Below are 144,179 nucleotides of genomic sequence, written 5' to 3' on the forward strand. Positions count from 1 at the left end.
CTTTTCTTCTTGGCCCTCTCTGCCTGGGCTTGCTCTTCATTGAACATAGTCATGTATCTCCGAAATTTCTTGTATTCTTCATATTCTAGATCATTGGCTTCTGTCCTGGGAGGTGTTTTGGAGGAGGATTCTTCTCCCTTGTCTCCCAAAAAGGCTTGTTCTAGTTCCATCTCAATTCTCTTCCTTTGTTGGCTTCTAGTCTTCACCATAAAGTGGATATTCACCTTGTAAGAAGAAAAATTAAAAATGTCAGGATTTGAATTGATGAGAGATAATTTGTACAAATGACAAAATGGCAAATTTTGATTGTATATTGAAATGACAATGAGATTGACAAGACTTTTGACAATGTTCAACACGCCTTGACAAAATTTGGCTTTGTTAACCATGATTATCTAGGATAAAATGATAGATGGATGGATTTCATCCCGCCATTTTACGTATTCAGGACCCATGTCTAGACCAATGATAAGGTACAAGTGAGCAAACGATTCCCAACGTTCTTGGGTATAAGTGTATATTCCGAACCACTCTTCGGTATCCAATTCACACTCTACGATGGCTCCTTTAGACTCAATTGGATATGCTTTCCTTTGATGCAGTGAGAATTGTCTGAGGCAATGATCTGGATGGTATTCAACTATGTAAAATGGTCCTCATAGAAGACTTCCTCTGGCTGGGTTGTAGGTGTATCTTGACTTGATGACTTCTGGATCAAAGAAGTCTCAAATGATGGCGAAGTCATCCACTTCCTCCATCTTCTTATGGTAGTGCTCCATACTAAATAAGTGGCCATCGGTGTTCTGAAAATAGTATGATTGTGGCCCTACGTGTTTGTAGAACCATGTTTGTAATGTGAAGACATATCCTTCTATTGAATCTGCATCCCCAATTGAAAATTTGGTCAATCTTCGGTAAAGGAATGCCAAGGCTGCCATTGCTATAGATATGCAACAGACTTTGACATGCCCCCATTTTTTGAAGAGGCAACGTGTGCGAAAATTCATTATGTGTTCTTCACTGTTGAAGAAGATGAGACCTGCATTACAAGTCACCATGGAGTTTTTGTACTTGTTTGTGACACTTCTAGATAGTGAAGCAGGGTTGACATATTGGGAATATGTTTCACCAAGTTCTTGTAGTTGGAGGTATTGATGTCCATCCTTTTTTAGAAATGGTCAACTTTGTTTTCCTGTAAGTTTACGAATTACTTCTAGAGTTTTGACTAGACATTGATTGACAAAGAACGGGTCTTCAATTGGTCCTCTTGGGTCACATTTGGCTTTGGCAAACCCATAATGCTGGAAAACTCATCTAAAGTAATTGCCAATTAACCCCATGGGAATCAGAATGTATTGTTCCTTGGGTTCTATATTTCGACACTTGCGTGGATTAGACTGTCGTTGATAGGTTACATGGCAAGACTGACTGCTTCTTCGAGACCGCAATCCTTTAAGTGGTCCAAAAACATACATCGAAAAGTTGGGTATCATGAAAGATACCACTAAGCTATGTAGACTCCACTTGGGATGATGCGAAGTCCGGATCGACCTTGACATGACCCAAATAAAATATGGTCATATGAGAAAATACTTTCTGAGTCCATCTGGACAAGAGAAAGTATTAGATGTTGACATAAATTGAACTAATAGAGACTTGAGAAAAGTTTTGGTATCGGGTTTGGACGTCGGTTTGGATATAAGATAAAACATCACATCTCATGCATCATACAAGCAATTAATGAAAATTTGATAATGCATTCCCTAGGACACTTGCCTATATGCATTATTTTGAAAATGGATATTGGAACCTATAGAAAATAAATGGGTAAATTGTTCTTGATTTATCCAAAATTCAAGATATGTCTATATACCAAATCTATGGTACTGGGATAGACTCCTTCAAGATTTTCTATATTTGGACTCTCCAATTCTTCTTGTTCACCCATCGATATACCAGAACTATTGTCTGTTTTGATACTAATGGGGGGACTTCTCAGTCCAATTGGGTGGTCCAGCTGTATAGCTATATCTTGGACTAATGTCCTAGAAATAGCTCGGCAACATGATGACCGAGATATGGCATAGGTAAGGATTTGTTTTTCAAAATTTATGAGAAGATGCAAAATAGATGGCTCTATTGCATACATTCCGAAGAGATAGATTTAAAAATTTGAGAGCATACTGGGCTTCATACAATCCCTAAATTGAGAAGGGGTAGGGTAAATTGAAACAAAAGGGGTTCATAGAATATCCTCAATATGCGCTAACATGATAATGGCATTCATGTTTATGAAAAATTTTGTGCAATGATATCCGGCATTGTGACAATAACTTGTATATGAACCAATAAATCCGTAGGCAGATGATGATGGGTCCTACCGGGTGTGCCATCTATTCGCGCTCCATCCCATCCTTGGGGGCGTATCAGCAAAAATTCTTTTCAAATTAAGGTTTTGACGAAATTTTCACAAGAAAGGGATCCACCCATTGGTACGAGGTCCAACCAATCCTGCCAAAGACTAAGGATCATTTGGGTCATGTATGAGTTATTAATGCAAATCTTATATGTTTGTGCATTGAGGTTTTGGTTTCAAGAATCAAAGTTTATCTTGAATAAGCAACTTGTTTTTGAAAATAAATTCAATGGAAAATTATTTGAAAAGTTATTCGAAGATTGGAGGGGTTTCAAATCGATATGAAAACCTTTGTTTTGACATTTGTTATGAAATCAACGATTAGGGATTTTGAAGATTGAAATTGAGTTCTTTGTTGTGAACTCAAGATGATTTTTGGGTTGAAATTGTGATGATCAATTTTTGGAAAAAATCGCTAAGTTACCTTAGCAAGCAAAATTGATTTTGAATTCTCCTTTGCCAAATAGTGTGATTTGGTCTAAGACATTAGAAACTTGAGATTTGATTAGATAGTGTTCATTCTTTTGATGAAACATATGTTCCAAATTGTTCGAAAATGTGTTGTTTTCAAAACATATTTTGGCCAAGATTATGAATGCATTGCTTGTGTTTTTTTGAAAATTAAGTGAAGTTTATAAATTCTTGTTGCAATATGACTTGGTCACCTTTTGCAACTCAAATTTGAATCACTTAATTTCTTGAGAAAGTGCATGTAGTGTTATTGGATTTAAGTGAGTATGAATGTGTGAAATGAAAAGAGAAACTATATGAAACATACATCCTTCACTCTCTCATAATCTCTCAAAATTTATACATTTGGAACATTCATGCTTCACTCTCTCATATTCTCTCAAAGTCCATTACACATCATACAATTTACACATAAGGATTGATTTTAATTAATATATAGGACTTTCTCTAAATGTGCTTATCATATTCTTAAGCACAAATGTTAGAGATGTAGTCCATAAGCTTAAGACTTAACATAAAATTATCAAAATGATGAAGAATCTACAAATGATGTCAAAATCAGTTTTTAAAATAATGGGAGACGTGGATGACATCCACTTTTGTCTCAAAATTGCCATAAAAATCAGATTTCATTCTGATTTAATGACTTAAAATGAAAATATTGATTCTAAAGGGTGTTTGACTCTTAGAAAATGATGACATTCGGTTTGACTCCATATGAACTAAACATCCAAGTTGGCAAAAAGCATGTGTCATATACTCTCATTCATGTTATAGTTTGTCTACATATGAATTAAGCACCTAAATCGGCAAAAGGAATGTCCCATGTGCTCTCAAGGCTTTTAGGGAGCTGATTAGGTAGGATTAGAATTTTTTTTTGTTCTACAAGACATAGTCGCCTTGTGGCTGAACATTGGTAAAGCTTGTAAGCTTTGAAATTCTTAAATTAACTCTTGCAAAGTATGATATCATTTCAGCAACTTGCATACACTTTACATATGAGTTGCTGGAATTAAACAAATTTTAAGATGAAAGAAAAGTGATTTCATAGCATTGTACTACGAAAATCAATACAATGATAATTTTTTTTTAAAATGAATTTGGAAATGTGTTTCAACCTGATTTTACAAGAGGAAAATGACTTTAACAGGAGATTGCACGTGTATATATATAACAATATATATATATATAAGAAGATTGAAAACTAGTTTCTAATCTCCTCTACCACTCTTTATCAATTAAATTGAAAGACATGAATCAAAATGACTTTAATTGAAAAGGAAAACAAGACAATGTCAAGCTAGTCATCCATAATTTTGCCATGCAAGGGTGGATCACATTCATAAGAATGTATCCATCCCTAATAGGCATTTTCATCATATATGTTGCAGCAAAATCACTCTCTTACCATGGGATTCTCTCATGGTAGAGAGTTCAAAACGGTTTTAAACTTGTTGTTTTGAAAGGGATGTGGCCTTGGGCTCTTTTTAAAATTTGACTCATGGGTTCATCTTTTAAAAAAACCGATTCATACATGTATTATGCATTAACATATATATTTAATCATAATTTTATCATAACTAGACATCATTCCAGCCATGAAATAAATGAAAATAAACCCTTCCCACGAGTGCTTAAATTAAAAATAAGTGCAAAAAAATGAAATGGATGAAAATGGATTAGAGTCACCTACCTTGTAGTCGGTCTTGATGATTGATTCTTCTCTTTGCTTGTTTTCTAAATCAAGCAATCCTAAGCAAGAACCCAAACTTGGATTTGAGCTTAGCAAAGCAAGAAGAAGAAGAATGACTTGTTGAAATTTTCTGTGGGGAAGAGGGAGCTTCTCACCACAAAAATCCTAAGTAAGGGTTCACTTAAGCACCCTAACTTAACAAAATCAATGGAGAGAATAGGGGAAGCCGAAGAAAAGAATGAGATAGCGGGGGAAGAGGGCTTGGACGAATTTTTCTTCTCCTCCTTGGCTTCTATTTCCTAGCTCCTTAGTTGCAGTAATTTGATGAAGACTTCAAAAATTCGTCCCCCCCTTGGTTGCCAAGGGGAGGTTTATATAGAGGAGGAGATGGGTTCAACCACCTCCTTAACTCACCATAGAAACTTACTTAAGACTTTGGGGATTTGTAAAATGGATTAAATAGGGTTTAATGATCCTAGTTGACCACACCTGGCTCATTTACACGAGCTAGGTTGGCTGGGTTTGGCGTGGTCTACCTTGGTTCAGACTTAGCTGCCCATCTTTGACCAAAATTTTGGGTGAAAATGCCCTTGCCCAAGGTTTTGTCTTATTTTATTCTATTTATTTTTTTCTTTGTTTGAAATTGAGCTTGTTAGGTCAAAACCTAGTTGTTAAGCTCTAAATGTTATTGAATTTTGACAATTCAATTAAAATTTGAAAATTCTATCAAATTTGGTTGAGAAATGGTATTTTTGTCCATAACTTGATTGAAGATGGATTTCAATCAAATCAAGCTTTGGTTTGAAATACATTTGATTTATGCATTTTACAAATCCAAATGTATATTTCCCTTTTATAAAATCGTAAATTAGGTTTTGTAATCTCAATTTGATCATAGAAGGGCAAAATTGTCTAGATTGGTCAAATTTGACCAATTGACCAAAGTCAAAGCTCATTTGCGAGTAGTTTGATTTTATTCGAGGTAACTCAATGAATATGAGATAAGAAAGCTCTTAATTGAGCTAAATTGTACTTTGATTGAGCTTAGCCAAAGTGGATTCGATCCGGTCAAGGTCTATTTTTGTCCACTAATTTGTCCTGGGACAAACCTACCCTTTTGACTGAGCTGAGCTCGTGTTGACTGAGCCTAACTGAGTTTGGCACCATATTTGAGTGCACCCAGGTCAAACCTACTTGGATTAAGTAGGTTAGGTGAGTTTAATTCTAACACTTATTGCTTCTTCGGAATTTGATTTTTCTTTAACTAAGGGAGAGAGAGAGGTATTAATGTCTCTCTTTTCGTATGAACCTTTATTCATGTATTTTGAAAATGATTTTTTTTTAATTGATGGGAGATATTTTTGAAAAAGGGGGTGTGTGACCTCTTGGGTAGGCTTCTGACCATACGAGCTAGGTGGGCCCACTCGTGGGTCCCACATGGTCTTCTAGATTGAATTAGATCCAATTCTCGGATTTAAATCAGATATGGATTTCAAATGACATCTGTAATTGGATTTGGATTCCAAATGGCATTTGTAATTGGATTTGGATTCTAAATCCTAATTTGGATCTAGTTTGGACTCGTAATCTTACTTTAGGATTCGTGTCACAAGTCAAATTCATGATTTGAATCTAAATTGTGTTTAGATTCAAAACTGGCTTTGAAATTGCAATTTTTCACAATTCTTTTGTAAAATTTTGACATTGCTTCAATTCTGATGTACAAAAATTTGGGGTGTTAACATTGACTGCAGGTCAACATGTGGCAATAGGAGTTAGTCTTTTGTGGAGATGTTGAAGCTTCTAACACAAAAGAGTGGATTTCAAGAAAGTGGGTTGCATGTAGAGAGCATTTAGTGGTAGTTCTTTTTTGTGTAACATGTCTACGTAAGCATGCATAGATACAAAAGTACACAATATTCATTTACCAAGACACACATGTACAACATAGTTTTATATATAGATGTGCTATAGAGTTTGCAGTTCTCAAGAGACTACTGAAGTTCCTCCTCTAATGAATAGAGTTCCATGTATATGTGTGTGTGTGTAAGAGAGTGGGAGGAAAAGTTGTTCTACTCTCATCTTTTCATAGGCCATTCTTTCCAAAGAAAATAAATTTTCTACCATGATCTGCCAACCATGTTAGAATTTGTGTCTTCCTGCTTTTTTTTATCCATATCTATAGTCAACTTATAAGCACTACTATGAGTCTAAAGCATCAGGTCAGCTATTGTGGAATTGTCAGTTACATCAGTAGCTTCTCCAAATGGTCTAACCACACATAAATACTTATTGAAATTAATTTGCATGAAGGATTTGCAAATCAGAGGAAAGATGTCTGTGTAGTACATAGGATACAAAAATATGTAGGTAGCAGAGATAGATTAAGCATTATAGCTTAAGGGAAATATAAGTTGTCTTGCCTAACCCTCATGACTTCACATATTCATAGTGTTACAGTTATCATACAATGCATGAGAACTCCTATAATAAATTAAAATTATAGAACTATGTTACTTTTCACCAAGTACTAGTACCATACAAGCACTACTTGCCTAACAAAACAATAGATTCTTTCAGCTAGGTTGATTATTGATATTTAATTCATAGCATAGAAGCACTACTTGCCTAACAAAACAATAGATTCTTTCTGCTAGGTTGATTATTGATATTTAATTCATAGAGAGGAATGAAGTAAAAAAAAAAATCTATAGTTCTTCACTAACTTGATAAAATTTCAGTAGGAGGTTCAAGTGCAATTTTTGTGTTCAATAGCATAACTGTCTATAACTTTGTCATGGATTGGATCCAATAAAATGGTGATGCTATTGGAAGCATCCAAATTGGTTCCCTCTTTTGGCTTCTCATTACTTTGTTGTTGTATTTCTTAATAAAGATGTTTCCATCCAAAAGCAAAAAAACATGATTCTTTGTTTTGACAAGATCCAACTAGTTTATTTTCAAACTGCATATCACCCATTGTTCATAAGCATTACTAAGTTACTCTTTTATTTTAGAGCCTATTGATTTTATTAGTGCATTATGACTACTTATGCACATCATGAAAGAATATGTCTCCTAAAAGGAACATTTTACCCAAAAGACATGCTAATGGCACTTTTTAAGGAAGATCATGATTCAAATAATTAAATATTCTTATTTTTTTATGATAATTTTGCTACATTAACATACTTTTGGGATAATGAGTTAATCTATCTTTTATAACTATTTTTTTCTCAAATTCAAACCTCGTTTTCTATCAGGTTATTCTTAATCTTAGCCAAACCCAAATACTTCAACATGATAGATGGCCAAAATTGTAAAGTTATAACTCATAATAAGTTTCTGGTGTGTATATTTGTTGTCCCTCTTTTCTATTTCTCTTTGTGACTTATTCAAGAATTCATGATAATAAACAAAAAGGAAGTTGCAGTCCTGGTACGGGAGGTAGAAGAACACTTCAACATTTCAACATACATAAAGTTGGCTAGTAGTAACAGACATAGTTCAAGCACTTGTTCCTAATGGACAAACCGGTGATCTTGTGAGGTTTATATAGCCATGAAAAAACCAGATAGAGATAAGATGCTCTCTACTAGTAAAATAGAGGATTACATGGTTTGTTACATGGTTCTCTTAAAAGCCTGATTTCAAGAGCATAGAAAGTTTTAGAAGAACATCTCAATGGAAATGACAAGTCAAGAGACATTTTAGTTACCTTCACCAATGAAGTGTTTTTTTTTATTTCACAATAACTCCCATAGATTTATGCGTAGGATCAAATTCAAGGGTTGAAATTTCAAGTTCAGGATGTCTCCACTACTTGCAGCAGCTTAACAACACATGCAAACCAAAAATAGAAAAACAATAGCAATGAGATGAAAAGGACAATCTCCAGAACTCGAATTTGGGCTTTCAATGAACAAGATTGTAGGAAGGGAACACACCTCAATGACTTGGGGCAGATTGAATGACTTCAGGAAGTTTTGAAGAAACGATGGTCACAACTATGTCCAAATGGTAGGTGAAACTAGACAAAAGAGAGTTTTGAGGAAATGATCGACTTTGGTGCTTATACACCCAAAATGTTCATCAATAAGAAAGGAAAACACAAGCTACTTTTCATCTTCTATGGATGAATTTGGCACCAAAATTTTGGTTTTAGAAAGTATATCTTACCCAACTTTCCAATTTTTTTAAGGAAAAAAAAAACTCAACTGCCGACCACCATTGGTGTCGACGATGAAGCCAAAAATTTTGTCGCCCTTCAATGCAATCAGCAACACTACTTTGTTTGCCACTCTTGCCATTGGCAATACATTTCTCTCTGCTAATTATGCAAAGCTTCCATTCGTGGTGGCTTCGGTCATGACCAAACCTGTAGTCGGCAAAGCTGTTCATCTTTGTGGATGTTGTGCCCTTCCATTGAGGCTTTTTGTTTATTGTTGTAGTAAATTAAAAAAAAAAGTGAGAAATACAAACAATTTAATAATTCTTAAATATTATCCTCCAAACATTTGAAGGTTTAAATTCAAAATTCAGGATAGAACTTAAGTTTGAAGTTTTAAAGTCAAGATGGAATTTATGTTTAAACTTGAATTCATGTTCAAATCAAGTTCAAATCTTGATCAAATCCAAGAATTAGATAAATACTTCAAGCCACTAATCCAGTGTATTTTTTCCATTAATTTTGCTTGAACTGGTCAAATTGCTTGCTTTTTTAATGAGGTTCTGGTACACATTATTATAATTGCTGTTATACATACGTTTAGGATATTGTTCTCTTTCAAACTTAAAGACATGGAGATATTAGTTTCATGGATGTAATGTCCATGTCTAGAAATTTAGTAATATAACCATCACATTCTTTCATTGTATGGCTGAGTGTTCAGCTGAAAAAATTCAGATTGTTTGGTTTTTATATTCTTATAAAATTCTCAAATACACTCCAAAAGTAGTTACTTTCAAAATTTTGAGGTTTTTGCAAATGAAATCATATGATTATATATGATATTTTCACTTCATGCGAAAGACACATATTGCAAAATTGGGACAAAGGTGAGCCACAAGATAATGGCAATATTTTTGCATATCATTAGTTGTTAACTGTGTCCCGGTCCTTGAATCTGGATGAACTTGCTATAGAACATAAGCATTAGAGGTACTTTGAACATTAAAAGAAAGCAATGCACTTTCAATTTCATATCCAATTGTTACAGAAATTGCATGTGTAAGAACAATTATATGTTTGTTTCTTGGATCATCATACTGCCATTCATGTCGACTTTAAAGCAACTAGTTTTTCCTTGTAGGTATCAAGAATTTGCCTGTCCACATCTAGGAGGCTAATTTAAAGTTGTCACATCTGGCTGAGGTACACCATTTGTGTACATGAAACTAACAAGTCATGTTTCCACTTTTTTTTCTTATCATGTTTTCAATTTTTTTCTTACTCTTTATTTTTTCTTTTTTCCCTTCATGTAGTGGCTCTTTTTTCCTCTTCACTTTTATTTCAATTGAGAAGTGATAAGTGCATGATATGGTTTGAATGGCTTCTGAATGCAAAGATGCAAATATCAATGCTATCCATTATGTAAAGTCATTGCCTACCTTCATTGTGAATGCACATGAACCTTCATAATAAGTGCACATGAAGTTTGAATCCACGAAGCTGACAGAATTCAATTTGAATGTAAACCACACTAACGATTATTCTCTTTGTATGCAGTTTGAATACAAGGTCACTTGTCTGCATGATTCTTGTAGGACTCAATCAAACAACAAGGCGACAATAAGTGATCAAGCATGCATTTAAGACTTTTTTTAATTTCTTTCGGGTTCTCAACCACCAATCTTTTCCTTCAAAATTTGTGTTTTCCTTTTACCATAGTGGTATCAAATTAATTGGGTGCCAATTGCATGCCTAGCCATATATCTTATGAAGGTTATAGTGGTCATATAAAGTATATTTATTTCAATAACCATGGTTCTAGGGATACACTTATAGCAACAACATAGAATTCACAGATATGATGTCGCTACTTGCAATGCAAGTTTTCAGGGATGCAATACAATTTGTCTTTTCAGGTAAAAGAATTGAATAACCAAATGTTAGTTCTTTGGCACACTTATCATGGTAGCATTTTCATGCAGGTTAGGAAGAACGAGATTATGTATAGTGCTTATAAGCTAGTTGTTTGTTTTGATTAGATAATCTAACCAATTTTGCTTCCATTGGCAAGCTTTGTCAGTTGAATATTGACAAAATTTCATGGTAAAAACATTTTAGCTTGCTTACATTGCCTCTCAAAATGTTGTAATATCATATGGATTCATATTTCTACCTCAAAATATATAAAACGAAAAAAAAATCACATTATTGAGATACATATATAAGCTGTTTCTGTCCTTTGATTCTTTCCTCGTCTTCATATCAATAGGTCTTCTTGAAATTTTCTTTTCATTAACTATAACCATGTACGTCATTTCATGTAACTAAAGATTATTTGTATTCATACAACATTCTTCTTATATAGTCATCTTTCATGCATTTGTTTCCCTAGGCAGGTTTAATATTCTACAAAACTAGTAATCTTGAAAAGAAAAATCAGAAAAAAAAATCAAGCATCTTCAAATTTTGAACGTCCATGTATTATAGAAGTTGTATTGGCAAAAACTTGGTGTGTTGGTTAATATTAGAGCATACTATATAGTAACAATCCAGTCTATCGTTTTTTTAGCATTTTATACCCATCTAAGTGGAAAGGTAGTCCTCCATATTCTAGATCTCTTCATTATGTTATATTATGTAGGAAATACAATTTACAATTATTATGTATTATCTATTACAGGGACTTTGGATAGGAAGAAATTTTGGTACTTTTAGACAACATGTCTTCTTTCTCTGCTTCACACTTTCTACTAACTGAGAAAAAGAAGTAGCTTCTCAATTGAACCGAGCAAAGGTTTGATGTTTACGCAGCATCAAACTGATCAAATTGATAAGCTGCCTGTATTGGCTTAGCAAAGTAGTATGATTTCCCTAGTGATCAGTAGAAAGTTTGAGGGTTTGTTTCCGTAGTCAGATGTTGAGTGCCAGGATAATGTGTTGGTCAGTGACATTGAAGATCTGTGTTGCTTGAATGTAAGTTTAAACTCTGTTTGATTGAATGATGTGATGATTCATAAGAATGATATGAGAAAAGTTGCATATGTATGTTGATAAACAAAATCAAGGCTAGGTATGTAAAATAAATGTTAGCTTTATCATTAAATTATTTGGTAAGAGCTCATTGGTCACAACCTTTTGTTTGGGAATTCTAAAACTATCTATTATACCTTTCTCAGCCTTTTGGCTAAGATCAAGTATGGAATATTGAGTATATGAGTTTGAAGACAATAATGGGCTCAACATCTTGTTTTTGTCTTTTTGACATTTGTCTAAGATATCACTTAACATTCCTCCAAGATCTTTTATTTTTTGTCTTTAGATAATAAATCAATTTTTCCCATAACTTTTTCTGTCATTGAAGTTTATTTGTAGAGTGCAACTTTTAGGAATTGCTTGAATTACCAGTAGACTTCTAAGATGCATACATGCATATATAAAACATGATCTTAGATATTTAAATATAGGTTTTTTTATTTAAAGACACCTAAGATCGTTTTAAGGGATTATATAAGAAGTTTGAAATGAAATCTTTTCTAGTTATTTCCTTTGTTCTGACTTTAATTCTAGTGTTAATTTCTTGCAACCTATTTTCACCCCTTATTTTCCTGCATTTCCGTCACTTAACTTCAGTTCAATATTTTTAATTGGTTGATACAAGCAATGTACTTTGCTATTTGTCCAAGTTTGTTTGTAAATACCATTATAAAAATTAGGATTTTCATTATTAATGGATATAGCATGACTAATATCACCACATTAAATCATCATTATAGTAATACTAAATTCACTGCTAATGATGTATACTTGTGTCAATTACACAAATATTTATATCAGTGACTTTTTCACTGGTGTAATTTTTGTAGTGCTGACATACAACAAATCATAAGGCTTATACTAGAGTAGCAGTAGAATAAATCAGTGTACAGACTATAACAGTGGCATTAATCACTACTTATAATGGTATACGAATTGCATCAATTTAAGTTTATGAGCATTCTTGGTCGACACCCAAAAGCACTCATGCACTTCCTTTTGCAAATTTAAATTGTCCATCTCTAAACTACATCTATGGTTGTTGTGATGTGGTAAGACTTTGAACCCTACTTAAATCACAAGAGAAGACATCAATGACCAGAAGCAAGCGTCACTTTCAATCTACCTTTTTATCAAGCAACTTTTTCCAGAAATTGCTTTCAACCTCTTTGTGAAACAAGAGAAACCAAGATCATGAGTACAATTCAAATCTCTTCGCAAAACACAAGCTAAAACCTTTCCCAATATCCCAAAGTTTTTATTCAAAACCAATAAATTTTCCAAAGCCTTCATTCAACTTCCCAAGTAAAGTTTTCCTAAAAAGATTTCATTTTTTCCCATGTTAACTCAAGGTTTGGCAAAACTTTAATTCTTCAAGATAAAAAAACATGTTTACATCTTTTAAACTCAAAGATTAGAGCTTCAAATCTGAAGTTAAGATTTTCAAATCATTTTTTTTAAGGTTTATGCACAAGCATATAGGAAAGTAAAAAAGATTATTTGAACATTTGAGAGAGTACTTTGTTTTTGGCTTGATTACCCATGATAAAGGAATTGAAAATGGCAGAACTTCATACTGACAGGCAGAACACAAACCCAATTTCAAAACTATGCTTTCCACACTACCAAAATTTTCAGATGCAAACATCATGAAAGGTTTTAGGATTTTACACATGAAAGGTAGTTTTTTTTACCAAAACTAACAGTAAACCAATTAAAACAAGTTTTGGTTGACCTTTTATCTTTTTGATCTTTTTTCCTTAGCTGAATTCCACTAAAATGATGAAACGTTTTCTCCACTAACTCTAGACCACACTTCATTGTATTCTTAATCATTACTTAATTATCAAAAAAGAAGGATGAATGAGAAGCTAGTTGCTATCATTTGAGAGAACATTCTTTTGGATTGTGACATAAAAGGGAGACTAAGAATGTAAGGAGTCATATTATGTAACGGATTCCCATCCCACCCCACATTCTTTGATAGATTAATGAGATAGGATCCTATACCTTTAGTGTCATCCACAATTGTAGATACATTCGCTTAGTATGCAAAAGTGTGTACGCTTGCCACAAGGAGACATAGAGATCATGCCAAAATATGCAAAATAATGGTGTCTTCTCATTGTAGAACTATGAATTTATAAGGAGGAAGCATGATATGCCATTATTTTACAAATTCCACAAAGAAATATAATAAAAAATGAAGAAAATAGTCATCCATGAATAATATGTTTCCTTCTCCCGTGTTATTTTTATTCCATGCAATTCGTGAAAAAATCCATTGTTGCATGAATTGCTTCTATAGCATGATGACAATTTCCCCTTTACATTTTGGTCACAAAGTAAGAGATGCAATTCTTCGCAGAAAAGCTAAGAAGCAACATTAATAAAAATTTTCAATAGTGGAAGCCAATCGCCACTGCCATCCAAATGAACCTTCCATGGTTGATCATTTTTTTTTTGTCAGAAACAAAAATAAATAAATAAAGAGCATGACTGGCACAAGTGTAATATCATTGAAACTAGATTAAATATCGCATTGCCTTTGCATTAAGAACATGAATAATATATGTGGATTATGGTGTATGTTACCTAATGGCGTAATGTTGTCAGGGTTATGTCCTTTTGTGTGATATGTCATATCCGGGTCCCACTACTAGGATGAAATCTATTTGCTTGAAAATGCAAAGGAATAAACACAAATATGCATGTTCAGGCCAACCATATAAGCTGCTTGAGCCAACGGTGATGTTAAAAAGGTTTGGATTATATATGAGAGCATACAAGTATGTCATGTTAAGAATGTTGGGAACACAATTTTTATGACTTGAGGGTGATCATGATGCATGAAACGTACTATGTTATATATATTATAAGTATGCCGTTTTTCATGACTAAATGCTCATAAACTCATATTTGTGTTCTTCCAAAATATTTCAATAAGATTTAGGCCAAACTTTACAGAATGTGGTGCTAAATTGGGAGAGTAGTGGTTGCTTTACATGCGTGAGAGATTTTTCAAAAGAGTGGACGTTGACCTGCTCCAAATGATGTTATTTAGACTTCAAATGAGACTTAAACTCAATTAAGCCCATAATCTACTTGATCCAACACCCAAATTAAGCAAAATTTCAAAGGAGACTCTTAGAGGTACCAAGGACTTTTGGAATTTGATGAAAAGCATTAAGTGAGTGTTTATACCTTTTTAGGGTCTAGTTTGGAATGAGAAGAACATTTTGCAGCAAATAAAAAACCAAAAATTTTCCATTTTAGGGCATCCTTGGATTGAGAGACTCATACCCATTGTGCCTTCTTCTTCTTCCTTTTTGTAAGCTCTCCTTCATCATGCTCTAGTGGACAATTAATAGTGGCTTTTCTTCACCTATCTTCTTCATGTATATTTTTTTTCTATTTTCTCATATTATTTTTTGTATTTGTATGTATGTTCATTGCTAGCTTTATAGGGTTCAACATGTTGAAGGAGGTTTTCTTTGTGTTTGGCATGGCCAAGCGTCCACTTTTGCACTAGGTTGAACCTCTCCTACCACTAGCACACCTCATCTTCCTCACATATTCTTAGTCCTCAACTCGCATTTAGCAAGTTGTTGCACCACAGACGACTTCACAATTAAATGAGAATCTATATTGTGATTAGTCCATGTTTATCTTTATTCTCAATTAATCCTCTCTAGTTACGAAGTATTACCCAAATATATAACCAATTATTTATCAGACTAGACTTAGATATTCATGTAGATTGTGGTTTAGATTGGGCACCATCCCTAGAATTTTAACATTTGTTGATTAGGTATTGTGTCTTCCTTAGATCAAGCCCCATCTTTTGGAAAACAAAGTGGGAAAAGATGGCATCCATATCCTCTTAAAGAATTTGAGTTATGTAATATGGCCAATGTACTATGTATAATATTGTTGCATGGAGTCTTTTTCTGGTCTTCAAACTCCTCTTTATGAGCTATAGGATCTATAGTAATGATATATAACATGAAATCACTAAATGTATCGGCATTGATTTTCATGAAACATTTGCGATCAAGTGAATCAAGATGTGTTAAAAGTCTACATCATGACACAACAAACAACTTTGAAATTGACTATTTATTTACTAAACTGTTTAACTGCTCTTATGTAGTTTGCAAACTTGGTACAAGAGACCTGTATACACAAGTTTAAGAGGGTATATTGTCATTATTTTTTCATTAAAGAAGATAATGATGCCACCATGCATATCGTGTACTACCTTCCTAATTGATAATAACATTTGCTATTGCAAGAGATATCATGTGATATTATGTAATTAAGTACATAAAGAAAATATGGATTTTTAACAAGGTGTTGTGGAATTCATTTTCTCAGCAGCATGCCCACAAATATGATATGGAACTTTCCTTTGGAATTTCCTTGATTTGAGGAATGGTCAAGAGCTATGAATATTCAAATCTAAATTAACTTTTTAAAAGTGATCTACCTTTTTGTCTTGATTCCTTTCCATTGGCTAGAGAAACTAATTAATATATTCAATGAAATTCACCAATATCTTATACTTAGTGCATGATATTATAATTCTGGTGAGGAGTCAAAAAGAAAGTTTAGGTGACCTATATTCTTGTTAGAGGAATGCTTCTGACACAAAGTCTTTTTCTGTTAAAGTGCTTTCAAGATGTGACATGGACTTCCTAAAATATTTGAAAAGAAAGCCTCTTCTGAGCATGTCCAGGAACTTACTGAAATTATTGAAGAGTAAGCCAATTTGGATGCCCAATTTAATGTAATTTTTTGTTTTTGTCATTCTTCCATTATGTTTATCACTTTTTATGGTTGTATACATGTGGCCTTCTTCAGTGTCGTGCAATTTGAAATATGAACCAAGTATCATAACTAATGTGCTACTTACAATAAATGTAGCATATCTAAATCCTCAATTGTGCACTTATGCTTGGTTTTTTTAGAGGATTGGCAATGAGAAAGTTTCATTCAAGAATTTGAAAACATTGTTCAACTGTCTGTTAAGATATGAGATAATAGAGTTACCTAGTACCATTAACTTTTTCTCATATTGTGAAACTTGTGAGACTAGATGATAAAAAGTTTTAGATAACTTTCCTTCATAAATGTTATCTTAAGTTCCATGATCATAAAGCTACATTTGTTTTTTTTTTCTTGTTTATCATTTATTTGTTACCATTGGTATCATTTTTGTTACAATATTATTTTGCAATAGTTCAGCAACAATGATGTTGCATTTGTACTTGTTCCGTAGAATTCATCTTTCCTATAGGTGCTGGGTAGGTTACTAGAAGGATCTTGCGTAATAATAATATGAAATGTAGTAAGGACATCTTTGTTAGCATTTTTTTCTACATGTATAGTCATGTCTCATTCTCCCTGATTTTTTTGCTCTCCTCTTTTGTCTAAAAGTTGTAGGTGTTTGTGAATGTAGCAGCAATTGTTCACAAAGATATGTGGGCTGCAATATAGATTGTTTTGCATGCTTCAAACAAGAATGAAATATGTCCACCAAATATGTGTGGTGCTATTAGATAGTAAAGTAACTACTACACTTTGTCATGTCTTTGCATAATATGGGTTGTTTTGCATGTTTTAAATAAGAATGAAATCATACAATGGACAACTATGAGAATCAATTTTTTTTTAGAAAACATTTAGTGGGGATAGTGGTTTGTGACACTTTTTCACTATGTTACTTAAAAGACTGCGTACCAGCCTTGTTTTTCTATAACACCAAGTGTCTTTCTGTAATGCATTTTGCTGTCACTAGGAATAGGTAATTGATTTCATTTTTAGTAATGTTGCTACATATCTATAACACTAAGTGTCTTTCTATATGTTTGGTAATGCACTCGGTAGCATGGATTTCATGTTACTGAATAAGTCTTGCCGAATGTTAAATTTCTTTGCATACTCCATTCATCCACATACATCATGAATGCACCAATTGATTGAATGGATTGCTTTTTCTTGATAGGTACTGGAGCGGCATATAAAATAGTTAGGAGTGCAAATTTAGTAAACTTGACCAAAGATTTCCAGTACAAGCCATGACTCTAACTAAGTGCCTAGATAGCCTCAACACAAAAGGATTTGGCTAGCTAGAAGGGAGCAACATTACAAGGATGGACTGGCAATGGTGAAGTCGCATATTGTCAATTTGATATTCTATGAGTGCAGCGCCCCTATTGTCAGTTTGACTTCCTACAAGTACAATATTTGTATATATGTGGGGTAGGACCATTGTGCTAGCCAAGCGAAGTAGATTAGGCTTGCATTCTTAAAACTGAAGCAGCTGTAGACCTTAGGTAAGGGGAAGGGGAGAGATTTGGCCCTCGAGAACCAGTGGGTCTTCTCACATGCTCACCAAATATAAAAGGGACATTTGTTGCACTAGTCTATCCTCAATATGGACTCTAGAATGCAGTGAAAAGAAAAAGCTAACAATTATTTTATAACCAGTATATTCTTCATTGGGTTTATGCCCTTTATTAAGTTAGCATTTAGATAACACGTTAAAAAAATGATTTTTACTAAAACATGGTTTTATAAAAAGATTTGTTAATGTGTTCTTGAAAACATAGTTTGTATGTTTAGGTGGGCATGAACACCCAAGTCTAGAGTGAATAACCTTTGGATGGGGGAGAGGGGGGAAGGAGAGGGCGAGGGGAGAAGCGGGGAGAAGCGGGGAGGTTTTCTTTAATCATGTAAAGATGGTGAAAAACAGTGGTTTTTTAAAGACACCATTTTTAGTCCACTCAAACATGCCAAAAATAGGGTTTGGGAGGCAAAAGGACATTATTTTTGCATACAAAACACCATTTTTGTATGCATCTGAACATGCCCTAAACTTCTAACAGCTGCCACTAACTCTTCTTTCAACCATTCTTTCATTGCAGTATAGATGTCTGATGCAGTCAAACACTTTTAGCCTTTGATGGATAATTGTTATGGAGAGGGATGCCTAACTTATTTACCAGTAAGTTCCTCAAACCTAATCATTGCTTCCACAAGTAAATCCATATGATTCATTAAATCAACATCTTATAAAGAGATCTAGATCTTTCCATCCCATTTTGCTGAAGGCATCTTGGTTTTGAGTGTTAAATATGCATCTTTTTGGGTTTCATCACTTATACAGAGAAAAGAAAAAAAAAAGGATGGGACTAACTGACAATGGCCACGAGATTTGCTAGATGACCAAAACTGCCGGCACTCTGAACTTCTCCACTTGTTGCAACGCTCGTCGTCTCTTGCTTGTGGCCAGCAGTTTGTGACATGTTTTGCTTCAGACCTTTACAGGACCTCATGTGGGATCCCAGCTTCTCCGGTTTGAACTTCTTCCCACACTGCCTGAAAAAATTTAAGTAACTATTTATCATCACTCTAATCATATTATTTGAAGGGAGAAGAAAGAAATTAAATAAAACTTTAAATATCAACCAAAAAGCAGTCGGTTCCCTTGTATGTGTTTATATATATATATATATATATATATATATATATATATATATAAACCAAACTATTTTTTCAACCATGAAATCCCCCTCAAAGGAGACAAAGGGTCTCTTTTTGGGAAACTCATTTGTTTCCATTCTTATCTTTCTCTCTGTACTCATTTGAAAAATATTTCAGACTCTAAGGAAAATTGCTTGACTTCTATATTTGCAAGTTAATTTCTACTATATGATATTTGGAATCAATGGGCCACATGATTAGGATCAGGTCTCGTATAAGAGTGAAATCTTACTCAAAGGAGTCAAAGGGTTTCTCATAAGGAAACTCATTTGTTTTTTTTTCCTTCTTTATCTCTCTATCCTCTTTTGAAAAATATTTCTGACTGTTGAAAAGTAGTTTTTCATATTTGCAACTTAATCTCCAACTATCTTGCTGGAATCAATAGTACAAATGATTCATATCAAGTTTTATATGCAACTTAATTTCCACCAATCTTTCTAGCTATCTAGGGTAACCCAATTCACTCATGAAAAATTGAATATTCACTCATGAAAAACTGCATCACCTATTGTGATGGGCAGTTGAAGGAAAAACAAGGAGAAATAAGTGTGAACCAATAATAATTGCAAAATTGTTGTCACCTTTGTCTTCTTGTTTTTCTCTCAATTGCTCTTAATGATAGATCGAACAGCCCTCAGTTGTGTGTGTGTGTGTGTGTCTATGTATATATACATATAGAAGAGTAGCCATAATTTGGTAGATGCGATCTATATATATTTTTTAATGCATAAGAGACTTTGATGATATAACATCAAAATTTGATGAATGATGAACATTCACGATTTTCTTTCAAAGGAAACATAATTCAATTCAGGATTCTTAACAAGAGAAATATGTTATTTGTTTATACCATCAGATACTTGAATATATCAAATCATTCAGATCAGGCCGCACGCAAAACTCGAGGGAACACATTGAGAATATGTATTAAGCAATAATAAGAGTAGTACGGTGCGAACAATTATGAATCATCCAATTAACCTGATTTCATAGTTAACTGAGTCACGAACAACTTTTTTTTTCTTAAAGTGCCAAAGTAACTAATACTTTGAGTTTTGAATAAATAATTTATATTTGGCACCTCGAATATAATATACAAAATTGATTAGACGACCAATTGATATGTATAATCCTCATATTTATTTTCGTCTATCTGCCTGTGTATGGTCCCAACAAAAAAATAGCTACCAAATGTTCTCTGTTGAAACCAATGGATGCGATTAAATTCTTTCAGTGAAAAACCGCACTAAATGTTAATGGTGAAGATCTAAAATTCTTTCATCAAATTAATTAGGTCCGTGCCAAAATTATGTTTCTTCTAGAAAAGTACTAAGAAATAATTTATATGCTTAATGTTGTATTTAAAAAAAGCAATATTCTGATACGAAAGATCAAAATGCCCAAACAAAAAGGCTACATACCATTTCAACATAGACAATATGTACTGAATATGAATCGTTCAATCAATTTAATTATTGGTTGTTAATAAAGTCCTACTTACAAAATTACTTTTTCAGAAAGGTGGATGGAAAGTGGGCCCGGGCACTGGGCTGAGTAACCAAAGGAAACCCTCTACCCAGCCTGACTCAGGCCCGGGCCCAGGCCCAGACCCAGGCCCAAAAATTGGGTATCGGGCTGTACTTGGGCCGGCTTGATAACTTGTCGGGCAGGCCCGGTGGGTCAAACTCAACTTTAGATATATTATTCCAACTCTAATTCATTTTTACGTATAATTATATATATTATTATGATTTATCAAATTTGTATATTGTTTCATATTTAAAAATATATTTTTTTAATGTTAATGGGCCCAGGCTCAAGCCACAGTTATAAGCTGTGGCCCGACCCATTGCTCAGGCCTAAATTAGAAAGTTTATTAGTTTTGGGTGAGCATGAGGGTTATCCCATCACCCGAGTGAGAGCCGAAACCCCTCTTCCCCTTGTCCGTAGGGTTTAGAGTTAGAGTTGCATCGGTACTGAGCAGTGAGATCTCCACATAGAGACCCTTGGTACAGGAGCACAGGCCCCTGTGGGTTGAACCTGAGACAAGTCACATAACTAGCCCGCCCATTCCGCTTAGGGCTAAAGTTCATTACTTTGATATAAAGTAACTTTACAGATAACTCTTTTCCAAATGTCAATGAAGGTTGATCAAATGAAGTAACAGACTACATAGTTATCATATTTGTTTTAGACCAAATCTGGTTTCTACTATTGCAATGTACTGATTTGGTTTAGTAGACTTGGCATTTGAACAGCTGAATCTATCAATTCATTGGTGACTGGAGACAAATTGCCAACAATGCAATCACATCTTAGAGGCTCAAACAGATGTTTCTCGCTTAGCTGCAAAATACAAATAGTAATACTAATGAATATATCTTCTGCCGGATATTGTTTGGATGGCTAAAAATTTTAGTCAATTGCTTATCTATCAGGAACTGTTCAAAATTATTATAAGCTATCCCTAACCAATGAACCATTGCTATTTAATGATGGTTTCAAATTTTTTTAATCATCTCACAATATCAGCAACTTTATCAGCCGGTTGATTATATATACATAATATAGTATAGTTTTTAATATCTAATCTTCTAGATATGATCTTAAGAAAAAGTTGATGGGAAACATATATTAAGTTAATCATTTTTTAAAAATAAAGTATATATTTTATAATATGCAAAATTGAATGGCTCATTAGCATCTCGATTTTGAATATGGAGATATCCCCATATTTCATAAAAACAACTTAAACTAAAGTATGTTTGCTATCAAATAGTTCAAATTGTTCTTATATAGAGAGTGGAAAGAATCCGTTTAGTATATTTTTGGACACATCCAACATCCATGTAACTAACGTTATTTTTTAAGGGGGAAAAAGGTTGAAAACCACCAAACCCTTCGTAAATTGTTGACGGACATAATTTAATGGTTGTGCTTATTCCATGAGTTGTCAATAATTCCTTAAATAGTTTCATTCAACGCGCTTAATTCTTTGAAAGTCTAGAAGGGGACATAAATTAATATATAAAGTCAACGTTCACTATATTCAAATTAATCCTTGCCAATGGCGTCATGAAAAAAGTTTTTAAATATTTTACTAGAATATTAGCTCGTCAATCAATTGTTTAGTTGGTAGATCATAAATATCTTGCGTCATCGTCGATCAATACTTTTTCATTTTTCTTTTCTAATGTCAACTTTAAATTATAAAACGATTGGGTCTGATAGCGATCAGCCTCCTATTCAAATGTTAGGACCGTCAACTCTCTATGCCTAGAAATTTACTATTCTTTGTCCAAATGCTAATGTTTTTACATTTAGCTTTCAATGCTAAGCAAAAAATTCATGTCATCCCCTTTATTTGACAGTTCTCATGTAAATTGTAGTATTTTTATAACATTTATAAAAATATGTCTCTGTTTTAAAATTATGGGCAAATATTAGGTTCGTAAGCAATTTTTTTTGCTCCAGATATTTCTAGGACTTGGCTTTTAGCACAGCCCAGTCAAATAAGAAGTCAGATGCCGATTGGGGTACAACCCCACTGCCTACAACTAAACTATTTTTGTCTGATTAAAATAAGAAATATATTTTTAATATAATTTAATATATATGTATATATATAAATATACCAATTATATATAAACATATATATGTTTAAACAAAGTATAAAACAAGTTATTAGGCTGACTTCGGTCTGCCCACTGCCCAATTTTAAGGCCCGAAATAAACATGAGTTAGGCAAGAAAAGAGATACCTGCCGGAGACCTGGTTTGTAGGCAACAGTGGTCCATCAGGTTATATACTCTGTTTCCCACAGCAAAGGCTGTTATCCAAAACCATCCTTTTTACCTTTTAATTAGTCACTTAACCTAGCAACTATGTGTTTACTTTTATTTATTTCTTCTTTCAATACTTTAATTATATGAAGTAATTAAAACAAGTGGGATCAGCTTAAAGGAGCTTACTTACCTGACCGTAAGTTCGCTTACTCAATTTAAATGGGTCAAGCCAGAACACAGCTCAACTCTAAGCTCGTACAATATTTAAAGTTTAATCGAACTACATATTGAGCTCACATGGTAAGTGTTCTCAGTTTTAGCTGAGCCCACTTTATGGCAAGCAAACTAAATTCATGGACTCGATCCGACATCAAGTTGACAAAGCACCCACATTACACAGAGGGGCTCGACAGGACGGATTGACTCTGCAATTCCAAGTGCTTATATGCACCGTTCGGAGTAAAAAGAAATTGGTCAGTATACCTTAAAAATACAAAGGGTTAAAAGAAAGGGGAAAAAGTGAAAAGTCTAAAGAATATATATATTTTTTGAAAAATCTCTAAAATACCAAACTTCTTCCCTTTTTTTTTTTAACGTATATATCAGCTGTGTGGTGCACTCACCCTCCAGGGGCAGAGCCAATTTTTTTATGAAGAGATCAAATTATAATTTCAAAATTTTAACAAGAGCCAAAATATAATTTTTTTAAATTTTTATACAAGATAAATGAATTTTTTAAATATATATATATATATATATATTAATTTTGAGATGAAAGGTGGTGGGGGGTGGGGCTCTAAGCCCCTCGACCGAACACATATTGGGTGAGCTCGCCACTTTGTTTAATCTTCTATTTTATCTTCATAAGTTGGTTCTTTTTCATTCTTTTCAAGGGCGTTCGGCACCCGAATATGTTTGGGCTTAAATATTTAACCAGCTTCGCAATTTATGCCTGGGAATTTTTTCAAAATGACAAGGCAAGGTTTGTGCTTCACGATAGAGAGACCATACAGGATGAAATGCAGAAGGGAAACTGAGAAGTATCTTACGAGCACGTTGGTTCGGGGCGAGGTCGGTAATCTTCTGAGAAGGAAGACTTCTGATTCTTGCCGGCCCCCGTTCTCTTTTTTCGGGCGCTCTCGTCGCTTTTCCTGTCAAAGCAGCAAACGGTGTCAATAACTTTTTAATATATATATATATATATATATATATATATATATATATATATATAGAGAGAGAGAGAGAGAGAGAGAGAGAGAGAGAGAAAGAGAGAAAGTTGGTAAAAAAAAACCATACTAGGTAAATGACAAAAACTAGACCTATTAAAATTAATTATTAAAATATTGTGTTTGCAATCTGTAAGGTTATAGATATAATTTTAAAAGTAATTATGTGATAAACATATATTAACTTAGTCAATTTCTTACATCAATAATGTTTTTTAATAACAAAAAATAAATGACTCTTATAACATCAAAATTGTGGATAAGTTTGACTTTTTTTTGACAAAAATTATCTGAATTAAAGCACCATTTACATTAAATTAGTGTTTATAAACATATTAAAAGGTTCACATTTTGTTTATAACACTTTTAATACACTTTATTCAAGCATTGTTAAAGCAACCTGATCTTAAAGTGTGATTTGATGTAAAACATACATTAAGTCCATCAGCTTTTGAGTTTAGCAATTCACTCAGTTTCCTGTATATAAAAAAGAAATTGTATAACTTGGAGAACTTAGGTGTTTGATTACTTGGGATTTCAAATCCATTCATTTGATTTGGATCTGATATGACAAAAGATCCAATGTAAAATCTTTGGTTCATTAAACTAGGGATATTACTTCAACCTAAAATTGATACTTAAAAGATCCGTATGTTCTTCTTTGCATTGAAAAAATGTGGGATTTAAGATTAAAAAAGAAGTTTTGCTGTTAAACCCACTATTGAAGTTCTCAAATCCAAGGCTATCAATTAAAACTGAAACTATTGAAATTATAAACATAAAAATGCTTTTCAACTGGTTATCTATTACGAATAACCTTTTGTTAAGTTGGCATGTATTGATCAATCAGATTTTTTTCATGCGCAATATATATATGTGTGTAAACTAGTGAATTGTGACTCTAATTATTCAGAATTACTCAACCATCTAATCAGGATTGTATTTCTAATGTCATCACTTTTTTTTTCATTTTTTTTTAACCATTTTATCATGATGAATCACATGGTCTGGTTAGATGATTGGGTGATATATATATATATATATATAGAGAGAGAGAGAGAGAGAGAGAGAGAGAGAGTGAGAGAGAGGATTATAAAACAATGTGAGTAAGTATTTAAATTTATGCAAAATATCAATGTATAGACCGAGTAAACATTAGTACAAGGATGAAACCGCCAAGCGTATGAATATTACAAAATATAAAAAAAAGGGGGAGAAGAGAGAGATTACCAGGTATTGCCGCCGGCATTTTGGTTCCAAGTTGAGCTACCAGACGTGCCGCGTTTGGCGCTAGAGACCTCCATTCTGGCGACGTTGTTCTCATTGACGGCCACGTCTTTCTCTTCTCTGCACGCAGAGGAAATCTTGCTGCCGCCATGAGCATGCGTCACCGTGGAGTCCTTCGTCTCCACAGCGCGACAGGTGAGCAAGTTCTTCAGGAACCGAGAATATGCTGCACCAGAGGCGGCGCCACCGGACGAGCAACCATTCCTCCTACGGCGCGAGCTGCCGCTCTTCGTCCTCCTCCCCCTCCCCTCGGCCGATCCATGCCCTCTTCCTTCTTCCTTCTGATCTGTTATTTTCTGCCGTTCCCCATCTGCACCGCCTTCTTCCATGAGGATCTCTTCATGATTCTCTTGCCTCGACTGATCCGTCGATCGAGCCTTTGAGCGGCGCGTGCTTGTCTGCATTACCACCATTGAATCATGATTGTCTTCGTCATCATCGTTTTGAATGGTTGATGAGTCTGATAACGAATCGATGGTCCTAGCAGATGCTGCTCTAGACTGTCTCCCCATCGACGCAATGCCAAATGGGTTCACGTTGTCGCTGTTCATGGAATTGACGGCGCTCAGGTGTCCGTGGCCGTCTTGGTGCCTCTTGCTTGCTAATGATTCGCACCTCATTTCGTCTGCCGATACATCTGATCCGGCGACCTGGGATGATCTTCTGCTCCCGCTCGGTCCCACCTCCATACTCGGATGTTCATGAGTAGTACTGTGCCCATTATCAGATGGGCAGACCTTAGGTGTGATCATGGTGTTCTCTGCAACAACCGGTTCAGAAGCTATCATGTTTATAGGGGCAATCTCTCTCTCTCTCTCTCTCTCTCTCTCTCTCTCTCTCTCTCTCTCTCTTTTGAGTTCTTGCACATTGAGAGCTCATATTTCTGCATTTTCTGAAGCAAATCAGAATCTGCACATGAATTGGACATGGTAAATAATAATATTCATATTGTACTAGACCTTAAATCATTTCTGAAACCAAAAGAAAATTGTCCTTTCCTTTTCACATTGGGAAGAAATTGCACATACATCTCGAATTTCTTTTGTTCAATAATTGATCTCAGCCAAAAGGAACCATGAATATGATGATTCCATTCATGTGGTCTGATTAATATCAAGCCAAGGAAGGATCTGCACTAATATTTTTGCTCTTTCGTCAAAGAGTTCATTTTAATATTATCAGGATCTTTAATCAAAACAGCAACTGATTTAGCAGTTCCTCTTTGAGGGCATGTCTGTGTGGGCAGGCACTTGCGTGCCTGTGTGGTTGATAGAATTGTGAGCCTTGATTTGAAGGCCAATCAGTTTGCAACACCTGATTATGCACGTGCTCTTAGCTTTTTCATATACAATCAAGTTTTCCTTGTAAGGCATATAGTGGCCGGTGGTTAGAGTGCCCTCTTTATCACCCTATAAAGGCACCCACTTTGTACTGTGACACCCACTCAAATGTTGTATTCTTGATAAGGAGAGAGTACTCAATTAGCTACTCTGTTCGAGACTGCTATAACCCCCATTGACATGGTGATCCTGATCAATTGCCAGATATTTTGCCTTTTTGGAGGGTACCCACATGGCTATTTCATCTTTGGAGGGTTCATTTTCTTCCAAAAGAGAAGAACATTAAACAAAGCAAAACAAAATATAGTGTTGTAGAGGATATAGACTGTAGGGAAGCATGATATCATCTGTGGGACTTTGGCCCAAAAATGTAGTGAACTCTTACCAGGTGATGAGGCTGCAGGAATCTCCGATCCCTTGAGTACGTACTCGTTATCAGATAGGGCGGCGATCAGGTCATCGTCGTGCAAGTCTTGCCAGATATAACCTGTCTTGTACCTCCTACATGGATTTGAGGGCAGCAAATGTTTCGAATGAGAACCAGCAGAGAAATTAATCCACCACGGATGATCAGCAAAGAATGTTCGCCAGTGAGAAGATTGTACGAATGAAAGGAGAGAATAAGATAATTAATGTTTTCAACATTTCCAAACACAAGAAAATTTTCCATATTGTGCTCAAGAATGAGTAACATTAATGCGTTCTTCATTTGAGGAGATGGGGAAATCTTCAACATGAGAATTTTTCCATAAAGTTAAGAAATATAAAAAATTTATCTCAAACTTTCATGAAAAAACCATACAAGGTTTCATCTCTTACGAGTGCTCCATGACCAGGATCATCACCTTTTATTAGACCAGGAGAAAGAGTTGGGCATGTCCTTCCCCCTCACGTCCGAGAGCCATTTCTTGACATCTGCAGAAACGCCAACAGCAAAATGGCCAAACATCACAAGATCGAACCTCATAGTTCTACCATCTCGATTCATGAACAGATTATTCAGCTAGAAATGAGGCTCAGAAACTCTGTTCTGTCTCGTGATTCTACCATCTTGTGAAGAAACCAGACATGAGATCATGCCCACATCAAATTTTGTCAACCAGCTGCAACAGGATCGTTCTTACCTTTCAACCTAACTCCATTGCTGGAAATGGGGGGTTGGATGCGAATGAGATGAGGATGTTCAACCCTCCCTTTCCTGCTCAAGAAATAAACGACATGGATGTTCCTCCCCGCCTGATCACCGTTCAATCTACCACCACCTACTGCCTCCTCCTGATCAATGGCGAACGGCTGTCTCTCCATCAAAACCAATCCCTTTGGGCTATGCTACTCACCTCTTAGACCTCCCAAAGTCTGCAAATACGTAACGTAGAAGAAGAAGATAACTCGAAAGAAGCTAGAGAGAGAAGCATTGTTTCCTTTTTCTTCTCTCTCTCTTTCTCTCCTTATATGAGAAATTTATGCTGTTAATGATAAAAGTTGACCGTTTCACCGCCTGACGCTGATGTTGCCTCCTCCTTTCGCGCTGGGAACGATTGCACCCCTTGAATTCCTCCAGCACAAACCACTCCGCCTAGATCATTTATCTTTCTTGCCTGGGAAAAATTTCCTTTCTTTTGGGGTCGCTTCTCTTTTTACTGCAATTCTCAAATGGACACCCGAAGTTTTTTATTTATAGACTGCTGCCTGGTAGCATTACAACTTTTTTTTAACCTTTGGGTGAGCAAAAGGAAAGCCCACTTTTGTAAAAATGGTTGTTGGGAGACTGACAAAGAGATCTAAATTCCTTATATTATTCATCCCAAAATTTGTTAGTTAAAACCCAGTTGAGCAGGACACCATGAGAGTCATTGGAGTGCCAACCTGACCCACTCACATGTTGTGATTGTATAAGAGAGAATACCTGAACAATTCAGTTCGAGTACCCTAACCTTAATTTCTAGTTGACTAGATTGCAAAGAATACGTTCACTTAAATTTAGTTTTTTTTTTTTTTATGTTCCTTTCAAAGCCTTTTAGTTTTATTAAGTTAAACCAATATATTTTCAAACTTGTCAAAAATGATTTGGAGGCTTTTGAATGGCAATTTTAATTAGACGTCTCTTTGTTTAAGATGTTAGGTTTCAATCTATAGTCGTTGTCACACTCTTGTGTGTTACACCTTTGAGTTGTAAACGACAACTAGCACAATACTTGAGTTGAAAGATGTACCATAAGTTCAACTAGCTCAAAACCATAAAAGTATAGCTTTGGGGGTTTTACACCATGAGCAGCATCCCTAAACAAACATTGAGAAAAAGATATTCCAGAATAAGTGTTTAGCCGTTTCAAGAAAAATTCACAAATATGAAGCCTTTTTTGGGAAATTGAGACAAAGAGTTGCATTTATATAAATGACAACTTATCCTCTCTCTTTCCTTACGTGCACCACCTACAATTACCGGAAGACTTGCTTTCCTTTGCTTAATGGCTTCTCCTTGCTTTCCTTTGTGTTATCTTCTTCGCTTCACTGATCGATCGTAAACTATAGCAACATTTCACCACCAATATGCATGATTACCCTAAAGTGACCCTCTTTTTTGTAGTATAAAGGGTTGATGCCCTTAACACTTGAATTGAGGACTGGCCACATGTGTTGTGCTGCTGCACCAACCTCCTCATGGTTAACTCAAGTTGGCCATCTGACGCCAATTTTAACAACAGTATCTTACTCGCTACTGAAACACATCTAATCTAGAAAATAATGATGAACAAATTAATTAATTAATTAGATATTGGTCCCTAGCAGTATGATGAAACAACAAGAGCGACGTACCAGATGTTAGTAATCATGCATTGGGACTAACTTGACAAAATTAACCCCTTCTCAACAGAACCCCAGCAGGTCATCATCATCCCACTTAAAGACAAGTGCGTCCCGCCAGACAACTAATTAATGAAAATGGCTTACAATGCATGTTTGGTGGCCCATCTAATTTGGAATTTCTCCACGGAAATAAGATTAGTTAGTGCAAATTAAAATTTTACAAATGTCATATACTCCTTTATTTCTTGGAGAAATTTTGGTTATTTATCATGCTTGTGGGAAAGAGAATTGAAGACCAAAATGTGTATGATCTGAGGTCAAGGCAATGCATTTCGGAAAGGACAGCCGATATATATATATAGAATTTCTCTCTCTCTCTCTCTCTCTCTTTATATATATATATATATATATATATCGGCTGTTGAATGTTGTAGGATAGTTAAGCACTTAAAAATTGTGGCGAAATGCACCATAAACTGTTGTTAAAATCACCATAATTGTCAGTATAACATAAAATGTTTCTAATGCTTCCATTTCGTTAAGTTTTCAGTGCCAATTTTCAAATATTTGACCATCCAGTAACATGTAGCAGCTGGTTGACTACTCACACATGCAGCTCTATAAAAGATACCCAGATAGACTGATGGCCGAAGGAATCCAATAACACTATTTATAGAGAAATTGAAATCAGTGGCTACGTTTGTGGCTAGATGGTTATTTTTTGTTTAATGTCACTAAAAATGGTCACAAAATAAGCATTTGCACTGGCCAACTACTTAATCATGGTTTTTAGCAACAGAAGATATCTATTGCCATAGCTTTTAGCGTCATAAAATAAAAAAATAGCCATATGATCACAAAGGTGGACAGCTGGTTTCAATTATATATATATATATATATATATTATGTACTTTTTCACATTGCTATATCGTAATCACCAGAATTGTCAGCATGCTTCGAAACAGCTCGCACGGTAGAGGAAAAATACCGACGACTGCACATCACCAGCAAGAACTGGTCTAATGCCAAAATCGTTCAGCGATGTCAGATGAAAGCAGGAACTCTTCCTTATGCAGCGAGTAGGACCAAGAAGAGCAACCTACCTCGATAGGTTGTGAGACATCTAACGTCCAAGCAAACAAGGGAAAAGTAGCGTCAGGGCATCTGCTTTCATTGCCATCGCCCATGGGCACTAAGGCATAATTCCTCCTCCTAACGAAGAAGAAGAATCTCCCACTGCCGAAGATACCACAGCCCATGCAAAAGAGGCACCACTAGAGATCTCCCTGCATGCGCTTGCAGGGGATGAGGTTCCCCAATTTTTGAGGATTGAAGGGTGACTGCGTGGTAGAAAGGTAAGTGTGTTGATCGACATTGGATCAACACACAACTTCATTTGTGAGAAATCCGCCTGTGCTTTGGGTGCAGTGTGGAGACGCAGCCCATTTTCAATGTGGTAGTTGGGGAAGGTAGGAGCCAACTTGGTCTTGGGCATCCAATGGTTGCCCAACATTGGAAAAGTGGTTTGGGATTTTGTTGGCATGAAGGGTTCCACGGGCTATGAGAGGAGAGATGAACACTAACGGCAGCTCCTAGGCCAAGAAAAATCAGCCATGCGTCTACTCAAAGGACCTGTAGCTACTTTTCTGCTACTTTTCAAACATGAGACCAGTGAACCCCGACCACAGTGGACAGACCCCTGTATCCCAGCCCTGGATGGCCAACTCCTGGCGACATGATCATCACATAGGATTACAACAAGGGAGGAACCGGTGAAATCTAGGCCTTACTGCTACAGTTGAACGCAGAAGGAAGAGATGCTGGAATAAGAGGTCATTCAATCAAGTAGGAGCCCTGTTGCATCCCCTGCCCTATTGGCCAAGAAGAAGGACAATATCTGGCAGTTTTGTATTGATGACTGTGCTTTGAATGCTATCACCATTAAGGACTGGTATCCCATCCCTGTGGTGGAGGAATGGAGGAACTGCTGGATGGACTGGGGGGAGCATTTCTCTTTTCTAAACTAGATTTGCGCTCCGATTACCTTCAAATCAGGGTAGCAGTAGAGGGCAACCCCAAAACTGTCGTTTATACTCACGATAGACACTATGAGTTTCCAATCACCTTTCAATCACTGATGAACGACCCGTTTTGTCCTCATATGTGACACTTTGTTTGAGTGTTTTTCGATGATATCCTCGTTTATAGCTTATAGCAGGGACAAGGCAAACCACATACAACACTTATGAACTGTGCTCAATGTTTTACATCAGAACCAGCTTCACATTAAGACCTCTAAATGTTTAGCTTCACATTAAGATCTCTAAATGCTCATTCAGAATGAGGCAGATCTCATACCTAGGCCACGTAATCAGTCAGGGTAGAGTTAGCATGGAAGGAGAAAAAATTGAGGCCGTAAAGGAATGCAGAACACCCAAATCAGTGAGAGAACTGTGTGCATTCTTGGGCTTCACGGGATATTAGTTTGTCCACGGATATGGCACAATAGCTGCACTCCTTACTAAGATGACAAATAAATGAAAATTTGCGTGGACTGAGAAGGCATATCAAGCGTTCCAATAGTTTAAACAGGCTGTCACCACTGCGCCTATATTACAATTACCCAACTTCTAACAACCATTCATTGTGGAATCGAATATGTCAAACCAGGCATGGGTGCTATCTTGAGTGAAAACAGCCACTCAATAGCCTATTTCAATAAAGCCATGGGCATCACCTTCAGCAGGCCAGCCTATGGAAGGGAGTTGATTGCCGTTGTCCTTGCCGTCCTCAAGTGGAAGCATTACCTCTTGGGATAGCAATTCGTGGTGCTAACTGACCATCAAAGGCTCAATTATTGCCTACAATAACCAGTGCCTGATACCGACACTGCAGAAATGGCTTCTCAAGTTAATAGGCTTCGACTTTGATGTACACTTCTGTAAGGAAAAAGAAAATGCTGCAGCCGACAGCCTCTCTAGGTCAGTACCACCACCGATGCCCAACCTGCTAACTCTGTCTCAAATGCAGGTTCAACTATACGATCATATCCTACGAGCACATCAAAGTTGTTTCAGTTCAACAACTAAAGACCAGTTAGCAGCCAATCGTCTCAAGGTATACGACTACAAATAGAAATCCCCATATTTGTATCATAGAGTACGCATTTATGTACCAGCAAAAGCATCCTTACCTCAAGTGCTCTTGGAGCACTATCACAATGATAGAGTTGCTAGGCATGAAGGAGTGGAGGCCACTTATAGAAGGATGCACCAAACTTTCTATTGGCTAGGGATGAAGCAATCTGTCAGGAATTTCGTGCTAACCTGCAATGTCTGCCAAAAGAACAAATACAAAACTATGAGGCTAGCTAGACTGCTACAGCTCCTTCCCACACCTGAGCTCATATGGGATGATATCCCTATGGATTTTGCATAATAACTAACCTCGTCTAGAGGCAAATTAGTCAAATTGTTGTGGTAAACTGCCTCTCAAAATACGCCCATTTTGTAGCCCTGTCTCATCCTTATACCTCCAAGACTGGCGACTGCTTTCCAAGAAAACGTGGGAAAACTTCATGGAATGCCACAGACAATAACTAGTAAGAGGGACACCATTTTCTTCAGCAACTTTTGGAAGGAGTATTTTCGCATGCAGGGCATAACATTGCATATGAGCACCACCCATCACTCACAGACTATGGGCAAACAGAGGTCGTAAAGCTTTGTCTTGAAACATACTTGTGATGTTTTGTAGGTCAGAAACCCCGATTGTGGGTAGATTACTTATCATTGGCAGAGTCTTCTTACAATACCAGCTGGCATTCATCCACCAGAACCATCCCTTTTGAAATTGTCTTTGGCAGGCCCCCTCCTGACATTCGTTGCTACCAACCAGGGACTGCTAGGGAACAAGAAGTTGATACTCGACTTAGGTGTTGTGATGCAGTCCTTAACGACTTAAAGGAGCACCTAGCAGCAGCTTGCAATCAAGTGGTCCTCCAATACGACCGCAGATATCACGAGCCACACTTTGAAGAAGGGGATTAGGTATACTTGCAGAGACCCACTCACGGTGTAGGGTTTCGCCTACCCAAAGGATACAATAAGCTGGCCCCTCGCTACATCAGACCTTATAAGATTATTATGAAGATTGAAACTTTAGTCTATGAACTGCAGCTCCATGAAGGAAGTAACATTCATCCTGTCTTCCAAGTCTCAAAACTGAAGGTTTGCTCCCATCCACCCAATCTGGATGCAGTAGCCTCTCCTTCGATTGTTGAGGACCAGACCACACCTGAACCCTTCAGACGGGCATCCACAAGAATAGTAACAACAATGGTTCCCTACATCACTAAATAACTAATTGAATGAAGTCGCCAGGAAGACATGCTACAACCTGGGAACCTGTGGAGGAGATTGCCAGGCGCTTTCCAAGTTTCACACCTTGAACACAAAGTGTTTCCAAAGGGGCAGATACCGTTAGGTGCAGACCTGACAATGCCTTGTTCATGTCTTTATGTTTTTTGTTTTGTGTTAGTTTTGTTTATGTGCAACACTCACAGGCAGTTCAGGGGTCGGGTCATTAGTTAGGTCATGCAATAAACCCACCCACTTGCACAGATACGTATATGTAGCTCTTAAGGGGAATTTAAACCCTAAGAAATAAATGAGATTACTATCGAAGCTGGGCTTCATGTTACCTGTGTCTTTAAGACAGAACTATAACATAGAGGGAGGCTGATAGCTGCTTGGTAGCTATCACACTCTTACACAAGTCATATGCTACTTTGAGACATTCATTATGAAGTTTTTTATAGTTAGGCTACGCAAGCAGAGTTGCATGTGTTTTACGATTTTATGTATTGATTATAGAACATTATATGACCAAGTTGTGAAAAATAGATACTTTGTTGCAGCTTTATGTTATCTATATGTAGGTACATCTACAAAGAGAGAGGGAGAGAGAGAGAGTCAATCCCAATTCATGTTTTCAGAAGTGTGCATCCCATGCTTCAATGGGTTTAGAAGTGTTCATGTGACAAAGTGGATTAGATTCATCTTTTGCTGTTATTTCCACTTCTTTTGTACCTTTCTATTTTGATGAGATCGGCAATGGAGCTGGCTTATCAGAGAGCTTCCAGAAAACGTGGCACTTGAGCTTTTGGGATTGCACGCTTTTTAAAATTTGGTCAGTCTTTAATCACCCAAGCCATAAGGTTTGTTGGATGCAACATGCATAATAAATATTAGTGGATGCAGCAGTTCATTGAATTCTTGAAGAGCTGCTATAATTGATTGGCTTTCATGTTACATGTCTTATATGTAGATGAAAGGAGTCATTTTGCTAACAAGATCAGGGCTCTTAAACATTTGAAAGCAAAACTACTTGTACTTACAGATCCGCAGAAAGTATCTGATATCACAAAGATTTCTATAGATGGCTGGCATTCGTGACCTTTGGCAGGAAGAGACACAGACAGCTATGTACATCATTAGGTTTGTACGTTTATTATGGAGCTATTTGGTAGTGGCAGGCCTACGGACATTGATGTTGGTTCCTTTTAGATGCATAGTGCTAAGGTCATTCTCAAATGTCCATGCAGTGGTTGTTAACCTGTGGAACTCATCAGACCATCAAATTGTCTTCCATGTTTTCATGTTTAATACTGTTTTCTGATAATCCTGTTCTAGTTGAAAATGGTGAATGTTGATACTAATTGGTTGGTGTTGTTTTGTTCAGGTTTGGGTTACCAAGAGAGAGAGTTAGAAAGTGGGACTTGTTGCCCTGGAGAAGCTGAAGCTTGCAGTTAGTTGGTCATTTTTTTCATCCCCAAGTGTCAGGGTTATTTTTGTAATAGCTGATGCTTGATGCTAGTTAGCTTCTAGCAACAAAGAATGCGTATGGGATCCCTAAAAAGGTGATGCATAATGTATTTAATGTTAATGTTTATCTACTTGTTGTGTTATTGGATGTACATGAGTTGTATCTAAAAGGATTCTACCGTGTTTTATGTACTGTTTTTTTTTTAAATATTGAAGGCTATTTCGTCACGGCTATAGCCATCTATACCGGTGATTTAATCACCGGTATAGTGACTGTACCGACCATTATAGAGCTGCACAACAAGTCGAGTCCCTCTTACTCGAAAAAACTCGGTTCGTGTTCGACTCGTTTACAAATGAGTTGAGTTCGAACTTACAAAGATACTTGAATGATAAACAAGTCGAGTTCAAGTTTCAGGAACTCGACTTGTTTGTACTCGACTCGACTCGCAAATGATTATATAATACTTCCAAAACCGATTCACTGGTTTTAACTTTTAGGGTTTAAAAAAAAACCACAAGTTACACGAGTTAAACACGTTAATGCTTGCACGAGTTAACACCTAAATGAGTTAAACGAGTCAAGTTCGAGCTCAATTTTGTGTAGTCGAGTTTGAGCTTTGCTATAAGGAGCTTGACTCGAGTTCGAGCCGAGCTCAATGTCGAGTTTTTTGAGCCGAGTTGAGCTCGAGCTGGTCAAGCTCGGGCTCGATTCGGCTAGTGTGCAGCCCTACCGGCCAGCACATGTTCACCGTGCGAAAGGCTTAACAACAGAAGCAGTACCGGTGGTCTCAAAGGTGAAAAATTTTGGCTATAGCCCGGGTAATACTGGTGCAAGTTATCCACGGTATAGCCTTGTTTTCCTGTTGTGAATTCTGTGTGATTGAATAAAAATTACTACTAATTAAAACATAAATACTCATTTGAATAATTTTGCAGGACATAAATTAAATTCAACACTCATTGCATTTCTTGGCAACAAACTGGTAAGAGATCCATATAATCCCAGCTGGCTAGCTAGAGAGAGAGAGAGAGAGAGAGAGAGCTCCAGCCTCTACCACTGCAATTATAAAATTTATGGAGTCAGAACCATGCACTTTGGATCTTTTTTACTGTCCGATTCCAAGAGTTCAATGAAACAAACAGAAGCAAGTTTGGATCTAGGCAACTTCAGTGATATTCCATTATGAACCAGAAAAAGATTCCGATCCAGGTCAACCAAACCTTACAATTGGTTTGTCTAGGCAAGTGTCTACTTTCAGGCTGGTAGATCTTAGACTCAAAATAAACTATTATATATTGTCCCTTATTAAATTCTGCTGAATTTTCATGTCAACATTCGTCATTATATTTTTAAACTATGGCAATCCCATGAAGATTATCTGATGCATTTCTGCATGCCTCTTTGTTTTTCAATTTCCTTTGCTAGAACAACAAAACTACAGCCAATCTTTTGAATTGGCTTCCAAAATGAGGACCATTGCTCCTGCCATGTACTGTTTCAATCTCATGCCCAGCAAAATATAGCCTATGTACTCTAGGTGGTACTAACTAGATTTCAACGAATGGGAGAGGTCAACCGATTTATTCACACTAAAAAGGAGGTGAACGTGAACACTGAACAGAGAAGCAAACAGGACGGATCTAAACAGCCAAATGCATTGAAAGTTGGGTCAGAAACTTAAGTTCAATATAAACAGCAAAATGTACAAAATGCGCCCTCATCGTAGATCTGCCTCCTTTGCAGAACTGGGCAGGGCCATAAATATGCACCACATAGACTCAAAGGGGTTGGCACAATAAGAATGAGCCACGGTCATTGTCAGTCAAGCAGTTCGGTTCCTCCTTGTTCAAGCGAAAGTAAGGTGTACCACCCTAGGGTTGGAGAGATGCAACGAAGGAGTTTTACTGCTGCTCCTACAAGGGTTCGGGTCTGGTATTTCTTTTTCACTATTGCACCACCAGTTCACCAAGTTCATCACGTTCAGGAAAATTATTGCAAAGTCGACCCGCTGTTCCAATGATCAGCTTCGTTCCAACTGGGGCACATTACCTTTTACTTTTTTTTTGGCGTTTATCATTTTTTCAAGGGTAATATTGTCATTGGAAAAAATGTAAAAATCCATTGACTTTTTTGAGGAAGATCTTTAAATTGATTGAAAATATTATGAGGCCCTCTAAAATTTGTAAAATACATAGACGCTGGTCCTATGCAGGTACCAACTAAATTATGATTCCATTAGTCCACGCTGCTCCACTTTTAAATGCCTCTTTGGGCTAATGGCATTTTCCCAATATCACGAACCCCTTGCAATTTGTTAGGGATACTTCTGATGTCGAGAGCTCCTCAAAGTGGAGCTCGGATCTCTTTTTCCCTCCTGACGAGCGTAGGAAGACAGCTACTGTGTATTTAATTAGAGTTGGCACAACAAACAAGGCAAGGGCTGGTATGCAACTTTGAGGCACCAAATCTTAATACCCTAAAAAGGTGAGGGCTTCAGTTCCTATCTGATCTGTAGAATGAAATAAATATTTTTCCTGTTCACCCAGAATTACCACACTTATAACTCATTCCCTTTTCATTCTCATAAAAACTGAGCATGCTTATCGATGATCCACTGCAACTGAAGGGTAGGTCAAATTTTTTCTTGTCATCTTCAATTGCGTAAATGGGCAACCACTAGGAACAACCTTTGATGGGGCAAATAAATCAAGGAATGGAGTTTGCTAGTTCTCTCTCGAAGAATAACTGTCATCCCTTGCCTACCGCAGGAACAGCATGTCACGATCCCACAAGCTTTAGCAGCTTTGATGGCTCTGATATTAACCACTTCAGGTGAGAATATTTCTCAGAACTGCAGATGCTCTGGAAAAGTAACTATTTTAGAGCCGAAAGGAACGTTTTACCTTTCTTAGTAAGAAAATGCCACTTACTTCACTGTTGACAGCAAAATATTCCGGAGGAACAAATAAAAGATCAACAGTAAAAAAACCATTGCACAGTAAGCACATTGATGACCGGTCTCAGCAACTTGAGATATGACAGTATAATGAAAAATCCGAATGCCAGAAAATAACAACGAATTTAAGCGAAAACAAGCCTACCTAATGTGAAGAAAAATCACAGAACAGTCAAAACACCAATTTTTCTAAACCAAAAAAACATATAACATGGTGAAAGATGAACACAATCATTGGACTAGGAGGGATGTCAATTCAAGAAGTAAAGCAAGATATCAAGTACTTTTTCTGCAGATATACTTAACAAATCTAGCTTAGCACTAAATATGTGAAAAACAACTCAGTCGTAGTATAAAACGTGAAAAAACACGTTTTTTGTTTAAAAAAACGCCAAAAAAAAAAACAGGCATATAATACGCATTCTTTCGTATTTTTATTAATTTTTATTTTTTATAATTTTCAAGATTTATCAAATGTTTTAAATTTTTAAAAATTTACCAAGATATTCCTGAGATATACAACTTTGCCCTATTATACCCAAGAAATTCTTCCCAATATAATACATGTACACGTTTTTTGTGACAATGTTTATAATAGCAAGACTTCATAAAGAGGTTATAACACAAGAAATTCCATGACAAAATGCTAAAATAAGGACTTCTAGAGAAAAGAAATGAAGTAACTAGAAGGACTTTGATGGTCATTTCGGATTTCTTTCATGTTATCTTCTTTTATGTTATATGCTGGCGCCGCTCACAGCATCATAAACAAGACCATTAATAGCTGGTTTAGCTCCACTATTAAGTGTCGCACCAAATAGTTTGAAAAGCTAAAGGTGCCAACTTCACCCTTGGGGTGGCTGCCATCTGGCCTCAGGGATACAGCCAAGGGTACCAGTAAAAAAATCATAAGCCAAAATCCATTGGTCTGCTTGGTTTACAAGAATTCCTTGAGAGAGACTCCAGTCTCCCTCGAGGTAAAGGTTCCTTCACTCAGGCTTGAAAAACAAATATGTACAGAGATGTGTATTACTTAGCCTTGCTTGAACTAGATATTGGTCTGAATGCTGCTAAGACTACAGCCAGTTTACATATAAAAAACCCAGAGGCCAATGCAAAGAGTTCCTGGGGTGTCAAGAGCATGGAGTTATTTACTAAGAAATACTTCAATGCTAGGAATGTAGAGACCAAGCCCACAGCTAGAACTGGCAGGGGTTCCTTGGCTTTTAAGAGCATGCGCCAAAGGCTCTCCAAGCCAAAGGGAGAATTGCCATTCATGACTGAAGAAGATGCACATATCCTATCAACAGTTCTCTGAAGCAGAAAGAGATAAAGGAATCCACAGCCACCACCTATCAGAAAGTTGGATGCGGTTCGGTCACCTGTTGGTAGTGTAAACATGATATATGTACCTCCCAAGACAAGCACCAAATCATAAAGCAGCATTGAAAGCTTTAAATCCCTATACTCCCTCAGGCCATCCTCCAAGGATATTTTACTTTCTGGTAGAGCTGATGATATTGGTAGATGAATGCTTGATAAATCAAATGGATTGACAGAGGATAGCTCAGATATGTGGCATGGCCTCAATTCAACCATGGTCATCTCCTCAGTCTCTCCAAGAAAGATATCCATATCTCCAAACTCATACCGTATTCCACCACACAAGTTTGAGCTCTCCTCTTCAGAGCTTGATTGAGATTCTTTAGGGGAAGTGACTGCCAAACTTACACCTCGGAATCTCCAACTACCTGGTGAAAAATGTAATTACCATAGTCAGCCACAGCAAGCATACACGTGCAATTACACAAACAAACGTGACGCAATCCCTAGTACACAAACACACATACACATAAGCAAGGTGAACAATTTTCAGACATTAACAGACCAACCTTTACGTGCAACTCATACAGACATATTTGCATTGATTATGAGACTAACCTGATACAATCCCAAATACACAACACATACACATAAGCAAGGTGAACAGTTCCCAGAGATGAACAGACCAACCTGAGTCCACTCCGACCCAGAGTGCTTGAAGTTTACTTAGTTGAGGCCCTCGAAATGTCAGGTGATCCACAGAACCCCTTTGAAAGCAAACTCGATCAGCAGTATCCATCTCCTCCAACCGGTTAGAATTGACTGATGGCATTGACAGTATTCTCTGTAATATCGAATCTCCATTTTCACCAATCAGGCAAATTAGTAGAGAAGCAGAGACATCAAGACCTGAGTTTAGATAAGAACTTGTATGTAGTTGAACTGAATATAGCGAATGTGATTCATCAAGTCCAACTTTAGAAGGTGACTCTGCTGATGAACAAGGACAAATATTCGCTTCTTCTGCTGGCAACAGAAACAAAGGCTGTGCAAAACCTCCAAAATCTGAACAAGCGTGCTGCTCCTGTTAGTTCCACAAACATATTCGTGCTGAAAAAACTTCACTATACAAAAGCATAAAAATTTCAATAAACAGAAACTAAAACTTATAACGTATAAGCAAAAATTTATTTATGTTTAGGTGCACAAGCCTCACCTATGCAAGCAAATACTGCAATTATATGTGAACTTTGGAAAAAGAAAGGAAATAATACAACAGAAGAACATCTTAAGAACCAAAACCCCTAACATTAGAGCTTTACATACAAAAGCATAGAAAAGCCAATGTCACAAGTCATAATAAGAAGATGAGGGGTATCAAAAGGTAAAGGAAAAGCTTGTTTGTCCAGGAATGCTATTGTTTCAGCTTTTTCACCCTCCAGACAAGTCAAGGGCCTTGTTCAAGTTTTGGAAGGACTATTAGCAAAACTCAACCTTTGAAAGGGCTGTATCTAGAGAAACTTAGTCTGGCCAGTTCTCAAAATGTAGTGGTGGGCAAGCCAGCTGATAACACTAGCAACTGACATGCTAGTAGGCAGATTCCTCACCCCTCAGGCACCAGGAACTACCTATATGGAATAACATCAAGGACAAGCTGTGAAGGTGCACTTGAATGAAAATGAAGATGTCCTTACTTGGGAACCAATCCTCAAGCGGGAAGTTTTTCACCAAATGCTGTTAGGATTCACCCTGCTAAGCAAAGCAGATCCTATACCAATAAAGGCCATCCAGATACAAGACCTTCAAGGCATAACATCTTGTCTTATAGCAGTAGATACATACAGACAGTTTTCACATAGAATGACCCGAGGTGAGACTCCAGTTTGCAAGTCATTGCTACTTGTTTTGCATTGTCAGAGACATGAATTGAACTACTGAAGACTAAACACAATTGAACTTTTCCTTTCCCAAAATTTTGTTGCAACCTCTGGCATGTTATTTTTGTTTTAACATTAGTGACAACAGGAAATTAGGATCCTGCTTTCTGACAAAAAGGTCTCAACATAGATGCGGGACCAGTTCCATGCACTTGGCTTGAAACTTGCAAACAATGAGTAAGTGGACTAGTTTACATATATCTTCTGAAGAAACAGGGTGCAGCCACATGGTGCTCAAGGGCAACCTGTCCTTCCCAATGGAGGAAACTAGGCAAAGAAGGCATGTGTTCCTCCTGATTTCAGCATTGTCCTCAAACTGAACCCAGGGATCTCTAATAGAGGACTGCCCAAAGTGAATAGAAGAAGAAAAGAACAATGAATTGAAGAGTGAAGACTACTCAAAAATCTGTCTCCCCCTTGAACTTGTATGTTACTCATGTACGCAGTTCTCCCCTGAAACTAGGCAAAGAAGGCATGTGTTCTTCCTGATTTCAGCATTGTCCTCACTCCTCACCCTGAACCCAGGGATCTCGAAAAGAGGACTGCCCAAACTGAATAGAAGAAAAGAACAACGAAGATTGAAGAGTGAAGACTACTCAAAAATCTATCTCCACCAGTCCACCTTGAACTTGTATGTTACTCATGTACACAGTTCTCCTCTAGAGGGAGAGAGAGAGAGAGAGAGAGAGACATTACGTATAAATATATGTATACAAAAACAAGTAGTTATCAGACTCTCATATATCAATATCAGATCTGTTAGGAATTATTTGGGCCGTTGATTTCAAAGAGGTCAGATGGTGGAGATTAAGTTGCAAATAATGAAACCAAACTATTCTTTCAAGAGTCTAACCCCCCAAAGAAGACAAGGGGTTTTGCTTAAGGAAACTCATTTGTTTCTCTCTCTTTTTCACTTTCTCTCTCCTCATTTGAAGGGCATTTGGGACTCTTGAAAAAACAGTTTGGCTTCTATATTTGCAACTTAATCCCCATGATTTGATCTCTTTCGAACCGATAACCTACATAATTCTCATCAAAATCTATAATATAAGGGTCTGGTAACTACACGTTTTTCCTCTCTCTCTCTCTCTCTTATATATATATAGAGAGAGCTGAAACATATATATATATATATATATATATATATATATATATATATATATATATATATATATATATATATATATATATATATATATATGTTTCATCTCTCTTCCTTCAGTTCACTGAAAGAGACTTTGATACTTTAGAATTTCCGACTGTTGACTTTTTTAGAAGCCCTTTCCTCTTTTTCTTATATAGTCCATTTAGGCACCAATTACCTCCATTTACTCGATTTTCAGTGGCGTGTGTGTGGGGGTTTATATCATAATTAACCATCCTAACGTAAACTTTTGGCTTCACCACTGTCTAGAAATCCAATTTCATGGTTGTACTAGCACCTTACTCATCAATTTCATTTTAGACTTTTAATGCTTTGCAATTTTACACCCTGCTTTAAGCCAACAAAGTCAAGCTCTCAAAGACTCCTTTTTGTGCTATTTTTCATTTGAAAGGTACTTATTTTTCCCTCAAGAAACTACAGAAAGATATAGTAGTCAAGATATTAGAAAAAAATCAAGAACCAAGATGAACACATTACTTACCATCAGATATACACAACCATGGTCATATTCCATCAAATAGAGTGCATAAAGGTAGCTGCGACACGAACCCTAGAGAAACCACCAAGCTAATTTTAAAAAGTCAACATGAAAACGAAATCAAAAAATTACAGCAAGCTGCTTAATGTTTGGACATATAAGAAATCACAATCAACTTAATAAGTTAAAACAGGTGCTCAACTTCTGAGAAAAATTTTCAAAGATCTGCCCATTAAAGTGTGTTTGAGTAACTTTTTTAAAATTCTGTTTTGACTGCAAAACACCATTTTGAGATGTTTTGCCTCCAAAATGGCATTTAAGGTGTGTTTGGATGATGATCAAAACTGGGTTTGTGAAAAACCCAGTTTTCAATGAATGACGCTTATGTGACACCTTTAAATGCCATTTTGGAGACAAAACATTCTTTTGCCCTTAAAATGGCATTTAAGGCATCTTTGGGTGATAGTTGAAATTGAGTTTATGAAAAACCCAGTTCACTGTTTTTTTGTTGTCATCCAAACAAGCCAACCACATCTGTAAAACTAGACAGAAAACCAAGTTGTCACAAAAGCTGATTTTCATAAAAGTTGCTTTTTGAGGGTGTCATGCAAATGCAATCCAAAACATTATATTTTTTCATAAAACCCTTCTTAAAGACAATAACGTCTTTCATTACCCAATATAAGAATAGTTCTTCACAAGGAATGTTTTTGCCATTTTACGATAAAAACTAATATTTCGTGAAGAAGGGGGCTCTCTGAGAATTTCTCTCAAAAAAGTTGAACATCTATTTGTTAACTTTTAAAATTTGAGCAGTGATTTACTATTTTGCCCAACCATTAACTACCTTTTTTGTACCCGCATCAATTGTGGTCTAGATTATGGCTAAGAAGTCCACAAACAAGGTAAGCTGGATGTAAAAGCTCAATTATTAAAGTATCTAGCTTCCTTCAGTGGGTGTATGTCACAAATTTTACGATGAAAGTGCACCACCTATTTGAAGCATTCTCACAAACACTGCCATTAAAAAAATGAAAACAAAGAGAAGAAAATAAAGAAAAATTTGAAAAATGTTGATAAAAACATGATCCATCGAAAAAAAAATATGCCAAAGTGAAAATGTTGTGCTTTTATCGTCCTTCTTCCACTTTTCTTACCTTCAAAAAAAACTTTTACACACTTTGAATTTTGTGACGTTCTTATTTTAAGATGAATAACTATTTCAGATTTGGTCAATGTTTCTGTGAGGAAATAGTAGAAATCTCAAATTTTCATAATTTTTTTATTATTCTTTTGTAGTTTTTAAGCGTTTGAATTCCAAAACAAAACAAACTTCACATTCATATCAGCCAAAAACCTTCTTAATAAAAAATCAAGAGCGATATGTGCGACAATTTGATGCTCCACATGACTTAAAAATAGAAACCCTCTCTTTAAATCAAAATCTTGTGCAAAAAATAGATTAAGATAAATATTACTCAAATGCCAGGTACGTTGTTGCTTAATTTTCTTCCTGCAAGTGAAAAAAACGAAGATGACCAAGCTAATCTACCAAAAATAAATAGAGAAGCGATATCTCAAGTGAAAAAAAAAAAAAATCCTTAGTGAGGATGGCTGTCTCCAGTTCGTGTCATTCTCAACCATGACACCAATTACATGTAAGCAAAATCTAATTCCACAATGTATCAAGAGATGCGTCCCTGATACTTGGTTATGCAAAATCAATTCGTGGAATGCCCCGGAAATGGATCCCAAATCATAAAACAGAACAACAAAAACATCAGAAGCAGCGAAATCTTTCCGGCCATGACAAGTAATTAAAGGTAAAAGAAGGAAGAAAGAAGGCAGTTTCAACATTTGACTCTTGCTTCACCTTGAAACTTAGAAGATGAGGATCTCGAACTGGAGGCGCAAAATCTCGAACGATTCGCGGGCAGTTGAAGAGTCTCCCATCTCCTCCTCCTTCTCCACGTCCTCCGGCTCCTCTGGTCGTGCCGCACCACAACACGACGTCTCAGAGAGTGCAGAGAGGGACCACCGTAAATGCTCTCGCCCACCATCATCAGGCGATTCAAACACCCCATTTCCATTACCCGGACGACCAACAAAGAGAGGAAGAACAACAAGGAAACAACTGCAGAGGCTTCAGCAGAAGATAGAAAAGTTTCGATAGCAAAATTTACATGGAGAAATGCGGAGGAGGTGATGAAGCAGCCTCTTCTGCAGCTATGAATAGGTGCTTAACGAAGAGGAGGCGGCAAATGGTAGACGAAAGAAGGAATAGGGGTACCGACGGCGACGTCACAGAAGGGAAAGACGGCACGCATCCTACTCTGGCTGTATGCATGCATAGAGGCAGATAATGATACGTGTGGGAGGAAGCAGACGCCGTCTTCCATTGACCCCGATTGCTCTTCAAAAAATCCCCAATGAAATATCTCTGCAGAACTTCCGGGGGACGGAGTTCTCTCGTGAATATCTGTGCTACCAGGGGCGGAGATGTTTTAAAAAAAATAAATTTTGCATATTAAAATTTTAAAATTTATTCAAATTTTTGTCATTGTTAAAAAAGAACGTGATTACTTGCATTGAGATATATTTGTTTACGTAATCAATTATAGGAGGATGACTATAATGAGTTAACGTGGTGTTGATGAATTCAGTATAGTTTTACCCTTTTACAGATTATGTTCTCAGTCGTGCTTTTTGAAAATATCATGAGTTTTAAACTTCATTTTTTTCACTTTTTGAAATAGCAAGCTTCTGAAGTTTCAATTTGTTACATAAACTGTTAGGATATCATTAAATTGAACCAAATGCCTTGTTTTTTGAACCGTATATATTTGAACAATTGCAGCTTATAGTTGTCCTGCTTCCAACTCAATTCAGTTTAACAAGCCAATTTGAATAGGCCTGTTAGTAATTGAGTTGTTAATAAGTTGGTTGACATATATATATATATAGCACGTGCGTATTCTTTGGTGTATATGTTCGTGCATGTTTGTGCTTGTGTGTGTGCATATGTGTGTCTATATATACATATATAAAAAGGCCAATGCTGTTGTATGTCAATTAAAAATTCATTGTTGGAAAGACCATAGATCGCTGTTACTAAAGCCACTGTAGACCTTCGTTGCATCATAAAATATGGCAACTACCAATTTCATGGCTGTTATTTAGTGACATTTTAATCATCCAGTAACTTCCAGCGCACTACAGCATTGAAAACACACACACACACACACACACACACACACACACATATATATATATATATATATATATATATATATATATGTATGTGTGTGTGTGTGTGTGTGTTATTTGTAAACGTGCATGCATCACCAAGCTCAAACTCAATTTTTTTATATCAATTGGGAAGAGACTCACTAGTTGACATATAGTTTAGGTGTATCGTTAAGGCACTTATGCATAGAAATGTACAACGAGCGAGCCGAGCTCGAGTTCGGCCAGCTCGAACTCGACTCGACTCACATATGGCTCGGCTCAAGCTCGACTCGAGCTTTATGAGGTGACCTCGAGCTCAAGTCGCTTGACCGAGTCTGAGCTCGAGCTCAACTGATTTAAGCTCATGTCCCTTAATATATATTTTATGCTTAAAATTTTGACATTTTTATTTAAGTCATTTTAAGTTTTTGAAATTACAAAAATAAGTATTAGTGTTGAAAGAGTCTAATATATTATATAGTTTAATAGAGTCGAATTCATCCAATTCTAGCTCGGCCGGTTTACAAACTTGAGTTATCAGTTAAGCTCGAACTCAACTCATTTAACTTACAAGTCAAGCTTAATTGAGTAAGTTCGAGTCGAGCCCTCAATTCGTTGAACATTCCTACCAATGCAGCTTTGGAGCCTAAGGGTAGGGGGAAATGGAGGAATTCGGCTCTCACTCAAGTGGTAGGATTCTGGTCTCATTCGCCTGCAATAACTTTGAATGTCTTGTTTATTTTTACATATGAAGATCAAACAAGAGTTTCAAAAATGGCTTGAACTCACCTCATGATGAACTTGAGCGTAGTATGAACTATGCTGGAAAAATTAGTGAACTATATTTGAACATGTCTTGTTTAGTTTAACATATGCAAACTAGAACAAACTTTCCATTCTCAAATGACTCACTCACCTCATAACAAACATGAGTTTGAGCAATACCAAAAAACTTGATGAACCAAATTTTAACATTTTTTGTTTAGTTCACTCAACTTGCTTCCAAGTTCAGATCTCATCCATCCACTTCTACTACGAATGGGTGGGTGATTTAATTGAAAAGGCATACAAGGGCACCGAACCTTAGGTTGTATTTAAGGCGCACATTTAAATGTCATTTCAAAGGCCAAAACATCATTTTATTTCTACAACATTGTTTAGGTTGTGCTTGAATGACATCAGAACTAGGTTTTCTAAATCAAGTTAGATTTGAATCTATTGTCTTTTGGGATGATCAATTTCTCTTTAGTTCTCTTAATTATAGAGAGTCTAGTATGGGGTATGACAAAGAGGCCTATACTTGTCCATATTTTTGTGTTGTAAATTTGAACCCTTGTATGTCATTGTTTCTTTGAAATGGTGAGAGCTTTTGTTTTTGGGGTGTTCCTCTACATGCGTGTGGATGTGTAAAAGAGAGCTTTTGTTTCTGACCATCAAAAGAACAAAGGAAGGGCTCTTGAAAAAGATAGTAGTGATTACTCAAGTTTGAAGGCTTGAAAAAATTTATTGCATCTGTTTTCACATAGTGGGTTTCTTGTGGTGATCCCACAGTTTTTGTCTCTTATTTGAAAAAGGGTGTCCACATAAATCAGTGTGTTCTTTCCTTGGTTTGATCTCTTTTATGGTTTGTTATTTTGATCTTATTATATTCACATTGATTGAGGTGGTTGATGCTTAAGATTTGCTTTCTTAAGAGTTATATATATATGCATGTCAAATGTTTGTTAAATTTCATAAGAAATTCACAAAGAGGGGAAGTCTTCCGTACATTTGGGTTTCTCCCCAACTAGTATCAAAGCAGTTTTTGCCTTAATTATGCTTGTTGTTCTTGTGGTTTAAGATGGAAAACATGACACAAACGATGGTTAATGGAAGAAATTGGCAAGTATGGAAAGCTAAAATGGACGACCTCAACTGTATCAAAGACTTGCATGAGAGTCCATTGAAGGAGACAAACCCACAAATGTTAATGATGAAAATTAGAAAAAGCAAGTTAAGAAAGCTATTGTGATTATTAGACAATGGTTAGATAATGTGATATTCCACCATATATAAATGGAGACTATGGCAAAATCATTATAGAAGAAAGAAAGATGATGGTCAACAAAGTTTTTATCATTCATCAACTAGTGAATATGAAATTTGAGTAAGGTTCTTCGGTGGCGAAGCATTTGAATGAGATGCAAAATGTTGGCATCAATGAAAATGTTATTGAGTCATGAGTTGCAAGCCATTTTGCAGCCTTTTTCTTTACCAAAAAGTTATGAGAGTTTGGTGGTTTCCTTAAGTAATTTGGCTCCCAATGATGTGTTAACCATGAGTCATGTTACTAGTAGTTTGATGAATAAAGAACTTAGAAGAAAAAATGCAAATCCTCCTAGTCCATAAATATTGTCAAATGAAGAACTTGCAAGAAATTTTTGTAGAGAGCCACATGAAAGAAACGATTCCAAGTCTAGGTTAAAATTTATAAATAAAGTATTGTCACAATTGTTGTGGTATCATACACTTCAAGAAGTATGGTCAAAAGTTTAAAAGTGACATCAAAGAAGGAAAGCCAAAATAAAAAAGAAGAAGTTTCAACATCTTTGACAAGCCAAGATACTGTTATTATAGTAGAAGAGAAAGATGACTGTCTCCAAGTGGGAAATGTCGATCTCGATCTAATTGTTAATTTAGGTGCATCTTATCATGTCACACCGTATAGAGTTGTTTACCTCTTGCAAGCTAGGAAGTTATGATGTTGTTCACATGAAAAATCAAGGTTCATAAATATTGTATGTATTGGTGATGTTTGTGTGGAAACTAGCGTGAAAATAAAACTTATGCTAAAGGATGTACATTATGTTTTAGATTGGTGTATGAATTTTATCTCTATGGGCAAGTATGATGATGAATGATATACTATTATATTTAAAAAATCCCCTCTTATAGTTGCAAAATGTGACAAATGTTGCACTTTGTATCATATAAAGGGATCTCCACTCGAGGGGAAATTAATGCATTTATAAACAACTCTCTATCCAACTTTTGCACAAGAGGCTTGGAGACATGAGTGAGAAGGGGATGAAAGTCTTGTCAAAGAAGGAACTCATCCCAAACATGGAGTTTCATGTGTCAAAAAATAAGACTGATGCTTTTGATGTTTTTATGAAGTTTCATGTGTTAGTTGAAAAGAAAAATAATTTGAAGTTAGGATGCTTAGAAACAAGCAAATGTGGTGAATATACATCAAATAGTTTTGAAAGTTATTGTGCAAACCATGTAATTTCACATGATAAGATGCCTCTTAAGGACTCTACAAGAAAATGGTGTTGCTGAATATATAAATTAGATCATAGAGAAGATAATATAGGTGCATATTATCCATGTCAAGATTGCATAAGACATTTTGGGTGAAGTCATGAAAACCGTGTGTTACTTGATTAATTTGTCACCATCGGCTTCATTACAAGAAAAATTTTCACAACTTTAGAGAGGTAAAAACTTACAAGCATTTAAAAGTACTTGATTGCAATTCTTTATGCACCCCAAAGAATTGAAATTGAAGTTGGATGACAAAACATTATTGTATATTTTCTTGGGTTATGTGGATGAAGACTTTGGCTATAAGCTGTGGAATCCTCACATTAGAAAGACTTTTAGAAGTCAATATGTTTTTTTTTAAGAAGATAAAACAATTGAAGACTTTGAACAAAGAGCCCAACAAAAGGTTGTTGGAGAGAGGATTGAAGGGTACACCAATTACTTATGACATATGGTGGTGTCATTCGACAAAAACAAGGTGAAAATGTTGAACTTGATGAAGATTCTCATGGATATGATAATGGTGATAATGAAGTTTTAATTATCATCAAGTTGATGGGGAACATGTATTACTTGATAGGCTGGTTGTGCAAGTTGTGAGAAGAAGTTCAAGAGTTTTCAATTTATCTACAAGGTGCAATTCTTTCGAGCATATTATGGTTATCAATAGTGATGAACCAAAAAATTTTAATGAAGTTCAAAAGATGTTCACAAAAATGAGTTGACAAAGTCAATGTAAGAGGAAATGAATTCTGTGCATAAGAACATACTTATGACTTGGTGGAAATGCCTAAAGGCAATTTTGAAGCATAAGTGGGTGTAGAAGAGGCACAAGCACTACAAACCAAAGTTGGTTGTGCAAAGCTTCAAACAAAAGGAATGAATTGACTTTAATGAAAGTTTCTCACCAATGGTAAAAGTGTCATCAATTTGGGTTGTGCTAGGTTATGCTGCAAGTTTGAATCCAGAAGTTGAGCAAATATATATGAAGTTAGTTTTGTTTTTTTCTTTTTTTATGGTGACTTAACTGAAGAGATCTACATGAAACAACTAGAAGGCTTCAAAGTTAAGGCAAAGAACATATCGTTTGCAATAATAAGAGTTTATATGGGTTGAAACATACCAAGACAATGGTATATAATACTCAACTCACATTCATGGTGGAGCATGACTACTTTAAATCATTGACAAACCATTGTTTGTACATCAAAAAACATTCCAATGACAATTTTATTATTCTTTGTCTTTAGGTTGATGATATGTTTATTATTGACAAAAAATATAAACTGGATTAAGAAATTAAAGCACCATTTAAGTAAGTCTTTTGATATGAAAGACTAGAGTGCCCCAACAAGCAACTCTTAGGAATGCATATCTCCTGATATAGAGAAAGGAATAAACATTGATTATCCAAAGAGGAATATATTGAAAAATTGCAAAACGGTTTTAAATAAAACATACAAAGCCATGCAAATGATTTCAAATTAAGCTCAAAACAACACCCTTCAAATGAAAAAGGGAAAAAAATGAAATGATGAGAACTACATATGCTTTTGCAATGGGAAGATTTGATGAATGCAATGGTTGTGGTCGACCTAACATAGCACATGCAATTGGAGTTGTTAGTAGATTTCTTGCTAATCTAAGTAAAAAAACATTGAGTTGTAATCAAATAGATTCTAAAATATCTCAGAGGTCGTTTGATTGCTGTCCATTGGGACATGACAGATAGGACGTCCCGTCTATCACACTGCTGTCCTGTTCTCATGGACAATGATGTCATTTGTCCACCGTTTGATGATTTTAAGAACAGAACATTATGTTCTTTTTGTCCGACGTTTGTTTCACATACGTCTGTTCTATCTGTTCTCTCCGTTCTGTCTAGTGTTTATTTACATTTTGTTTGGTCTGTCCATTCTGCCCGATGTTTGTGTCTTCCATGATAAGTTCTGTATGTTCTGTTTGTCTGGTGTTTGTTTATGTTATATTTAAACTGTAACACAAGTGAAAGAAAGAAAAAAAAAAACCAAAGCAATTGACATTTGTGTGCACTCTTTGGAGTGAATTAAACTTCTGGGTTGAGGCACATTGCAATGAGATCTGGCACACCATAAAAAACCGATAATTACATTTTCTACAAGCAGCAAGGGCAAAAAAATGAACTATTGTTTTTTCACCAGTAACAAAAATTATCGTTGTTTATGTCAATTTTCCATGTCCAATAGGAGAATGACATCACCCCTACTTTACTCGCTCGTTCCTCAAAGCCCAATGTGACACAGAGCTGTGAACAACAACACTTCTCTTTTCAAAATAAACTTTTTCTTTACAAAGAAAAGAAATACAATACGAGACAAAAAAATTGCGCAAATCTGTACATTCTAAAATAAGTATATACTTGACATCAATAGGGTGCTCCCCAAGTGACGTTTGTCAACACTCTTTGGAGTTGGGATATTGCCCTAGGCATTGTTGACCCCCAACTCTTTGTTGACGATAATGGCAGCTTTCTTCAAGTTAGGTGGAACACTTCTCAATCTAAAGTTCACCATCTTGATCTCTCCCTTATACTTAGAACTTTTCCAGGTTGGGAGCATAACTTTCACATTCTTTAATTTTCTCATAAAAGAATGGTTACTTGCCTCCGCCGAACATAACTGTTTAAGAAGCTCCCCTTTAATCTTCCTTCCATGAACTGAAGGAACAATGCCTGGTTAGTTACTACAACAACGCAACTGTATATTGGAAACATTACATATATTGGACAAACTAAAAGAAGAGTTTACATTACGCGGACAAAAGAAGAGCCTACATTAAAGCTAATTAACTCAAGGCGACTCATAACTCTTCATTTAAAATGTAGCGCTTAATCTTTTAAAAATGCCAACTTGTTTTAAGACCATAGTAACTGACGTAAAAACTAGCAATAGATATTATACAAGAATTTACCAACAGAAAGTGGATACATGCAGCCAATTACTGAAGCTTGAAAACTATTTGAATCACAAAAGGCATGAGGTGCTTGGCTCCCTCAAATGTCGGAGTCTGATCCGGCTGGCAAGAGCAATTGCTTAAGCATTCAACGTACTTAGACTGACCAAGTGTCTTATGCTTAAAACACTAAATTTAAGTTTTTGACTCATCAAGACTTCTTTTAAGAGACTGATCTGATAGTTTGATGGTCTCCTCATGCAGTGCTTTGCCCTTCTACCTTGGTTGGGGGTGTTAGAATGTATGTTTTCCTATATATATATATATATAAATTAGTGTGCTAATATATGTCTTACATATGTAGATATGTGTATATTTTAAGGTACCTAGGTCATACTTGTAATTTTCCTTTTTCTTTAATGTATTTTTCTATTTCTTTTTACACCTTTATTATTATTTAAGAGGAGAACTAGCTGTTGGGCCTCTCTCCAACGACTAGAATTCTAGCCGTTGGAAATGGCCCAACAACCATTTCCCCTCCTCCTCTCTTCTTCCCTTGTATTATAAATAAGGGACTGTTGTCCCCTTTTAGGTAATGGCTTGTTAAGCTACATCTTGTAGTATTTTGCCTTGTTTGGCTGAATATCAATATATTTTCCTTATCCTCTTGTTAGAGGATTCTTGTGTATTGCCTTGTTGAGTTAGTGAGAGATTCAATAGTGATATTCTTGAAGTATTTGCCTAACTTGGGCCTGATTTACATGGTATCAGAGCCTCGTCTTTGGCTCTTTGTCTTGCTGCCATTCAAGATTAAAAGTTCAGTTTTTATTCATACATTGGAGCAGTCAAGCACTCCAAGTGTTCGAGATATTGCTTGCTGCAGTCTTACACAAGAAGAAGAGTGTTTTTGCTGGCTTCTTTTTGGTGATTTCTTGACAAAATTTAGCTCCCTTGGTGGTGAGCTCGTGGCTGTTGGAAGGGTGACTGGTTTCTATTATTGTTGAGTTTTTATCCTTGTCGTGGACTTCTTTTCACGTGGCTGCCATCTTCTTCATAACTTGTAAGTGGATCTACCTTGTTGATTGTGCCCATGGATGACAAAGTCTTTTCTCTTTCTTTTCCCAAACTCTCGTCAACAAATTACATACAATGGGCTAGAACTATGGAACACTTTATTCGTAGTAAAAGCCTTTGTGGACTAGTTGATTGGACAAAACTTGAACCACAACTAGTCCTTACGAAAGTTGTTGATGGAAGGGCTATGGAATTGGATGCAACCGAAAAAGAGAAGGTAATGGCTGAATACAACAAGAAATGGGAAGAATGGAGTGTTGGTCATCACAAAATTATTACTTGGATCTTGACTTGTGTTGACAATGCTACTAGCGGGCAAATCTCTAAATTAAATTCTGCCCTAGAAGCTTGAGAATATCTAAAGAAAACTCATACAATGAGAGATGTTGCTTATATGCATTATGTTCAACTCAAAATTCACAATTTTCAACAAGGAGATAGATCCATTAAAGATTATGTGGCTGAAATGGATCAATTGTATGATGAATTGAGTATTTTTGAACCACATTGGACACAAGATCTTATTCTTAGAGAAAAGCAAATACAACGTGAGAAGTTTTACAAGTTTATTATAGGTCTTAGACCGGAATTTGATGGTGTCAAAACCGCTTTACTTCATCGTTCTAAAACACCATCTATGAATGAGGCTATTGTGGAGCTTCAAATGAAGGAAAATCGTCTTTGTCTTGATAAAGAGAAAGTCAACAATGTGTTTGTCACATCTAGGCCGGGGGCCCATTTGAGACCTTATAGACCTCAATGAAGGAGCAAGAAGAAAAGTTATTTGCTATCATTGTCAAGAAGAATGACATACCAAGCCAAGATGTCCAAAACTTAGAACTTTTGACAAAAGAAGCAATGTTGCGACTCCAATCCAAGAAGAAAGAAAAGAAGCAAGCTCATTCCAACTTGATCAACTCATAAGTGTTCTTCAACCGTTTCTAAAAGGAGGAGGCACGCCTTCCACTTTGGGAGCTACCGTGGCATCTACTTCTTCAAGTAAGTATTCTTGAATTATTGATTTGGGTGCATCTTTTCATATGACGCCTTGTGGATCCCTTCTCACCGAATGCACTAAAAATGATTCTTATTCCTTTGTGAAAACGGCGGATGGAACTTCTTTTGAAATTGATTTTATTGGAAATCTTGACCTAGATTTTGGATCCAAAACTTTAAAAGTACCTCAAGTAAGACACATTCCTACATTAAGCTTAAATTTATTGTCCGTTTCTCAAATAGCCGACCTTGGTTTTGATATAATCTTCTTACAATCCAAATGTTTGATACAGGACCAAGTATCCAAGAAGACGATTGGGGAAGGTTTTAGAACAAAAGGTCTCTACTACATAAACTTTTTGGATCTTTCAAGACCATATTGCAATATTTCCAAAGAATGTAACATTCAAACTTGGCAACAAAGACTTGGACATTCCAATATAGAAAAAATGTCTCATCTTCCCTTCATGGAGAATTTTTGTCAAAAGAACTTTTGTTGTAATGATTGTATCAAGGCTAAAATGAAAGTCTTACCTTTTGATAATAGAAACTTTATTGCCCAAAAATCTTTTGATTTAGTGCATTCGGATGTATGAAGACCCGCTCCTATTATGTCGAAAGGAGGATTATTGTACTATGTGATTTTTATTGATGATTATTCTATGCATACTTGGGTTTACTTTCTCAAACCAAATCGGAGATTTTCATAAACTTTAAAAATTTCTACAACATGATCTATACCCAATTTGGCTCAAATATCAAAGTCTTTAGAAGTGATTCGGGAGGAGAATTTATGTCAAATGAATTTCAATAATTTCTAAAAGAAAAATGTATTGTTCATCAAAAATCTTGTCCTAACACTCCACAACAAAATGGAGTGGCCGAGCCTAAACATAGGCACATTATTGAAACTACTAGAGCCCTTCTTTTATCTAAAAATGTTCCCAAAAACTTTTGGGCTGAGGCTGTTTTGACTTCAACCTATTTAATTAATAGAATGCCTACCAAACTTTTGAAACATGTTTCTCCTTTTGAGAAACTTCACCATGTTAAACCTAATTACAATAGACTTAAAGTCTTTGGTTGCAAATGTTTTGTGTTAAGTGACAAAGATGATAAGCTTTCTTCCAAAGCCATTTCTTATGTTTTTATTGGGTATTCCGAAACTCAAAAGGGTTATAGATGTTATGATATTGAAAAAGATAAAGTTTATGTTTCAAGAAATATGATCTTTCTAGAAAATGAAGATGGTTTCAAAGATGAACCCAAGAAACTAGAAGATTATACTTTTGTTTGGACTAATGATATTGATGATGATGATGATATTGATGATGATGAACCCGATAAAGTTATAGAAGTGCCAATTGAAGAAGTCAACAATGACAATTCTACTCATTTGATTCCTCCAAAAGAGATCTTAGTTTATAGAAGAAGAGATACCCAAAATCAAGAAAACTAATCAATCTCTCCTTAGGAGATCTCAAAGGCACACTAGACCTCCTCAAAGATTTATCTTTTATGAGTCTTTTTCCCCAAAATTTCGAGCTTGTCTTATGGCACATCATTCTTTTTATGAGCCATCTTCTTACCTTAAAGCTAAGGAAGATCCCAATTGGATTGAAGCCATGAATCTTGAACTTAAAGCTCTTGAAAGCAACAAGACTTGGGATATTGTGTCTTTACCAACAGGGAAAAAGACTATTGGTTGTAGATGAATCTACAAAATCAAAACTAGAAGTGATGGAACCTTAGAAAGATACAAGGTCAGACTTGTTGCCAATGGATATGCTCAAGAATATGGGATTGATTATGAAAAAACCTTTGCTCCTGTTGCTCGCATGACTTCTGTTAGAACTCTTATTGTCATTGCTTCTGTTAAACATTGGACTATTTTTCAAATGGATGTTAAAAATGCTTTCTTAAATGGTCAACTGCAGGAACAAGTTTTCATGAGTGCTCCCCCTGGTTTTGATCTACCTCAAAACAAAGTGTTACGTCTTAAGAAAGCCCTTTATGGTTTAAAACAAGCTCCCAAGGCCTGGTTTGATAAGTTTAATAGTGTCATGTTTAATCAAGGTTTTCAATCTTGCTACTCTGACACTGCCATGTTTGTAAAAACCACCTCCGTAGGCGTAATTCTTTTATTATTGTATGTTGATGATATGGTTATTACTGGGAGTGATGATAAATGGATTACAGAGGTTAAACATTTTCTTAACAAATGCTTTCAGATGACTGATTTGGGAAGACTAACTTATTTTCTTGGAATTGAAGTTGTTTATAGCAAACAAGGTTATCTTCTTTCTCAAATGAAGTTTGCCAGTGAATTAGTTGACAGAACAGGTATCTCAGATGACAAAGTTGTGGATACTCCAGAGGCACTAGGAGTAAAAATGAAAATTGATGATGGAGAGATATTGGAGAATCTCACTCCTTTTCGGCAAATAGTTGGCGCTCTCTCTTATCTCTCCATCACCAGACCTGACATTGCTCATGTCGTGCATGTGATAAGCCAATTTCAACAAAGACCCTCCTCAGTGCACATGGGAGCGGCAATGCGGATTATCCGTTATGTGAAAAACACTATCAACAAAGGACTATTTCTGTCTTCCTCTTCTATATTAGAATTAGTTGCTTATACAGATGCTGATTGGGGTGGAGATCCCAACAATAGGCACTCTACCACTGGTTTTTGTGTGTTTTTAGGTGATTCCTTGATCTCCTGGCAATGCAAGAAACAAAATAAGGTGTCACTATCATCAACAGAAACTGAGTATCGTGCGATGACAACTACAACAATGGAGATAGTGTGGCTTAAAAGCTTATTGAAGGACATGAGAATTCATATCATGAATCCTGTCAAGCTTTGTTGCGACCACAAAAGTGCAATCTATATTGCTAGCAATCACACATTTCATGAAAGAACAAAGCATATAGAGATTGACTGTCATTATGTTCGTGAAGAGTTCCTTCAGAAAAACATAGATCTCTCCTATGTTCCCTCTAAATATCAACTAGGAGATTTCTTTACCAAGGCTCTTGCTGCTGCCAGGTTTCAATTTCTCCTTGGCAAACTTTTGGTTATCACACCGTAAGTTTGAGGGGGATGTTAGAATGTATGTATTCCTATATATATATATATATATATATATATATATATATATATATATATATATATATATATATATATATATGTGTGTGTGTGTGTGTGTGTACATTACATATATTAGTGTGCTAATATATGTCTTACATATATAGATATGTGTATATTTTAGGGTACCTAAGTCATACTTGTAATTTTCCTTTTTCTTTTATGTATTTTTCTATTTCTTTTTACACCTTTATTATTATTTAAGAGGGGAACTAGTTGTTGGGCCTCTCTCCAACGGCTAGAATTCTAGCCGTTGGAAATGGTCCAACAGTCATTTCCCCTCCTCCTCTATTCTTCCCTTGTATTATAAATAAGGGACTGTTGTCCCCTTTTAGGTAATGGCTTGTTAAGCCACATCTTGTAGTATTTTACCTTGTTTGGCTGAAGATCAATATATTTTCCTTATCCTCTTGTTAGAGGATTCTTGTGTATTGCCTTGTTGAGTTAGTAAGAGATTCAAGAGTGATATTCTTGAAGTATTTGCCTAACTTGGGCCTGATTTACAGGAGGCACGTTGTACACATTCTTAAGCATATCCTGCATCTTACAGAGCATCAACATCTGAGAAGATTCACCTCCACCTGATAGCCTGGAGGATTCCTGGAGCCTGATCTTCTCAAATAGGCAACGTTTTTCTGCTTCTGCCTCATTCAGTCTCTGCTGCAGGAAACTACTAGCATACTCTTCCTCTGCCTTCTCAGATTTGGCCAGCTTATCCTTTTCAGCCTCTCGGCTTCACACCTGCCTTCAGTGGCCTTAATCTGAAACATGTCGGCCTCTCCCTTATACCTGCACTATAATATTATTGATTTCTCATTTAGACGACCATCACCATCGCAGCAGACCATTCCAACACTAAACAAGTTATTATGAAATTAATTGATATCAGATTGTGTCAAATTACTTCAATTGGCTGCAAGCTTACAACAGATAAAGAGACACGTCAGTTGATAAATATATGGAGGGAATCCCCTGTGAGGCAGAGGTTGTTGCATCAACTATTTCATCAAAACTTCCAGAAGATAGAAGAGCTGTTGCTAGCCTCCTGATCCGGCCTTCAAGAGGTTCGAACTATCAGTGCCAGGGAGGCGATGCTAGTCGTGAGAGAGAAAGAGAGTGAGAGGTGAAGAAATGAAAACTGATTTTGCGGAAAAACTCTCAGGCGAGCATGCGCCACTCTAGGGTTGGGGAAAAGGGCGAGTTGGATGAGGGAGGCGAGTGCGGCGGAGATGATGGTGTTTCTCATCACTCATGCTTGATGTCAAGAAAAAAGTAGCAGGGTAGGAGGACAGAGGAGAGGAAGGGCGAGGGCTGGGCACGAGGCCGGAGGAGAAGGAGAGAAAGGGCAAGGGCTGGGCAGAAGGATGGAGGAGAAGGAGGGAAAGGATGAGGGCAGCTCGAGGTCGGGGGTGGAGACGAAGAAGGAGAGAAATAAAAAAGGGGGGGACAGCTCGGGTTCGGGGGAGAGAATGCCAGATGTCCTTCGATGCCTGTTCCGTGGTTTACCACGGAACACGTTGGAACGTCTTCCCCTTTTATACCCACTGTTCTTCGTCCTTCGTGTCTCTTCTGTTCTCTGTCCGATGTTTGCATTGATTTCTCCTAAACAGGACATGTCTGTTCTGTTCTGCGGTGTTCCAATGTCATCAAACGACCTCTCAAAGTATCTCCAAGATGAGTATACATTTTGGAAATTGTTAAACCAAAGATTGAGGGATTTCACAAACGTACAATTAAAGTAGTGATGGAGATTCAAGAAAGTCTACATCGGGATATGTTTTTACTTTTCTAAGAAGAGTAGTTTCATGCAGAAGTATGTTATGCTTTCTACTACCGAAACTGAGTATATTACCACAACTAAAGCATTTAAGGAAATGCTATGCATGAAGAATAACATCAAAGATTTGGGCTTAGTGCAAAAAGAGTATGTGGTTAGTTGTCAAAGTGCTATACATTTGGCCAGAAATCCAGCTTATTATTCCAAGTGCAAAAGTATTGACTTCAGATATCATTAGGTCAGAAATGGCATAGAGTTGAAGTTGGTATAGCTAAAGAAGATTCACATGAAAAGTAATCTGTCAGACATGATGATGAAGACCCTACCAGAGGACAAAGTAGAGCTTTGTCAATGTTTGTAGGAGTTGTTGCTAATTGATGATTGGCAAGGTGTGTCATGCACTATATGAGGTGATGCCTCCATGAGTATGGAAGGGGTGATTGTTGGATTTGGGTTCAACTTCATTTGGGTTGATCAATTTCTCTTTCGTGCTCTTTGTTTTAGACAATCCAATGTGGGGTTTGACTGAAAGGTCTATACTTGTTCATATTTTATGCCATAAATTTAAACCCTTATATTAAGGCTGGGCATCAGGCCGGGCCGGGTTAGCCCGGCCCAATAAAAACGTCCATTTTTAAGCCTGATTACTTTATCGAGCCAGCCCGATACCCGGCCCGTTAATAATCGGGTCGGGCCAGGCCTATAGCTAATCGAGCCTTGGGCTTGATCTTATGCCCGAGGTCTGGCCCAATTATTAACGGGCCGGGCTTCTTTTGGACTGGCTTCTCTTACATGGTGATATTTCCTGTGAGCAACCTGAGCCCTGTTGCATTCGAAGTTCTAACCAGTTACATAGACACAAATGCAGATGTTGGATACAATCCACCCACAAACTGCCTTATTAAATTAGGGAAACAACTAACATGCACAGAACAATTAGAATGTCATATTGATTCATTAAACATCTTGCGTGCAAAAAATTTGTTCAACAACCAAAAATGATGTTATGAAGGCAAATAAGATGGAAAATCATTCGCCATCACCATCCAAAAAACAAAACCCTGACTAATTCAATGCTCTAATTATTCGACTATTTCTAGCTTTCACACTCACCGACAACAGAGACAATCGTAAATATTCGAACAGTAAATATTCGAACATGAAAGCAGGTTTAGGAAATGAAGAAGCATAAGAAGGGAGAACTGGGAGAGAAATCTTTCCTCTCCCGCGGGACGAGAGACAGCCGATCGGCGACGGTGACGACCAAAGGAAACAGCTGAATAGCCGATGGGCGACGACCGACGGGAAGGACCAGAGGAAGTGGTCGATGGGCAATGGAGAGGACTGGAGGAGGCAGTCTCGCTGGTCTTGCTTGCAGAGCCGCAGAGGAGTGGAGGACTAGAGGAGAACGACAGACAACTAGAGAATGAAAGTATCATGTATGAAATGAAAACCCTGACCTAAGCTCATTTTTGTGGAAAAAAAATATATTTTTTAAAAATTATTGTCGGGCTTCTCAGGCCCCCGACAAACACAGTCGAGGGCCCGAGCCCAACCCATTAATTGTTGGGCCGGGCCGGGCCCGATAAAGTGAGCTCGTTTAGCAGTTTTTCAAGGCCTGGGCCCAGGCCCGAGTCGGGCCGAGTACCAGGTACCCGGCAGTGGCCCGGCTCGGTGCCCAGGCTTACCTTATATGTCTTTGTTCTTAAAAAGGGTGAGAGATTTTGTCATTGGACTGTTCATTTACATGTGGGTGTATAAGAAAGAGAGAGAGAAAACTTCTTCTACCATACAAGATCCATTGTATGCATTTTCACATAGTGGATTTTTTTGCAGTGGCCCCATGGTTTTTCCCTCTCATTTAAAAGAGGTTTTTCATATAAATCAGTGTGTTATTTTCTTTATTTGATCTACTTTTCAGTTTGTTATTGTTATTTTATTGTATTCTCATTGATTGAGCTCATAGATGATTAAGATTTGCTTTCTTGAGGGGTTTACTGTAATGTGCATACCAAGTGTTTCTTAAGATGTCCACATAAAGAGGAAATCTTTTGCACCTTTGGTTTTCTCCTCAACAAATTAAAGAGAAAGATATACGTATATATATATATATGAGAGAGAGAGAGAGAGAGAGAGAGAGAGCAATGTGATGACCAACCTTTTTTGTTTATTCCTTTCAATTTTTTTATAAGTACTATTGATTTTGCTAAAAGATTATTTCAAATCATCTTAAACATTAATACGTATATTTTTAACTTCATTGAAAATTAATGGATTGGTTATGACTTTGGGTCTCTTGGTAGCATGTCTCACATTTTTTTTTAAAATTAATCATTGTTCTCTCAAAAGGTTTGGTGTACTTTTGTTGGTTGTAATATAATTATTATTGTAAATATTCTAGGAGGTCAAGAAAGAATTATTTTATGATAATAAAATATTTCAATGTCAACTTGTGTGAGAGGTAGGAAAATTAAATGTATAGTTATGAAAAAAATAAACTGAGCACATAATCAAGTTGAACTCATGCCTTAGGCCGATTAAGAGGCTCCCTCTAGTTTTTTTAGTTATTTTCTTCTTTTTTGTATCGAATGGATATGTACGAATGTTTTTCATTTACTTGACATACTCTGTAAGTTAGAATTACCAACTAAAATGGTGGTCATAGGTTAATTTTTCACTTTCTCAAGAATGCCTTCGCAGATATTTTTTGCTTTTTATATTTGCCAAGATTACAAATCTACATTTAAAAACCTTGTACATGCATTTTAATATGCACATACTCTTACTTTGCCTTCTTTTCAGATAGCAATAAGTCTGTACATAATTTTATTTGCTTATTGTTTTGTTTTTAATTGGTTAGATACTCAAGTAACCACATGCAGTTTATCCTTGCCAAAGTTTAATAATCTTTCACATGGATAAGAAATAGTTGCATGTTTAAAGCATATAGGTCTAGGGCTAATTGACATGAATACCACATAATTGCTGCCGCACTCGTGTCGACACACTGACGTGTGGGTACGGGCACAACAACACACTTGGATATGGTTTAAAAAAGCATATTATTTTTTGCATTTTTCATATTAATTTTAAAGTTTCGCATTTTTTCATACCAATTATATAAAATGCATTTTTCACTTGTTTCACATTTTCTTACTTGTTTTGTATTAAATTTGCATATTTTTTGTGAAATAGTGTACACACACATGCAAAATTTCTTATGAAGAATGTAAATCTGACCCAAATTAGGCAAATACTTCAAGAATATCACTCTTGAATCTCCCACTAGCTCAACAAGGCAATACACAAGAGTCTTCTAACAAGAGGATAAAGAAAATATATTGATCTTCAGCCAAACAAGGCAAAAACTACAAGATGTGGCTTAACAAGCTACGCATTAAAAGGGGACAACAGTCCCTTATTTATAATACAAGGAAAGAAGAGAGGAGGAGAGGAAATGGCTGTTGGGCCATTTCCAACGGCTAGAATTCTAGCCGTTGGAGAGAGGCCCAACAACTAGTTCCCCTCTTAAATAATAATAAAGGTGTAAAAAGAAATAGAAAATGCATAAAAGAAAAAGGAAAATTACAAGTATGACCTAGGTACCCTAAAATATACACATATCTATATATGTAAGACATATATTAGCACACTAATATATGTAATGTACATGCATATATATATATATATATATATATATATATATATATATTAACACTAATATATGTAATGTACATGCATATAGATATATATATATATATATATATATATATAGGAATACATACATTCTAACATCTCCCCTCAAACTTACGGTGAGATAACCGAAAGTTTGCCAAGGAGAAATTGAAACCTCGCAGCAGCAAGAGCCTTGGTAAAGAAATCTCCTAGTTGATATTCAGAGGGAACATAGGAGAGATCTATGTTTTTCTGAAGGAACTCTTCACGAACATAATGACAGTCCATCTCTATATGCTTTGTTCTTTCATGAAATGTGTGATTGCTAGCAATATAGATTGCACTTTTGTTGTCGCAGCAAAGCTTGACAGGATTCATGATATGAATTCTCATGTCCTTCAATAAGCTTTTGAGCCACACTATCTCCATTGTTGTAGTTGCCATCGCACGATACTCAGCTTCTGTTGATGATAGTGACACCTTATGTTGTTTCTTGCATCGTCAGGAAATTAAGGAATCACCTAAAAACACACAAAAACCAGTAGTGGAGTGCCTATTATTGGGATCTACACCCCAATCAGCATCTGTATAAGCAACTAACTCCAATGTAGAAGAGGAAGACAGAAATAATCCTTTGTTGATAGTGTTTTTCACATAACGAACAATCCGCATTGCCGCTCCCATGTGCTCTGAGGTGGGTCTTTGTTGAAATTGGCTTATCACATGTACGGCATGAGAAATGTCAGGTCTGGTGATAGAGAGATAAGAGAGAGCGCCAACTATTTGCCGAAAAGGAGTGGGATTCTCCAATATCTCTCCATCATCAATTTTCATTTTTACTCCCAATGTTTCTGGAGTATCCACAACTTTGTCATCTGAGATACCTGTTCTGTCAACTAATTCACTGGCAAACTTCATTTGAGAAAGAAGGTAACCCTGTTTGCTATAAGCAACTTCAATTCCAAGAAAATAAGTTAGTCTTCCCAAATCAGTCATTTGAAAGCATTTGTTAAGAATATGTTTTACCTCTATAATCCATTCATCATCACTCCCAGTAATAACCATATCATCAACATACAATAATAAAACAATTACACTTATGGAGGTGGTTTTTACAAACATGGCAGTGTCAGAATAGCAAGATTGAAAACCTTGATTAAACATGACACTACTAAACTTATCAAACCAGGCCTTGGGAGCTTGTTTTAAACCATAAAGGGCTTTCTTAAGACGTAAAACTTTGTTTTGAGGTAGATCAAAACCAAGGGGAGCACTCATGAAAACTTCTTCCTGCAGGTGACCATTTAAGAAAGCATTTTTAACATCCATTTGAAAAATAGTCTAATGTTTAACAGAAGCAATGGCAATAAGAGTTCTAACAGAAGTCATGCGAGCAACAGGAGCAAAGGTTTCTTCATAATCAATCCTATATTCTTGAGCATATCCCTTGGCAACAAGTCTGGCCTTGTATCTTTCTAAGGTTCCATCACTTCTAGTTTTGATTTTATAGATCCATCTACATCAAATAGTCTTTTTCCCTGTTGGTAAAGGCACAATATCCCAAGTCTCATTGCTTTCAAGAGCTTTAAGTTCAAGATTCATGGCTTCAATCCAATTGGGATCTTCCTTAGCTTCAAGGTAAGAAGATGACTCATAAAAAGAATGATGTGCCATAAGACAAGCTCGAAATTTTGGAAAAAAAGACTCATAAGAGATAAATCTTTGAGGAGGTCTAGTGTGCCTTTGGGATCTCCTAGGGAGAGATTGATTAGTTCCTTGATTTTGGGGATCTCTTCTTCTATAAACTAAGATCTCTTTTGGAAGAATCAAATGAGTAGAATTGTCATTGTTGACTTCTTCAATTGGCACTTCTACAACTTTATCGGGTTCATTATCATCAATATCATCATCATCATCAATATCATTAGTCCAAAGAAAAGTTCTAGTTTCTAGTTTCTTGGGTTCATCTTTAAAACCATCTTCATTTTCTAGAAAGATCACATTTCTAGAAACATAAACTTTATCTCTTTCAATATCATAACATCTATAACCCTCTTGAGTTTCAGAATACCCAATAAAAACACAAGAAATGGCTTTGGAAGAAAGTTTATCATCTTTGTCACTTAACACAAAACATTTGCAATCAAAGTCTTTAAGTCTATTGTAATTAGGTTTAACATGATGAAGTTTTTCAAAAGGAGAAATATGTTTCAAAAGTTTGGTATATTAATTAAATAGGTTGAAGTCAAAACAGCCTCAGCCCAAAAATTTTTGAGAACATTTTTAGATAAAAGAAGGGCTCTAGTAGTTTCAATAATGTGCCTATGTTTACGCTCGACCACTCCGTTTTGTTGTGGAGTGTTAGGACAAGATCTTTGATGAACAATGCCTTTTTCTTTCAGAAATTTTTGAAATTCATTTGACATAAATTCTCCTCCCGAATCACTTCTAAAGACTTTGATGTTTGAGCCAAATTGGGTATAGATCATGTTGTAGAAATTCTTAAAGTTTATGAAAACCTCCGATTTGTGTTTGAGAAAGTAAACCCAAGTATGCCGAGAATAATCATCAATAAAAATCACATAGTACAATAATACTCCTTTCGACATAATAGGAGCGGGCCCCCACACATCCGAATGCACTAAATCAAAAGATTTTTGGGCAATAAAGTTTCTATTATCAAAAGGTAAGACTTTCATTTTAGCCTTGATACAATCATTACAACAAAAGTTCTTTTGACAAAAATTCTCCATGAAAGGAAGATGAGACATTTTTTCTATATTGGTATGTCCAAGTCTTTGATGCCAAGTTTGAATGTCACATTCTTTAGAGATATTGCAAGATGGTCTTGAAAGGTCCAAAAAATCTATGTAGTAGAGATCTTTTGTTTTAAAACATTCCCCAATCGTCTTTTTGGATACTCGGTCTTGTATCAAACATTTGGATTGTGAGAAGATTATATCAAAACCAAGGTCGGTTATTTGAGAAACGGACAATAAATTTAAGCTTAATTTAGGAATGTGTCTTACTTGAGGTACTTTTAAAGTTTTCGATCCAAAATCTAGGTCAAGATTTCCAATAAAATCAATTTCAAGAGAAGTACCATTCGCCGTTTTCACAAAAGAATAAGAATCATTTTTAGTGCATTCGGTGAGAAGGGATCCACAAGGCGTCATATGAAAAGATGCACCCGAATCAATAATCCAAGAATACTTACTTGAAGAAGTAGATGCCACGGTAGCTCCCAAAGTTGAAGGTGTGCCTCCTCCCTTTAGAAACGGTTGAAGAGCACTTATGAGTTGATCAAGTTGGAATGAACTTGCTTCTTTTCTTTCTTCTTGGATTAGAGCCGCAACATTGCTTCTTTTGTCAAAAGTTCTAAGTTTTGGACATCTTGGCTTGGTATGTCATTGTTCTTGACAATGATAGCAAATAACTTTTCTTCTTGCTCCTTCATTTGTACGATTGAAGAGAGGAGGTCTATAAGGTCTCAAATGGGCCCCCGGCCTAGATGTGGCAAACACATTGTTGACTTTCTCTTTATCAAGACAAAGACGATTTTCCTCCATTTGAAGCTCCGCAATAGTCTCATTCATAGATGGTGTTTTAGAACGATGAAGTAAAGCGATTTTGACACCATCAAATTCCGGTCTAAGACCTATGATAAACTTGTAAAACTTGTCACGTTGTATTTGCTTTTCTCTAAGAATAAGATCTTGTGTCCAATGTGGTTCAAAAATACTCAATTCATCATACAATTGATCCATTCCAACCACATAATCTTTAATTGGTCTATCTCCTTGTTGAAGATTGTGAATTTTGAGTTGAACATGATGCATATAAGCAACATCTCTCATGGTATGAGTTTTCTTTAGATATTCTCAAGCTTTTAGGGCAAAATTTAATTTAGAGATTTGCCCGCTAGTAACATTGTCAACACAAGTCAAGATCCAAGTAATGATTTTGTGATGACCAACACTCCATTCTTCTCATTTCTTGTTGTATTCAGCCATTACCTTTTCTTTTTCAGTTGCATCCAATTCCATAGCCCTTCCATCAACAATTTTCGTAAGGACTAGTTGTGGTTCAAGTTTTGTCCCATCAACTAGTTCCCAAAGGCTTTTACTACGAATAAAGTGTTCTATAGTTCTAGCCCATTGTATGTAATTCGTTGATGAGAGTTTGGGAAATGGAAGAGAAGAGACTGTCATCCATGGGCACAATCAACAAGGTATATCCACTTACAAGTTATGAAGAAGATGGCAGCCACGTGAAAAGAAGTCCACGACAAGGATAAAAACTTCGCAACAATAGAAACCAGTCGCCCTTCCAACAGCCACGAGCTCACCACCAAGGGAACTAAATTCCGTCAAGAAATCACCAAAAAGAAGCCAGCAAAAACACTCTTCTTCTTGTGAAAAATAGCAGCAAGCAATATCTCGAACACTTGGAGTGCTTCACAGCTCCAACGTAGGAGTAAAAACTGAACCTTCAATCTTGAACGGCAGCAAGACAAAGAGCCAAAGACGTGGCTCTGATACCATGTAAATCAGGCCCAAATTAGGCAAATACTTCAAGAATATCACTCTTGAATCTCCCACTAGCTCAACAAGGCAATACACAAGAGTCCTCTAACAAGAGGATAAAGAAAATATATTGATCTTCAGCCAAACAAAGCAAAAACTACAAGATGTGGCTTAACAAGCCATGCATTAAAAGGGGACAACTGTCCCTTATTTATAATACAAGGGAAGAAGAGAGGAGGAGAGGAAATGGCTGTTGGGCCATTTCCAACTGCTAGAATTCTAGCCGTTGGAGAGAGGCCCAACAGCTATTTCCTCTCTTAACTAATAATAAAGGTGTAAAAAGGAAATAGAAAAATACATAAAAGAAAATGAAAAATTACAAGTATGACCTAGGTACCCTAAAATATACACATATCTATCTATGTAAGACATATATTAGCACACTAATATATGTAATATACATGCACATAGATATATATATATATATATATATATATATATATATATATATATATATATATATATATATATATATAGGAATACATACATTCTAACAAAGAAACCATGCATTCTTGATGGAAAAGGATATAATCCCCTTTGTTCCAATGAATTAAGGAAGAGATCCATCCTGTTAGTACAAGGATTGATAGTTCTGAGCACCATAACTAGAGGTAGTCAAAACTTCCAAAACAACAATGCTTAATGCTTGGATGTTCTAAATGTTAGACTTCAACCCTAGAGAACAACATATAATGTATGCATAGATGGACCTAACATTTGAACTAGAAATTGGATTTGAAAAACTAGAGCAACAGTCAAGGCATCAACATGTCGAGGAAGACTAGAATGTCCTGGCTATCATTGGGTCATGACATGCAACCTAGAACTACATTATGTATGCATTTTTTTGAAAATGAAATTGAACATCATATTTAGAACATAAAAAATGAGATTGATTTTGAAAAGGAGTTTCAAATCAAGGTTTGAGAGATGATTTGGAACATAGTTTAAAACACCATGAAGAAAGTTGAATGAGGCGTTGGGTTCCATGTGGAAATATGACTGGTTTTATTGTTAACATGCAAGGACTATCATCTCATAGTATGTTACGAACCAGCCATAGCTCCTATGTGAATCCCAAACATTGGAATATATTTTGGACATGGAATAAAACTTGGATTATGGTGTGAAAGCCAAGTATGAAAAGAGATTTAGAAGATAGAATTTACAGAATGATTCTGGAATAGCACTTGAAATGATGTTTGGAAACTAGATTGAAAATGTGTTTGGAAAAGGATTGAACAATTAAGATGCTAGTTGTAAAGAGTATTCTAAAAGATACCGAGGTGTTTGATGTTGTATGTATAGGAAGACTCATCTAAGTATGCAAATAGTGTCGAGCCAACATTGGTTTATAAGAGGATAATGTCCATGTGTAGTGGCATTCATATTGACCAACACATGAAAAGATGAAAAAATTAAAGTGTGCACATGCATGATAAACCATTTTTGTATTATTATAATATGGAAAACAAACTATATACAATGCATTCTAATCTAAAATATATCGCAACAAGGAAATCAAAATCACGATGGTTAGGCATGTGTGCATCTCAGGATCAATTAACAATGTAGGAACATCATTCGGAGGTCACCATATCTCACATACAGAGAATTCATAATGACTTGCTATGAAACTACGTAAAATGTGTAGATAAAGAATGCTAAGGGACAAAACATAACACAATATGAATGAGATGAGACATGACACAGTAAAATCATGATTTTCATGGTTGACATAACACATTCTACTTATATGTTACATTCCAGAACATCTCTAGAACATGCAAACTTGAGGTTTTGAAAATGATTGAAAAGACACATGTAAAAAGCTTAGATTTTCATGAAAATTGAAATCAATTTTCCTTTGGCATGTAAAAACAATGTCCAAATGTTAGATTGGGGTTAGACAATCTATATTAGAAGCTAAGGTATGACCCAACCCACTGAAATTTGAACATTTTAAAAGGTAGAACCTCTAATATATAATTTGGCACCTAAGTTAGATGCTTAAGATTCTAATCTCATAGCCGATAGATCATAATTGCTGAAGTAAATGTAGTGAACAGCTAAAGGAAAGAGTATTACGAGATCCACAACTAATTATGAAGGCAAGTCCCTACTGTACGAGCTTCTGTCTCAAAACACTACAGGTTTTCATACTTTAAGCAGCACTTATTTTTCCTAACTTTGAGGAGTACGTCTTTTTGTCTATGTTGAAGCCACTAGGACAACCCACGAGAAGCTTGGTTGGAGTATTGAAAGTCGAAAGCAAGAATTCCAGATGTAAACGACCTTAACTCTGCACCATCTTATGTCTGTCACAATGACATCAGTAATAGAGCAAAGAAAGGCATGTTGCTGCAACAACTATATCCATAACAATAAAGTGCATGCAGAATATATTATCAGGAACTAAATTAGGTGATGTGAACCATTTTTCTTGGAAAGGAAGAAAGTGAGGTAGAGAAACTAGAAAAGTTCTTACCTAGTTCTTATGAATAACTAGTGAACTGGATACACCTCACATAAAATTTCTCCTCGAAACGTGGTCAAATCAATCTAAAAATATGAAGATGTCAACTATAGAATTCAATCGTTCAAACTTCTTCTTATATGTGTTTTAGATAAGCATATTGAAGCTTGATGTTGTGAGAGATAGAAGGGGAAACAAATCATGTGCAAACTGACAATATAAATGCTAGATGGAGCTACGATACCAATGAATCCATCACTAAGTCCTCCATTATTCAAGATGATGCTAGTTATACTCTTGCCAAATAGCCTCCTATCATTTTCATGTAGGTAAAATTTTTTCATATAGCACATAGAACCTGTCATGTATTTCACAAAGTAAACAAGAAATTTAGGGCTAGAAAACATGGACTCATCAAACAACACAATGACAAAGATGAATCTCATAGTAGACTCTAATTTAATTAAATATAGTGTAATCAACATCTAGATATAAATTTGCACTTACAACTACATTGCAACAGTTTCTGCTCCACTATTTTAGCCTTTTGTGCTCTAGCTTTTGTATATTTCCTTTATAGCTCAGAAAAGACACATTCAACTACTATAAGAAGTACAAGCAATTGTTGCACATAGGATCTCCTAGAAGGATAAAGTTAAGCACAACTATTTTATAATGCTAATACTAATGTATTTACCGATCGTTTTAAGTGTTTGAAAACACATACTAGTTAAGGCCATCCAATATGAGTATTGTCCTTGATATAAATGTGATCTTGGATAAAGAAGTTAGGGACTTGCCCAGGTTTTGGAATGACATTTTCTTGTGATTTTAACATTATTTAAGATAGAAAAGCATAATTGGAAAAACATCTAGAAAAAGAAAACTTTGAAAGTAGGCCGATTTCCTATCCTAGACCAAGTAGTTGTGAACTTTCACAGGCTTCAAGAAACAAAAGAAAGCCATATTTCATAATCACATGCACTATTTGAGCTTCTCCTCCCAAAATCTAGAAAATTCTAAGGACTGATCATAGGCTCTAAACAAGTGAAAATATAAGTTACGTTTTAGGAAAAGAAGCGGACTTCAGTGCACCACATAGAGTACCCATGTGATAGATAACTTGTGTATAGATCAAAATTTCAACCACTTTAGTGAGCTAGAAAATAACTAATCACCCTGGAGCATGAAAACTTTCAATGTATCATGCAAAATAGGAATGACACCACTAACCTACAATGCACTAAAAAGAAAGATCGAAGAAACAGAAAATTGGCTAAGCGAGCATGCTTTGCACATTTATAAATATCAATGGTAGAAATAGATTTCGAAGCAAACAACACAGAAACTAATGCACCTTACCATGCTACTATGTAAAAATGGACATGGTGGAGAAGTAAAAAACAAGTGATGTAATAGACGTGTAACTGATGAAAACTAAGTCCTAATGCTTAATAGCACCTAAAAGTCAAAGTTTTCTCTTGTAATTGCTTTCCTCTTGAGCATAGGGCATTTAGAATATCTTGAGATGCATACCAGAGTCAAAAACATAGAAATGAATAAGTTAAAACTGATGACATTGCCAACATGTATCTATTTTTTATCGTAAAAAATGGACTTGCATTTGCTTCCTTAGCAATCCCTAACATTGTTTAGTGCTAGCATTTTCCTAGAAGCTTTCTAAGGATAGACATAGAGGAAATAGTAGGATGATGGATTCAATTAAGGAGGATATATACCAGTAATCAATGCAAATTGAAGAAGGATGTGAGTGTAGAAGCTACTTTTGCAGTCAGGCTTTTTCATGTTCTAATCAAATCACGCCTTTCTTTAAAAATGCAGAAACTTTAAATTATCAGACAAAAAAATCTAGAATTAGTTGAACTGAATCAAAAGATTTGAATCAAAATAGTGACCCAAACCTTTAAACCAGACATGGAGGTTGAAGGCACTAGTGATCATAAATCAGAAGTGAAATGTTGGAAAAGAGAAAAGGGGAAACATAGAGAGAAAGTAATAGATAAATAGAAGAAGAAAAAGAAGAATAGTACTACCAATGATAAGGATGCATACCCACAATATCTGCAATAGGAGATGAATGGATCGAAGTATGTGTTTTGTCCTCTCCAGCATTTTCCCCTTTCTCTCTCTCCCTTACCTCTTTCCTTTTCTTACATTCGCTGCTTCCTCCCTCTCTATCCTTACTTTTTAGGGTATTGTGAGTGTACCAATCTTTGTCTTCCTCCCTCTCTCTTCTTAGACTCTACACTAATAAAAAAATGTCCATGTAAAAAATTCACCCATGACCTTGTAGGAAGAGGACTATCCAATGCTCGCACAAAAAAAGGCAAAAGTAGGGAACTCTTGTTTGGTGCGACTAATGCCCTAAGCAACCGGGAGTAACATATATTATTTTAGTGGATATAAATCATGGATTTGGTCAATCAAGACTCCAAGATGGATAATTAAGTGGCATATATGAGAGAATAAATTAAAATCCATAGAAACTCATAAATGTATACAACTTAACTTCCTAAATTTCCTTTTTTCACTTTTTCCAAAACTATTGGTTAGGATTTTCTGCCATCATAAGCTTTCCAAAACTATAGAGATCCATAATCCACTTCTCTCTCTCTCTTTCTTTCTCTTTCTCTTTCTCTTTCTCTCTCTCTCTTTCTCTTTCTCTTTCTCTCTCTCTTTCTCTCTCTCTTGCTCTCATTCTCTCTCTCTCTCTCTCTCTTGCTCTCATTCTCTCTCTCTCTCTCTTGCTCTCATTCTCTCTCTCTCTCTTGCCATCGTCCTCTTCTCTATAGCAGTACTTGTGTTGTTCAGAGTTACAGAGTACTTTTTGGTGTTCTACTCCTTTAAAAAGCAAGAGCAGTTTTAACAACACGTTGACATTCTGCTCTTTCAGAGAACATCCCCAACAAGACACATTGCAGCCATCCAGACTTGCAGAGAGATTAAAGAACCCCTTCAAGCACTCATAGATACACAAAGAAAAGTTTTTTTTTCTCTACCCTTTACTTCCATACGTCAATATGTTTTCTTCTCATCAAATTTATTGTTCATGTTTAAAGAAAAATAAAAGAGAAATAGCTCTATGCCCATCAAATTTTCTTGATCGCTTGGTTAATTTTTTGTGTTAGATATGGAAGGGTGCAATCCAAAGATGCCCAGAAATATTTTATACTGTACTCACTTGTGATATGGTTGATTTGGAAAAATATTGTGTTTGGGATGATAAAATATGCATAAATGAAACCGTGTAACATGGGTTTAATTTGCTAGTGATTAGATAAGAATTTGGGAACTATGATCACAATATGGATCAAATTATTTTTCAATTTGATTGATTTGATGGAGGGCAATGCAATCATATGAACTATGGAGTGTGATCAAGCTATGAGAGGATAAGTTAAGTACCAGAGACAAAGTAATTAATAATGGCTCTTGTGTGTTTGTGCACATTGCACGTCGACTAAGGATGTGTAAAAATCATATCTACAACAACTAAATTTTGTTTGTTTAAGCCTGCATATTTCAAGCATAATTTAGTTAATTTACGGCATGGCATTTGTGTCAACTAAACATGTTATTTATTTCTTGCTACTGTTTGATTTCTCAGAAATGTCTTAAAAATTAATGACTATTGATGTGACATTAGACAATGAACGTTGTCATATATTTTGATTGGTGTCATTAAATTTGTTTCCAATTGCATAAGTTTTGTCCATTTTCACAGTCATCTAAAAATGCATACAACCTAGATATTCATGATATCTTAGGTGGTATTGGATGGAGAGAACCCAATCAAAAGCTACCTCTGCCACCATCTGATCTTCCCAAATCTCGACAACGGATGACTGATAGTTAATTATTATTGATGCTCACAACGTTCTGGTATGTTCGACAGATTTACAAGTGTCTTCTTGGATGTTATTGCTAACTCTCATCTGTATATTATTTTTTGATAAATTTATTTTATCTACTCATATGAATTAATATGTAATTCATAGTCTTAATCTGCTTGTCTGGAATGTGATCATATGAGACCATAATTTAATTCATGTATGGTGTTCTATTGGAATGATAGGATGCCCAATAAGCTTACCACCGATTATGGTAGAAAGCTCCAATCTTGCTTACCTTGAGTCAAGAGGGAGTGCCCACGAACCTCCTCCACAATTAACATTGCAATATATTGGATTGGTATCATTACATTCATTTTCAATGATATAAGCTAGATCCATGTTCATGGCCATCTGGAAATGCATAAAGCTAGCTATCCATGATGTCTTGGGGTGGTACTAGATGAAATGACCCAATCAAAAGCTACCTCTACCACCATATGATCTTCTCAAATCTTGACATGCAGATGACTGATAGTTATTAATTATTGATGTGTACAATGTTATAGTATGTGCTACATATTTACAAGTGTCTTTTTGGATGTTATTGCTAAGTCTTGTCTATATTTTTCAACAAGTTTATATTATCTACTTGTATGAAATAATATGTGCTTCTTAGTCTTAATTAGTTTGTCTGGAATATGATTTTGTTTGGATATGATTTAATTTGTGTATGTTGTTCTCCTAGAACGATAGAATACCTAATAATCTTACCATCGATCATGGCAAAAAGCTCCAATGTTGCTAACCTTGATCAAGAGGGGATGCCCAAGAACCTACTCAACAATTAACATTGTCATATGTTTGATTGGTGTTCTTTAAATTTGTTTTCAATGACATAAGCTAAGTCCATGTTCATGGCCATTTAGAAGTGCATACAAGCTAGCTATTCACAAAGTCTTGGGTGGTACTAGATGGAGAGAACCCAATCAAAAGCTACATCTGTCACCATCTGATCTTCCCAAATCTTTACATATGTATGATTGATAGTTAATAAAATTATTGATGCTTATAATGTTTTGGTATGTTCCACATATTTACAAGTATCTTCTGAATGTTATTGTTAATTCTCATCCGTCTATTATTTTCCATAAGTTTATTATCTACTACTATGGAATAGTATGTGCTTCTTGGTTAGTCTTAACCTGCTTGTCTGAGATATGTCCTTAGTTGGCCATAATTTAATTTGTCTATCTTGCTCTATTAGAATGATAGGATACCAATAATCTTACCATCGATCATGGTAGAAAGCTCCAATTTTGTTAATCTTGAGTCAAGAGGGGATGCCCAAGAAACCTCCTTAATTGGTAAGGTAGAGTTATATACATATATATATATATATATACACACACACACACACACACACTTAATCTTTCTTTCTTATGCTTTACACTTCATTCTTTATTTATTTATTTTTGTTTTTTTATATATGCAGCATATAGACTCTATAACATCTAGTCAATGTATCTAGTTCTATGTACGACAATAATTTTAAGACTAGTATTTTTTCCAAAGGCCAAAGTACTAAGATCACCTATATAGAATGAATTCAGCAGGACAGGACAGTAAATGAGGCAAGTATTCAACAAACTATTTGCCATCATTGCAAGGTTTCTTTTTATTGTAACAGTAAAATGGGTACCACAGATTTGAAAAAACCATCAAAACATGTCCTAAAATGCCTAACATAGAATTAGGCCAATAACGTCTCATAGTTAATAAAAATGATTAAAGATGGAAGAAGTTCTACTGGTACATTTAAATTTGATGAAGAGAAAAACTGGCTTGATCTAGTTGATATGGATATTCTTCATGAGTACCCATTCTCCATAGTTAGTTATTTCACTTTTCAAAAGTTTGTCCAAGGCTTACAACCATAGTTCAAATTATTATTATGCAACACTATTAGAACAGATTGTATACATATTCACAAAATGAAATGACAAAGTTACATGATATCTTAGGAAAAATTAATGGAAGAATTAGTCTCACAATAGACACATGAACTTCTTTTTGTTAGAACAGGTTATATGTATTTGATTGCACATTACATTGACGATGATTGAGAGATACAAATTCTTAATTTTGTTATTGTTGAGACTCCTCACACACGACAAAAATTTGCATTGGTTATCAAAGCTTGTTTATTGAAATGGAACATTAGTTGTAAGTTACTTTCAAATTACATGATTAGATAATTGTTTTACAAATGTCAATATAGTTATGACATTAATGAAGTAGCTTCCTTAAAAAAATGCATTTGTTTATAATGGCAAGTTTTTTCAAGTTATGTGTTCTGCTCATATTGTTAGCTTAGTTGTGTAAGATGTTATAAATGAAATAAGTGGTGCAATAGATAAGATCCGCGAAAGTATTAAATATATTAAAGTGTCTCAAACTCATTGTGAAATTTTTGATGCAGTACGTCATGTGAAAATTTCTTATAAAAAAAAGTTGAGTATTGATGTTTTAACTCAATGAAATTCAACATATCTTATGTTTGATGTAGCGTTGACATATAAAGATGTGTTTAGTCATTTTTAGAAACTTCATTGTCACAGTATTTGACATCAAGTAAAGATGAGTGGAGGGAGGTTACTATTATTCATAACTGTCTAACAAAATTTTATGATACTACAAATATATCTCCCAACATCTTCCTTATGGCATATTGTAAAATAAATAGGAAAATTAACATAATGTGTTCAACTTCAAATATTCATTTTTCAAGCATGATGAATAGGATGAAGTAAAAGTTCAACAAGCATTGGGACATCTGCAATATAATTTTAGTAGTTGCAATGGTTTTTATTTTCATTATAAGATGAAAATGATTGAATATTATTATAAGCTATTTTATGAAGATGAAACAAATTAGCGTTTACAATCAAAGACTATATTTGTGATCTTTGTGATGAGTACATGTCTAGTTATATTGTTAATGTTGATAAAGATAATGATGCGTTTAACTTTGCTTTTTTAGTCGAGCTTTCTTTGCATAAGAAGCCTAGAACCAAACATTATATGATTTGCTTGAAGAACTTTCACAAGGTTAGCACAAAAATCACATTTAGAGTTATATTTGAAGGAACATGTTTATCCAAAGAACAATCCAATTGATATTTTGACATAATGAAAAATCAATGCATCTAAATGCCATGTATTATCTAACATGAGATGTGACATTTTGGCTATTCTTGTGTCAACAATTGCATCAATAATTAACATTTCGTACAAGGAGGGCACATTTTTTATTCATATAAAAGTCGATTAGGTGTAAAGACCATGGAAGCTTTGATATGTGCACAAGATTGGTTGTATTATCAAATTGAAGGTAATAAGTTATACTGACGTTTTGAAGAACATAACTTTTTTATGCTTATTTACATGTTTTATTAGGTGATTCTGATTTGCTCAAACTTTTGCTTGAAGAGGTTGCACCAATTACATTGATATATATGTTGCAGCTGATTGATAAGCTAGAGGTATGTTTCTTTATATGATTGTATGCATTCTTTATAACAATGAAAACTTATATTTACATATGTCCAATGTATTCATTTAAGTAAATTTTATACACAATGAAGGTTTGTTTACTCATATTTATCTTGGACATGGTGCCAATATGATGAAAATATGATCCAAAATTTTGTGAAGAACTTTATAGTTATTTTTTATTGTTATTTAGTCTTATCTAATATAGTGATAATTGTTATTATAAACTCTTTACTAATTTTTAGTTTAACATTTTCATTCTTTTAAAATAATAACAAATAATAGATTATATATTATATTACAATTTTTAGCTCCACCAATGTCAGTCCCAAGCACAGATGCAAAGGAGAAGTGATTTGCATTGTATTTATGTACTTGTATGGGTATTACTAGTACCATGTATATAAAAAGAACTTATTAGCGATTGATATGTTCCTTTTCCTTTTAAAAATTTTCCTTTTTCATTGACAGTTTTTTGGATATCTAGGCTTTTGGATTTCACAGTTAAGTTTTAATCAAATTTTGGATTTTTTTACTTAGAATATCAATTCATATATTTAAAATTTTGATTTAAAATTTTATTTATGAGTGAATTTAAAATCGGGTTCAGAACATGTTCACATTTTGAGTATAATTCAGATTTCGAATTTAAATGATCGATTCAAATAGGATTTAGATGTTAAATAAGAAAAATCGGATTTGGATCTCAAATGACAGATTTAGATCGGATTCATATGTCAAACTAAGAAAAAGGATTTGGATCAGAATTAGATTTTGAATTTAAAAACCAGATTTGGATTTGATCCATATGTCGAATTAAGAATCGGATTCGGATATGGTATAAGATTCTGTCCATTTGCATTTGAAACCAAATTTGAATATCTGAAAATCTGGATATGGTAAAAGGCATATCTAATTTGAATCTGATCCACTGACATTCCTATTCATTTGTCTCCCCAATGCATGTGATACTTTTGCCCACACTTGTATTCATTATTGTTATTTTTTTTAGATTTTTTTCCCCTTCTTCCTTCCCTTAGAGGTTGTTTGATTGCTGTCTATTGAGACAAGACTCAGGGTTTCTAAGAGTTTGGCCAGCCTGAATTAGCATGGGCCACTTCTGGCATCTGCCAATGGCCACCAAAGATTGGCCGCACAGACATGCCCGAATATAAACCCTATATATGTAGATATATGTGTGTGTCCTTTTTTATTTACTTAATTGTTTATTTAGTTCTGCAATGGCCAAGGGTTTACCCATTGCACCTTGAACGCATGGTTACAACAGGTTATTTCTTGAGCTCAGACACTATTACCATTATTACATTTCATTATCATTATATATTTCTTTTGTTAGTGAAACTTCAGGGCCCACTAAAGATACTTTTAATGAAAACAAATAGGCAGAAGGGAATGAGGCACATTCAAACTAAGGAAATATAAAGACAACCATGAGATTAAAGGAGAGGACCAAATACTATAGCAGCAAGGTTCCCACCCCCTTTCTTTTTGGTTTTTTTTTTTTTTTTTCAAATGATACGGTTAAGCAGAGGGTGTCCTGCTGCCCTCTGCCATCAGGCTGAGATGTGGTGGCTGCCCCGATGCCATGTCCAAGCCATGAATGTACATTTCTCTATGTTCTTATGTATGTATATCTCTTAGAACATGCACGACGATAGCATCTTAATGTTCTCGCAAATGGTGGTATGATGGCATGCAAAAAGAATGAAATTCCCAGCAAATAAAAGAAAAACATGGTAAGCAGCAGACATCACACACGCTATATCATACTCATCATACATGAATCAAGCATCTCATATCATATATACATGCTATTAAGATAACAAATACATCTATCACATATGCACATTGTTAAAGTAACGAAGAAGCCAACATGTGTACATGAGATAAAACAAGGCATGCGACATACCGTCGAACTCAATTAAAATTTCAAAAGCACACAAACAATAATGAAGTTGATGTACATGATAAGTAATAGCACCGAAACTCAGAAGCAAACACCGAACAAAATTAACAAAGAATGGAAGAAGAAGTACAGCATAAAATTGTCTCCTCCAAACAACCAAAGCATTGCAACGGTCCACAAGCAATGCACCAGTCCACTAATACTTTAATATTTTTTTAATTATTAAAATTAATTATCCTTTCATTTTCTTCATTTGTTATTATTTTTATTAATTCATTATGGCCTAGAAACGCAAGGGTTTACGTCCACTGCATATTGTTTCCCTCTTTCAGATGCCTATTGACATCTTCTCCTTATTCAAGTCTTATCTTCCAGAATTATAATGGGGTTGGCCAAGTGTGTAAATTTTTATGGTTCCTAGCATTTTTGAAGTTGAAATTGAAAATATTAGTGAATGCACTGAGATTCACCCAAGAGTATAAACCTAGTGTGAGAGTGGGCTGAGTTATTACAATTGTTATCAAAGCCACTTCAACACTCATGTCTAGGGTCCCACATGCATAAATACATGTACCTTAATGTCGGGGTGGAAGAGAAGTTTAGTCACATTAAAGATTGTGAAAGAATCTTCAAAGACTTATAAAGAGGTTGGTTCAACAGTTAATTATCCTTATTCTTAACACCTTGGGTGCTGCAACCAAAGCTGCCAGGGACGGGGTTGAGACATGCCAAACTGGAAGTCTAAATCTAGTGTAAAAGCGAGCCAGGCTGTTATAAGCTATCATTTCATAATCCCCTAAAACTTGTGTAACTTTTTGAAGTTTTTAATAAGTATTTATTTTAGATCCTTTTATAGCTTAAAGTTAGAAGCTCACATGGCAAATTAGTACCTCATATCATTTATGAATGAAAAATTACAAATGCCACCCAACTTTTGGGAACTTTACAATTAACCACCCAACACTTCACATATTCATGCCTAACATGAATGCACTTTTGGTTAACAATAGTGGTCACAAGTATGCCTTTGCAAGAGGGTGCCAAAATTCTAGTGAACATTGAGTTGTCTATGACTTGTCTTTCACACACACTCCCTTTCTCTCTCTTTTTGAAGATTTTTTTCATGCACCACCAAACAAACCATACCTAGCTATATTGTTCCTCCACTATACTGCTATTGAAATTGAATGTCCAGATTAATACAATAGAAATTGACCCTGGCTACAAATGAACAAGACTGACAACAACCACTGCATGTCCACAAATATGCTCAAAATATTATTTTGTTAAGTGGAAAAGCAAATGCGGCTGAAGTTTAAGGAGGGATTTATATAGAACATAAGGGGTCGTTTAACAACAGCAATACATTGTTACTATGCCATAAATCTGTCCCAGAGAATGATTCAGTGTTCGCATCCCCAAAATTTCTTTTGTTTTTTGGAGTGCTTAAAAAAATAAGTTTTTATTTAGAAAATAAAAGAGAAAGGGATTCGCCCGACGGTATGAGGATCGATCGTTCCCGGTGCCTTTACCGGGGATAATCAATCCAAGGGTTATGCTTATTCTTGATGCATTTCGTTTTGGTTTAAACATCTTTTTCATTCTATTTGCGGTGTAGTGTTTGAGAAAATGTCAAAGATTTGATGTTTCAAATTTTTGAGAAACTTTTGAAGAATCTTTTGAGATGGTAAAACATTTTTATTTGAGAAATTTTGAATTGAGAAATCTTTACAAATATTTGAAAAACTTTGGAGATCACTTTTGAAGTCACTTTAGTATTCTCTTAAGACGTTAAGTAGGTTTGATATTTTGCTCGAATTCGGTTACTTCATAGTTAGAGCTCTATCTCATATTGCTTAAGTTCTGTGAAGAGATGCTTGTGATCATAATTGATATTAAGTAAGTGTAAATGCATGAATACATTGATCCTATATGATTATAAGAAAATAATTCATTCCTACCATAACATTCATCTAAGAGCATTCCTACCACCACATACATCTAAGTTTTTTGTTTTATAATTGTCATGAATATTTTTATGAAGAAAGAAAACTTTTTGAAAATGGAATGGGGATGTAGACCATCAAACATGAATCCAATAGTGGGTTAATATTTGAGCTTTGATTTGAGTGAAGTCGGTAAATAAAAGATAAAAACCTTCGATCATGAGAGGAAAATGTTTAAAGAAAATGGAAAAAGGAAAAATTTGATCACCAGAAAAGTATGGGAAAGGAGAGAGAAAAAGATATTGAAAATCACAAAATCAAAGATTTAAAAAAAAAAAAAGAGAAATGCACATATACGTGTACATACTATCACACATATACACATATGAAAGTTAATAAAAAGAGGACATTGATTCGAAGAGCAAGAAATATTTTAGAGGAAAAGAAATAGATATATATATATATATATATATATATATAGGAGAAGACATTTAACTTAAAGAGAAAAATAAAAGATTTTAGAAAAAAAAATAAAACACATATATATGTGTATTCATGTGTATATGAAAATTTATAAAATAAAATGTAAAAACATAGAAAGAGAATGATAAAGAACATAATCATGTGCACATATACGTAAATAACATGTACATACGTATGTGTCTTTATGAAATTAAAAATCAAGAAATGACTTAAAATATAAAATTAATCAACTATGCATGAATAATATCTCAAAACAAAACAGCATTCAACAACAAAAGAACATGTTTCAATCATATAATGAAATATCATCTCATCTTCTCATGCTCCCGGTATAGCTTCTTGACTCTAAAAAAAAAAAAAAGAGATTTGACAGCTATCTCATATGCCCATGGGGAGACGAAGAAGAGAGAAAATAAAAAAAAAAAAATGGAATGAGATTTGGTCACATACCCCTAATGAGAGGAATTCTTACTTCGGAAGATCTTAAAGCGGTCCCCCGTGACTAGATATTATCGAAAAAGCAGCACCGTTCGTCCGGAGATGCCAAGGAGAGACAGCAACAAGGTCGGGCGAAGTGGGGGACGTTGTTGCAGCCAAGACTGTAAGTGCTGCGTTTTGAGCCTGCCCTGCAGACAGGGGCAGCTTCACAGCCCTACAAAATTCTGCTTCCAGCTAGGATTTGCTCGTTCTATAGCTTGTTGGAACCGCAAGAAAACCAAGAAGAGAGAGAGCCCACTCTTGCGAATACACGACAATGGGATCCGAAGATATGGCCCGTTGAGCAGAGCTGTATCCTGCTATAGTAGGGATGACAACCACAGGAACAGGCGACAGGAAAACTTGCTATTCCGGCCGACTCCGGCCACTTCTCCAACGAGCTCCGGTCCGATGGAACCGTAACACACTGGCGGTGCAATCTGTGCAATATGACGGTGATTGGTTGCTGAAGGTGACAGCGCCACCCAGATGATCAGCCGCTGGAGGTGGAACTCTCTGCCTCGTGCGAATAGGGGAAGGGTTCTGTAGGAAGCAGACCAGTGGCAGGAGATCTGATGATTCGAGCAGGTAGAAGCCACGACACCGGTCAATCTTGGGCTCGTCAGAACCACAGGAAAATGAGGAACTGACCTGAGCACTTTGGTGGCATTTGGGCATTGGTGGTAACCATGGCATCGGTTTGAACAGAGCTATCGGGATACTCTGTTTTAGAGCAAGGGCAGCTGAAGATCAAGAGATTCCGACTGACAGAGCTTTGTAACTTTTTAAGATGATCAAACGCTGCTCTTTCTTCATCGATGGGGGTTTAAGTAGAGAAGGGAGATTCACCCACTTGTTGCTGCCCGTTGGAGAGAGAATGAGATAACACCTTGATCGAATGATTGCAGTCCACCGGTTGTTCACGCCCTCCATCGGGAATCTCCTTGCCACTGCACGCTGGTCATTCACGCCGTGCATTGGAAATCCACACTGTTGCCTGCTGATCGCCTACCAAGCCTCCTCACCTGTAGAGTGTTGTATACTCGACGCCGTCCGCTCCCTCGCTCTTTCTGCTTTGGTATTGGAACTTTGCCCGATCGATGTTAATCACCCGACGGTGTTAGATGGAAAGCACCGTCTGACGGAATCTCGTGCAGTCGCCCGGGGAAACTGCTCGCCTGCTGGCAGAATCTCGTGCAGTCGCCTGAAGCAGCAGAGGCGGTGGAAGCTGTTGCATGCGATCTTCCTTGCGCATGGGAGTCGAACGGTCAGACCTGGTTTGGTCGACCGTCCCATGCCGTTGACTCGGTGGTCTCATCCCAATTCACTAAGAAACCAGGTGATACAAAACTATAAGATCGGGTCAGGGTTTATTCTCGACCCATATACACTGGTCCAACCCAAAAGAAGTGTAGGTCGGGGTTCTAGATTTAAATTTGGCATCTAAGGTTGAGTTTCGAATTTGTGTTAGGTAAAAAAGCATGGGTTTGAATTTTTATTTTGGATCGAATAATTGTTAACTTGTTTTGGATCTAGGTTTTAAATCCAAAAATGAACTACAGTTTTTCTTTTTGAAAAATTAGGGGTCATAACATTCAGTTTTATGAAATATTTTTAGGACGGATTCACAAAACCATAACAATGTGAAATAACCCTTAAAAGTATCACGCAATTTTAAAAGTTGTACATTTTCAAATGAAACCTCTTTTATAAATTTTGAAGAGGCATAAAACCCTTCACCACTTTTGAACAACTTTTCAACTTTTACATGTGTCCTTTTACATTAGTTACCGATTTTGAGCCTTAATTTCCGAACTAACTAAAAAGTATAAGTTACTGATTTAATAGCTCCTTCTCTCTTCCTACATGCACTAGTGGTGCTAATTTCCTACTAATTTCATAAAAAACTTGCGAATGCCATAATAAACCCTTCGCCGAAGAACCAGCCATTTGAAATTTTTTTATATGTTTGTCAAATAAAGATACACAAGAGGGAAAAAAAATCTCTTTATTACCACTTAACAATAACCTAGAACCTCATTATCTCCTCCATACTAATAACCAAACACTCTTTTTATTTATTCAAGTAAAATCAATCCCATAAAAAGATGGGATCATCGCTGTTCGTCACTATTATTAAGGTCTTTGTAAAAGATTATAAAAAAATAACAATAATTAAATAAGAAAATTTACAAGGAAATGTAGAAGCTGCTGAAGCAACATCGCTATCAGAAAGGGGAATAAGGAGAAAGGGTTGCAACCTCATCTCCGGCCAAATAATTGAGAAAAATATGAAGAAGCGACAGCAACCTCAGGTCTGAAGAAAAAAGGGGTAGTCGCATTAAAACATGCAAAGCTCGAGCGGTGATTTGTAATTTCCAAGCGATACGGACACGAAACGGATACTGACACCGCTACAACTGTTACCTCGAAATTTCGCGGGCTCGTGCGGTGAATTTTCTGGCGCCAGGGAGCCGAGGAACTAGAAGGCTTCGGCAACTTTGGTTCCTTGCCGTCCTCCTCTTCTTCGTTCGGCTGGAAGTAAATGCACAAATCTATTGAGGGTCCGAAGATGGATGTCGGTTGTGCAGCCATCCCACCTGAACAGGATCCCCAAAATCTGAAGCCTGACGGAGATAGGATGGACGAACATCGCCCTAGAAGGACGCTTCTCAAAACCCACAAGCCTAATTGGAAAGACAAGGTAAAACCCTCTCTTTCTCCCCCTCTGGTAATGCAGGAACATATATTTCGTTTTTCATTTGATTCTTTTGTAGAGCAACCTTGCTAGTTGAAGAACTTGATTGAATGATTTGCAGCTTCGAGAGAATTGTTTGAGGAGGGTTCGGCGTGATCGAGAAAGGTTGCTTTGGAGGTTCCGGCACAATGAGCAACTAAGTCAGGTGATTCCACCGGTTCGAAAATTCCGCGAAAGAGTGATTTGTCGCTTCATGTAGAATAAGGAGGCCATTTGTTTCTCTCAAACAGAGGAATAGCGATGTCCTTGATTTCCAATACAATCTGCTTTACATGTGAATCATGAACTGGTAGGGGAAAATTTATTCGACGAGAAGGTGTTTACATGCTTTCATTCAATCAGGAATCTGTAGGATATGGCACAATTACGGATTGTTCGCCAATGGATGCTTTCATGTTGTCTAACTTTTCTAGACAAGCAGAACTACGGGACTCTTGTTGACGTTCAGTTAAAACTGGTATTCTTATTCATCGTAAACGAGTCCACATGGAAGTTGACTTCTGTCATTTTCCAAGAAGCCATTCATGCTAGTAACTGCTGATAGCAGTCAAACGACCATGTTAGATCCGTGTGGCTGAATAATTAGTGGCCTCATGATGCTAGAGGAATTGCAGGAATAGTTTGATGATGACAAATGGTTAGTGCACATAATTTTGCAATTTCCATTCTTCAAGATGCATTTGATATTGGGATCGAAGGAGCTAGCAATATGTTATCTCATTTCAGTTTCAATTATTCCTTGTGACGATCAAGGGAATTGTGCTTTCTGCATGTTCTGTAGTTCATCCTCTTTCTGTTTGTCTGATGCAGAATCGTGGAATATCATGACCAATTAGAGAATTGCAAACCAGGGACTTGTATATTGATGTATTTAAGCACAAAAATAAGAATCTTTCTGTATGCTAGATCAAGAAAATTTCTTTCTTGTCATATTTTTGAATCATAGGCCTGCCTTGCTGGATATTCCTACCTTAATTTGCTATAAGAAACATTTCCATTCTCAGATATATACATAATCCAGTATCAGTAAGAATGAGTGCCATGGTTTCTCTTGCAGATGTCCTAACAACTTGCATGCCAATATATTTGATAGGACATGGTCACATCAGCTTTTAGAGACATAGTCTGCGATGAATACCAAAAAATCAGACAGTCTACTTTTGGCATCTCTGATAAAATTTCAGAGACCAGTGGTGATGATCCATTGTGGGAATTCAATAGTCTAGATGTGATTTGTGAGTCAAACGAAAGGGAATATATAGAATTGATGACTGAGATGGAAAGGCTTCTTCATGAAGATATTGCTGCTCAGGTTATCAAAAGAGGTAAATAAATCATTCTTGATCACCAATCCATTTTTGCTTTTGGTGTATTCTAATTTTGGCAACTCCAATACCACTTTCTTTTTATCCTTTTCATCTACAGGTACTTGATATCTGCTAATTATTTCAATAATTTTCACATATTTGTTTCTGCTAACAAGTTTGGAAATTTTGAACTTGTATCCAGCAAATGCAAGTAACTGCTGGAGCACATGAAATGTTCATGTCATGATAATCTTCTATATGCTTGTCTGATTAGGGTGCTTCTTTTAGTGACTAGGATGTTATTTGTTTCTGTAATTTTATATTTTATTCAATACTTTACAGATAGACAATTATTAGAAGATTATGAGAGGATAGTAGACGATGAAGACAAATATTTGGCCCAAGCTGTTTTTGAGCATATGCAACTTAATGAAAAACAGGTATCTTAAGGCTGGTCTGGTTAACTCATTATGCTTCTGATTTGACAGAACTTTATACTTTTTTGAGATAGGAAGTAATGCATGTTGAAGTTACAAACATCTCTAGACCTTTCATGCTTTCCTAAAGCAACAAGTTACTGGTCATTGAATATTCCTTCTTCCTAGTTCAATTGATCCATGTTACCACTATGTTTATACTTGTTTACTATATATATGCCTATAATTTCACGTCAAGGGCAAAATTGAAAATGATCTCTCTTGGACAGTATGAACTTGTTTGATTAGCATTCCAAGGATGTTGGGAACAGAATACGTTTGTGGCATCCACAGGAACACACAAAGAGTGGATGGGAGAACATTGTGGGTCTGCTGCATTATGTAGTAAACCATGAAATCCATGGAACAATGCAAAATAGCCTGTCCATTCTGTGTTCCCCCCTATCAATCACTCTACAGCAGGAGCTATGGGTCACTGTCTGCACCAGCCTGTCAAAAATTATATTGAGGTGAAGCTCGACTAGGGTCCGGCCACATGCGGTGCCCATGCCAGACCAGGGTTGGTGACTTTAAGTGCCTCTCAGCCAAAAATTCCTGGCTCCACCACTTATCTATAAAATCAATTTTGTGTATGTTTGTTTGCCTGCATGTTATGAGGAGTGAGATTCAATACAATTGGAGAATTGAACTATGGATGTGTTCATATGCATGTTGAAAGGGCATATGATATGGTATTTTGTCAATCCTCCCTTGCTACGTGATTCACTACTGGATGCAAGTTTTGCAGGATCACCAGATTCTACATAATAAGAGTGCCTTGAATACCCCAGGAGTCCATCTATCCTTGCATCTGGGGTGCCGACTCTTGATGTCACCATGTTTTTTTTGTATTGGTGCGAGCTCTAGGAGGTACCATTATTGGAATTAGGCAACTCGGTATACAACTGCATATGTTCTTGAGTACATTTCTTATGACAGTACTAACAAGAGTTTTCATAGGTAGAACTGTACATGTCTTTGACTCTATGGCTGAAAAACTCTAGTTCTTTTTTAAACAAAAAAGGTTGAAAGCTGAACCGTGAATCATCTGAATGAAGTTCTGGAAAATGGTATGAGAATACTGCATGCACTTTTGGTGGTGTTTTATCTACTGCAGCTATCCTAAAAAACTCAGAAAATTGAAACTTGAACAATTGCACATACTTTGTGCACACTGGTGATAAACTTACAATCTGATTATTTTTACTATGTGGTTGTCACAAATATAGTTCTGGGTCTAGCTTCTTTTTTTTTTTGGAAGCATAGTTCTGTGGGCCGTGGGCTCCAACAATGTAATTGTGGTTTTTAAGTCTTTTAGTGGCCCATAGAATATAATACATTGTTGGTAGGCTTCAGAATCTATCTAGAATTGCACCGTTTTGTCATAAGGATTGGTTTCGAGTTTGTAGTTTAGTTTTTTCTTGTGTAATAATCTGAAAGTTTGTTTTCCTTAAAAAATATCAAGAATTCAATTAAAAGCATAAGAAAAGAAATAGAAAATTTATGTAATTTTATACTTTTTTTAGTAATTTTCTTAAAATCATTAGGAAAAATTCCAAATAATTATTAAAATATTAAAGCAACCCCCAAAAATTTAAAACATATTGAAATTATGTTTTACAAAAATTTGTGAAAAACAGATTCTCTTCATTTTTTTTTTCAAAATACTGAGAAATTTCCATGTTTTTCCTTATTTTCTGTTTTTAATGTGAAATTTTGAGAAAAATTGTGATATTTGTGAATATGGTGGCAACTCGAACTCCAAAAGGTAACATGGCAAGTATGGACTCACTTGGCTTTTAGGAAGGAGGACAGTTGGATGTCCTGAAGGGTCTAGGTGGCTTTGCTTTCTATAATGTGTATCCTTATGCGGTAACTTTGCCATTTCGCTTAAATGTGGCATCTGCATTGATAGTTGCTCCTTCCATCAGTATCTACTAGTACTGTCATAGAAAGTGCATTTTAGCTAGTTTATTAGGAGAAGTTAGTGAGAAACTCTAACCTTTCATGTTTCTGGTGCAGAAGTATGCTTTTATTTTTATCATGCTAAACAATTCTAAAATTGTTACATGGAAATTATAATCTTTTAGATTTTTTGGATTGAAAAATATGCTTTTTGTTTCCATTACTCTAACCAATTCTAACATTATTGTCATTCACCTATACGTTTGTCCTAAATTCATAGTGTAGCCTGGTCCTCTGCTATGTCACGGGTACTCCTCTTAAGGAGGAGTACCGTATGGTACGGGTACGGTATGAGTACGGGTACGGTATGAGTACGGGTACGGGTACGGCCCTGGTGCGGTCAACGCAGTATTGGGTACGGTCAACGTACCCGAGATCATTTTTGTCCATTTTAGGACTCGGTCAGCTTTGACCAAGTCCAAAGTTGTCCAGTTTTTTAGTTGAAAATTAAAAATCCCCCTCTCTTTTCTTGTTTCCTTTTTTACTCTAAACCTTGCTTGTACATAGTTCCTCACAACTTTTCATTTAAAATCTTCCATACAATGTTTTGAAAATCCATTCCTTGTCTATAACTTGACTCTTCGATAATAGTGTGAGCCATAACCATAGCGATGTCAATATATCTTAAAAGCGTGACCTGTTGCTCCTTCTAATCTTGATGATGCGACGGAGAATCAAGAAAGCTGATATATTTGTATGTTAATTACTTCCATACTGTGTTTTGTGAATATGTTATTCATTTTGAAATTTTTTGACATATATATATATGTGTATGGCCGTACCCCGCACCCAAATTTTTTGTAAATGGTCCGTACCCGTACCCCACACCAGTACCCATACCCGCACCCGTACCCGTACCTATGTGACATAGGTCCTCTGAAATGGTGGTACTTGTGGTTCCTTAAGATCCTGTTGTTGGTTTTACTTGACCCATTAACTGCTGTCAGTTGCGTGATGCTGGTTTTCACATCTGCAAGGTTGATCGAGTTTGGTGCCCTGTCTGCACAAGGGGATACATGCAAGAGGATCAACATATAGTGTATTGTCGATCATGTGAGCTTCAACTTGATCTTCAAAGTGATAAGGTACCCAAAAGTTCCACACCTCCCAATGCTTCACATAGTACACTCACGTGTAGAATTCCTTTTAAACCTGGATTTGGTAGGCTGCTTCCGTTGGAATATTGTTTTTCTTGTCATTATGAACACCATAACTATTGCTGCTGTGCCGGCTGTAAGATTGTTTGTACATCTTTGGAAAAAATGGAACTAATTGTTTATGAAGTGTCATTAAGTTAGTTGTAATATAACTAATATATAACTAAGATGGAGCACTGGAAATTGCATATTGATTAAACTTTCAGCCCCATTCAGTCATTCGGTAGCATGTAAACCATAGAGGTTATAGGAACACTAGTGCATTCAGTGGATGAAGTCAGCAGACTCAGCACTACATGCATAGCAGAAAAATTAGTGAAAAGAGGAACAATAGGCTTTGTGAAAAGATAAACAGAAGCATGGAATATAGGGCAGAAACAAGATGGTGAAAGGAAGGGTACATCACCAATTCAACATAGAAGAAATGGACTAGTTCATAAGAACAACACCGATTGAAGATTGTGAAGAAGATTAATTAAGAAATTAAATTACACAACCACAATTTACAGTAAAGATCTAAATTTTAGGGAATAAACAAGAAAAATTAAACAAACCCTAAACTTGATTTCGATTTTTTGCTGGAGAAGTAAACATTGGCTGTCGCTGGATGGAAGCCGTCACCGGAGGAGCTGTTGCCAGAGGAGTTGTCGCCGGAGTTGTAGCTGCACAAGAGGCTGGCTGTCGCAGTCGCCAGAGTACTGTAGCAGTCGCAGGAGGAGCACCGGCTGAACAAGAGGCTGTCGCAGGAGCTGGAGCTGTCGCCGGAGGTCGTCGGGCAATGGATGCACAGCCCAGAGCAGCAGCAGCACTTGAAACAGGGTTTCTGAAACCCCGTCGGGGCTTATGAAATGAAACTTAAAAAAGAAAACTAAAAAAACTGCTGGCGGATATGACGTCCGCTCACTTTGACCTCACCCGACTCAACCTTTGACTGGGTCAGGTGTGTGTCCAAACAATCCCGCCACACCAGTGCCGAATCGGCAGCTAACCCAGGCATGTCCAGGTGACTTAGCTTATGACTGGTCCGAGTCTTTGAGAAAAAGCTCAAATAGATTGAAAGGTTGGATACCATTTAAGCTTTTGAGTTTTGGCTCATCAAGTTTATAAAGGTTGTCACTTGTCAGAAATTTAAAATCACAGTTATGATGGCAGGGCCATCTTGGTTAGCAGATCGATTCTGACCAAATAGGTACTTAGTTTGCCAACATCTTGCTTGGGTGTTCAACCAAAGTCCACAGCAAAGTCAACTGTGATATGACTTGTAATATCTCCTGGTCCCACATCAGCACAGGTTTAGGGTTGACAATAAGCTGCCTTGGATTGAAGATCACACACGAGTGGATTGTTCTTCAGCTATATGTCTCTACCACTGACCCTTGATGGACTAACAGTGTGGTGGCCTATTCCACCATTTGAAATTCACATGCACCTGGTTTGATACTGAAGGAGGTGCATATCGGTCCTGCTGGAGATTGTTTTGAAACCAAGTTGAGTGATACTTTCATCATGATGGTCTAGTGTTCACAAGTAGAAAGCACATGATAGTTTTGAACGTCTTAGAAAAGAAATGCATTTTAACTTTTTAGTATTGCAGGGTTTTGCTATAGGAATGCTCATGTTAACCTACCTGTTTTGTACTTCTCGAGATGGCAATTAATACATTCATTACTCGTGTTGCATGTGTGGATAATGGTTTTTCCTAGAAAAGGAAAACATTTTAATCGTTAACTATTATAAGGTTTTGCTATAGAAATGCTCATGTCAGTGTACCTATTTTGTATTTCTCCAGGTGACAACCAATACATTCTTTACTTTGTGCCACATTTTGTCAAATGGTTTTAATTCAAGAAAGAAGCATGGTTCAACTCCTACTTTCTGGGTCTTTAATTAACCATAATTATACTATCTATGACAGGTCAATTTGGATTTTGTCAGAGATAGGCTGGGGAAAGTCATAGAAGAGCACTTGGATAAAGGATGTAGAGCTAAACCTGAATTTTGCTTGGAGACAAGGTTTGGATTTACTGCTTTATACGTCAAGTGTCAGCATTGCGCTACATTCGATATTGTAGTTTAGTTTGTATTTGTCCAACACCTATAATTGTCCTTTATTTATCTTCTCGCTGTAAATTGCGGCTGAGCTGTTCAATGAAAATGTCAGATGATAATTTGAGAAGGTACAGCTTTATTTTATGATAGGAATCCCAGCCGAAAGAAAGGACGCTCATTAAGATATTTACTTATTAACCATCTTGATGTTATCACATGTTTATGAGCGTCTACACCTGCATGTTCAAATCGTGCATGTTTTCTGGAATTTGAACACTTTGTCACCAGGGTCGCTACAGGTGACAAATTTTCTATAATTTGGACAAAATCTGGATACGTGTCTTCAGATTAGCTATGTTGTATCCTGCAAGTTGCAGGCACTTGGTCACCAGATTCAGTAGAGAATATGGAATTCCGTAATTGTGACAAAATCTCGATATCCCTCACAGAAAACCCAGGTGAAAAGGCGGGCACTTGGTCTTTTACTTTCGACAGAGTTCATCGAGAGAGTTTTGCTACAGTCGCTTGTAAGTGAAAGGATCCCAAGTTTGCTTTTAGCTAATCTAACCTTGTAAACGTCGTCAACAGGTCAGTTTACCGTGAGCTTGCATATGGGTTCTAAATGCTGATGTAAAAATGGGTCTTCGTATCCACTATAAAAAACTGATGGCTAAGTGCACTGAATTTTTTGCGGACGCAAAAAGCGTCTCATAAAAAACCCACTCAAACCGGTGTTATTGCTTGAATCGGACAATTCGAATAAACTTGTGTCTACCAATTCAAAAGTGTCACATATCAGCCTTTGGCTGTTCCATAAATATTTAAGATTTTTAATATATTCGTATACTTAATTTAATTAAAGAACATCTTAATATTTTTTGGCCGGTTCACACCCAATTTATCGGAATTGATCTTTGCTGATTCGGTTCACAAACCGATTTCTACAGTACTGCTCATACCTTTGTTGGACATATTTATAGCATCATATTGGACCTTCTGTTATAAAAACTTTTCTGAGCTTATGAACAAATAGGAGTATGATTGCTATCGTGTTTGCTAAATTTTTAGGCTCAGACCTCACATCCATATAGCTGGGCTTGTAAAAAATGTTTGAAAACATGTCAACTAAGAGGTTTGCGATTACAGGAAGATCACAACATAAGAGAATGTATGATCCTTCATGTTTTCGTTCATTAAGGTGTGCAGTCCTTCCAATACCAATAGAAGGTGATTCACCGCCAAATCGCATCGAACAGCCAAAATATACTAATTATCATCTTCTACCATTATATTTGCGAGGGGGGTATGACAGTTGAAATGATGCTTGATCCTGTCAAATTTCTGTATCAGAACGAATAACGAATGACTTTACAAAAGAAGTCACCTTTCAAACTCGTGCCAATACAGGGCTTAGCTTCCAATGGTTTTTCCCCCCATATTGGGAGAGGCAATCGTTTTCTGTAAACGTGTATTATTCCCTGCGAATGTCCTGTCATTTTGGGGCTAGAATCGAAACAAAAAGTCCACCCTGAGTTGCAGAATCGAATTGGTTGACGGCAAAAATCACAAAGGATGGCAATTTATGCACATGCAATCTCAGTTCTCCTCCTTACAAGGAAGAGAAACCTCTAATTTACCCACGGGTCAGATAATGGATGGGGCTCCAAGAATTCAAAAGAATTTTCAAGACAAGATTTCTTATTGCATAGTTATCCCAATACAACTGACAGCTTTTCTATCTCCTACAGTTCATACATGATCCAAAATTGGGTCCAAGCTATACCTAATATCCAATCCAAGTACACAAATTGAAACATACCCATTATATGGCAAAAAAATACGTACATATATCACTGATATACACATGCCTCAACATGTTGCAGTGAAGGAGGTGGACCACTACATTCTGTCATTGTATAGTTGACGAAAGAGATCTATTGGAGAACTGTTCTCCAGAATGTGTGCGTACTGACGGCTGGATAAATTGCTTCCTGATGAAACGGATCCTAAAATTTGACTTCCAAAAAAAAAATATATATTATGAAGCATACACCTTCTAGACACCAGATACCAGCCATGGCAAGCAAAGTATGAGATAGGTTAGAAATGAAAGTTGATACCCTCATACTTCCAAATCAATAAATTCATGTAGAGCAACTTCAGGAAGTCCGAATAGGGGACTTGATCGTTACTGCTGTAAGTGTAGCTTCTTCATAAGAATTGGTGACGCGAATGCACAGACCTGGATCATGGTTCTTGCTGAGCTCTTCGGCAGAAGCAGACAAGGAATTCTGTGTTTCCTTCAGCTCCTTTTATGGGAGACTCTATCCAACCTTGGCTGCTAAATCCAAATGCCTCCACGCCTTTCACAATTTTCTCAAGAACCTAGCATATGAAAACTGTCGGGGATTATTCTCTCGAGTCCTGGGACTAGGAAGGAACTAGCCAATTCTATTTGGTGATGGGCGTCCCCAGCTGTCTAACTGAGGCAGTTAGTTTGCACCATATTTCCTGGGTCTGGGAAGGAACTAGTCAATTCTATTCGGTGAAGGGCGTCCCCATTTGTCAACGCAGGCAGTTAGTTTGTACTATATTCATTTTCATTGATTGATAAGTGGACATAAAAATAGGGAAGAATAATACCTCTTGATGGACAGCAGGATCTCTCACAATTCCACCACGACCTACCTGGTAAAGAAAATGAACCAAAACTTAGAACATGATGACAGATTTTTTAACAACTGACCAAGCAATCCAACAAATTAGCTGTGTGGAAAAAACAATGCAAACGTTGGCAAGCATATTATCAGTAATTTCGTGCAATGTTCAATAGCATTAGGTAGAAGGCCACATAGATATCTAAAACATCAAAAATAGATAGCAACACTCTGAATGCTTCACACATCAAACATAAACGTTCAAAAAGCATATAAACATTTAAGAAACACAAAGCTCACACAATGTGCACTAAGGCACAACACAAAAGTATAAAGAATAAATAAATTAGAGAAATGTGCATAGGAAAGCATAACTACAAGAAGGTTAACTCCACAATAAATAAATATATACATACACACACACACAGTTATATATATATATATATATATATATATATATATATATATATATATATATAATAGTCATTTATAATGACTGTAAAGAACCTCTAGAAATAGAAGAATAAAAAAATATAAAAATAAAGAGTTGTGGTATGCATACATATTTGCTGTATATATATAGTTATATACACTAACATACATACAAATACACAAGAACATATATACATGTATATGTAGCATGTGCATAGAGAAAACATAGATGTACTTGCATTAGACTCTTAATACCTTTCCTCAAACTTATTGTGTAATAAACAAAAATTTTGGTGAAGCAGTTGGTCAATTGTAATTCTAAATTTACATAGGCCAATTGAGTATTCTTCCTCTTCACATACCATGCTTATGAAAGGTGTGATTACTAGCAACAGACATCACAGCCTTATTCAACAAAATTTTGCAGACTTTGAATATTGAGTCCAATGCATACTTCAGCTACACAATCTCACTGTCGTAGTTGCAAAGACCTATATTCCATTTCAGTTGAGGGGACACAACTGTTCATGCATCTTCATATTAGCAATTCACTTAAATTGTACAAAAACTAGTGGTAGAGTAAGAGTTATTTATGTCACCATCTGAATCAGAGTGAGTACTTAATGTCTAACGATAAATATGATGAGAGAAATAACCCGGCAGTTAGGATTCCCTTAATATATCTAGTTATGTGCAGAACAGCACTCATGTGTGCAGTTGTTGGATGACATTCAACTTAGCTAGCTATGTGCAAAACATGAGTTATGCAAGGGTGAGTTGTATTGAGATACATTATGTAACAACGCTCATTGGTTTTGGCAGGTCGGGTCGAGTTAGGGTCCAGACCCGGACCCGACCCCCACTCGCGTAAGGAGCCTGACGCGAGGCCCTTCTCCCTCGCCTTTCCCTTTTTCCTCCTTCGTCGTCTCCTGGTGGTCTCCCGTGACAGCGCAGAGGGAGGAGAAGTGGCGGTCGGTGTGGTGGTGGCTGGAACGGCGACGGCGACGGAGGTGGCAGCGGCGACTACGGTGGCGGCGGCTTGGTAAACCCTCTCTCTCTCGTGCGATTTTCCCTTCTCTGCCACTCATGCCCTCTTGTTTTTTTTCTCTGCCGCACGTCCCCTCTTCTTCTCTCTCGCCACTCTCTTTCCCCTTTTCCGCTGGTTCTCTACCGCTCGACCCTCTTCTCACTCACCCGCACTCCCCCACCTGCTCTTTCTCTCTTTTCTCACCCCCACTACCGTTTTCCCCCTTGACCGAACCCCTCCTCTCTCTGTCTCTCCTCTCTGTCAGCGTCCCTTTTCTCTTGTTCATTTCAGTTTTTCCCACTACTACCGCGGGTCTCTCCTAGCAACAGATTTTGTGTTGAACTTTATTGGACGTGTGTTGACTCTTTCTATGGCGTTTTGGGATTGGATTGCAGTTTAGGGACGTTTTTCCCCTCTTACCAGCTAGTAGGGCATGTGGTGAGCAGCGGCAGCAAGCAATCTCGAGCATTGGCACTTGATCGGACGTGTGAAGTGGTTGCTAGAAGGGTTGTAGCAGTTTGGACGCTTGTTTTGGGGTGAGCGATACCTAATCAAGCTCAAAGTAATGAATATTATCTTCTAAAGCATGTATAATTATTGTTCGAGCATGCTAGAGCTTATAATTGATGATTTTGGGACGCATGTTAGTCATATTTGTTTTTGGGAGAAACTTAGGATTTGCATTGGAAAGTAATGATTCATGTATTTAATGATCGTTTAAGCATGATGGATTAATTTTCGAAGCTTTAGGGAAGCATGGTAGAGATTGTGAGGTTGTGGGGAAGATTTAGAACCGTCTTAGGGAGTGTAGCGCAGACTTCTGTGAACGGGTGTATCATGAAGTTAATTAGGGAAAATATACGTATTTGGACGTGACTTTGGGTTGATGTCTTAATTAAAGAACGTTATTGAGGAAGGAATTAGTGATGGATTGATTGATGGTTGAGGGTTTTGATATTTCGAGGCAACGTTAAGACGTAAAGGAGGAGGCCTATTGGAGAGCTTGTTGGTCGACACTACCTGTCGACACCCTCTTGAGGCGACGACACGTGCCTCAAGGATTTTATTTTGTATTTGTTCGTTTTTGTTTGAATTGTGTAGGTATCTAGTAGAAACCTTATTCTTGTTTATGTTTGCAGGTGCACCGGGCACATCCCGTCGACCTTGAATTCGAAGCTTGAGGCATTTTGAAGAATTTGGTGAGCACACCACAGGTATGGCGACATTCCAGGCAAATCCTTGCCTGGGGCAAATGTGTGATTGTGTGCTCGTAGGATCATGGGATCCTAGGATTGTGATGTTAATTGATTGATTGCTTTGTGAATGAGTATATGTATGTTGCTTATATGATATGAATGGGTTAGAAAGATTATTAGTCATTTGTTTTGAAAATGTTACGCATTGGCATGCTAGAATTGATATCTGTTTAGGCCAGATGAGGCGGTGTATCGAGTCGAGTGTCTCCTCGACCCCAATTGTGCATTAGAAAGCATCATAGAATGATAACTGCATAGGACAGCTACGAGCCAACCGCAGATCGAGACTACTCTCTGTGGATTGGCTAAGTTTTTCAAAGAGGTGATTGACGTGATTGATGTGAGGATTGATGTGATGATTGATATGAATGTGTACGTTGTTGCATATGCATTGCCATGGGCAACGATGCAAATGGATGAAATAGAGGGTAGTTGTACCTGTACTGTATGACGGCTAGCAATGACTGTTACTGTATGTATAGACCTCGTGTGGAGGCATTGGGAGGTGTAAGTGCACTCGTAGGGTGTACTAACCTCATGTGCTAGCCAGTCATCTTGTGAATGAGTAATGATAATGATAAAAAAAAAAAACGAAAGGATAAGAGATGAGAGGCCAGTGGGATGTGGCTGTGTGTTTGGGAGACGTCCCGTTCTTGCCACTGGTCTCGCCTGTCAGAGCGCAGGCGGTGCAAGGCCCCAGGGTTCTGTTGTGTGTTGTGCTTGGAGCGTTGGGCTCCCGCCTTCCCAACCTGGGTGTCCTAGGGAAGGCTGAGTATCTCACCTTGGACTTCACACATCCAGGGATGAGTGCTCTACCGCTGCAGCGGGTGAAATGGATCCACCTGAAGCCGGTTCTTCTAGCGCACAACAGACGTCTGGACGTGTCTACGCTACTACTGTGGAGGAGCTCCAGCCACACGACCTCGTTGAAGGTACTTTACTTGTCAGTTCTCATATTGCTAGAGTGTTATTTGATGCAGGAGCGACGCATTATTTTATATCTAGTCGATTTGCTACCTCACTCGAAGTGTCGGCTAGAAGAATGCCGTATGTTTTAAAAGTTGTTAGCCCGATGCATGCTCAAGAGTCGTGTCGTGAGTATCTTCCTGATGTGGATGTGGAAATCCATCAACTTCACCTACTCGCACAGTTGGTGATCTTAGGTCTCAGTGAGTTTGATGTGATTTTGGGTATGGATTGGTTGTATGCGCATTATGCCATTATAGATTGCAGGAAGAAGCAGATACAGATGTTTACTAATGAGATGCAGCCTGTGGAATTTCATGCTCGTAGGGCCAGTCGAACTGATAAGATATTGGTGTCTGTATTGAAGGCTAAGCGATGGATAGAAAGTGGAAGCGTTGCCTTCTTGGTCAATGTGTTGATCAATGAGGCTGAACGGATGAAATTGCAGGATGTTGCCGTGGTGAGTGAGTATCCTGATGTATTTCCTGAGGAATTGTCGAGCTTGCCTCCAACTCGAGAAGTGGAGTTCAAGATAGAGTTGTTACCAGGGACAACTCCTATTTCTAAGGCACCCTACCGTATGGCACCAGCAGAGTTAGAAAAGTTGAAGAAGCAACTGCAGGAGCTCTTAGATAAGGGCTTCATCCGACCTAGTGTGTCACCTTGGGGAGCACCTGTATTGTTTGTGAAAAAGAAAGATGGGACTATGCGCTTGTGCATAGATTATCGCATGTTGAATCAAGTCACCATCAAGAATAAGTATCCGCTTCCAAGAATTGAAGACTTGTTTGATCAGCTTAAGAATGCAAAGGTTTTCTCTAAGATTGATCTGAGGACAGGCTACCATCAACTCTTGATACGGGAGGAAGATGTTTCTAAGACTGCTTTTTGAACCAGGTATGAGCATTATGAATTCAGGGTCATGCCTTTTGAGTTGACTAATGCTCCCGCAGCGTTCATGGACCTCATGAATCGGGTTTTCCAAGAGTTCTTGGATCGTTTTGTTATTGTGTTTGTTGATGATATTTTGGTGTACTCAGAGAGTGAGGCAGAGCACAGAGACCACTTGAGAAGTGTGTTGGGTCTTTTGCGCAAGCATAAGCTTTACGTCAAATACTCAAAATGTGAATTTTGGCTAGAGAAGGTAAACTTTCTGGGTCATGTGATCTCGAAGGATGGAGTATCCGTCGATTCGACTAAGGTGTCAGCTGTTCAGGACTGGAGGACACCTTGCAGTGTAACTGAGGTTAGAAGCTTTTTGGGATTGGCAGGATACTATCGCAGGTTCATACAAGACTTTTCGAAAATAGCTACGCCCATGACTAAACTATTGAGAAAAGGAGTGAAGTTTGTGTGGAATGAAGAGTGTGAGAAGAGTTTTCAAACTCTGAAGGTCAAGCTTACTACTGCCCCTATTTTGACGCTTCCATCTGGTCATTCTGGTTTTGTGGTGTACACTGAAGCTTCGGGGATCGGATATGGTTGTGTGTTGATGCAGCATGTCCTTGTAGTGGCTTATGCATCAAGGCAGTTGAAGGCCCATGAACAACACTATCCCACTCATGATTTGGAGTTGGGAGCAGTTGTGTTCGCATTGAAGATGTGGAGACACTATCTTTATGGTGCAACATTCGAGGTGTTTACAGATCACAAGTCCTTGAAGTATATATCCTCGCAAAGGGATCTCAACTTGAGGCAAAGAAGATGGATCGAATATTTAAAGGATTATGATTTCACCATATCGTATCATCCAGGCAAGACGAATGTGGTGGCAGATGCGTTGAGCAGACATGCCAAGGCGACAATGTGCAGTATGTTGACTCGTTCTTGGACATTATTGCAAGATGTGATAGCTTGGCAGCCTTACATTTGTGATGAGAACAAGGCAATGATGACGGCCTTGATTCGGCATCCTTTGATGGAAGAACTTGTAATGAAACAAAAGGAAGAACCAGAGTTTGCTAAGAACATGGAAGAAAGCAAGAAGACAGATTCTCTTTGGCATCAAGATGAAGATGGGTCATTGCGGTTTCGGCAGAGATTATGGGTTCCTAGAGATGAAGGGGTGAAGCATCTGTTGCTTGATGAAGCTCACAAATCTAAGTTTTCTATTCACCCTGGCAGTACAAAGATGTTTCAAGATATGAGAAGAAATTTTTGGCGGCCTGGAATGAAGCGTGAAATTGCAGAATATGTGGCAAAGTGCTTAGTTTGCCAACAGGTAAAAGCAGAGCATCAGCAGCCAGGAGGCTTGTCGCAAAGAATCGATACTCCAGTGTTGAAATGGGAAGACATTATGATGGATTTTGTGGTTGGGTTGCCTCGTACCAAAAGACAACAGAATGCCATATGGGTGATTGTTGATCGACTTACGAAGTCCGCTCACTTTCTGCCAATCAGAATCAATCAATCATTGGAAAGTCTCGCAGAGTTGTATATTGGCGAGATAGTGAGATTGCATGGAGTGCCAAAGTCTATCATTTCGAATCGAGATCCGCGTTTTACCTCTAGGGGGCAATTACAGAAAGCTTTGGGTACCAAGCTTAAGATGAGCACAGCATTCCATCCCCAAACTGATGGGCAATCAGAGAGGACTATTCAGACCTTAAAAGACATATTGCGTGCATGTGTCTTACAGTGGAAAGGAGAATGGGACAAACATGTGAAACTGGCAGAATTTGCTTATAATAACAGTTACCACTCTAGTATTGGGATGGCACCGTTTGAGACTTTGTATGGAAGGCTGTGCAGATCTCCAGCTTGTTGGACCGATTTAGGTGATGGCAAGATTGAAAACCCTTTAGTATTGCAACACTACACTGACCAAGTGAAATTGATAAGAAAGAAGTTGTTACTGCTCAGAGTAGACAAAAAAGTTATGCTGACATTCGTCGTAGAGAATTGGCTTTTGAGGTGGGTGATCATGTGTTTTTAAAGATTTCTCCTACTAAAGGTGTTTTTCGCTTTGGTGCGAAGGGAAAATTGAGCCCGAGGTTCATAGGACCTTTTGAGATATTAGAGAAGATTGGAGAGGTGACATACAGATTGGCGTTACCACCAGATTTGAGTCACGTTCATGACGTCTTCCATGTTTCCATGCTTCGAAAATACGTACCAGATCCGACACATGTGAGTGCTTCGCACTAAGAGAATTCCTTTGGTGAAAGTGGAATGGCAGTACCATGGGTTGAAGGAGAGTACATGGGAGTATGAGGAGGACATGCGGAAGCAATATCCACACTTGTTGTTGCATTGAGGTATGAGCTAAATTTCGAGGACGAAATTTTCTTTTTTAGGAGGGTAGGATGTAACGCTCGTTGGTTTTGGCAGGTCGGGTCGAGTTAGGGTCCAGACCCGGATCCGACTCCCACTCGCGTAAGGAGCCCGACGCGAGGCCCTTCTCCCTCGCCTTTCCCTTTTTCCTCCTTCGTCGTCTCCTGGTGGTCTCCCGTGACAGCGCAGAGGGAGGAGAAGTGGCGGTCGGTGTGGTGGTGGCTGGAACGGTGACGGCGACGGAGGTGGCAGCGGCGACTACGGCTGCGGCGGCTTGGTAAACCCGCTCTCTCTCGTGCGATTTTCCCTTCTCTGCCACTCATGCCCTCTTGTTTTTTTTCTCTGCCGCACGTCCCCTCTTCTTCTCTCTCGCCACTCTCTTTCCCCTTTTCCGCTGGTTCTCTACCGCTCGACCCTCTTCTTACTCACCCGCACTCCCCCACCTGCTCTTTCTCTCTTTTCTCACCCCCACTGCCGTTTTCCCCCTTGACCGAACCCCTCCTCTCTCTGTCTCTCCTCTCTGTCAGCGTCCCTTTTCTCTTATTCATTTCAGTTTTTTCCACTACTACCGTGGGTCTCTCCTAGCAACAGATTTTGTGTTGAACTTTATTGGACGTGTATTGACTCTTTCTAAGGCGTTTTGGGGTTGGATTGCAGTTTAGGGACGTTTCTCCCCTCTTACCAGCTAGTAGGGCGTGTGGTGAGCAGCGGCAGCAAGCAATCTCGAGCATTGGCACTTGATCGGACGTGTGAAGTGGTTCCTAGAAGGGTTGTAGCAGTTTGGACGCTTGTTTTGGGGTGAGCGATACCTAATCAAGCTCAAAGTAATGAATATTATCTTCTAAAGCATGTATAATTATTGTTCGAGCATGCTAGAGCTTATAATTGATGATTTTGGGACGCATGTTAGTCATATTTGTTTTTGGGAGAAACTTAGGATTTGCATTGGAAAGTAATGATTCATGTATTTAATGATCGTTTAAGCATGATGGATTAATTTTCGAAGCTTTAGGGAAGCATGGTAGAGATTGTGAGGTTGTGGGGAAGATTTAGAACCGTCTTAGGGAGTGTAGCGCAGACTTCTGTGAACGGGTGTATCATGAAGTTAATTAGGGAAAATATACGTATTTGGATGTGACTTTGGGGTTGATGTCTTAATTAAAGAACGTTATTGAGGAAGGAATTAGTGATGGATTGATTGATGGTTGAGGGTTTTGATATTTCGAGGCAACGTCAAGACGTAAAGGAAGAGGCCTATTGAAGAGCTTGTTGGTCGACACTACTTGTCGACACCCTCTTGAGGCGACGACATGTGCCTCAAGGATTTTATTTTGTATTTGTTCGTTTTTGTTTGAATTGTGTAGGTATCTAGTAGAAACCTTATTCTTGTTTATGTTTGCAGGTGCACCGGGCACATTCCGTCGACCTTGAGTTCGAAGCTTGAGGCATTTTGAAGAATTTGGTGAGTGCGCCACAGGTATGGCGACATTCCAGGCAAATCCCTGCCTGGAGCAAATGTGTGATTGTGTGCTCCTAGGATCAAGGGATCCTATGATTGTGATGTTAATTGATTGATTGCTTTGTGAATGAGTATATGTATGTTGCTTATATGATATGAATGGGTTAGAAAGATTATTAGTCATTTGTTTTGAAAATATTACGCATTGGCATGTGCATGCTAGAATTGATATCTGTTTAGGCCAGATGAGGCGGGGTATCGAGTTGAGTGCCTCCTCGACCCCAATTGTGCATTAGAAAGCATCATAGAATGATAACTACATAGGACAACTATGAGCCAACCGCAGATCGAGACTACTCTCTGTGGATTGGCTAAGTTTTTCAAAGAGGTGATTGACGTGATTGATGTGAGGATTGATGTGATGATTGATATGAATGTGTACGTTGTTGCATATGCATTGCCATGGGCAACGATACAAATGGATGAAATAGAGGGTAGTTGTACCCGTACTGTATGACGGCTAGTAATGACTGTTACTGTATGTATAGACCTCGTGTGGAGACATTGGGAGGTGTAAGTGCACTCGTAGGGTGTATTAACCTCATGTGCTAGCCAATCATCTTGTGAATGAGCAATGATAATGATAAAAAAAAAAACGAAAGGATAAGAGATGAGAGGCCAGTGAGATGTGGCTGTGTGTTTGGGAGACGTCCCGTTCTCACCACTGGTCTCGCCTGTCAGAGCGCAGGCGATGCAAGGCCCCAGGGTTCTGTTGTGTGTTGTGCTTGGAGCGTTGGGCTCCCGCCTTCCCAACCTGGGTGTCCTAGGAAAGGCTGAGTATCTCACCTTGGACTTCACACATCCAGGGATGAGTGCTCTACCGCTGCAGCGGGTGAAATGGATCCATACTGTTATGGGCCACCACAGGGGTTGTCTCTCGGCTGTAGGCCACCCGCGGTGTGCACGTGCCTGTGTTGCACCCACAGGAACTGTTAATGCACTAAAGTTAATGAAAATGTAATGTGTTTGATAGAATGCATGTGACTGACGTATATGTGAATGATATTAATGCAAGTGTTATGTTTAAGCATGCTTCGCATGTAACTGATGTTGTGTTAGTGTGGCCATCAAGTGGCTTTTACGTGTCGTACTCTGACACGACATGACGATAGATGGGTTGATATTTGTTCTTTTATTTGAGCCTTACTTGAGAGGGTTTGGCATTTTCCTGGCTTGTTGCCATACTGCGAAGGCTGAGCCTTCAGTTGTTTTCTTTTTCAGGTTTTGGCGGACCCGGGGTAACAGGTTGAGCAGATGGCTTCACTCACGTCCTACTGGGGAGGTTTTGGGATTGTCGTTTGTAGTGCCGGCGCGTCATGTTTTGGTTTTATTGATGTCTTCTTTTTGTTAGGCATCAATGTTATGATTTTGGGGCATTTTGGTCATGCACATAGATGTGAATTTGTATGAAACAAAATGGTTATATAAATGAAAGTTCGCCCCATTGTTTTGAATTGCTTGGCTCATCGTCTTTTTGAATTGTTGGGTAGTCACACTTCGATGCTTTATGTTCATAAAAAAAAAAAGGGGGTTTGAGGGTTAAAAGGTCGGGGTGTGACACATTAGGGCTTCAATAAGGTCAAACCATCTGAGAATTATCAATGAGATTGTCCTGCCTATATTGATTATAGCATCGAGCTTTCAAAAATTGAGGAGGGTTCTAAAGAGTTTTTTACAAGAGCAATTTGAAGAAATAGGAATGATGCATGGTTAGTATTAAAACTTTAATATAAAAGAGCTATCTATTGGATTAGGATAATCAAATCCAGGTCCACATTATTCACATCTAAAGTTGGGTATTCATGTAAAGTGCATATTTTGATTTGGATGCTTTTGATCATTGCACAATTAGTGTTTTATTACTACAGAATTGGGACTCAAATCTTGTTGAGAGAGGCAAGCCCATTTGTGCCTCGTCATCTTCTTTCTCCTTACTCTCTGCAGCAGGACATTGTGGTTCTGGTCTCTAAACCTAACATCTGATTGCCAAATCTGGCCTCGCATTAGAGCCAGGTTGCTGGGGCTGAAGTTGTTCTCTTTAAGGAATGCCCAGCAGAATCTAAATATGATTTCCCAGTCTATCCACCCAAAATCTCTTCTTCTCTTTCCTCTTTGAACACATATTCCTGTTCTAAATCTTGCCCTTTTCGTTCTATATGCACATTCTGATTTCCTTTTCTTTCATAACCCAAAAACCTTAAATTTCCATGAATTGATATTTTTGCCTGAAATGTGTCTCAATACCCCAGTTTCCTTGTCTCTCCTTACATATGTATTTCAGTTATTCTTTCTGCTCTAGTAATCGAATCTGTCTTCATTGGAATCCCTGTATAAACATGACTGATTCTTTTTGTCTTCTTCGTCTCACTCTGCACAATAGGTTTACTTTTCTTTCTGTTCTAATATTTGAATCTGTTCTCTTTTGATTCATGCTGCTTCCCCCATATGTTAATCTGCTGGAACCTGTTCTGCCTATTCTTGACATGTGGCTTCTCATAAGCAGCAACGTGTTCCCACATATCAATCTGTCTGTCTTTGATGTGTGATTTTTCTTTATCAGCAGCAAAATATACTGAAATCAGTGCTGATATGTTTTGGTAAATCAGATTTCCAAATAATACCTTTCAATCAGCACTGAAATTACAGAAAATCAGCACTGGAATTAGTTGAATATTATTCAGGCAAGTTTGAGCAGTAGACTTGAACTGATTTGAAGCCATATTTTGTCATAAATTTGTGTGTCATTTTTTAGGTATACATCCTCTTAAGTTAGCATTACTGCTAAATTCCCATCTTCAACATCTCAACGGCCTAAACACGCCCAAATCCCTTTTCGATTTTTTTTTTTTTTTTTGCAAAACAGTTTTAATAAAAAAAATGGATGACAAATTTTGGGTGAAAGTGAGGACTCAGCATTGGGGAGTTTAAGGAGTGCAGTCTGGCCTCGGCCCTCTGCCCACAGGTGGGATGCAATTGGGGAAGGGTTGGTAGCTCAGAGCCCACCCCGATTATAATGGAAAGATCCAGCCCCTAATTACTCTCCATCCTCCTAACCTCTTCCTCTCTTCAGTTCAACTGAAGGTCACTAGATCTCAAGATCTGTCTCCTTCTCTCTTACCGAGGGAGTTTTTTTGTCAGTGTTGAGGATGAAAGGTAGCAAGTTTGCATTCTTCATCTCCCATTTGTCATGTTTCTTATAATTTTTTTCCAATGCTTTGTTTCTTTCAGATTCTTTTAGAATCTTGACCTGCCTTGGTGAGTTTAGACTCTGGTTCGAAAATGTTTCCTTTACCATAGGCTCAATTTACAAAGGTTCAAAAGAGCCTATTCACACTTGAGAAATACAAAGTTCACACAAATGTGCACTAGGACAATATAAAAGCATTAAAAAATTAATAACGTTACCCTATATACATGCTTAGTAAGAACAGAACACACAAGAGGGGATAACCCTCCACGTTATACAAGAGAGCAAGAGAAGGGTCGCCATTCGGCTAGCCTCAACTTGCAGAAATTCAGCCACTAGGACTACCCAAATGGCTAGAACAATCATTTTGCATTGACTGCAAAGTTCCTTTAGAAACAGAAAAATAACAAAAAGAAACACACAGCCTAATAATAAATTTACTGCATATATACACTAGTATACATATATATATACATGAGTATATATGTGCATGTGTGTGGTGCATAGAGAAATTACTTGTGTATTTACATAAAATACTAACAAGATCTAGAAGACGGCCACACGTGACAAGAGGTGCAGTGGTCTTACCCTCAATAAACCGAATAATACCATAAAGAACACTAATAGTAAAACAAAAAAAGCAAAATCAACAGCACAGTTAAAACAAACAAACTGCATAAGATGGAAACCTTCTAATCTTAGAAGACCAAAAAAGTATTTCAAGCATCAAATGCAGCTGCTAACCTGGGAGCGGTGGGCCTCAAATTGAGGTTTAACCAGTGTAATCAAAGAAGAATCAGGCTTCATAACATTGACAACTGCAGGCATGACCTGCATTTCAAGTTCAAAAACAACAATCCCATAAACTAATTACTAGCATGTATTGGTCAGCATGCAGGCTGCAACCATTGAAATCAAAGAAGTGTTCTGCTTCATAGCATTGCAAACTGCAAGTTCATAATATCAGAGATACATAATAGTGTTCTACCTTGTATTTGAAGTTCAAAATCTCAAAAAGAAGTTCATAATATCAGAGATACATGATAGTGTTCGAACCTGTATTACTGCTGTGAATGGGTCAGTATCTCCTATCTAATTTAATGATGCCATGTGCCTTACTTTTTAACTTGAAGGTTATCCCTCTAAATCACATGCTCCTCAAAGTTGATCAAGCAAGGGCTGAATGGAAAATGTGATAATTCAATGATGCCATGTGCCTTACTTTTTAACTTGAAGGTTGTTCCTCTAAATTGCACACTCCTCAAAGTTGACCAAGAAAGGGCTGAAGAGAAAATGTGTGAGAGAGAGAGAGAGAGAGAGTTCACTGACACCAGGCACTTAGGCTATGTGATAATAGAAGCAACGTTAGCACATGTGAAGCAGGTTTCAGTTCATCAGGTTCTTGGCAGTTGGCACATAGGTTCCATTGTCAGCTATATGGAAGTTACACATTTTCATGATACCACCCAAAAACAATATCCAAAACAAGATTCTTGATGGCTTGAATATATCCATGCAAGAATTCTGCTTCCATTCATCTGCCAAGAATCTGCCCTCATCAATATGCGATTTCTGTGGACATCTCACATCTTGTCAGAATTGAGACAGAACCAAGAGTTGCACAAAGGTCAAAATTTTCACCTGCATATCACTATCGAGATCATGTCGTATGCAGACATGTCCATGAGAAATTAGGCTATACATAAGATGACTTTACCAGTCATTTTGGTGTCATAGGTTGCAGCTTTCTGCATTAATGACTCAGAATGCAATGGTGAAGATTGACGCAAACACAAAAAAGGACAAGTGGTTGCGAGAACAAGTTCCATGTTGACAAGCTATGGCCTCGTTATTATCTATTTTTTTTATATAACATATCCAGAGGATGATTCTAGATGTCATCACACGACTTGACATTGGTTGTCCATAAGCAAGAAAAAGAGGAGAAAAGCTAAAGAAACTGCACCAATATGATCTACCACAGAAAAAATCACCAGCAGCCAGCTGAATACAACTGATGGGGAAATTGAAAAAAAAAAAAACACAATGTACATATTTTAATTCCATTTAGACTCAGATCACATGACCAAAGCATACCAGAAGAATAGAGATGAACGAAAGGTCAAGTGTGACCAGATCCACTTTCTGAGGCAGACCAGGTAGATATCTTAGGTTTGTCCGTTCTATGACACAGACACGATTGTCTCGACGAATTTTATCAGCCACCTGGAGAAAAAATTAAACTAACGTCAATTTTGTAATAACTTTGAAAACTAAATAGAAGCACACATATGATACATCACATGTCTTATTATCTAAACGGGAAAAGCAATTGGTGCTTCCAAATCTCCAAGTGTTTAATGTCATATGATGGAGTAGGACATGAAGCAACACAACTAAACAAAGAATCAAAGATACATCTTGCTTCGTCTGTGGCACTTAACTTTTGGTTGATAGTTAAACAAAAAATTTCTAAAAGATGAGTGCTATATGTAAAAGAATATGACAAATATCAGATGGATAAGGTTGTTGAAGCTTCTGGCTTCTGTTTAGGGACAAAGAGAAGAAATGTAAAGCAATAACCATGACACACTTAATTTGTTCATAGCAAATATCAGTTCCCAGACTCAAAACTTAGAACTAATCAGTACCAAAGACAGCGAACAAGAAAAAGAATTGTCTAGTAAGAAAAAACCTTGACACAATTTTCAGTTTTGAAGAAGATCACTGAAGAAACTCACCTGACCATAGCCTACATCCACTCCATAAACAAAGGATGCACCATGTTGAAGCAAACAATCAGTAAAACCCCCAGTTGATAGGCCCGAATCAAGAGCAATCTTTCCACTAGCATCCACGTTCAGCTGCTGAATGGCAGCCTCTAACTTGTATCCTGCTCTGTAAGAAAAGAGAAACCAAGAAAGCAAAATATGCTTTAGTGACATTTATCCACATTAGAAGAAAAATCGTAGATGGTTTATCCGAAAGACCAGAAATCTGCAGTGGTAGTCATCACCTACACACATATTTTGGTACTTCTGCAATTATTTCTACCACTGCTTTATTAGAAATAGGTGTTCCAGCCTTGCTTACTACCTTACCATCAACTAATACCTTGCCTGGAGAAAAGAATCATGTGTAAAAGAATCAGAGAAAATGGAAAAGCAAATGTAAGGTGGTCTACGCCTGTACAGAACAATTAAATGACTAAGCATATATTGGCATAAGCACACGCCTGTATGCACACATAAGCACAAGAATCAACCTTACGGCCTTTTGCTTTTAGACTCTCCAAAAAGTTAAACTCATGGTACGATTTTAGTTTATTCATCTACCGGGAGTTCCAACAAGATACTTCTATAAATAAAAATGAAAGCACATTCATGTAAACAAGTGATGGACAACCTAAGGGAGAGAGAGAGAGAGATCACTTAAATCATGGGTCGACCTGATCTTGTTAATATTTTGCTTTGTCCACTAGGTTCAGCTGACAGCCTTTGCAAGACCGGCCAACTGAATTTTCTAAACACTAGTATACTAGAAGGTCTCACATCCATAAATTACAAAACGTCAAGCAAGAACAAACAGAGAACCGTTTGGATTAGACTGAACCAGAAAATAGGTTCACTAAGATCAGCACCTCTAGGTATCCCGTCAATTATATTTCCATATCATGGTTTCAAGCAGGTTTTACGACCATGCAATGGGCAGACGATTATAATGAACAGCATCCGAGTGCATGATAATGCACTTGATGTGGAAGAAAGGAAAGACTGGAGAAGGCATGGGTTGGGCAATTCAGCCATCGTCACGCTTAAAAGAAGCATGGATCACAAACGCATACATTCTGCTAGTTCTCCAACGGCAATTGCAGATAAGAGCTAGAACAAGCTTACTCGATAATGTCTACCTTGAAGAATCCATGATTGTATCAGTGTCCGGCTATATTGTTCAAACCTTTCAACACAAATCTCATCCAGCCTCTTCTTTCTGAAAAATATATTACAGACAAAGCAAAAAAGATGAAGGAATTTGTAGAAAACTCACAGACCCCAAATATTGCAACTCCTGACTTCATACTAAAGACCTTCGCCCAATATACATGAAGTGGCAAGCCTTGAGGACTCATACCACGATGACGACAGTGAGCATCGACAACACCAAGAGAAGCTCAGGCAACACAATGGCAGGATGGGAACTTGATTCAGCTCCAATTTGACACCCTCCTCGTATCCCTCTTACCAGTTACCATCCGCCAACCCATGGTGGTTACCATCATGTAATGCCGAAAGGTAAAGGACGGAGGGGAAGTAACAACATGATATGACCATGATTGGAACAATCAAATCCATACGCAAGCATGGAAGAATTTGAGACATATGAATATGGACGCTCGTAGAAGCCAACCAATACGAGTAAGACGCAATTACCACGTAACATCATCTGACATGAAACGCCGTAATGTCACCAAGTGAACATTTCGGTGTTCGAGGGCAACTCGCTACATTATGGAAATACTTTATAGGGATGAAATCACATCAATCGAAGAATTACTTTTTCTGAACGTGGATTTGAGCCGACTTTCCGGAAGCATAGGATCTCCAGAGCTTCAAACGAATTGGGCAATCTGCTTTTGCCACATAAAGGAATGGGGGCAAACGAAATCCTGTAAATTAGAGGAGAAAAAATTAAAGGGAAAAACGCAAGTTTTCAGGGATCAAACACGGTAAGGAAGTAAGTTGGAATACTGCTGCACATGGGGAGAGCAAACGGAAAGATGGGTGCGGCCATCCTTGAGAGTAACGAACGTCTAGCCAAAGAGAGCGGGAGAGCTTCCATGCTGCGTGTGTTTTTAGTTGGCACTCCCACAATTAGCGAGAGACGGCGGATACGTCAAGATTCTCCCTGGAATTTCCAGAGGCACGGGATTATTTTGCAAATTGGACGGACTTCATATGACACGTTTGGATGTGGAAGGAAGACTGACAAGGAGAATCCTTTCATTGAAACAATTTGGTGGGAAGCCTACATTTGAACGTTCTTCGTACCAGTGAACAAAAATAACTCTCACCCTGCTTCCTTGACACCGGTAGTATAACTTGAAGATGCATCAGCGTTGTAATATTGCACTTTACTTTGGAAGAACAATTGATGCATAAGGCAAAAAAGTAAACTAGATAAAATTGAGGCCAATAGAAAGTAAACAGTCCTCTAAAAAATTAAACATGGAAAACAATCAGTCACGAGTGATTTTAGGAGGGGCAAAATTGCATCTGGATTTAAGGTAAATTCAAAGTAAGTGCAAAACCCATCTTACTTGATCACATAAAGTCTGGAAAAGGTCAATGCCCCTTAGTGTTGGCCAACATGAAATAAAAAATTGGGCATTATAGCCTTGTGACTTAAGCTAGCCTAAAAAACATGGAAAGCATTAAAAGTTGAGGATCAAGACTTGACTGGAATAAGCAAATAAAAATAACAAGTTAAATCCAAATTGTCCACTAGTTACATTTGAAGTGCCTCACCCATGTGCATGAAGTAGCAACATTATATTAGCCGATGGGCAAAATGGTAAAAAATCTTGAAAGTTCCTTCTTAGGGTTCCTCTTTTGTAGAAAGTGCCTAAAGTTCAACAACAACTTAGCCATGTGTGGAATGTCTCAGCCCTCACATTTTGGGCTCTAAATACAGTGAATCTACTTGTTTTTCTCGATGAAATTTGTGAAGGTAGTACTTGTAGTTTGATAGCTAGTTCATGATGGTTTGAACCTATCTGGCTATATAATATATGTATGTATCTGTGTGTCCACATGTTCATATTTGTATATATGTATTAGCATACTTGCATGAAAGGACTCTCATATCAGATGAGCAGATGATCGAATGTTTGTAGAGTAGTTAAATAATTATTAAAGGTTTTGCATTTAAATTTAGTCTGCTTAGGTGTAGTTCAAAACTAAGCTAAGCTAAGCACATGGAATACACATATGACATTCATATTGTATGGCAACAATAACAAGTTACTGATATATAAATTTACCCAAAGATTGAGACAAATTTATAGACAATAGCAGCATAGTGTACTACAAATTTGCTCCAATCTTTGGGGCACATACCAAACATGCTCATAGGCAACATTTGAATGCATGATAAAATGTTGGACATTAGAATGTCATAACATTTTATAATGGATAGATTTTAGGTGGAACAAAAGTTTCAGGTTCCACATACCACATCTTATGTGATGACCTAAAACTTTTGTTTCAAGCATTTTAGCTTCATGTTTGTGCATGAAACTAAAATTCTATATGTTTATGACATTTATTGAGATTGAAAATCTATTTACAACATCCATTGAGACAGCAAAGCAGGCTACCTATAACATTTCGTAAAGATATGGATAAATTTATGGACCATAGTAACATAGTGTTCTATGAATTTGCTTCTATCTACCAAACGGCCCTTAGGTAACATTTTAATACATGCTATTAAAATGTTGGACATTAGAATACCATGACATTTGATACTAGATAGCTTTTAGATGGGAGAAAAGTTTCACGTTCCATATACCATATCATGTGTGATGACCTTAAACTTTTGTTTCAAGCATTTTAGCTTTATGTTTGTTTATACATGGAACTAAAATTAAATATGTTTATGAGATCCATTGAGACTGTAAATCTGTTTATAACATTCATTGACAAAACAAAAAAAACTACCTATAACATTTCACAAAGATTGAGACAAATTCATAAACCATGGTGACATAGTGTTTTATGAATATACTCCAATATTTAGGGCACTTTCATGGGACAGTAACAACTCGTTACTGTTACCAAATTGGCCCTAAGGTAACAAGTGAATACATAGTAATAAAATGTTGGACATTAGAATGCCATGACATTTGATACTGAATAGCTTTTAGGTGGAACAAAAGTTTCAGGTTCCATATGCCACATCTTATGTGATGACCTTAAAATTTTGTTTCAAGCATTTTAACTTCATGTTTATTTGTTTGTGGAAATAAAATTATATATGTTTATCACATCCATTGAGATTTTCAATCTATTTATAACATTCATTGACATAGCAAAACAAACTACCTATAACATTTCACAAAGATTGAGAGAAATTCATAAACCATGGTAACATGGTGTTTTATGAATATGCTCCAACCTTTGGGGCACTTTCATGATATGATAACAACCTGTTACTATTACCAAATGGTCTCATAAGTTACATTTGAATACATTGGATTAAATGTTGGATATTAGAATGCCATGACATTTAATACTAGATAGCTTTCAGGTGGAATAAAAGTTTTAACTTCCATATACCACATCTTGTGTGATGACCTTAAACTTTTGTTTCAAGGATTGTAGCCTCATGTTTGTTTATTCATGGAACTACAATCATTTATGTTTATGACATCCATTGAGATTATAAATATGTTTATAACATCCATTGACATAGCAAAAAAATGCTATCTATAACATTTTACAAAGATCGAGACAAATTCATAAACTATGGTAACATAGTGTTTTATGAACCTACTCCAATCTTTGGGGCATTTTCATGGGATGGTAACAACTTGTTACTTGTAACAACAGGCCATGAGGTAACATTTGAATACATAGTATTAAAACACTGGACATTAGAATTAGAATGCCATGATATTTGATACTGAATAACTTTTTAGGTGGAACAAAAGTTTCAAGTTCCATATACCACATCTTGTGTGATGACCTTAAAATTTTGTTTCAAGCATTTTAACTTCATGTTTGTTTGTACATGGAACTAAAATTATATATGTTTATGACATCCATTGAGATTGTAAATCTACTTATAACATTCATTGACAGAACAAAAAAGGCTACCTATAACATTTCACAAAGATTGAGACAAATTCATAGACTATGGTAACATAGTGTTTTATGAATCTGCTCCAATCTTTTGGGGCACTTTCATGATATGATAACAACTTGTTATTGTTACTAAATGGGCCCTTAGTTAACATTTGAATACATAGTATTAAAATGTTGGACATTAGAATGCCATGACATTTGATACTTGATAGCTTTCAGGTGGAACAAAAGTTTCAGGTTCCATATACCACATCTTGTGTGATGACCTTAAACTTTTGTTTTAAACATGTTAACTTTATGTTTGTTTGTTCATGGAACTAAAATTATATATTTTTATGACATCCATTGAAATTGTAAATCTATTTATAACATCTATTGATATAACAAAAAAAGACTACCTATAACATTTCACTAAGATTGAGACAAATTTATAAACCATGGTGACATAGTGTTTTATGAATATACTTCAATCTTTGGGGCACTTTCATGAGACAGTAACAACTTGCTACTGTTACCAAACAAGCCCAAAGGTAACATGTGAATACATAGTATTAAAATGTTGGACATTAGAATCCCATGACATTTGATACTAGATAGCTTTGAGGTGGAACAAAAGTTTCAGGTTCCATACACCACATCTTGTGTGATGACCTTAAACTTTTATTTCAAGCATTTTTGTTTCATGTTTGTTTGTGCATGAAACTAAAAATTATATATCTTTATGACATCCATTGAGATTATAAATCAGTTTATAACATTCACTGACATAGCTAAAAAGGCTACCTATAACATTTCACAAAGATAGTGACAAAGTCATAGACCATGGGAACATAGTTTTTTTTATGAATCTACTCCAATCTTTGGGGCACTTTCATGGTACAATAACAACTTGTTCCTATTACCAAACGGGCCCATAAGTAACATTTGGATATATGGTATTAAAACATTGGACGCTAGATTGCCAAGACATTTGGTACTGGATAGCTTTCAGGTGGAGCAAAAGATCACATCTCATGTGACGACTTGAGACTTTTGTTTCAAGCATTTTAGCTTCATATTTGTTTATGCATAGAACTAAAACTTTATATGTTTATGACATCCATTGAGATTATAAATCTGCTTATAACATCCATTGAGATAACAAAAAAATGCTACCCATAACATTTCACAAATTCATCCAAGCCACAAAAAATCTAATATATAATTGTAAATTGTCCAACCACAATGTACTTACTCCAAAGCCACAAAAAATCATGTAAGAGTGTAGAAAGATTTAACACACTTTTTTTGTTGTAGATGTATGAGTAGTAGGTTTCATAATATGGGCATGGACCCCCTCTTTCATACTTTGATACAATCGATTACTATCTAATTGTTAATAATCTATCACATTGTTGCCACTAGCAATAACAATGATTAATCTTTTTATTTGCAAAGTGAAAAAAATAAGAGATGTTTAAGTCCTAATTGAGTGATCTATATGTATGACCTTTCACTTGAAATTTTAAAGATTGGTGAATTGACCCTAAAACTGAAGTTTGGATTAGTTGAAAGTGGTAACTCTGTTTTGGATGTAGCTCCCTAGTGCATTAAAAATTGGGCATGTATGAATTAGTATCAGTGTTCACTTTTTTAGCTTATATTTAGTAATTTGATATCTTATGGTAGTAATTTGTTTTATGAGCAATTTACTAATGATCTGATGAAAACTTTCACTACTTTTTTCTATTTACTTTTCTATTGTCATGGTGGGTGGGTTGTGTTTCAGTTTTTGAAGCTATGGGGAGCTAGAGATAGAGGAGAGTACAAGGGAAGACACGAAAAGAAACAAGAAATTGAATGGGGCAGTTATAGGCAACAAATACCATGAGAAGCACATGCATAGAGTTAGATAAACATGTACTTGAATGAGGTTCTAGCCACTTTTGTGTTTTGCATGTATAGGCCCTACTAATCAATGGGATGGATTAATTTCTGACATTAAGCAAATTGTTGGAATTTGACCATAATGGGGTCAATTAGATATCGAAAAAGATAGGAATGAGCAAAACACCATGCACGAACGAAGAAAAAAGAAAAACTTGACAGCTCCAAACCCCCCAAATGGTTAGGAAGGCGAGGGAAAAAAAAGCTTGCTGTTGTATCATCTATAGGTCATTCTAAGGGGGAGGGAAACATAAAAGAACATGTTCTTTATGATGGAAAGAGAGAGGGCCGATGAAGTGGATGGGGAAGAGAGGTGGACAGCAAGAGGCATAACAATAACAAAAACAAGAGGTGGGTAGTGATAGGTGACATTCTTTGTGGTGGACAAAAAAAAAAGTGGATGATGACGAAGAGCATAGAGGCCAAATGGTGACCACTAGATAAAGAAAAATCGAAGGGGCGAAGGCTAGCGATTCTTCTCTCCATATAGGCAAACAATGCCAGAGCTTGGGAGAATGAAGACAAAAGCTGTAGGGATGCTAGGATCTGTGCTGGAAGAGAAATCAAAGGTTGGAGCAAATTCTTGCCCAGATGGCTTAATGCAATGAGCAAAAAAAGATTTTCCCTTGTATTAAGTTCCACACAATGTTGTGAGAGGCATATGCTTCTAACAAAAAAAAAGGCGAGTCAAGGCGTTTTTTTAGAAAAAATGCCTTGAGGCATTGGTTTGAGGCGCACATGTCCCTGAAGCGTGCTCCTCATTTGGAAGAGGCGTATGCTTCACAGAGTGGCACGCTTCTGCTTGAGGCGCACGCCTCAAGGACAGATTCTATTTAGTGGATTTTAATGTTAAAAAATAAAAAATTAAATAAAATTAGTCTCACATGTAACCCTAATCAAACTCTCTTTCTATCCCTAACTGCCATTTTCTCAAATATCAATCCCAAATCACCCGTCTCCATGCTTTTCTCCAAGAAGGAGCTTTCTTCTCTGCGGCTGAGAAGGTGAAAGGCGCACGTCTATTTCAAGGCACTCTCCGACTACAGGCCTCGCAGCATGGCACTCTCTGACTCACCTGTGAGTTTAAATGTCTTCCTCCTTCCTGTTAGCATACAATACAATAGTTTACTGATATTGACAGCCACATATGCCTTGGCCCTATCCTGTTAGCATAACAATACAATAGTTTACTATATTTCCTGTTAGCATACAATACAATAGTTTACTATATTTCTGGTGCTATGCTTTAGTAAATAGTGTGCCTACCTGCTTTTGTGTTCATCTATTGTCAGGACGTGTGGAGTCTTGGTTGTATAGTTGTTGAGATGTGGTAAATAAGGGAACTCATAAATGTAAAGATTAAAAAAAATGATGGCTTGCAATATACTTTAGGATATAAAAATTGATACAACTGGTAGACACATTTTCAAGGCAAACTTCTCCTATTCTGATTGAATTCTTCAAGGAAGGTCTTGGCTGCTTCATACGCAGACTAGTAGATGGCTGCAATAAGCGCATGAAATAGCATTCTTGGCCTCCATCCTCTTGTCAGACCAGTGTAACCCTCCTTTAATGTTCCCAATTGAACCGCTGGTGAATCTATCGCACCCACCAACTCCCTACAGTGAAAAGAACATTCGGTTATCATAAACATTCGTGAAATAGCATTCTTGGCCTCCATCCTCTTGTGAGACCAACGCTCCATGTTTCTAGATTAAACATGTTCTCCTTTTGAAAGAGCTACTTATCTTTTAGTATGATTATCATGTTAAAGAACATGACAATGGTAATTGATTCATTGTGGTAGACAATCATTTTATATTTTTATGTATTTTTTATTAGTTATTTTGCATTTAGTTTGTAATATGTTATTACTTCTTAAAATAATTTAAATTTGTCGTATGGTGTTAATATTTGTTACATTATGTGTTGTTATTATTTGGGTATGCTTAGCAATTTCAGCTTTTGCATACAATGTAATTGAACTCATTGGATGCTTATTGAATTGTATTTGTAGTACATTGTTTAGGTTTGAGAAAAAATGCCTCGGCAGGATTCAACATGGGAACATTGTGTTGAATAAGATCCTAATGATTAAGAAAAAAGGGGAAACTTGATATGCAATTATTGTAAGGAAACTTATAGAGGTGGAGTTTGTAGAATGAAACAACACTTGGATGGAACTAAAAAAGATGCTAAAGCATGTGACAAAACACCACAAAATGTTGTACAATTTTTCAATAATTATTTGCAGGTACAAAAAGTGAAATACAAAGAAAAAAAGACAATATTGAATTGCATAGAAATGAATGTTTGGATGAAGGAATAATCAATGGTGGCCTTACATCTCCAAATGTTCGTAAATGTGGAATTTCACGAGGTCCAATGGATCAATTTATAACTTCAGATATGTGACAACCAACAATCAACAATGCCTTCAAGAAAGAGGAAAGAAAGCAAGTATATTTTGCCATAGGTCAGTTCTTTTTTGCGCATGCTTTATCATTTAACTTATGTAACATTCATTTGAGAGAATGAATGAAGCTATGGGAAATTATGTTCGAGGATTGAAACCACCAACCTACAATGGTATGTGGACTTCGATCCTAAAAGAAGAAGTTGATAAAGTTCAAATCAAATTAGAGGACTACAAGAAGACATGGTTGAAGACTGGTTGTACCATAATGGCAGATGGCTGGACTGATGGTAAAAGTAAAAATTTGATTAACTTTCTTGTAAATAATCCTTTAGGTACAATTTTTTTAAAGTCTTATGATATTAGTGGTGTAAAAAAGACTGCTAATAATTTGGTCAAATTATTCATGAAGATAATTAAAGAAGTTGGGGAGAAAAACATAGTGCAGGTAGTTACTGATAATGCTGCTAACTACAAAGCTACAGGTATGAAGTTAAAAGAAAATGATGGTTTCAAGCATATTTTTGGGCACCTTGTGCAGCTCATTGCCTAGATTTAATTCTTTAAGACATTGTTAAGATACATTTGCATAAGGAAGTGATTGAAAAAGCAAAAGTTGTAAGTACATTTATATATGGACATACTTGGGTATTAAATTTGATGAGAAAATATCCAGATGGTAAAGAACTTCTATGGCCTGCTATTACACGTTTTGCTACTTCCTATCTTACTTTACAAAGCATTTGTACAAACAAAATAGCATTGAAGAACATGTTTTTGTCTCCAGAATTTCATGGTAGTTATTATTATACTAAAAATCCCAAAGGCAAGGAGGTAATGCAAATTTTTACTCAAGATGAAAGGTTTTGGAAGGTAATATCATATATTGTTAAAGTTACATTACATTTAGTGAAGGCGTTGAGAGTTGTTGATTCAGATGAAAAGCCAGTTATGGGATTTTTGTACAATCATATGAAAAGGGAAAAATAAGAAATAGCATACAATATAGATAATGATCAGAAAAGGTATGCAAAAATTTGGCAAATAATTGATAATAGGTGGGATAATCAAATGCATCATCGTTTACATGCTGCAGGGTATTATCTAAACCCACATTTTCATTATGTCGATGATGTCCTCAAGGATAGAAGAATAAAGGCTGGACTCATGGAATGCTTAGACATTATGGTGCCTACTGTAGAACAAAGATGTGATATCTTAGTTCAACTTGATTCATATGAAAATGAAGTTGGTGAGTTCGGCAGATCGTTAGCAATTGGAACAAGAAAGAAAAAACATCCTGGTATATTTTTTTAATTGTTTTGATTTATATTATGAAATTACGAGTGGATCAAATGAAGTTATCTAAACTACTCTTCTTGTTTATTTTTGTCAGTTGATTGGTGGAATACATTTGGCGACGATACAAAAGAATTGAAGAATTTTGCTATGAGAATTCTCAATCTTACATGCAGTGCATCAGGATGTGAGCGTAACTGGAGCTCATTATCTTTGGTAAATAAATGAAACTTTCAAATCATTTATTGTGCTATTATTCAAATGTTTTTTTATAATTGTCAAAATGATTAACTTATGCAATTATATGATAGGTACATACAAAAAGAAGAAATCACCTTGACCAAGAAAAACTTAATTCTTTAGTTTTTGTCATGTATAATATGAAGTTGAATGAAAGAGAAATGAGAAAGAAAAGTACTCAAGATCCATTATTTGTTGATACCATTGATTCAAATGATGAATGAGTTGTTGAACAAGAAGATTCTGTTTTACCACTTTCATTAGATGATTCTTGGTTGCACTCATCGTTTGAGATCGAAGACATTAATATCATTCATTTCAAAGATCTGTCAAGGTCTATGAAAAAGCGTAAAAGTGCTTCCTCTTCTCAAAAGAAAAGTGTTGGCAAAGGTAATGCTATATGTTTGTAATTTTTGAAATAAAAATAAGAACATTGTTTTTTTTTTTACTAATTGTTATATTTTGTTGTGTGTTATTGTTTTTATATCAAGTAAAACAATAATAGAAGATTTAGAACATGAGGATGATGAAGCAACTGAAGAAGAAGATGAACCTATTCAATATATGGATGATGCAAATGGCGATGAACTGTCATCCATTAAAGAAGATGACAATGATGAAGATATAATTGACCAATTGCCTACAAAAATCATTTGAACTTTGTTAAATATCACTTGATAATTACACAAATTAGTTACTTCTTTTAATTTTTCTATATAAACATATGTTATTGTTCAGCAATACTTGTTATTTACTTATTCTCTTAGTTGATATTATCATCTAAATCTTAGTTGTTATGACATTGTATTTATTTGGATTTATAAATAATTGTGGTTTGCATATGTTGTGTATTGTTCTTTATTGATATGCTTAGTATTGTAGTCACTTTTTTTCAGTTTTGTTATTATTTTTATAAATATTATATAATTCACAAATTTGTCCGTGAAGCTTACGCTTCAATTAACATCTTGCCTCGCCTCGCCTCATGAGAGGCTCAACGCCTCACCTTGCTTTCTCGCCTTTTACAACTTTGGTTCCACATGTTTAGGTAGAACTTTAATCCACCCCAAAACTCTTAGGATCTTTGTCCCATGTTTCATTGACACTACAACTTTCCTGAAAATTTGAAGTAAAGTTTCACCACTATAGAGGAGTATCGTGTAGGTTTAGGTTAAAATAGAACCACATATTGCAACGGCCATATCACCTTTGTGCAAACTCAATTGGGCAAGTAATGCTTTGCCAAAAGAAAAAGTTTTTGCTTCCTACTCTAAAAGAAAGATATTGAATAATGAAATGTGTTAGTAAGAAAAAAATTGTTTGACCTCCAAAAACTAACCTAAGTTAGTGAATCAGATTTGTAGGAATGGTGGACATGTATATGTCAAACTTTTTAGAGAAACTAGGAAAGATCTAATTTCAACATGATAAATCAGTCTTAAAAGATCAATTATAGTCTAAGAGCAATGGCTAGAATATCAGATAAGATTCAATCCCATTCATTAGCTATCATTGAAGCTATAACTAGCTTAATTAATGTGGTAGCAATGGCAGAAGCATATATGGGCTATTGTCGATACAAACCCACATAAATTTCTTAGTTATACCTTAAGATTTCATGGCCATTTACTTATTTTCATATTGGTTACCTTTTAAAAATGATAGTTTAAAGCATAAGTGCCCCTCATCAAAAAAATTGTCGGTTCCACAACTATGTAGAAGCCCTAAGATGACTATGATTGACTTAAATATTTTTCAAACAAAGTATGGTAGGCTTTTTGAGACTTCATAATAGAGAGTAGAAAGTCAATATGCAAATATATCTTAAGTGTAAGGGAAACCTAGCATAAAAGGTTGTTGGGTGCCTCACCTGGAGTGTAGGTGAGCCTTGTGGACCAACATGAATAATTATACGTCTTATACATAAGGGGACTTTGAGGGTTCAATTGTCATTTATATTGGGTATGTGTCTGCTTAGCTAGCCAATGGTTTCTAGACTTAAAAACTCAAACCTTACTCTCCTATGGGTCATGGATGCTTAGGGCATCTATGGTTCAAAAATGGGAGAATCCGCATGAAACATAGCTGGATTGTCAAGATAAAGTTAATTGAAAAAGTCTAAACATGTTAGAACTTTGGTAGTTTTATTAACAGACAGGTTGAATTGGTAATCATCACGCAAAGATGGGTCTTTACTGATGCAACAAACCCCCATAGGGTTTGACCGAGAGGAGCAGAGACTTGTCTATGTAATTATGTTATTTGCCTTTCAAGCAGTCTCTTTTCCTTGTCCAAGACTTTCTATTTTACCAACCAAGATAAATTTCTTACCAACCCATGCAGGGTTTTGAGTCTGGACCAGACTTGAGAATGAATCTATGTATATGTATGGAAGGCTGGTTTAGGCCACTCAATTGTTTGAGTGCAGTGGTGGTTGGTTGCGATGAGACAAGGGTAGAATGCCTGGTCAAAAGTCTAGCAGATAGTTGGCATGTTCATTTTTGGCTCCCGAGCGAGAAATAGGCAATCCACCTATTGTAACTTTGCATACGGTCCATTTGGCATTTCCGCACCCTCAAAGACATGGCCGTCCATGTCCAGGCCGCTTTCATTAAATGCTTCTAGGCTTGCATAGAAACTTCTATTTGAGATAAATTCCCAATCTAGAGCTAAAAAAAAGTCCTCGGTAGTTTCTTGTCCACCATTAATGTGAGTTAAAATGTAAATGCAAACCATTTAAGTAATATTTTTACTAACATTTTTGTGTACATGCTGGTAAAAGTGATGTGATAAGCATGCCAAAATATAATGAAAAGGGCATTACTAAAAGTTGGTACATACATCGTATATTCAACTTTTATGAATGCGATAACTTGTCACGAAAGATTATTACCGACACATAGTATTACTAATGTGTCCTTTTATGTCTCTAAAGATTAAGTATTATTGATGCATTTTTTCATGCCAGTAAAAATTATTTTTCATTGATGCACTAGTTTGCACTATTAAAGGATAATATTGTATATTACATAATCCTAAAATTGGGAATATACAATAAACATTTAAAAAAGAATGTCTGCACATCTAGAGACATCATGCCACCTCTAGTTGTCAGTATTCCTTTAGCAACATGCATGCACTTGGCATCATGCATACATGCGAAAACCATGAATAAACTTGAAGTTGATAGTACAAACATGAGCAAGTACCAAATAGCTGCACAAGTCCTTAAAAAACCTTATGTGCACTAGGATAAATTCACAAGCAATGACATGAGATTATAAGAATCATCTCATTGTTTGTATTACAACAAAAACATCAGGGGAACAGTTTTCCTACTTCAAAATATCCAAAAAGTGTCTCCATTGTTTGAAAAGATGAAAAAGTCATTGTTATTTAAAAAACATAATATCAAATGTGTAGGACAATAAAAAGAATTTGTTAGCATCTATTCCATATTTGAAAGGGTCAAAGAATGATGGTCCAGAAAACACCATGATGACGCTGAAATTTTTTTCATCTGATAGGGAGGGTTATCCTTTCAATAGATAGAGCTAAACAAAAGTTATTTCAACCCTTTTTTTTCGAAAATTTCTGATTCCGCTACCATGCAATAGTCTTAACACAAGTATGAAAGACCTACCGTTATTGTTCAACCAAAGTAAGGCCTGTTGAGACTTCAGTAATAGAAATTGGAAAGTCAATTATGCTAATATATATTTTTTTCAAGGGAAACCTAGCTTGAAAGATTGTTGAGTGCTTACCCATGAAAGCAGTGTAGGTGTGGCTTGTGCACCACCATCAAATCATTGTGTCATATATATAAAGGGGCTTTGAGAGTTCAATTATCATTTAAATTGAGTTATGTGTTGCTTTGGCCATTAGTGTTCAGTTTTGAAAATTCAAGCAAAAATCTACTATGGGTTGTAGATGGTTAGGGCCTCTTTAGTTTGAGTGAAAAAGGATCCACATGATGCATAATTGAATTGTCAAGATAAAGTTAGTTGAAAAGTCTAAACATGTGTGCATGTTGGTAGTTTTATTGATGGACTTATCGAATTGTCAATCATGCCTTAGGGAAAAGTATTATGCTCATGATTGTACAATATTTTCCCTTTTTAGTATGCAATGAATTTAATTCATGTACAATTTGCATAAATAATTTTGTTGCAATCTATTTTTCAAAAATAAGGTATGTTTTTAGGTTCCAAAGTGGCCAATAGGTTTTGCTCGATGAATTAGAGAATGCCAAGATCTAACTAACGGCTATGATCGAAAGTATGATGTTGAAATTCGGGCATGAGAAGATGATTGAGTGTGCCACAAGGATAATGTTCTTCACTAATGAAATAAAGACAAGTTAATTTGATTCTAGAAATGGATATGAGGGCCTAACAAGAGGTATGGGTCATGAGGAGGAATTAATTGTTATTTAAAATGAATAAAAAATATAATTGAACACATGTTGAGCAATTTACATATCAAGCGGGCTACATAAGAAGGTTGTAGTACTATTGAAAATAAAGTAGCGACATCCTAAAACAGTAAAATGTACTTGAAAATTTAAAGTGGTAACTGAAGAAAAGTACTCTTACAGCTGCCACCCACAATGTCATTTGCAAGCCAAAGTTGTGAACAAAGGCTGAACACATTTATGCCCTAGGTGAATCGAAAAAACCTTGTTCATGAAGGTTTTGCTTTTATTAATAATTGCATAAGAAAGGATCACCAAACCCAAAATTTATATCAATTACTACATTCAAATATGGTACTTGGAAAGCTTCTGAGGATTGGACTTGAGTCCACACTTACTAAGAAATAGTTGTGCTACTATTTACATTTAAGACCCTCTCTTAGATGATTAGTGCCCCTACCTTCAAACTGGTACACTGTCTTTAAGGTGTAAATGATGGGAACCATTGCTAAAGTTGTTGGGCATCTTCTCTGGTTGGTGCAGGGGCATTAAGGCTTTGCCAAGATGAAGAAGTTCCAAAACCCTATCCCACCTAAGGAGCTGAACCGCTATTTCATCCAATTGTTGCACATTGGGATGGAACTGCCTCGACTTTGCGGGAACCCTGCTACACACAATCTGAAATAGGGAAACCCCTATAGATTAGTGTGTGGTGGTATTATAGGCAAATACAGGCGAGTATAGTTAATCAATCCAGTTGACATTTTGGGTAACATCTTAAATAAGCCTGCAACACTCTATTTGCCACTTTAGCTTGCCCATCCGGCTGAGGATGATAGATAGTGCTCATGTGGCATTTAGTTCCCAGGACATAAAGTAAAATTGCCAAAAATTGCTTAAAACTAAATTATCATAATCATTACAATAGACATCAATCTTCTCAACTACAGTGGAGCAAATGAAGGGCGTAAAGCTTGTTTGTATCATTACATACTTGTAATTCTAATCATTTAAATAAATCTTTATAAATGCAATCACAATTTAAAGTTATTAATGGCCTAAAATTATGCAAATAAACCTAAATCTCGTTCATGTCATTTCTTACATTAAACTTTTGTATATGTAATCATGTATTTGCAATTACAATCAATCAAATGAATCTCTATGGTTGCAATTACAAGTTAAAATCTCATTTGATGATTTAAAATTACCCAAATGAAGGACTTAAATCTCATTTGTGTCACTATGTACTTGTGATTCTAATCATTAAAATGAATTTTGATGTGTATAATTACGAGTTATTCTCATTAGGTAAACTACAATTGTGCAAATGAAAGACCTAAGTCTCATTTGCATTATTATGTACTTATGACTACAATTATTTAATGAATCTCTCTAGATGCCATTATAAGTTAATCTTATTATATGATCTAAAATTGTGCAAATGAATGGCCTAAACCTCATTTGTATCATTTTGTACTTGTGATTCTAATAATTTAAATAAAAGTATATAAATCTAATAACAAGTTATTCTCATTAGTTGAGCCACAAGTATGCAAATAAAGGACCTGAATCTCATTTGCATTTTACAAATCCTCATAGATGTAATTACTAGTTAATCTTGTTAGTTGAATTACACTTATGCAAATGAATGAGCCAGGCTTTATTCATTTCATTACTTAATTGTGATTCTAATAATTTAAATGAATCAATATTAAAGGCTATTACAACTAATTTCATTAGATAAACTACAATTGTGAAAATAACAGACGTAAATCATGTTTATATCACTACGTACTTATGATTATAATTATTCAAATGTATCTTTATATATGTAGTTAGAAGCTAAACTCTTGCATGAACAATAATTGCAATATGAAGGATATAAATATTGTTTGTATGCTTTTGTATAATTTAAATGAATCTTTATGCATATAATTATAAGTTGAACTTATTGAATGAACAACAATTCCACAAATAAAAGACCTAAATTTAGTTCATACGATTATTTACTTGTGATTTTAATCATTCAAATGATACTTTATAAATGTAATTACAAGTTAATTGCATTAGATGATCTAAAATTAAAACAAATGAATGACCCAAGTTTCATTCATTTCTTTACATACTCATGTTTATAATAATTTAATATATGTAATTACAAGTTAAATTCATTAAATGAACTACACTTATGCAAATGAAGGTCCTACATTCATTCATTTCATTATGTACTTATAATTATAAACATTTAAATGAGTGTCTGTGCATGTCATTACAAGTTAATCTCATTAGACAAACTAAAACAGATCAAATAAAAGCTAAATCTCATTCATATCATTACATACTTATCATTACAATAAATCAAATGAATCTATAAAGACATAAAATTACATGTTAATCTCATTAGACATTAATTTCTTTAGATGATCCCAAATTATGCAAATGGAGGACCTATATCTCATTCCTATCGTTACATACTTGTGATTATGATGATTTAAATGAATCTCCATTAGTGTAGTTCTGAGTTAAACTCATTGGATGAACTATAATAAATAAAAGACATCAATCTTATCTATTTACTTATGTACTTGTTGTTATGATCATTTAAATGAATTTCTGTAGTTGTAATTACTAGTTAAACTCATTGGATGAACTATAATTGTAGAAATGAAGGACCTAAATTTTGTTCAATACCATTACATACTTGTGTCTATAATAATTTAAATGAATCTTGATAAATATAATTATCAGTAATATCATTAGATGACTTAAAATTATACAAATGAAGGGCTTAAATCTCATCTGTTCCATTACATACTTGTAGCTAAAAGCATTCTATAGATATAATTACAAATTCAACTCATTAGATGAATTACAATTGTGCTAATAAAGGACATAAGGACCTAAATTTTATTCATTTCATTATGTACTTGTGATTTTAATAATTTAAATGAATCTCTCTGGGTGTCATTACAAGTTAATCTCATTAGATTAACTATGATGAAGCAAATTAAGGACCTAAATCTAGTATGTATCATTATGTACTTGTGATTCTAATAATTTAAATCAGTCTCTATAAATGTAATTACAAGTTAAAAATCATTAATGACAAAATTATACAAATGAAGATTGTAAGTTTCATTTGTAAGATTTTGTATTTGTGATTCTAATCATTTAAATGAATCACTATGGATGTAATTACAGATTAATCTCATTAAACGAACTACAATAGAGCAACTGAAAGATGTAATCTTTTTCGTATAATTATGTAGTTGTGATTACAATCATTTAAATAAATATTTAAAATTATGATTATAAGTTAAACTCATTGGATGAACTAAAATTGTGTAATTAAAAGACCTAAATCTCATTCATTATGTGCTTGTGAATACTATAAAAAAAATGATTATCTCTAGATGTAATTACAAGTTAATTTCATTAGATGATTTAAAATTATGCAAATGAAGGATATAAATCTCGTTCATATCATTTTGTTGATCTCATTTATGTAAATGAATGAGCTAAATCTTGTTTATATCATTACATACTTGTGATTAGAATGTTTTAATGATGTTTATGAATGTGATTACAAGTTGAACTCGTTAATAGTTCAAATGAATAACCTAGTTCCTGTTTATTTCATTGCATACTTGTGATTGCAATAGCTTAATGCATATTGATGAATGCAATTACTAGTTGAACTAATTGGGTGAAGTACAATTGTGCAAATAAATGACCTAAGTATCGTTCATATCATTAATAATTTAAATGAATTTTTATGGATGTCTTTACAAGTTCATCTCATTGGACGAAATACAATGGTGATTATGAAGGATCTAAAGCTCATTTATTTCATTACGTACTTGTCTTTACAACTTAACTTGTAATTACATTATTGAGATTCATTTAAAGTGATTATAATTACAAATATGTAATAAATTGAATGAAATTTATTTCTATCATTTGCAAAATTTTAAATCATCTAATGAGATTATTTGTAATGACATGGCAAACACCCTAGTAATTTCATATGGCCAACTTACCATTGAATCATTTGCTATGCTTTTGAAACAGAGTCTAAAAGCATTTCAAAACTCAAGGGTCTTTTCACTAGAATAAATTTTGAACCTATTTAGTTTCCAAACACCTATAGTCTAGGAGAACTAGAATGAAATACGGTTACTGCCATCCTATCAAATGACCATTTTGATCTTGAACTTTAGAAATCTTCATTAACTCTACCGATGATATAGAACAAACTCAAATGCCTTAATTCTTAGCTCAACAAGTCTAACTAAGTAATTAGAATCAGCTCACCAGCCTTTTGTTCAGCTCAAGTAAGCTCACCCAACTCAAGTAAGGTCATTGGAACTTAAAGCTCTAAATTTTTAGCTCAACCATACATCCTTAAACTCAATAAAGCTCGAGATAGGTTTTGCTAAGTAGAAAGGTATTATTTCATTTACTTTGAGTTACAAATCCCAGATTTCATTTCTAGGATAACTTACATATTTCTGATATGCACTCTCTCTCCAATTTAGTAGGATCTAGACTCAATTTCAGCTCAACCGAGTAGAGCGAACTTGAACAAAGCTAGTTTCATGTTCATCATGTTTAAACCCACCCTTCATAGTTTAGTTTGAGTTTATTCATCCTAATTTGAGTTCAATTCACTTTCCTAGGTTTCTAGAACTTACTTCTTTCTCTCTTCTCACTCTATTTTTATATTTTAAGCTAAATTTTAACTTAACTAGATGGAGTTAGGTTGAACCAAGTTGGGGTCACGTTTTTCTTGTTTAAACCCATCTTCCCCGAGTTCAGTTTGAGTTCACTCATTAAAAATTGAGTTCACTTCAGTTTTAGAGGTCTTGGAACCCACTACCTTTCTTGTTTTTCAAGGGAGTCGAATTTGAGTTTAACCCAATGGAGTAAGTTGAAAACGAGCTAGGATCATGTATAAATTTAACTTCCCTCAATTTGCTTTGAGTTTATTCATCTCGATTTGCGTTCAATTTAGTTCCCAAGATTTTAGAACTCATTCATGCTACTTGCTACACTCTATAATCGCTGTCAAGATCATTTCAGCCAAATCAAATAAAACATTTCTGATCACTTAGGAAATTTGTATTGGTAAGTAGCTGATCTAAGCACTTTTAGCCACATTAATGAAAATTGCAATGACAAAATAGTTTTTCAAATCCTCCCCAATTTCCCTTTATAATTTGGGACTTTGAGTCATGTCTGGTTAGAAAAATTGATTTTTCAAACAAAACGGGACCCATTTTTCAAACAATCACAGGATGATTTAGTCAAACTGACTAAACTCACTAGAGTTGTAGGAATATATACAAGGGGTAAAACAATTATTTCTTTTTTACCACATTCTCATACATAAACTTAGGATATGTGCTCCATAGAACTAATTTTATGTCTTTCTTTTATTCTAGAGCTTTAGCGCAAGTCAAATCCATTATTTATACTTATTTAAATTTGAAACTTACACCCAAGGGTAAACTATCATTTTCTTCTTTTCGACATAAACCTAGACTGTATGTTTTATACCTAAGTTCATCAAGTTCATCATTTTTCAGAACTCTAGAGCTCCAATTTGAAATTCCTTTATCACATCAAATGCATATCAAGTGATTTAGATCTACAACTAAGGGCAAAATTGTCATTTTATTTCAAATGATATTCTCCTCAACTTGGGATTATATGTTACATATGCTTAAGTTCATCATATTTTAGATCTTTCAAGCCTCAATTCCAATATCTTTATCCATAGTTTAGATCCAAGATCTGTTTTATTTATATCCAAATCTCTTTTTCTAAATTTTAGGTTTCAGTATCTGATCTTGATCCAGATCATAAAGCCATATTCAGATCCATTTTCTAGATCTTTCATTGGGTTCAGATTTTGATATGAATCTCAGGATTATGTCCAAATATATTTTCTAGAACTTTCTCTGTAATTATAACTAGATCTGAATATTAGAACCATGTCCAAACATAACATTATGCATAAATGTACATATATGCAATACATTTCGTGCTTAATTTCATGCAATATGGCAGATGTCAATCCCAATAAATGTTCATAGATTGCGCAAATTTCTATTTTGCGTAATTTGTCAGACAAAATCAAAGTCAGTGTTCGTATGACTCCAAAAGAAACATTTTTTCTGTTTTGACCTCAAGTATAATGCAATATTTTAATTTTTATCATTTGGCTTGCTTAGGGGCTCTTCACCCAAAGAAGTTTAGGCATGTATCTAAAGTTGGAGAGAAGTCTCCCACTTCTTGGGGGAGGGGTTTCTAACAAAAAAATTCCAAGGCAAGCATGACCAAAAGTTTGGAAATTCCTAACAAGTGCTTTCAAAAGGCTATACCTTGGTGAAAATGACATAGCTAAAGATTTCTGTCATTTTAGGTCCTAGTCTAATTTATGTTTCCAGTGCAATTATCGGCAGCATCAAGCCAGACTTCCAAGGCTTAGTCTGTGAGACTAGGTCATGCTCAACAAGGGAGGCAGGCCAACGGCCGACCAGTTTAGGTAATTTTTGTTTTTTATCTTTTCTTCCTTATTTCCTCTTTAGATGTTTTTCATTTCTACTTTTTAAGCATGCCTTAGGTAATTATTTTTGCTTTATTAGTTCCACTATATTTAGAATAGGATATGGAGGTCAGGCATACCTCCCTCTTCTTTCTTTTTTTCATTTCAGTTCTTTAATTTATTATTTTTTGTTTTTTTAGAGCATCATGACATTTAATTTCTCTTCTTTAATTGTTTTGATTAGGCATGCATATACATACGTTTTACACTATGCATTGTGGTCAACATGAATACCGTGCACAACATTGCCTAGCCAGGAATTAAATGGAATAGGATTGACCCCGTCTTTGATGAAAATCTGGTCACATGAAATTAATAACATTTAAGTTTTTTATTTGCATTAATTATCATTCACCTAATGATTTTAACTTGTAGTTATATCTATAGAGGTTCATTTGAATTATTAGAATCACAAGTACAAAATAATATGAAAAAGATTTGGGCCTTTTCATCTGCTCTATTGTAATTTGTTTAATGAAATTAACTTACAATGACATCTTGATTTATTTAAATGATCAGGATTAGAAGTACAAATGATACAAATAAGATTTAGATCCTTTATTTTAATAATTTAGAGCATCTAATGATATTAACTTGTAATGACATCTATAGAGATTCATCTAAATGATTGTAACTATAAGTATGTACTGATATTAACGCAATTTAATTCTTTCATTTATACAACTACAACTCTACCAAAATAATTATTATTGTCATAAGAACATTATGAAATGAATGAGATTTAGATCTTTCATTTGCCTAATTGTAGTTCAACAAATAAGTTAAACTTCCAATTACACATATAGAGATTCATTTAGACATTATAATTATAAATATAAAATGATACAAATGAGATTTAGATACTTCATTTTTACAATTATAATTCATCCAGTGACTTTACCTTGTAAGTACATCTGTAGAGATTTGTTCGATTGATTGCAATTACAAATATGTAATAATAAAAATGAGATTTAGGCCCTTTATTTGCATAATTGTAACTCATACAATGAGGTTAACTAGTAATTATTTATAGAAATTTATTTAAGTAATTATAATCAAAAGTACATGATGATGTAAATGAGAAGTTGGTCCATCTTTTAGTTAATTTTAGATCATCGAATATGAGATTAACTGGTCATTACATTCATAGAGATTCATTAACATTTTTATGATAACAAGCATGTATTGAAATGGATAAGATTAAAGGTTTTCATTCATACATCCATAGAGATTCATTTGATTTATTGTACTTTCAAGTATATAATGAAATGAACGAGATTTACTATTTTGACATTTTTTACATTCCTTTTTTGCTATTTTGATTTGGTGATATCCACTCTTACAATCAAACATAGAAAATATCTTTTGGTTTCTTTTTGAATTAAGGCATCTTTATTTAGTACTGGCTATTCTATGTCTACTATGACACTATTTAATGAAGTATAATTTATCACAATGTAGGTTTTTCTTCTCTTGATTTCTAAATGATTTCTCACTATAATCAGGCATAAGCATACTGGGAATTTGATTTTTTAATCAACCCATTTTTCTCTAACTCCTTTACTTAAAAAATTATTTCTTTTCTATATGCCTCAAAATATATAATTGGCTTACTTTAAACAGGGACATTTTGTACTTTAGTATGCAAGCCATAGGAGAATCTTTACCCTAAATTATAAAGGCTGTTTTACACCGCAAGACTAACATTTCATGACATGAGTGAATTTTGGCAAACAATCTATTCTTTTCTTGATGGAAGATTGATTGCCTTAGTTGCCTTTATTCTCTATATCTCTTGTTCAAATTCGAAGTCATGCTTCATAATTTCTAATATTGAAACATCATTCATTATTCCCTTTTCTTTCCTTTGTCCACTTTTGTTCAGCATTCTCTTGATGCTAAGAGTCTTGGTACCAGTTGTTGTTCATTTCTTATTTGGAAGACTATGCAATTTCTACAAATTTTACATGGGCCTGTGTCATCTAGTGTGGCTGACCAACATCTTTTATTTTCACAAAAGTTACACTAATTATTTTTCTCCTATCTTTAAGTGGTACATCTAGCAGAAAATTATGCAAACTTCTTTCTCCATTCCTGGTTTCTGCTTTCGTTCCTTTTAAACAGTAGTGGAAATCCTTAATCATTCCCTCTTACAAATATTTATGTTGGATCTAGTGTGAATGAAAGCTTGTCCTTTTCCCATTTTCTTTCTTATCCATGGCAATTTGCACTAGGATGATAATGCAAATATTTGATGAGGTCATTTTCCTAATTTGCCTTTGTATTCTTTCAAGATATTGTTTGGCATAAAATTCCAGAAGGTTATCGGATCTGTACCTTTTTCTTGTATGCATGGGTATCTTTTCTAATGCTGCCCATTTCTCCTATTGTCTTGACGTAACTGGAATTTCATCATCTGAATACATCAGCTTTCCTTCATCTTCTAAATCTAATTGTTTTGGATTGGTTGTACTGCTGGACTAACTATTGCTGCTGTACAAAATTTCATAACGTTTTGATGAAGTTGATGAGAAGGCAAATGTATTGCAAAATCTTTCCTCAGATTTTGACTTTAAGTCTATCTTTTCATAATCTTCTTCTTTAGTGTTGGACATCACACATATTCTCCCTTCTATTTCTTCTGTTTTTTTAATGTTCAACATCTCTTCTTCTTCACTGACTTATACTTGGAAAAAATTTTCCAACAAAAAACCATTCACCAAGTTCTGTTTCATTTTCAATAATATCCCAAACTTGATTTATATCTATTGTTTCGAACATATTTATTTGTCTCAAAGCCTTACTGGGGATTTTTTTTTTTGCATAATTCCCTTATTCTTTGCATGCAAAGCATCTGTCGACTTTCTTTTATCCTCTTCTTCCCTTCCTAAAATGGTTTAATTTTTCCTTGTTTTGTTTAGCTAAACCATGCTTAAACTTTTTGGAAGATTATATTCTTTGGCTACTTCTGTCTGGTTATAAATTCCTTTTCCAACTCTAGGTAGATAGTTTTTTTGTTGTAATCCTGTAACATAATTTTTTTATTTCTTGTCTCACTACCTATTGCAAGTTTACTTGATTTAACTACTAAATCAAAATATTTAGTTGGTGAGTTCATCTAGTACTATATTTCCCAAAGTTTCTAGTAATCAGGCCAAAAAGGTCATGCTTAATGATAGCAATGCATGAGCCTCTAGTTTGTATGCTTTGTTCATTCAAATAATCTTGGGCATATTGTTTATATTGGCTCAAATCCTTGAGTACTCTTTTAGTAAACATGAGTTAATATGATGACTGATGGGTTAGCAGATTTAGCTTGAACTTTAAATTGATTCTCTCTCAATACTGCTAGATCTTTTTGCATGACGACTTGTTTCTCCTCTTTTGGCAAAGATTCTCTACCAGATTAGTGTATATAATAATATTTACTTCTGGGGTCATTTTATTTTGGCCTACAACCATATATAAGTGTTGAGCCCATATTCTGATAGTTTCTACAACTTTTGGCTCCACAATGCTTATATTCAAAATGGATAATTTTGATCCTAGGACACCGCATGTCTTTTAAATTTTGGCCATTTATTCTAGAACAAGTGAATGTATACTTTACCCTTTGTGTCTTCTTCCTCAAAATTCAGCATAAAATAGAATTCTCTAAGGCTGTTGTCACAGCCTTGCAGCTGCTAGGTTGTTGGTATGGCCATTAAATGAATGAACACTTCCTTCTTGCCTCATAGAGAGAATCTATAATACTTTTTTCTCTCTTGCCTTAAGTTCTTTTTTGTCTTCTTCTATATAATATCTAATTGCCTCCACATTGGCTTATACCACCTGGAGTTTGCTCTTCTATTCTCTTGAAATGTTTCTCAGCATATATACCCTAGTGGATAAGATAATTATGCTACCTCGTATGAGTTTAATTACAGTGACAAGTTTTTGTGATTAGAGCCCAATGCAATCATTTAGATGTCTATATGATTTGCATAATTACAATGATTTAAATGGATCTCTTTGAAAGTAATTACAAGTTAATCTCATTAGATGATCTAAAATTGTGGAAATCAAGGACTTAGACTTTGCTTGTATCATTATTATAATAATTTAGATGAGCCCTTATAGATGCAATTATAAGTTAAGCTCATTGGATGAACTATAATTGTGCAAATGAATGACCTAAATCAAATTATGCAAATGAAGGAAATAAATCTCGTTCATATTATTTCGTACTTATGTTTCTAAACATTTAAATGAATCTCTATAGATGTAAGTAAACGTTATTCTCATTAGATGATCAAAAAATGAGTAAATGGATGACTTAAATCTCTTTCTTATCATTATGATATAATTATAATAATTTAAATGAATATTTATGAATGTCATTACAAGTTCATCTTATTATACAATCTAATTTGTACAAATGAAGGATGTAAATTTGTTCATTTCATTTCTTGTGATGCTAATCATTGAAATGAATGTCTATTAATTGTATGTTAATCTCATTAAATGAATTACATGTACAAATGAAAGACTTAAATCTCATTAATTTTATTCCATACTTGTGATTTCAAATAATTCAAATGAATCTCTATAGAGATATATAAGTTAAACTCATTGGATGAACTACAATATAGCGAATGAAGGTCATAAATCTCATTCATGTTATTTTATACTTGTGATTGTAATAATTTAAATGAATGTAATTCAAGTCAAAGTCATTAGGTGATCTAAAGTTGAACAAATGTTGAACCTAAATCCCATTTGCATCATTGCATAATTGTAATTGCTAATCATTCAAATAAGTCTTTATAGATTTAATTAGAAGTTAATATCATTATACAAACTACAATTGTAGCAATGAAGGATGTAAATCTTCTTCATTTCATTATGTACTTGTGATTCTAATCATTTAAATGAATCTCTATGGATGTAATTGTAAGTTGAATTCATTGGACGAATTGCAATTGTCCAAATGACTAACTTAAATTATGTTCATTTTATTACGTACTTATGATTACAATTGTTAAAATTAATCTCTATAGATATAAGTATATGTTAAGCTCATTGTATGAACTACAATTTGAACAAATAAAGGATCTAAATTTTATTCGTTTCATTTTATAGTTGTGATTACAATCATGTAAATGAATTTCTATAGATGTCATTACAAGTTAATCTCATTAGATGAACTGTAGTGTTGCAAATAAAGGACCTAAATTTTGTTCATATCACTAGGTACTTGTGGTTTTAATGATTTAAATGACTCTCTAAATATAATTACAAGTTAAGTTCATTGGATGACTATAGTTATGCAAATGAAGAACCTAAGACTCCTTCTTTCATTATGTGCTTGTGATTATAATCATTTAAATGAATTTCTAACAATGCAATTACATGTTAATCTCATTAGATGATTGTAAACTATGCAAATGAAGGACTTCAATCTTACTTGTATCATTATATACATAGATTACAATCATTTAAGTGAATCTCTTTAAATTACAAGTACATAATAACTACAAGTTAATCCATAGAGATTCTATTAAAGCTAATGATTGTAATCAATAACATCCAAAGTTTCTAGAGGCTAGTAGTCTTGTCCTTGGAGCAACTAGAGGGTAATTTTGAGCCCTCAACTTTGAATCACGTTCCTTCTTCCTAGTTTAGGCATTTTCCTTCGAGCCTAGGTGCTTTTGTAGAGTTGTGCCCTGGCTACCCCAGCAGTTTGAACTGAGCATGAAACTGACTTTGTATGCTTGGTAAAACCCTAGTTGAAGTCGGATGGACACATATGGTGAAATAGGAAAATAGATCCAGAAAGCTGGTTTCGTGTTCAAATTAGATCCAAAACCAAAATTTAGATCAAAATAAAAAATTTAAATTCAAAAGACTCCTTGAATTAGATCCAAAACCAAAATTTAGATCAAAATAAAAAATTTAAATTCAAAAGACTCCTTCTTTCATTACGTACTTGTGATTATAATCATTTAAATGAATTTCTAACAATGCAATTACATGTTAATCTCATTAGATGATTGTAAACTATGCAAATGAAGGACTTCAATCTTACTTGTATCATTATATACATAGATTACAATCATTTAAGTGAATCTCTTTCAATTACAAGTACATAATAACTACAAGTTAATCCATAGAGATTCTATTAAAGCTAATGATTGTAATCAATAACATCCAAAGTTTCTAGAGGCTAGTAGTCTTGTCCTTGGAGCAACTAGAGGGTAATTTTGAGCCCTCAACTTTGAATAACGTTCCTTCTTCCTAGTTTAGGCATTTTCCTTCGAGCCTAGGTGCTTTTGTAGAGTTGTGCCCTGGCTACCCCAGCAGTTTGAACTGAGCATGAAACTGACTTTGTATGCTTGGTAAAACCCTAGTTGAAGTCGGATGGACGCATATGGTGAAATAGGAAAATAGATCCAGAAAGCTGGTTTCGTGTTCAAATTAGATCCAAAACCAAAATTTAGATCAAAATAAAAAATTTAAATTCAAAATCCAAAGTCGAGGCCAAAATATCAATTTTCGACACTATTAAGTGCTACACGTGCACACACGAGTGGCCCATTTGTTTTTCAACCCAACCTTGCGTTGAAAATTTTGAAATGTGTTTTGAGCCCGAAACCCTCTGCCTAACTCTTGATTTGAGCCTTGGGCATCCATTGTAATGCTTCGCCAATCAAGCAAACCTGATCCGAATTTAAAGCATGCCCAGAACGACACAAAACAAAGTTGGATCTACCTTAATCAAAAGACCATTTTGCCTCAAAATTGTATTTTTAAAAAATAAGTTTTAAATTGTTTTAGGTGGGACCCACCTAAGGAGGCAAAGCCACCGTATTGGCCCATTTTTGGGCCAATAGCCCCCGTTTGAGCATGCTTGGTGCGCTACCAAGTGCCTTGGCCATGAAGAACAAGGTGCTCTGGCCAGGGTGCACGGCCACGCCCGCAATAGCGCCCTTGCGCTATCACGCATGGCACCAGGCATTGCTGTGCAGCCGAGATTGCACAGATTGAAACATGGCCTGCCTCTGTTGTTGACAAAATTTTCCCCTTGGGGCTGTTTGGGCCTAGGTTGGTCAGTATTAACCATGCCAACCCTCCAAAGGGTGTTTGCAGGGCTAATGAACAATTCTCTTTGGTCATGACCTGAAAATTAAAAAAAAAATGAAAATAATTCAAAAGAATTTGAAATTTGCATGAAAATCTTGTGAAACTTTAAAAAAAAAATCAAATTATGAGTTTTGGCTCCAAAACTCTATTAATACTCCCCAAATATTCACTCTTGAGTATTAACCAACCTTTGGAGAACTTCTAGAGCTTTCCCACTTTATGTGTAGGAGTTCCCCCCCTCTACTCTTCCCTCTCTGTTCTTGCCTCTCTTTTTTCAACCTTAGGTGTTAGTCTCTTCCTCAACTTCCATTCTTCAAGGGAACATTAGGAGAACTCTTGGAAATCATCATCAACACTTCAGAGTCTCACTTGAAAAGCTCATGATCATTTGGGATATAAGATTCATCTTTCTTCAATCACTCCATTTAAAGGTATGTACCCATCTTCACATGCATTTTTTCCCTTCATCATCTCTCCATTATGATGCAAGAGAGCTCTAAAAACTTCTCTTTCAAAAGCTACTCTTGAGTGCACAAAGAGCATGAGCAAGGTGAAATAAATTTCATTTCTCTCTTTAAGCCCGAAATTTATTCATTTTCTTTTCTCATGAATGTATGCATGTTTATGTTTATGATAATCACATATAGTTGCTTGATTTTCAATTAAAATGTGAATGAATAGTAAGCATGAGAACTTGAGATGAGATTCTTTTTTTTATCATATTAATTTTTGAGGTTGAGACTCGTCAAATATAAGAAAGTTCCTACATATATGTACATGTTAAAATGCATTTTCATGACATTCCTATGCTTAGTATTGATTATTTTTCCTAATCACCCAATTAGTGATCCCAAGAAAAGCTCCCTTGCGATATTAACTTTTCATTTCATGTATGTTTGACAGCTACTGTTTCATTAGATATCTTACAACCCCAATGGTGAGAGAAATAAGTTTCCTTATAATAGATAAAAGCAAGTTACAATGAGGATTGTTTTTATATACATATACAAATATATTTTGAATGTCATTTTTTAAAAAAAATAAAATGTAAAACCGTATTCAAAGAGACGATGAAGACTTAGCCTAGGCTCTTTCATGAGCCCAAGTTCCTCCCCTGCCTGCATTAAAAGATTGAAGTAAAAAATCCTCAAAATTATCTCTTGTTCTTAATTTCCCTATATGTATGTACGTATGTGTATATATATATATATATATATATATATATATATATATATATATATATATCCCCTTCTCTTTTAAAGCCTCTTTTTCCATCTCCCTCTCTCTCTTTGAGTTAAAATCCTCTTTTTCATATATATATATAAATGTATATATATATATATATATATGTATATATATATATATATATGTATATATATATATATATATATATTTGACTTAAAATCTTCTCTTCCATATACCTATCTTTCTTTCTCTAAAATTCTTTATTTCTCTCTTTGACTTAAAATCCTCTCTTTCATATATATATATATATATATATATATATATATATATATATATATATCCCTCTCATTCTCTCTCTAAAATCTCTTTTTCTATTTGTCTCTCTTTGACTTTAGATCTCTCTTCTATAGGTTCTTCACACACACACACACACACACACATAGATACCTTTCTTTCACTAATTTCTTTTTCTTTCTCTCTCCCTTTCTTTCTTTTTCTCTATCTCTTTTCTAAATCTCTCTTTTGTAAGTCCTAAAATTTTCATTTATCAAACTTCAACAATACTGAAATTCAAGTGATCTATTTAATGTTAGAGCCATGCTTGATGGTCTACAATCTTATTCTACTTTAAATTTTCTTTTGAAATGAGAGTATTTGGATAGAATGATAGATGACACATAATTTAATGTATGAAAATCTTGATGCATGTAATGATAGAAATACTTTTAGATGATTGTCATGATAGTAATGAACCAATTATTTTCAAGCATATTGAATCAATGCATTCATGCATTTACAATCACTTATAGAATTCACAAGTGGTCATAAGCACATTTATAGAGAACTCAAGCAAAATGAAGTGGAACTCTAACTAGGTAGTAACCAAATTAGAGAATATATCTCAAACCTGCTTAAGATTTCAAGGAAACACTAAATTGATTCCAAAAGAGATCTCCAAGGTTTCAAAGATACTCAAACACTATTTGCAAAGTTTTCTGGATTAAAAAATCTCTCACATCAAAATGGTTTATTCCCTCGAATAGTACTTCAAAATCTTCTCATCTAAAAAGTTTATGAGATATTGATCTTCAAAGATTTTTGCCAAGCACCACACCACATTTAGGGTAAAAATGATGTTTTAGTAAAAATGAAATGCATCAAGAACAAACATAGCCCTTGGATTAGTTACCACCAGTAAAGGCACTGGAAATACATTCCAATGGGCAAGTGCCTTTTTCTTTATAAGAACTTATTTTTTTGAAGCACTTCAAAAATCAAATCAAATTTGGGATGCAAAGAGATGGTGACCATGATGGGACCCATCATGGTTTGGCTATGTTTACTATTGATTCATTTCTATTAACTTAAGCATCATCTATATTGCTGACGTTAAAGAATGTCCCCTTTGGCCTTGATCTCGTCATTATTACATCACATGGTTTGGTGGATATGTTTGCTGTCATGCATATAGGATTAATTGAAGATGATCAATCATATTCACCTAGATCTAAGTTCAAATGTTACATTCCTCAATTTAAGGTTTGATTGAAAATAATGTTTGTTCTTATACCTTATTTTAATTACCATCTTAAGCAATATTGCCTTAAAGATAACTGATTTTGCATGCTTGTTCACATTTCAAAAATCTCCTTTACCTATTTATCTAAGTCATCATGTTGCCGGAATTGGTCTTAGGTAGTAGCACAAGACTAAGCCTTACAATTTCAATTTCACCATACCTTGGGTGAGAAAGCCTCATCGTTAGTATCATGTGTAGTAATTATGATATATTGACGGGTGACCAATGAAAAAGAAAAAAAACCCTACCCTTAGTTGCCGAAGGAAGAATTTATTCTAGTGCTAAGCTATTTGGATAAAATATATAAGCATAAATTTATCTCAATTAGACTACTATATGCCATTTTTCTAAAAAAATTACATGATAGATGTATGTGATTTAGGGAGTGTTGGATGCACATAAACCATGTTTGATAATTACAACCTAATATCACTTTCATTATATATCTCATTTTCATGTCATTCTCGTTAGCTTTGTCAATCATTCTCACTAATTTATTATCCAACCATTACAGCCTAGAGTCAAGTTATATTCTTTCCAACATGATGTCATATTCCCCTATGATCACAACCTCTTCTGAGAGAGGCGTGAATGATCTACATATACCTCCCTTAAATCTGGACACTCTCTTGAATGGTATCAGTCTTGGCATCTTACCTTCTCTCGGATGTTTCCTTCTTACTTTGAAGAATGTGAATTATTGATAGGAGCAGCCAGAGGAACACAACTAGTGAATAGGAATTTGGTGCATGTTATTGCTGAACGATAGAACCCAATGACTTTTTTTTTTTGTTCCCTTGGGGGAAAATGACTGTGTTGTTAGATGAGTTCACTGAAATATTAGACCTTCCTATCCCGACTTGTAATCATAACTCATTAGGAAAGCAATTTCTTATAAAACCCAACCCAATGTAAAAGCAAATGACCTTGTGACTCACTTTACCAAACCAAAGACTTGGCCCCTAATAGAAGACAATGAGAATCAAAACATCAACTTGAAGAGCCTACATGAAGAATTCAGAACATTTGTTGAGCCCTCCACTTTGTATTGGAAAGCAATAGAAAGAATCAAGCTTTGCATGATGCTTTGTACAATTGGGATGATCCCCCTTACCAATGGGACCTACCTCTAAGATGTTCACATTGACCAACTTTTTCAGATGTAGAGGCATAGTGGGACCCAACACTTGTTGGTGGCAATGAAGGTCTTGTTGGTGGCAATGAAGGTTCTGACCTACATTTGTTGTAGGCTCATTCATTTCACTATTAGAGATATAGATTATGTAAAAGTATGCACATGTGTCTTGCAGCTGTGATTTCTCAAGCATGTAGTACCTCGAGTCAATCAGTTCAGAAACATTGATGGAGCACTAACAATCTTGGAGCAGTACCGCCGATTGATTGAACAATTAAATAAAGAAAATATTCTTTGAGATTATTATGATCGTCGCCAGGATTCATCTAATTAGACTCACCACTACCATGGTCGTACCACACTAAGGATGTCAATGATTCGGTTTCCAATCAGATATCTGATAGATTCGTCTAACATCCGATTGAAAATTCGGTCAGATTTGGTTTTAAGAATATGCTTCCTTCCAATCGAATTGGAATACGGATTCGGGTTCAGATAAGTGGCCGATCATGGTATCCAAATTTAAATATCTGAAGCCCAATCGATTTGCATATGGATTCAGATTCAAGTAAGTATATAAATTTAAATATCCAAATCCGAAATGTAGGTAGTTGGCTTTTAATATCCGAATCCAAAGAATTGTATTGATCCGTTGAGAATTTGGTCATGCCTGTGGGTTTTGAAGTTGAAACCTGCCATAACAGTGAATCCTTATTGTAAAAGCAATAACCAGAGCGACAACTTTAATTACATGATAAAATGTGAACATAAAATTTACATAAATTTGTTTGCTCACATAAGCCTAACCTAAACTGCAAGATGGATTAGTCCTATCATACAAAGTACTATACACGTAAACATTAAAATATGAACCCAACCTAAGGCAAAGTTTTAGCTTATTTAAACTAAATAAGTAATATTGTATAAAAAATTCTCAGTGAAAATAAAAACTACATTTTCAAAATAATTTTGATATAGAGTTTTATTAAGTAAACAATTTTAATAATATGAAAATAATAATTTATTTTCAATATTTGAAACTTTGTATGGTTTCAATTTTATTGACATGTCTCTCAAGATATTATCAATATTTGAAAATTAAAATTTACATTTCAAATAAGCCTTTTGTGATGCAAACAAAATTTTTCATTAGCTAATTAATAAAAAAGACATACTTTTATAAGTAATTGGATCATTTGATCAAGTAAATTGAAAGAAGATTAATTAGTCAAAATAAAAAGAAAGGGATGGTTTGCAAAATAACTGAAATTAATATAAAGCATTTCAATCAAAAGTTATTAAAACTTTAAATTATTCATAATGGATATCTAATAGTATAATACTGAAAGCTAATGTTTTTTTATCAATGTTTGCTGAAGAAATTTTTTTATTATTTAAAAATGTGAAATCAATGTTCAATGTGTACATTTAATATGAAAAAATATGAAAAA

At 35.8% G+C, this 144,179-nt stretch overlaps 4 protein-coding genes and 1 long non-coding RNA gene across 7 annotated transcripts; 1 reads left to right on the plus strand and 4 right to left on the minus strand.

Moving 5' to 3' along the window:
* Positions 1-18,815: 18,815 nt before the first annotated feature.
* LOC116244904 (protein SOSEKI 1) lies at positions 18,816-28,407 on the minus strand. Its single transcript, XM_031616712.2, has 6 exons — positions 28,095-28,407; positions 27,816-27,885; positions 27,356-27,471; positions 25,574-26,390; positions 24,167-24,268; positions 18,816-19,167 (listed from the first exon to the last, which is right to left on the minus strand). Exons 1-6 carry the CDS (start codon positions 28,273-28,275, stop codon positions 18,981-18,983), a joined length of 1,473 nt encoding a protein of 490 aa, XP_031472572.1. The 5' UTR covers positions 28,276-28,407; the 3' UTR covers positions 18,816-18,980.
* Positions 28,408-39,455: 11,048 nt separating this feature from the next.
* LOC116246259 (uncharacterized) lies at positions 39,456-45,935 on the minus strand. The gene is made up of 3 exons (XM_031618032.1): positions 45,340-45,935; positions 40,577-40,951; positions 39,456-40,314 (listed from the first exon to the last, which is right to left on the minus strand). Exons 1-3 carry the CDS (start codon positions 45,554-45,556, stop codon positions 39,593-39,595), a joined length of 1,314 nt encoding a protein of 437 aa, XP_031473892.1. The 5' UTR covers positions 45,557-45,935; the 3' UTR covers positions 39,456-39,592.
* Positions 45,936-52,202: 6,267 nt separating this feature from the next.
* On the minus strand, positions 52,203-84,992 carry LOC116252783 (uncharacterized). The gene is made up of 4 exons (XR_004172291.2): positions 82,879-84,992; positions 72,740-72,929; positions 70,679-70,752; positions 52,203-52,695 (listed from the first exon to the last, which is right to left on the minus strand). It is a non-coding gene; the product is annotated as an uncharacterized LOC116252783 (long non-coding RNA).
* A 279-nt stretch (positions 84,993-85,271) lies between these two features.
* Positions 85,272-92,761, plus strand: LOC116248236 (uncharacterized). 2 transcript variants are annotated; one of them, XM_031620907.2, is made up of 6 exons: positions 85,276-85,609; positions 85,725-85,808; positions 86,757-86,988; positions 87,313-87,410; positions 90,389-90,496; positions 92,484-92,761. In XM_031620907.2, exons 1-6 carry the CDS (start codon positions 85,451-85,453, stop codon positions 92,643-92,645), a joined length of 843 nt encoding a protein of 280 aa, XP_031476767.1. In that variant the 5' UTR covers positions 85,276-85,450; the 3' UTR covers positions 92,646-92,761. The 2 variants fall into 2 exon arrangements, with proteins under 2 accessions (XP_031476776.1, XP_031476767.1); XM_031620916.2 differs by lacking the exon at positions 90,389-90,496 and having other exon boundaries at positions 85,272-85,609.
* A 1,514-nt stretch (positions 92,762-94,275) lies between these two features.
* Positions 94,276-111,980, minus strand: LOC116251089 (uncharacterized). Of its 2 annotated transcripts, none has more exons than XM_031625180.2 (9): positions 111,683-111,980; positions 111,489-111,600; positions 110,845-110,924; positions 109,951-110,053; positions 109,676-109,832; positions 109,032-109,160; positions 107,679-107,765; positions 95,261-95,305; positions 94,276-95,016 (listed from the first exon to the last, which is right to left on the minus strand). In XM_031625180.2, exons 1-9 carry the CDS (start codon positions 111,771-111,773, stop codon positions 94,984-94,986), a joined length of 837 nt encoding a protein of 278 aa, XP_031481040.1. In that variant the 5' UTR covers positions 111,774-111,980; the 3' UTR covers positions 94,276-94,983. The 2 variants fall into 2 exon arrangements, with proteins under 2 accessions (XP_031481040.1, XP_031481026.1); XM_031625166.2 differs by having other exon boundaries at positions 94,276-95,002; positions 111,683-111,977.
* Positions 111,981-144,179: the final 32,199 nt, after the last annotated feature.

The sequence above is a fragment of the Nymphaea colorata genome, chromosome 1, assembly GCF_008831285.2.
Source record: "Nymphaea colorata isolate Beijing-Zhang1983 chromosome 1, ASM883128v2, whole genome shotgun sequence".
NCBI lineage: Eukaryota > Viridiplantae > Streptophyta > Magnoliopsida > Nymphaeales > Nymphaeaceae > Nymphaea > Nymphaea colorata.

Excerpts from the sequence above, each read along its gene's own strand:
- LOC116244904 (XM_031616712.2), bottom strand. The coding sequence starts at position 28,275 with ATGGAGAGACAGCCGTTCGCCATTGATCAGGAGGAGGCAGTAGGTGGT. Across the intron at positions 27,472-27,815 it reads TTCTCCTGGTCTAATAAAAG|GAGGTACAAGACAGGTTATA; the intron begins GTGATGATCCTG and ends AAATCCATGTAG. Across the intron at positions 19,168-24,166 it reads CGCCCCGAACCAACGTGCTC|GCAGTGTGGGAAGAAGTTCA; the intron begins GTAAGATACTTC and ends AAATTTTTTCAG.
- LOC116246259 (XM_031618032.1), bottom strand. The coding sequence starts at position 45,556 with ATGGAAATGGGGTGTTTGAATCGCCTGATGATGGTGGGCGAGAGCATT. Across the intron at positions 40,952-45,339 it reads CTCATCTTCTAAGTTTCAAG|ATTTTGGAGGTTTTGCACAG; the intron begins GTGAAGCAAGAG and ends ACGCTTGTTCAG. Across the intron at positions 40,315-40,576 it reads CTGGGTCGGAGTGGACTCAG|GTAGTTGGAGATTCCGAGGT; the intron begins GTTGGTCTGTTC and ends ATTTTTCACCAG.
- LOC116248236 (XM_031620907.2), top strand. The coding sequence starts at position 85,451 with ATGCACAAATCTATTGAGGGTCCGAAGATGGATGTCGGTTGTGCAGCC. Across the intron at positions 85,610-85,724 it reads AGCCTAATTGGAAAGACAAG|CTTCGAGAGAATTGTTTGAG; the intron begins GTAAAACCCTCT and ends AATGATTTGCAG. Across the intron at positions 86,989-87,312 it reads TGCTCAGGTTATCAAAAGAG|ATAGACAATTATTAGAAGAT; the intron begins GTAAATAAATCA and ends AATACTTTACAG.
- LOC116251089 (XM_031625166.2), bottom strand. The coding sequence starts at position 111,773 with ATGGAAGCTCTCCCGCTCTCTTTGGCTAGACGTTCGTTACTCTCAAGG. Across the intron at positions 107,766-109,031 it reads CGTTCATCTCTATTCTTCTG|GTCATGCCTGCAGTTGTCAA; the intron begins GTATGCTTTGGT and ends CTTGAAATGCAG. Across the intron at positions 95,306-107,678 it reads TTGAGGCCCACCGCTCCCAG|GTAGGTCGTGGTGGAATTGT; the intron begins GTTAGCAGCTGC and ends TTTCTTTACCAG.